Raw genomic sequence first — 131,004 nt, 5'->3', positions numbered from 1 at the left:
GCAGACAAATTGGGTGGGGGGGGGAGGAAGTGGGGGGGAAAGCTGCTTCCAGCAGAAGGCATAAGCGATCAACCCCAACATGGGCTGGAGAGCGCAGGCAGCCATCCGGGATTTTTCTCCATGGCAACCATGGGGGTTTGCAGAATGCTGGTTCGATCCCCCCCTCCTCTCCAAGTGTCCTGCAGTAATGGTGCACCTGTGTGTGTGTAGGGGGGGGCATGCAGGGACTGTCTATGCAGGATCACTGTTCCCCCCCCCAAAAAATCGGTTAACAAACTTCCATTGTCTCAATTGGATGGAGGGGTTGCAGTCCCGAGTTTCCTCCAATCACTCAAACCGATTCAAGCCAGCCTCAAAGAGTTATGGCCGGCATGAATGAGGGAGCACATGAAAAAGGGTGGGGGGGGGGAGGAAGGAAGGAGGAGCAGGCTTCATTTGCAATTCATCAGCACAAAACATGGGCACAACACACACACACACACACACACACAGGCACAGGTTTTCACCCTGCAGATTAATCTGTGCTTCAGCCCTTCAGCGCTCTCTGTAGAATCTCAGGGTCACCTTGCTTGCCAAGACAGGGGGGGGGGGCTGGTGGGGGGGGCTATTTCCTCTCACTCAGCACCTGGAAGAGACTTTTGCCGTTGCTGCAGAAGGTTGTGGGGGAACGGAGCTGGGAAGTGACCGGGGGGGATGTGTCCTGGTTCAAGGGCCGTATTTGTGGCTGGCTTCAGGCTGCCCTTGCCAAAGAGGAATTGGCATTTTGCCCCTTTCGCTTTGGATAAGGGGAGCTGTGACCCCGCTGGGTGCTTTTGCCCCCCCACCCCAATCAAGGCAGGATGAAGACAGACAATCGGGCCTGCAGGAGGGGGTTGAATGCCCCAAGCCAGCAAGAGGCCAGTTTTGCACCGGAGGGCAATGCTTGGGGTTTCTGGATCTCAGAAATGGCTCTTCTGGGCGCATCAGGATGAGGTTCCACCTTCTGTTCTGGCGGCACCCCGTCCCCAGCAACTCCGCGGAGAAATAGAAAGAGAGAGAGAAAGAGAGAGGGAGGGGGGAGAAAGAGGGAGGGTGAGGGAGAGACTCAAGAAAACAAACCAATGCAGGTTCACCCCACCCACTTTGAAGGCAAGTCTGAAGGCTTCCCCCCCCCCCACCTTAGCAGCTCTGGGCAGGCAGAGAGTGAAGATGAAGGTGCTGGGACTTCCCCTTTCTAAGCATTTGGGGGGGGAGCAGAGTACCCCTCCCATCCTGGCTTTCATCATCAGGGCTGGGGAGCTGGAGAGGCTGATCTGCAGATGAAATGGGGGGGGGGCTCTGTCCACCTCCTCAAGAAGCTGAACCAGGACTGACGCCCCACCCCCCCACCCCACCCGTCAGTGTTTGCATTAGTCACACCGAAATCCCTTTCTTTCCCCTTTGAATTGCATCTATTAGAGCAGGGGGGTGTCCAAACTTGAGAACTTTAACTTGTGGACTTCAATTTCTGGAAGTTGACATCCACAAATCTTAAAGTTCCCAAGTTTGGAAACCCCTGTATTAGAGCCACTGAGATCGCAAATGACTGCGTGAAATGGGATTCTCCCAGTCATCATTCGCTCCCCTGGGAGAGGCGGAGGCCGGAGCGGAGGGGCGCAGTGGTGAAATGCAGCACTGCAGGCTACTTCAGCTGACTGCAGTTCTGCAGTTCGGCGGTTCAAATCTCACCGGCTCAAGGTTGACTCAGCCTTCCATCCTTCCGAGGTGGGTAAAATGAGGACCCGGATTGTTGTTGGGGGCGATATGCTGACTCTGTAAACCGCTTAGAGAGGGCTGAAAGCCCTATGAAGCGGTATATAAGTCTAACTATTGCTCTAAAAATACCCCCCCCCCAGCCGAGCCGGGCAGAGGCCGCATCCTGCCCAGCCACGCCAGCCCACCGGGGGCTCCTTGCCTTAAATCGCCCCAACCCCACCCCGGTGCTCCCAGGTGACTACAACTCCCATCGTTCTCAGCCCCGCAGAGCTTCTGCGGGCGGAGGTCCCTTTAAAAGAGGCAGCCCGAGCATGTGCAGAATGTCTCCGCTCGGGACTCCTGCACCGGCTCGGCAGCCCAGCCCGACCCGGCCGGGCACATCCCCCATGGCCTCCCCGCGAGCGCTGGGCTTGTGCTGCGCCCCCCCGGCCGTAGGCGAGCTGGGCTCTCCGGCAGCGGCGGCGGGGCTGTTGCGCCTCTCCCGGCAGCTGCCGCCCTGGCCCGAGCTGGCCCTCGGCAGCTCCGCGCTGGGACTGCTGGCCGGCGCGCTGCTGGCCGCGCTCCGCAGGCGCCCGCGCCACCGCTGCAGCGGCTCTTGCCGGGTCTCCGCCGGGCGCGGCTGGGCTCCGGGCAAGGCGCTGCGGGCAGCCGCGCTCCTGGGCAGCTTCCTGGGCACGGCGGGTGAGAGAAGGGTAGCAGCCGGGGCGGCCCTCGCCCTCCGCCCGCTCAGCACCTCCCGCCCCGCCGGAGCAAACGGGGAGGCAGTGAACGACTCCGGGCGCATTCCCGGCTCTGCTGCCCCCGAATTCTGGGGGCTTCTGGGGTGGGCTGGGGGCCGCTTGCAGGGCGGGGGAGGAGGCGTCCCTGTTCCCAGAGACCCGCCGGCATGCTAGAGAAAGAGCAGCCCCCCCACTCCCCAAGGCCCGCTGAGCACAAGCCACGACCCCCCCCTTCCCAAATTGCTCTTCAGCTGTAACTTGGAGAGAAAATTATTGCATAAGGATGGAATAATTATTTTAACCATGTTTATTTCGTTGTAATTACATCTAAATGGAATCAGTTTTCCATTTCGGTCCTAGTAGAAATAACCTCAGTACAGAGGCCAAAGGTGGCTTCTGCAGGGCGGGGGAGAAATAATACCCCCCACCCCCACCCCAAACCATTCTGGCCTGGCCCCTAACCATCTCTCCCTCTTCTTGCAGGGATCCTGGCCCGCTCTCTGCTCTGGCTGGCTGCTCCTTTGGGCTCCGTGCCTATCCTCTGCCGCCTGATTGTGGTACGTGGGGCAGAGGGGAGCAGCCTGGCTGGTGCTTCAGCCTCCATTAAGGGTGCCTGAGCTCACACACACACCCCGCACGCCCCCCCCCCTAGCCAACACCTTCAGCTGACTGTTATCTGCAGTTCAGCGGTTCTAATCTCACCGGCTCAAGGTTGACTCAGCCTTCCATCCTTCCGAGGTGCGTGAAATGAGGACCCAGACTGTGGGGGTGATATGCTGACTCTGTAAACCGCTTAGAGAGGGCTGAAAGCCCTAGGAAGCGGTATATAAGTCTAACTGCTATTGCTACTACTGCTACTTTTGGGAGGCTGAAATTGTCATTCAATGGAAGAGCCAAAGCAACCTGACACCCCCACCCCCTCCTGCTCTCTTCCCAGGGACCTTCTGGTCCTGACAGCCCCCCTCCAACATTGACACCCCTCCCCCATTTTAAGGCCAGAGGGTCAGCCTCCTCGTGGCCTTCTGGAAACTGGCCAGGGTCATCACCCAAGAAGAAGAAGAGAGAGCCATTTGCTGCATGCTCCAAAGGAGCAGACATTGGCCCTCCCCCCTCTGCCAGCCCCCCTGCTCTCTTCCTCCCCCCCCCCACTAACATTCCCTTCTCTCCCTCCAGGTGTGGGTGCAGTTTGGTTTCTCCTCCCACTTCTGGGCTCTCTTCTGCTACTCTCTGGAAGCTGCTTTGCTGCTCCAGAACCCTACCAGCCACAGGTATGAAGGGATGGAGCTCTGCAGCGGATTTAGAGTGTGGGGGGGGGAGGAGGTGTTCCGATGGGGATCTTGGGGCTGACAGCAGCCCTCCCCCCTCACCTGGAAGGGCTCAGGTGGGCTGGGCCCTGAGGAGAGCTCTGGTGCCCCTCGTGCTCCCTTGGCTGTCCTTGCACAATGCTTGCAAGGTGTGCTTGTGTGTGTGCGTGTATCTGCACTTCCCCACTTGCAGGGAGCCCCCCTCTGAACCCCCGAGCCTGGGTACTTGAGAGACCGCCTGCTGCCAATTACCTCCAATAGACCCATTAGATCCCACAGGTTAGGCCTCCTCCGAATTCCATCTACCGGCCAATGCCGTTTGGCTACTACCTGGAGGAGGGCCTTCTCTGTGGCTGCCCCGGCCCTCTGGAACAAGCTCCCCGTGGAGATTCGGACTATCACCACCCTTCAGGCTTTCCGCAAAGCCCTTAAAACCTGGCTGTTCCGACAGGCCTGGGGCTGATGAGTTCCTCGCCCCCGCTTCAATTGTGTGGTTGTTGACTGTTTTTAAATTGTTGTAGTTGTTTGTCCGTTGTCTTTCCTCCATGTTTGTATTCCCCTCCACCTTACTTTGGTTTGTGAGCCGCCCTGAGTCCCTCTGGGAATAGGGTGGCATAGAAATGCAATAAATCAAATCAAATCAAATCAAGCGAGACGGAAGCTGGCGAAGGACTCCCAGTGACCAGCAGGGTGACTCTTGTCTTCCTGACCAGGTCCTTGACCCCGTACGGCCTCCTCTGCTGGGGGCTGCCGTCCGTCCAGGTCCTCCTTGGTCTTCTGCTCCTGCTGCAGCCCCAGGACACAGAGTAAGCGCCCTCCTTCCACCCCCCCTGAACAAGCCTTTTCAAAAAGGGCACCTGGTAGGGGGAAAGGGGTCTGGGAGGTTTCAACCCCAAAGGGGGCTGAGCAAGAGGGTCCAGGGAGTAAGGGGCAAATGGGTGGATGCTGCCTGAGACCAGAGGGTCCTGTGGTTTACGAAAGTGGGATGCAGAAGGACCTGATTCCCTGGGATCTGCCCTTTTGCTCGCTTGGCAGCCGAACGCCGTGTGCTGGCACTAACCTGTCGGGCACCTCTGGACTGCCAGCCAGCTGCCAACTTGTCCGGCTTCGGCTGGCACTAACCTGTCGGGCACCTCTGGACTGCCAGCCAGCTGCCAACTTGTCCGGCTTCGGCTGCTCCTTAAAACCTTGCGGGAATCCCCTTCCCATCGCCCCTCCTGCCACTTCCGGGCCCAAAATTCAGTGGCCTGAGAAGACAAGGAGCACGAGCCGAAAAAAGTCGGCCTTGGGTTGTTTGGTTTTTAATGACCCGAGGTGGCGCAGTGGTTAGGGTTCAGTACTGCAGGCCACTGACTGTTATCTGCAATTCAGCGGTTCAAATCTCACCGGCTCAAGGTTGACTCAGCCTTCCATCCTTCCGAGGTGGGTGAAATGAGGACCCGGATTGTTGTTGGGGGCGATATGCTGACTCTGTAAACCGCTTAGAGAGGGCTGAAAGCCCTATGAAGCGGTATATAAGTCTAACTGGGAAGGAAGGAGAGAAGGAGAGAAGAAAGGAGGGAGGGAAGGGGGAAGGAGGGAGGGAAGGAAGGAGGGAAGGAAGGAGAGTAGGAGAGAAGAAACGACGGAAGGAAAGAGGGAGGGAGGGAAGAAGAAGTAGGACCATTGTAAGATAAGATGGATCTATGGGATGGTAAGAAAGCAATTTTCAAGTATATTGTCAACTGTAGGGAAAAATTGTTATAAATACATATTATTAATAACAGTTATGAGATCATATAATTGTGAATGCATATATGAAATTGATAAAATAAAAAATTGGGGGGGAAAAAAAAGAACAGATTAAAAAAAAAAGTCTAACTGCTATTGCTAATTAGCGATGCCCTTATCCCAGCTGCAGCTCACACCACGGAATGGCCTGGATCCTGGAAACTGTGTGTTACGCCTCTAGCTTTGTGCCGCTCACCTTCGTTTTTTTGGGAAGCCCTGTGCTCTTTTACAAAGCACTCCAGGCAGGTAAACCCTATTGCATTTATTTCCGTGTTCATCCATTGATGGTTTGCCGATAGGTGATACCAATCGAAGCTCTGGGGTTTTATAGAATAGAATAGAATAGAATAGAATAGAACTTTATTATTTGTATGCCGCCCTTCTCCGGGAGGACTCAGGGCGGCGAACAATTCAAAAGGGGAAAAAGGGGGAACATAAAAACGAAATACAAATAATAAAAATAGGCAACAGTCGCACAACCATACCTGTTGAGAGGGGAGGGAACTCATCACCCCCAGGCCTGCCGGCAAAGCCAGGTTTTGACGGCTTTTCGGAAGGCCTGGAGAGAGGTGAGGGTCCGAATCCCTGCGGGGAGTTCGTTCCAGAGGGCCGGAGCTGCCACAGAGAAGGCCCTCCCCCGGGTAATAGCCAGATGGCATTGGCTGGTAGATGGCACCCGGAGGAGGCCGACCCTGTGAGATCTAATGGGTCTGTGGGAGGTAATTGGCAGCAGGCGGTCTCTCAAGTAGACAAACCACGATGAAAACCAGCGGGACTCTGCCCTCTGGCAGCCCCCACCAGCCGTAGCCTCCCTTATCACAGTTCTAACCAGGCAGTTCCTCCAATGAGCTAAGATCGTGATGGCAAACCTATGGAAAGCAGAGGCCACAGGTGGCACACAGTGCCATCTCTGAGGGCATGCGAGCCGTTGCCCTCAGTCAGCTGCAGCGCGCATGTGTGCAGCGGCCAGCTGGTTTTCGGCCTTCGAAGGGCCTCCGGAGGGCCGGGAGAGGCTGTCTTTGCCCTCCCCAGGTTGCAGGAAAGCCTCCGATGCTTGGGGAGGGCGGAAAATGGGCCTACCAGAAGTTTGGAAACGGTCCGTTTCCGGCTTCTAGAGGGCTTCGGGGGCAGGGGCACAGGAGGCTGTTTTTGCCCTCCCCAGCCTTCAGGGGGCTTGTGCGCATGTATAGGGGTGCACGGGGGGGGGGATAGAATTATGGGTGTGGGCACACCCAATTTTGGCACCCAAGCCAAAAAAGATTAGGCATCTCTGAGCTAAGAGAAGGAATGCGTTTTCCAAACACCCTTTTGGGATGAAAGCCTGCTTCAGGCTGGGAGGGGAAGAGCCCTGCCTGTGTCTGGAGGGCTCCCCTGGAGGGAGGCCTGCCCCGCGGGCTCTTCAGAGCCCGGAGAAGAGAGACGGTCTGGAGTTTTTCACCAAAGAAAGGCAATGCCAGGCCTGAGTTGCAGCTCGCCCGTCTTGGCTGCTTTTGCAGGGTGGAGGGCCAGGCGGGGCGGCTGTGTCCCAGGCGCTCCCTGGTTCCCCCTTTGGGCAGGGCGTTCCTCTCTGCCAGAGGGCACCTGGGCAGTGGCAGGGCCTCTGTGGGGCCCCGGAGGGTGGTGCTGAGCCTGGGCGGCTTTTCTTCCCCCAGTGCCAGCTCTCCTGCGGAGGGGACGGGGAATGCAGACGGCCGGAGAATGGCACCAGCAGCAGGAGCTGCGCAGGAGATTCACGAGCGTCATGGTGGCCTTTGCTGCTTGGTATTCTCTCTATTCCGTTTACGAAACACCCTCTTCGCGCAGTCTGTGCCCTGCCCTGGCACGGCAGATGCCAGGCCACACACAGGAAGGAGTCCCAATCACAGCATGCATATATATATTTAAAGTCACAACCCCTGGTATGCCCAAATATGGGAGGAAGATCACACTTCCATTCTTTAAATATATACCTTTCACCCTGGCCTGGCTGATAAGGAGTCGAGCTCTGTAGCTCAATGGTTAACACATCTGCCTAAGAGGCAATAGAGCACAGGTTCGATTCCCAGCAAGGGTATGGCTAGCTGATGAGAGCTAAATAGCTTGAAATAGATCTATACTAGTCTCCCTTTATTTATTTATCAGCACAAATATAACACAAAATGTGTAACAAAGGCAACAGTAAAAAAATATTGGGTTTCTGCCTGGATGGTCTCTTGTGACGAGCCGAAGGACAGAGAATGGAAGTAGTGATCTTCCTCCCATATTTGGGCATACCAGGGGTTGTGAGTTTAAATATATACCTTTCACCCTGGCCTGGCTGATAAGGAGTCGAGCTCTGTAGCTCAGTGGTTAACACATCTGCCTAAGAGGCAATACAGCACAGGCTCGATTCCCAGTAAGGGTATGGCTAGCTGATGAGAGCTAAATAGCTTGAAATAGATCTATACTAGTCTCCCTTTATTTATTTATCAGCACAAATATAACATATATATATACATATATACACACACACACACACACACACAGAGGCAGCTTCAGCTTGCCAAGGCCCTGGATTGTCTCCAAACATTGGAGCCCTGCTGGGATGGGGGCGGGTCTCTCTCTCCAGGGCCCCTCAGTTCTTCCAGAGGAACCATTCTGTGGGAGCTGCAAAGGGCCTCTCGGTGGGGCTGCTGAGGGTGCCAGGACTTGCCCTTGTGCCCCTAACCCTAACCCTGGGGCTTCTTCCCTGGCCGGAAGCTTTCTGGACTAACAGATTCAAAACAAATCATCAACCAGCTCCCAGCATCTCAGTGAGCCTTGGGGGTTGCAAGAGCACACAAGGACCCCTCCTCCTCCCCTGCCCCCGGTGAGGCCAGGCCCCAAATTAAGTGGGGTTTGGTTAAAAAAAACACTCTTTTATTTTTCAGCTGGCTGGCAAATGTTGTGCATGAGATGCTCTTGCTGCTGCTGGAATTGGAGCCTTGGGGGAGATGGGACACTGGAGAGCTGTTGCCTGGGGCGGCCCTCACCTGCTGGGCAGTTATGGTGGGTTAGGGGGGTGTCCCGTGTGAGAGCAGGACCTCGTTCTGTAAATGCCCAGCCTTGCCCAGAACTGCTCCCTCCTGTTCCAGAGACGTCCGTTTCTTTAGAGGGCCTTTCCAAACCTGGGATGGCGCCTTTGGGTTGTTCACTGCAGCCAAGACAGCTTGGAAGGGGTCTCTTCCAAGAGGGTCTCTTCTCTCTCGGGCATTTTGCACTTCCACCACTCTTGGAAGGGTGGGGGGGTCTGCCTTCCCAAGCTCTCCTCTTCTTTTCTCCTCTAAAACGTTGCAGAATTTTGGATAAAAATATGGTGAATTATGCAAAATGTTCTTTAAAAAAGGATAAAGTTTACCCCTCAGTTATTCTTGTTAGGTATAATTACTGATTGTACAGTTGTAGAGATTAACCTGATTTTGCATTTAATAACCGCAGCTAGACTGCTGGTGGCGCAATACTGGAAGAAGGAAGACTTGCCTACTATTCAAGAATGGACATTAAAAGTAACAAACCTAGCAGAGATGGCTAAAATATCAGCATATCTCAAGGACCACTCAAATGAGAGATATAAACTGGAGTGGAGAAGATGGATTGACTGTACTCAAAATAAATATGGAACTAAGAAATTCCAGATAGTTTATGACTGAAGAAACAAGGAATGATATAATTTGTTTAGAGTTAGCCTAGCAAGGAGTTAAAGCTCAAATGAAAGACGATTTTAACTTTTTTTAAAAAGTTTATTTTAGAATGTTTTTGTTAAAGATTTATACCCTGTATTGGTTCTGGGAAGTCGGGGGGGGGGGGGGGAAGGTTGGGGTGGGGTTGGGGGGGGAGGGAAGTAAATATTTGTAAAAGTTTTGTTTTCAAAATTCTCATTATAAAAAAAAAGTTGCAGAATTATCATGGTTCTGCCAAGAGATTGGGGAATGGGTTGGCCAAGCCAGTGAGCCAAGCCGCGCAGCGGGACGGGGGAACCCAGTCCGTGTTTCTGTCCGTTGAGGGTCTTCTCTTCTTGCTCCTCTTCCCAGATGATCTTAAATCCTCTTTCTGGAGCCCTGCTGATCCTGGCCTTTTCGTCCTGGAAAAGCAGGTGGTGTGCCAGGAAACAGGCCCCCGCTTGGAGACCCCGGGTGGAAATCCCGGGGGGTGGCCCGAAGGAGAGTGGCCCTGCCCCGGAACCTGCCTTAGAGGGCCGGATGGAGCCGGGACCCCTGGAGGTGTCCAGCCTCTTGGTCTCCTTTGGGAGCAGCACTTCGCTGGGTGAGTTGAAGGGCCTGCGTTCAGGGCCCTGTCGATGCTGGGGGGGGTCGAGTGGGGGGAAGAGAAGGAAGGCACAAATGGCAGAGGGACCCAGCCTCCCTGGGGGGGCTTTGCTAGGAACCCTCCTTTCCTGGGCACAGAGCCCTCATGCAGCCCCCCATCACACCCGTTCCTTCCTTCCAGACTTCCTCTGCGAAGGGGCTGGGGGCTGCCCTGTCCAGCCTCATGAGCAAAGCTGCCATGAAGACTCGACCCCACCGGTCAGCTTCTGCTCCTGCTCCAAGGACGGCACTTGGGCTGGGTCTGCCAAGGGGGGCGAAGGATGCTGCACCCCACCAGCCTGTCCAGCTGCCCCCATCCACGGAGGGCCGGTCTTCCCCATCTCTCCTGGGGTTCAAGCCAGCTGGGAAGAGGCCGGGGCCCAGCTGTGTCGGAAGCCAAGTTCCCTCCAATGAAGAAACGCTATAAAAAAAAAAGAGGAGGGGTATCCTTAAAGAACGGGAGTCTGGAATTTTGAAAGGCCCATATCCATGGCACGTTGTCCCCTAACCCAATTTGAGCCTTGCATGGATGTAGCCGGGAGAGGAGGGGGGGTGTTTCCTTCAGCCCGGCTTCAGCTCCCCATGCTAAGTGGGCCCTGCAGAGATCAGACAGATCAGCCTAAGCTGGGAAAGCAAACACGGAGGCTGTTACAAAGGTTGTAAAGCAAGCCGGGACCCTCTTTATGACCTGCTGGTGGTGGTGGGAGGCTGGCCAGAGTCAGCCAGTAGTAAGACAGCTCATGGGATCTGCAGAAACTGGGAAGGAAAGACCCTTTGGGATTTCCACAGCAAATGCAGCTCTCTTTTTGGAGGAAGATTTTTTTTTCCTGAAGAACAAAATGTAAGAAAGATGTTAATTTTTAACTCCGGAAAAGTTTATTTGACCTGCCAGCAGAAACTCCGAACATTGGAACAATTCAGAATCATTGATTGTCTGGTAAAAGTTTGCAAAGGGCTGATAAAAATCTGAGTGCTCAGGGAGCACTAGTGCTTCTTCGATCCATGGAAAAAGAGAATTACGCTGCAATAAAATGAATAGAAAACCAAATGTTTGTAAACATGTAAAAGAAACTTTTTTTTTTTTACTGAAGAAGGCAACTTCTGCCTCATCTGCCCAGGGGTGGCATTAACTTCCCTACCGGTTCGCAAATGTGAGCACACACCACGTCTGAGCATGCGCTCCACCTTCCGCGCATGTATTTTGTCTTTAAAAAAGGGGCCTAAATGGGATTAGATTAGATTAGATTTATTAAATTTCTATGCTGCCCTTTTCCCCCGAAGGGGACTCAGGGCGGCTCACAACTCGAACCGGGGAGGGGGATACAAACAAGAGATTTAAAAAACAACAGCATAACAATATATAATTTAAAACTCACAACAGTCATACCATTCGAGACGGGGGCAGCAGCTCTTTAGCCCCAGGCCTGTCGGAACAACCAGGTTTTGAGGGCTTTGCGGAAGGCCTGGAGGGTGGTGAGGGTTCGAATCTCCATGGGGAGCTCGTTCCAGAGGGTCGGAGCAGCCACAGAGAAGGCCCTCCTCCAGGTAGTCGCCAGTCGACACTGGCCGGCGGATGGAATTCGGAGGAGGCCTAATCTGTGGGATCTAATCGGTCTAGTGGAGGTGATTGGCAGCAGGCGGTCTCTCAAGTACCCAGGTCCAATACCATGAAGGGCTTTATAAGTGACGACTAGCGCCTTGAAGCGTATCCGGAGACCAATAGGCAGCCAGTGCAGCTCTCGGAGGATAGGTGTTGGGATGCCATAGAGCCGCGGCGGGTGGGCAGAGCTACCCGCGAATTCCACTACCGATTTTGGCGAACCGGTCAGGACCACCAGAATACCACTTCTGCATCTGCCTCTTCAAGTTCTGATTAAAAAATCTAAAACCCCAAAGACAATCGATTCTCGATCTTCTGTCTGATCCCTGCTCTCACCCAAGTAACGCGGTAAATTTGGCAGCCCTGGGAGAAGAGGTCAGATCCATTCTGGATTTGGTAAATGGCTCAAGAGTAGGAATGCAATGAAGAAACAAAACCGAGTTTTTACAATACTGGCAAACATTGCAATGACGGTGTTCCCAAATAGAGCCCAGACCTAGTTAAGCTTAGTTGGAGCGAGTGAAGAAGAAGTAGCTGAGAGTTGTGGAAACCACCAGTTTTATTTGCACCGCTAACATCCAGAGCAGATCCTTAAACCTGGTAAACGGATCTTTTAAAAGAACAATCCTGCGTGGGAAAAACGGGTGGAGAGGACCCCCAAAGTGAAACGTCCCAGGTGGGCTGGACCCATTGGTCCTTTTAAGTGGGGAAAAAGTGATTGATTGATTGATAGATGGTGTTCATAAATTGCCAGCTTCAACCAAGGGGACTCCGGGTGGTTTACAACATCCAGGCCGAGTGTGCAAAGTCAGTGGAAGAGCAGACGGAGAGAAACCCACCAACTCGTCCAGAGTCCAAGCTTCCCGGAAGAGGAGAACCTCCGGGATTGGCTCGGACGGTGACGTCTGCGTCCTCTGAGGAAGAGCAAAGTGCTAGCAAGAAGGGATCGTTGCTTAAAGGAAGAGTTAGGCTCCTATACAGTCTTGGACTGAGCCTAAAGAAATTTCTCAAAACGGCAGGAATTCCCAGGCGAGGCGTGGTGGAGGGAGCAGTGTCTACCGCTGGATGGGGGATTCTGGGAATTGACGTTCACACGTCTTAAAGTTGCCAAGGTTTAGGACGGCTGGCCAACAGGTTCCGTGAAATGTCTGCCCTTCTTGTACCAACAAAAGGGGGATATGTTTGTGTAGGGAGGGTGCAAAGCAAGGGGAATTGGGGGGCTAGGACTTGATTTGCAGGGCGCCTGGAGAGAGGAAATCTGTTCCTTCCGACGTGCTGGGTTGGGACAGGTTTCGCCTCTGCCTGCCTTGCTCATCGCCTCTTGCCGGCCTCCCACTCTCCTGGGCGTTGTCCTTCTTGGGAATCCACGAGTCACAGTACTCCATCACCCCTCATGCCCACACCCATGCTATGCAATCTTAGGCAGGCCCCGGCCTTGGCTGGCTGCTAAACGTTCCCTCTGTTCCTTTGTGGACAAAGGCTGAGCTGTACCAGGGACCCAAGCGATAAGATTCTTGCTAACAGTCACCTGGCCCTGCCCTGCCTGTTTAATCAGGGAAATGCCATGCCCACCTTGATGCCCCAGAGAAAGGCAGGGCACGGGCTTGGCCCGGGCATCTCCAAGAGTGCAACTCCTTGGCGATACATGGACCATACATGGAACTCGATTCTCCTTGGCTAGGGGAGGGGGAGGGGTGAACACCCAAGAGTTGCACCACCCTGAGTGGCCCTTCAGCCCCTTCCATGCCTGGCACATGCCCCCCTAATAGCCAAGGCTATTCAGAGAGTCAAGGCGATGGTTTTCCCAGTTGCAACGTATGGCTGTGAAAGCTGGACCGTAGGAAGCTGAGCGCCAAAGGATGGAGGCCTTTGAACTCTGGTGCTGGAGGAGACTCCTGCGAGTCCCTTGGACTGCAAGGTCTTCCAACTGGTCAGTCCTAGAGGAGATCAACTCTGACTGCTCTTTAGAAGGGCAGATCCTGAAGAGGAAACTCAAATCCTTTGGCCACCTAATGAGAAGGAAGGACTCCCTGGAGAAGATCCTCATGCTGGGAACGATGGAGGGCAAAAGAAAGAAGGGGATGGCAGAGAAGGAAGTGGATGGATGGAGACACGGAGGCAGTAGGCGTGAGCTTCAATGTACTCCGGGAGATGGTAGAGGACAGGAAGACCTGGAGGAATGTTGTCCATGGGGTCGCGATGGGTCAGACATGACTTTGCAACTAACTATTCAGAGAGGGCATCTAGGAATCCCAAAGGAGGCATGCTTAGAGACACAGGTTGGCTTGGGCAAAGCAGAGCCCTGGCATTAAGACTTAACAGGCAGAGCGGGCTCTGAGCAGCGGGCACTGTGGCCAGAATGCCCCTTACGCAGACAGAGACCCCGCCTGTCCTTGCAACAGCTCTGGAAGTCCACCCGGCAGGGAACGCCCAAGGTTTGTTGCCCTGGCTTTCAAGAAACTGCTCCAGCCCTCCTTCAGCCCAGTCAGCACAGGGCAACTTTGCCCCCACCCCTCAGTGCTGCTGACGTGCGCTGGACTGCCTTAAAAGAGTTGGTGGGGGCCCTTGGAAAGAGCGCAAGTTAATGTTTACAAGATTCCAAGTGACTTTTGCAGGTCATGGAAACTCTGGAAAACACATGGTGCGGCTCGCACAATGTGGAACCCCGCAAACAGCTGGTTGCAGAGGGCACTGAGGTGGGCAGCAGGAAAGCGCCCCCTCAGGGGGAAGAGTCCCACGCCTGCGCTAGGACCTGGGACAGCTTCACAGGCCAAGGGTCAAGGCTGGGCAGCCTGCTGCTGGCTGGGAGTAGGGCAGTGGCTGGCACTTTCCCCCTTGGGGTGTGTGGGGCTGGGGTCTTTTTGAGCCACACTGAAGCCCTGAGTTTCCCACGGCTGTTTTTGTGAGCTTCTCGCGTAAGAGCAGCAAGAAAAACGGTAGCCGTTCTGATCGGGGCTGGGAAAGCAGGCTGGGAAGTGGCAGCCTCTGCCCAGGGGAGCCCAAGCCAAGGAGGGACCCCAGAAGGTGGATTCTGTTCCAAAGAACATTTGGGGCCCAAGTGTGGAGTTGGATGTCCCTTTGTGGGCCTTTAGTCATCTGTGAGGAAACGCCACCAAGGGGGAGGATGTGCCAAGAGAAGGGGGTGGGTCTGTCCCTGGGTATAAAACTCTCGGTCCGGTTGGCGTAACTCCCTCAAATCAAGAGAGGCTGCTCAGCGCCCCCTCCTGCGGCTGTGACAGGTGAGCCTGGAATGAGAAGTGGTGGTGGTGGGGTGTTTCAGAAGGCAGGGTGGCCGCGAGAGGGGTGGGCTTTGGGGGCCGCTTCTCGCTCAGTGGAAGATCCAGAACTTCACGATCAAGTGGCTCTGTTGCTTCACCTTTGAGCTTTCTACTTGCAGCCTTCCTTAGTGGCAAAGGTTGAATTGTTTTCTCAAGCCATCTCGAAATTAAGCAATTCAGCCAGCTGTTTGGAAGGAAGGGAGGAAGAGAGGGAGGGAGGAAGGAAAGAAGGAAGGAAAGGGAGGAGGGAAATAAAGAAAGGAGGAAAGGCGGAATGAAAGAAGAGGGAGGAAGGGAGGGAAGAAGGAAGGGTGGAAGGAAGAAAAGGAGGGAGGGAGGAAGGGAAGGAAGGAAAGATAGGAGGAAGGAAAGGAGGAAAGGCGGAATGAAAGAGGGAGGAAGGAAGGTAGGAAAGGAGGGAGGGAGAGTGGGAAGAACGAAGGGTGGAAAGAAGGAAAGGAGGGAGGGAGGAAGGAAAGGGAGGAAGGAAAGAAAGGAGGCAAGGCGGAATGCAAGAAGAGGGAGGAAGGAAGGAAAGGATGGGAGGAAGGAAGGAAGGGAGGGAGGAAAGAAGGAAGGAAAGGAGGGAGCAGGAAAGGCTCTTCTTATCAAAGCAGATTTCAAACGTCCCAGGAAACCCCCCCACCCGCTCCTCAGTCTTGCTGAGCTGCTCTGATCAACCCTGGGAGTCTTTGGGGGGGGGGTCTTTTCCCTGGTCTGTCCTAACAGTGGTGGCCAAAGGGGCTTCAGGGCCTCGTTCCCCTGGTGTCCTCCCAGCAGATGGTGGTGAAGTGCGACCAGGCACCACGGGGGGCGGTGCGCACACACGTACCTTGGGCCTTTACCCAGGGGGCTTCGAGGCCGACTCCTTGGAGAGGAAGGGTCTCCAGAAGCTCTTCCACAGAGGGGTGCAGTGGCTGCTCCCCGGCCCCCCCGGTCTCTGCCTCTGGCAGGAAGGTGCTCTGACGTTGGAAGCCCTTATCTTGGCCATCTCCCCACACCTACCTGTGCTGGCATCACTTTTATTTGCCTACCTCTGGCTCCTTGAGCAACAATGGGGCGCAGGCATCACAGAGGACGAAGCTGGCAACCCCAACCCCAACTCCAACAATGGATCCACTCCATCGGCAAACAAAGCCGCTTCAGAAACAGAGGGTAGCTTTTCCTAGCGGCAGCCAGAGAAACAAGGTGAAGCCCATCCAGAGGCCGAGTGGCCCCACTGGCTTCCCAGCCCCAGCTTGGGGGGCGGCAAGGAAGGCCAGTTGAGTGCCAGGGCTGGGTTTTCCCCCCGTCAAGCTTTTCTGGGGCCCCAGAAGCCCCTCATCGAGCAGCAGTTGCCAGATTGAGGCTCCTCATCAGCCGTGCCATGCTGGGCCTCCTTGGCTAATTTTGATTGTTCGGACCCTGTGTTGATCCACCGCAATACCCAATGCCGTTGTTAAAACGTGTTTTTCACCTGTTTACATTCGGATGTTCCCACCGTGTCTCTGGGCCTCCTCCCCCAAATCTCAGGGGCCGAGAACAGCAAGGAAGACCTTTGCTCTGGACGATCTCTGGCCCTCGATTTGTTTGTGCTGGCTTAATGGTTACCTTCTGTCTACCAGCAGATCTTTATCTTAATAAAGATCTATCTTACTTACTTACTTACTTACTTACTTACGTACTGTCTGCCAGCAGAATCGCCACCTTCTCCAGTGGGTTAGGGGCTGGGAAGGCTCCTCTGAGGAGCCACAAGCCCCGCCACCCCGCCCCACCCGAAGTTTGTGGGTGCTGGGGACCACCCTCCTCGCTTGTGTTCCAACATAAACCCCAGTTGCCCTTGGGAGACCGAAGTGGCGCAAAGGACCTCCCACAGGCAGCCGCTGACCCTGGGCCCCTGCAGGCTGCCGTGCGCGCGTGTGACGGCATGGAGGGCTGCGGGAGAATTCCGCCCCACTGGCGGGTGGGAAGGCAGCTTTTCCGTCTGGGGCTGTGGGGCCCGCGCTCCGGGCAGACGCAGAAAGGAAAGGTGCGTGCAGTGCATGTGCGTAGGGAAGGATGTTCTGGAACTGCGTCGGCCTTTTGAACTGAGGGTCGCTTTGTCTTCGGCCAGCCTCGGCACTGGATTCCGGCACTGACTTGGCACTCCGGAAGGAGATGCCAAGAACCTCCGTCTCTGCGGAACATGGTACGGCTGACGCCAAGCGGCGTCACGGCTGAGGCAACTGGCCAAGGTCCAGCATCTGGACCTTTGGCCCCGGGACAGTCAGTGGCCTCGGGCAGTTGCCAAATTGGGGGCCTTGGAGGGGAAAAGCCTACCTCCCTCCGCCCAGCAGGATCTTAAGGAACCTTCTGCCCCACGCGCAGCGAGTCTCTGCGGAGCAGGCTCCTGGCAGAGCGTGGGACCAGGTGCCGTGGCCGCTCGGGCAGGCTGGAATGGCACACACAGGGACTTTGTTTGGCCAGGGTGGGCGGAAGTCCTAACAGGCGGTCTGAATTCTAAAGTGTGTTGTTTGGTGGCCGATAAAGGGCTTATTGTATGCAAACTAGTTTATAAAGCAGCATATGACTTTCGCGAGATGGGCACAGTTTGCCGGAGGCCTGCGCCTGCAGAGGGAGCCTGCGGCTACCTTGCAGAAACACCGTTTTCCACGGCAAGGAAAGGGCCGGTCGGGAGGTAAGGAATGAATGGGCCGGCTGGGAGCTGACGGGGACTCGCAGAGGGGCTTGGGAAGGGGGCAAAAGCTGGGCATTGGGAGAAACCCATCAGAAGCCCATCTCTTTTGGCTTTATCCACCCTAATTTGGTGGGGCTCCTAGCAACAGGACATTGGTGATACCAGTCGGGCTTATCTTAAGTCCCCCAAAGCGTGCTAACTCAATATTTTTAAAAATCTGTTTGTATTTCTGTAACTGTTCATCAGCATGCCAGTCCATGCAATGGCTGCGTTGGTGCAGCCGGTAAGGCCCTCTGTTGAATTTCTGAAGAAGGGAAAGACTCGGCAGGCAGTCCAGGGAGTGGCAATACTTGGCTTCCGGAGAGTACCTAGAATGTGCCCCCTTCTCCAGGGCACGAGGGCACCCAAGCTGTATCTCTGACCCTTCTTGCAAGAAAGGCCCCGGAATCTCCATTTGGGGTCTCCGGAGGAAGGGACAGGGCAAAAGCCGTGCTGGGCTATGGGGAGCATCTTGATCTCTGTCTCTCCCAGGGAAGGCTGCCCGCTTGCTCAGATCCATCCTCCGTTTCCAGCCTGGCCCAGCAGAGCTGCTTAGGCGTACAGGGCTGGGGTATGCAGCCCTCACAGCAATGGGGGAGACCAGCCAGGGTGGCATCAGCCCCAGGAGGCTGTGAAGAAGAGTGGAAGATTGTCACAGGCTCCTCTTTTTCTGCCAGAGGGACAGGGCCAAGTCCATGCCAGGCTTATGGATTTGGTGGGAGCTGCCAAAGGAAGCGGTGGGAAACTGCCAACCCTTGTAGGTGTTGGCAGCGCCATTCTGACTGCAGCATCTTGCCAATCCTTTCGTCGTGGTAGGCCGGGTCAAGAAAGAGAAGGGCGGGGGTGGCAGCAGGGGTCTCTTTCCGTTTGTCTCGGCATGACCGGCTGGCATGGGGGCTCAGGACAATCCTGGGGGCGGACGACACACGGACGCTTCGGAGAGCAGGGCTGCCAAGGGCTTCGGCGAGGAGAGCTCTAACCTTCGGCCTTATCACCACCAAGTGGTTTGAAGTAAAACAAGGTGGCTTAAGGGGGTGGTGATTGGGGGGCGGGGGGGGAGATGGGGACAGTGGTTCTTTGCACTCCCCACCCAGAAAAATGTGCGGGAGAGATTGAGCCACTCTGACTAGTCCCGGCCCTTTTCTTTCAGGTCTGAGGTGCAATGAAGTGGGAAGGCTTCTACACCCTGGTCATCGGCGTGAACCGCCACTCCACTGCCATCGGCCGCATCTGGCTCTCCGTGGTGTTCATCTTCCGCATCATGGTGCTAGTGGTGGCAGCCGAGAGCGTCTGGGGCGACGAGCAGTCCTCCTTCACCTGCAACACCCAGCAGCCCGGCTGCAAGAACGTCTGCTACGATTACTACTTCCCCATCTCTCACATCCGGCTCTGGGCGCTGCAGCTCATCCTGGTGACCACACCGGCCCTGCTGGTGGCCATGCACGTAGCCTACCAGCAGCACCAGGAGAAGAAGTTCTTGGTGATGTCCGGCCACGGGGACACCAAGCACCTGGAGGAAGTCAAGAAGCACAAGATGCGCATTTCCGGCTCGCTCTGGTGGACCTACATCTTCAGCGTCCTCTTCCGCCTCCTCTTTGAAGCCGCCTTCATGTACATCTTCTACATGATCTATCCGGGGTACCAGATGATCCGCCTGGTCAAGTGCGATGTCTACCCCTGCCCCAACACCGTGGACTGCTTTGTCTCTCGGCCCACCGAGAAGACCATCTTCACCGTCTTCATGCTGGCCACCTCTGGCTTTTGCATTGTCCTCAACTTGGCCGAAATGGTCCTCCTGATCGTGCGAGCCTGCGCCCGTCGCACCAGCCGAAGCCACAACCCTTCCTCGGGGAAGGGCTCCTTCCTGGGGCACAAGCTCTCTTCGGAGTACAAGCAGAACGAAATCAACCAGCTGCTGACCGAGCACGACAGCTCCCTCAAGGACCTTCTCCGGCGGAACTCGGGGCTGCAGGAGAAGAGTGACCGGTGCTCGGCCTGCTAGAGGCCTCAGGCTGTCAGTGGGTTATTGGGCCCCGGCCTGATGGAGAGCAGAGGACTCTTCTGGTCGGTCAAGCTGCCCTGTCGCGGCACTGCCTCAAGCCCTTCTGGGGGAACTGGGCTGGGGCTTTTCCCTCACCCCTGCCGTCACCAGCTACCGTCTTACACTTCCTTCCCGTCGGCTTACAGGCTCTGTAGAGTGTTTCTGGGGATTTTGCAGGCACCGGATCGGTCTGGGGAACACCCTGGTTGCAGCTAGGTGAAGCCCACAGGCTGGTGGTCTGCAACGGGGGCTCCTGAAGGTCGCTGCAGGCCCTTTCCGGCCAGGAAATCCAATTGCAGCCCGGCTCGTCGGCTGCATTTTACTGTACCAAAGCAAGTCACAGTATTAAAACGATTTTGCAGGTCTTTCCTTCAGGGGTTTTTCTTTGGGCTTTCACATCGGCAGACGAAAAGTTGCTTTAGCTGGAGAGGCAGACCTTCCTCCTCCGCTTGAATTCCTGGCCGGCCACTGTTTGCTGAAAAGTACGTCCGGAGGTGGGAGGAATCTCCCCTTCCCATCCCCAAGTCTGGATCCAGCCAAAGAACTCCTGCCAGGAGCCTAAGCAGAAGAGGGGGAGAGGGGGCTGAGGAAAGAGGCGGCAGCTGGCAGGACCCTTAGCCTGTTTGGGGGGGGGGAGGCAAGCTGGCTTAGTCCAGGTGTCCCGACCTGCCAGCCGAAGGAGAGGCAGAGGGTTTTGCAGAGATGGGGCACAAGGGGCACGGCGGCAGATCAACCCGGCTTCCCTTTTTTTTGTGAGGCTGGTAGCTAAAGGCAAGACTCCTCCTCCCCCTGTAGGAGAGGCGTAAGGAGCCAGGCGCAGTAAAGGCGGAGGAAACCCTGCAATGGGAAAGGCAGCCAGGCAAAACTCGGAGGGCACCCAAATGCCACTGCTGGATGAGGGAAGGGCAGGGGCTCGGAGCCCCCACTGGGGCAATGGGCGCTTGAAGGACTCAGTCGAAATGGGGCAGTCAGGGCAGTTGAGGCGTTCCGGACTCAGTCAAGTGGGTGGGCTGGCCCAACATCTCCCTGGCAGCTTTCCCCGCTCCAGAGACTGTCCAGCTCCTTGTTGGGCTGCGCCCTGGCCTGAGACTGTCTTCCTTCCCTTCTTGCCCAACCTTTGAGCGCCTCCTCGTCCCACATTCAGGCAGGAACAGGTGGAATTTCCATCCGGGGGAGAAACCCCACCTGCTCCGCAGCCACTTCCAGGTTGAGGCACAAGGGGCCTCTCCCACAAACACAGCGCCCGGGTTGAGCCCTCTGCCCAGGCTCGCTTCTCTTCAGCTGGGGCCTAAAAGCAGATCGCCTTTCCTTGCTGTGTTCCGGCTGCCCTTCCCCCTTGCCCCATGGCCCGGAGGCAGCTGGAACGCCTGCCTTGAGCTGTGCCCCGCATGAACACACACCATGGCGCCTCGGGTGGTGGGGGGAGGTAATTCCTAGCTTGCACAGACCATGAAGTCCACTGTAGGGCACCAAGCTGGACTGTCTCTGGCTCTGACCACAGCAGCAGCTCCCCAAACGTTGACGTGAGCTACTGCCCCCTAATGGCCGAAGGGTGAAAGAACACACAGGAGACGGGCAGCCCAGATTGTTCCTCCGGTAGGCCAGAAAGAGAAATCGGGGGGAGGGGGGAGCTGGCTCCCCACTGATCTGGAGGCCCTCCCGGCTGACCTCTGGGGCTGCAGCACCAAGTTTCTTCCCCCCCCTTCGCCAGAAAGAGCCAAAACCAGAGAGCTTTTTCTGCCTTTATTTGAAATGAATGATTTCCAGAGAGACGCAGGGGGGTGGGGTGGGGGGCCGGGTCTGAACGTCCAGTATATCACAACGCGATAACGAGGCCCACAACTGGCTCACTGGAGACACGGACACTGCAGGGCTGGGCCAGGACAATGTATATACAGGCTCAACAAACGGCACCACCACCAGCCATAGCTCAGAGCTCAACGCCACACACAGAGACAGGGGGGGGGACCTGGGTGCGAGGCAGCCTCTGAGCCCCTGGAGGAAGAGCAGCAGGCCGGGGCCAGATGTCAGCGGAAGGGCAGGGGGTACGAGAACGGGCCCTCGGGAGCCACCCCCCTCCCTCCCTCCTTTCCCTCCAGGGAAGGGCTCTCGATCCACCCCTAAGTCCAGAAGCCACCTGTGCCCCCTTCCCTGCCAGTCTGGAGAGAGAGACCAGGTGATGAGGCCAGCCAAGAAGGGACCCCCAAGAAGCGTGGGGAGGGCGGAGACACCAGGGGACCATTGCCAGGGTGGAAGAGGCAGTGGCCGAGTCCTTTATGCCTGTCCTCCAGAAAGGGAAGGGCTGACGGGCGAGCTACCCCCGGTCCCTGCAGCCAGGGATGGGGGGAGCAGCACCGGAGCCCACCTTCTCTCACAGCGAGGGCCGCCCGGGTCAGTCCATGTCGTCATCCAGGCCTCCCACCCCGCGGCTGTGCTCCTCGTAGATCTCGCGCACAGCCAGGATACGGTTCAGCATACTCTCCAGCATGCTCTTGTCCATGGGGATGACCGAGTACCAGAGCGGGGACTCCGCGATGCAGGAGCGCTCCGGCTGCAGGTAGAAGACGTCGTTGCGGCTGCGGAGGCTCTCGGGGCTGCGGGCCGGAGGGGGAGAAAGGGGGGGCATCAGAGGAGGGAAGGGGAGCCCTGGATGGACAGCCGGAGGGACCCACGCCCCTCGGGCTCCTCCCAGCCTGCCCTGGAAAAGCCACAACCGGCACCCTCCCGCTCCCCCCTCACCATTTGGAGAGATAGAACTCGTAGAACTTGACCGGGCAGCGCAAGGGATTCAGGCGGTTTTCCCGCTGCTCCAAGACCGGCGCCTCCTCCTCTCTCTTCCGCTTGCCCAGGCCGCTCTCTGCGTGGAAGGGGCGACAGAGGTTGAGTGGGGATGGGCGGGGTTGGGGAACAGGGGTGGGAGCACAAGGTGTCGTCCTTACCTCGGCCCTTCCGGTGCCGCACAGGCGCGTAGTAGCGGATGCTCACGACTTTGGCCGAGCCCCGCGGCATGGTGCACTTGCGCGACTGCCGCACCACGTTGGTGAAGGAGAGCTGCATGTGCTCCTCGGCCGTCTGCAGCCCGAAGTACTTGGTGTTGAAGAACATGAGGGTGTTGAGCAGCACAAATGGGGAGTAGACGCCCAGCTGCTTGCAGTCCCAGAGGTGCTCCTCTTCCACACGGGAGAAGACCGTGCCTGCAAAGGCGCAGGACGCAGCCAGCCGTGAGGGCAGGCAGGTGGCCTGGGGTCAAAACTAAACTGGAGGAGGGGGGGGAACCTGGGCTCCAGAGAGCCTTGAGGGACATGATGCCCCTGGCACAGCTGAATTTTGAGGTCCCAGGAAGGGACTTTGGCATTCCTGCCTATGCTGCTAGCGCTGGGAATCCCACTCCCATCATCCTAAGCCCTTGGAGCCTCCAAGCTGTTTCTATGGGTTCCCCCCGTGATCCGAGCCAGACTGGCAGCGTTTCGGTCCCGGAACAGCACTGGGGGATGTAGCGGGAGCTCAGAAGGAGACAACTTTGGACACACCATGATGCTCAATGCTCCCTCTCACACCGGAGGTCTTCGCACACCCCTCCCACCCTCCCCAGGCTGCCTTATCTGAGGATGCAGCCGAAACACTCCTGGGTTCAGGCCTGCGGGGAGACTTGGCCAACCCCAGCCTAGGAGGCCATCCCCTGCCTTTCCAAGAGACACCCCCCCAGCAAGACACTCACTATTGGGCAGGACCGAAGGCTGCCATCCGCTCAGCAACTTGTTCAGTTCTTGCACAAAAGTCAGGTAGTAGAGGTCGGTGAAGATGTTGACCATGCGGTTGTTCTCCAACAAGTACTGGAAAGGCCGAAGGTCACAAGGTCAAAGAGGACACATCTCAATCTGCCTCTCACATGCCCCCCCCTCCTCTCTGGGGTCCCCCCCCCCGCCCCACAAAGGTGTGGTGAGGGCTGCTTCACACAGAAGTAGCGGCTGCTTTTCTTACCCCACAGAAAGGCAAAATATGCTCCCCATCCCACCCCCGCCCTGCCCCCCCCCCCCAGGGAAGAGGCCATCCACAGCTGGCAGGAAAGCCTTATCCATGGCAGTGGTGTCAATGTGGATGAAAAAATGGATTGCATTGAGAAATACAAGATTATTATTGACATCGGAGGGACGTGACTGGCGATTGGGTTTTTCGCCTGCCTTTTTATGGTATGGGAAAAATAAGATACATGGGTACTTTCAAAGAACATGATATAAGAAATGCTTTACTGTTTATTTGGGAGAAAGTTAGAGAACAGCATTACTTAAAGATACCAGTCTGGCTTTCAACGATGGAAGCGTTAATACATCCAAATATTATGTATAGGGGAAATACTGTGATAAATAAAGATATCCTGATTGAAAAAGGGTAGCTTAAAATTAAACAAGATCTAGAAAAACAAGGGATCAATATGGATCGGTATACACAATTGCCAATATAATCTAGGTATGAAAAGGATGCTTTTATATGGTTTTTATACGGAATTGATAGAATTAGATATTAACAGGAACAGAAGAGAGGATGATTAAAAAAAACTGTATAGCTATCTACTGAGTTTTAAATTAGAACAACACTTGAAAGAAACAATGAGATGGCTTGGGCTAAAAACTTTGGTTATATGATAAACTAGCTAAATGGCAGCAACTATGGGATAGAAATTATAAATTAACAATGTCAACTGCATATAAAGAGAATTTGTACAAGATATTTTATAGATGCCATTGGCCACCGGCAAGACTGGCGAAGATGTTTAAAGACAAATCAGCTAAATGTTGGAAATGCTACCAGACTCTGGGCTTGTAGACCTGGGCAGAAGCAAAAAAAAATTGGACTAAAATACATATGTGGCTGAAAAAGATGATATAACAACATATTGACTTAAAACCTGAAATATTTTTGCTGGGGATTTTAGCAGAAAATTATACTAAAGAAAATGTATATTTGATTATTCATGTTATAACAGCAGCTAGGATTTGCACAAAATTGGAAAAGGGAAGAGATTCCCACAGAGGAGAATGTGATTAGGGAAATGTTAGAATGTGCAGAAATGAACAGATTAACACTGGCAATTAAAGAGAAAGAACAAACCGATTATTATACAATTTGGGAATCTTTTTTTACCGGTGGTTCGAGAATAAGACATAAGAATTAACAGTAAAAGAAGTTATCTAAAGTATAGAAAATATATTAATAGTCAGTATAACTAATGGAGTTAAATAAATTGCAATGGGATTGTTATAATATTAGATACTTAAAGTATTGGAAATTAAGCTGAGATTAGAATATTTATACCCAGATGACACACTGGCTAATGACACATTTTACATACATACATACATACATACGTATGTATATACATACACTCTCCATACTATATATACTCTATATATATAAAGGAAAGCCTTATCCATGGAGAGTATATATATTGTGTCATAACCCCTGGTATGCCCAAATATGGGAGGAAGCATACTGCTTCCTTTCTCTGTCTATATATATATATAAAGGAAAGCCTTATCCATGGAGAGCATCTATGGAGGTCTTCCCCCCCCACCCCACCTTGTGCCCTGCCCCCGCCAAGGGCTTGGCTGACATGGGGCCTCACCTGCTGGATCCCCAGGCACAGGTAATAGATGCTGTCTGGCTCGTAGCGCTCCCCGTTGGGCCGGGTGATTTCCTTGACGAACTGGGCCAGGCCGTAGTTCAGCTCAGCCGCCGTGCAGGCTAGGATGTCCTCCTTGATCCGCATGGGCTTGGCTGCGGGCGGCAACAGGGGAAGCTTAGGAGTGGGAGAGGGTGGGACCCCCCGGGGTGGGCGGCTCACCCTGCTCCTCCCTCCCTATCCACACGTCCCGGACTTACGGCCAAAGCGCAGCTCGTCGCCCTTGCTGGTTTCGGCCCCCACGTACTTGGCCTGCACCCAGCTCTTCCAGGCGTTCACCCCGTAGGAGGAGTTGAGGACTGAGCCGCTGGGCTGGCTGCTTACGGAGTCCCTGGAGCAGCTCTCCGACAGCACCAGGCGCTTCTGGCCCTGTGGGGCAGGGTTGAGGGAAGGAGGGGGCAAGTGGGAGGGGGCTTCTGGTGAAATCAGCACCACGATGGCAACTGCCAGGCCGATGGGGAGAAGCCCAGGTCCTCCCCCGGCAACCGGCAGCCAAATAGCCTCCTGCTTTGTACTGTGAGAGAAGACTTTTCTTCTCCAGGTGCAAAACCTTATAGGCTGTTTCTCCTTCGTGCAATACAGCCCCCGCCTGCCCCCCGCAGAAGATTCTCCCTGGGGAAACAGGATAGGGAGGAGAGGGGGAGGGATAGTTTGCTTCCCAGGATCCTCAATTTTGTCTTTTTTTTTAAGCTTAGGTGAATTTTTGTTCATAGCATTGTTTGTGAGGGACTCGTGGTGCTTGTGATGACATGAGCAAACTACTTTCCATTTATCAGAAAGCAAAAGAAGGAGAAAAAATTCCTTCCACTAAAAAGAACCTTTATAAACCTGCACAGAAAGTGAGACGTCTGGGCCTCCGGTAGCCAAGAGTTTCCAACGGGAGGTTAACGCATTTAATATTTGTTTTTTAAAACAAATAAGGGTGAATATGGGTTATATTTATTGGATTGCATATTGATCAAAGTGCCATTCAAGTAGAGTATATTCTGTTAGGCCTATGGGGCCTGACTTGATACACCTAGTATTTACTTATATCTGTCTGTCTGTCTGTTATATACTTGTGTATATTTATATACTATAAAGTACCGTATTTTTTGGAGTATAAGACGCACCCTTTTCTCTCAAAAAAGAAGGTGAAAATCTGGGCACGTTTTATACACTGAATACAGCGTTTTTGGCCTCTCAAAGCCACGCCCTCTTCACCAAAATAGCCATGCATTGCCTTTAGGAGGCTTCCAGAGAGTACTCTATAAGCTTCCTAAAGGCTATGCATACCAATTATTTTGACACAAAACGGGCCGTTTTTTGCTCATTTTGGGGGGAGCACTTTCCCAGGAACATTCTGTAAACCCCCTAAAGACTATTCATGCCTTTTTGGGGGGAAAACAACAGGCCCATTTTCGTGAAAAATGGCCGGTTTTGGGGAGGTTTGCAGAGTGCAAAGACCTTTTTAAAAAAAAATTTGCCTCTTCAAAATCTTGGTGTGTCTTATACTCCGGTGCATCTTATACTCCGAAAAATATGGTATATATCGATATACTTTATAGTATATAAATATATACTATTTATATACTTGGATGTAGAATATTGAATTACAGTAATAGTTTTATCTTGAAACATTGTCATATTCAGCCTTAGAGAGTCTTTCTGCCTCTGGCATTACGAGGTCCTTACAATACAATAGCAGAGTTGGCAGGGACCTTGGAGGTCTTCTAGACCAACCCCCTGCCTAGGCAGGAAACCCTATACAGTTTCAAACAAATGGCTGTCCAACATCTTCCTAAAGACTTCCACTGTTGGGGCATTCACAACTTCTGGAGGCAAGTTGTTCTACTGATTAATTGTTCTAACTGTCAGGAAATTCCTCCTTAGTTCTAGGTTGCTTCTCTCCTTGATTAGTTTCCACCCATTGCTTCTTGTTCTGCCCTCAGGTGCTTTGGAGAATAGTTTAACTCCCTCTTCTTTGTGGCAGCCCCTGAGATATTGGAACACTGCTATCATGTCTCCCCTGGTCCTTCTTTTCATTAAACTAGCCATGCCCAGTTCTTTCTCGGGTGGGGGAGACGGGACATGACACCCCAGGAGGGACCTACCTTGCGAATCGCGCGAGGCAAGTCCGGATCTGCAGCGACGTCCTCAGGGGCCACCAGGCTGCAGTCGAAGAGGAAGTCCACACTGGGATTGATGTCCAAGGGGTCTGTGGGGGAATACAGGAGCCGCTGCACTCCAGGCCCTCCTTCTTGGCGGGTGGGGAAGCCCTCTCCCCCCGCCTCCCCAGGAAGGAACTTGCCCACTCCTGCCTCTCCCACTCGCCTCTGGCGCTGCCCTCACTTTTAGGGAAGTCGGCCTCCAGGTCTTGTCCCGGCTCATCCAGGACGTTGGCCATCTTGACCGCCATGGCCAGGACGTCATCCCTGGCCGGCCCAAAGAGGTCGCAGTCCTCCAGGAGGCCCTCGGCACTCTGGTTGCTCACCAGGTCTATGAAGACAGGGGGGGGGGGAGTGTCAGGACTGAGCAACTTCTTGGGACCCCCTGCAAGCATCGGGGTCCATTTGGGCCTCTGGGTTCTGAAGAGCACAGGATGATGGTCGATGGAGGCCGGGAGGGAGGAGCTGAGGCCTTTCTTTCCCACCTGCCCCCCTTCTTCTCCCTAAGAAGATCCAGGGTACATAGAGAAGGGGGGCAGGAAGACCCAGGACGAGGGTCTGCCCCCCCTCCCTAGCTTTGCCTGCCTTCGTCCATCACTCGCTGGCTGCCCCCAGCGACCTCCACAGCCGCCAAGGCTTCCTGAGTCCAGAGAGCCCCTTTCCGCCTCTTGCCTGGCTGCAGATGCCCCCAGAGGCTGCTCTCAGGCGGAGCCCAGGGGGGGTGCGTGGTAGAGCGACTCACTTTTGCCCGGGTGCCCCTCCCCAGTGGCATGTCAGCCCCCCCCCCCCGCCCAGAACTCACCACACAAGTCAGAGGAGGCTTTGTCCAGCTCTTCGGCCTCGGCGATCATCTCCGCCATGGCTAGGATGTCAGCTTCCAGAGGGTTGGAAGGGATCTTCACCTTCAGCTCCTCAATGGTCTCCACAATCTTCTCTGTGCTCTCCAGGGTGGTGGGCAGAAACATTGGCACAGGGACCTGGAAGGAGAGGCAAGAAGTCAGGGGCCCGCCGGGGAAAGGCGGAAGGCAGGCAGGCAGGCAGGGGCTCCGGAAGGAGGAGGTGGTACTCACGGGGACTGGCATGGAGAAAGGCACCGGGACTTTCTGGCAGTACATGTTCATGGGCACGGGCACAAAGACTGGTACAGGTATGGGCAGCACAATCACCTGAGGCTTCCAGTCGTCTGTCAGGAAGGAAGGAAACGGTTGGCGAGTCTTCACCCGCCTGCCCGCCCCCCCCCCAAACCTATCCTGGGACCAGGCAAGGCTTCCCTCTCCCCTTCTCTCAAAGCCACGCGGGAGAGGTCAATCCCCTCCCCAGCCAGGAGCTCTGGGGCCAGGAGGACCGGCCCCCTGGGATGAAGGCGGTCCCAGGAAGAGGGAGAGGGGGGCTCACCTGTCTGGCAGCCCTTGGATTTCATCTCGGTCTTGCAGGAAATCCCTCGGTTCTGCATGAGCGGCTTGCACATGGCGGACTTGTTCTTCCGGGGGGTGACCGGCTGAGGGGGCTGGGGGGCAGCTGATGTTGGCGAGGTGGGGGCGGTCTTGGCAGGTTCCTGCAGATATCCAAACAGGGCAGGGCTCAGCAACGGCAACGAGAGCCCTTCTCCGGCAGTCTCCCCCTGCCCGCACAGCACCCGGCCCCTCCACCCAGGCTACACAGGGCCTCCCGAGCCCCACAGGAGCCCCGCCCGAGCAGGGAGCCTGAGAGACTCACCGCGCTGGGCTCCGCTTTCTGGGCAGCGGCAGAGGGCTGCTTGGGCTCCGGGGCCTGACCTGTGCAGGGAGAGAGAGTTCCCGGGCTGAGGGCTGCGGCTTTCTCCACCTCTGCCCTGTCCGGAAGCTCAGCGAGCGCAAGGTTCGCCCAGGCGCTCGTTCATCCAGGTGAGTGGCCCTCCTCACCCGGGAGGGGGGAGCAGGAAGAGAAGCCGCCAACGTCCTCATCAAGGAACAGGCCGGTGCCCGGGAGACACGGGTCAAAAGTCCCCGCTGGGGGTTTGAATGCACGACTCGGGGAGAGCCCCTCCCCCCCCCAAACTAGAGGAAAATGCTGGAATGCAGCCCTCGGATGGAGTCCGGAGCTACCCAGGGCTTCTCCCAACCCATTGGAAGGCCGGCAGCTGTGCAAACCAAGACTTTATGCTTCTGCCCCACGGGAGGCCGGCTCTCCATCCCGGGGACTCCCAACATTCCTTAGCCAGCACGGCCAGTTCTGAGAATTGTGGGTGGTAAAAATCCATACACCTGGGGTGGGGCTGGGACAGCCCTGGGGGCGGGGGGGGGAAAGGTTGGTGGGAGAAGTCACAACAGTTAGCTTTGAGTATATGAAAGGATGCCCCCCCTCCTTAAAGGCTGTGAGTAGCTGTCAATCAAATTTCTTAGTAATAATAATAATAATAATCATCATCATCATCGGGTGGGACCCGACTAGTAATCAATGCCAAATCCGGCGAAACAACTGGCCACTGTGATACAATTCTGTTTTTGCGAATAATAATAATTATTATATAATATTATTAGTGCTAGAAACCCCCAACCCCTTGCAAGAGGCCTTTCTCCTAGAAGAGATGGGAGGTCAGGCTTCAGCTCCCCTCCCGAACCCCAGGATGCCAGGGGGAGCCTAGCTCCGAAGTGCAGGGACAGCCGCCAAACCTCCTTTCCTCCGTCCCCTCGGATGGCATCCTCAAAACGGATGGACCAGGACGGTGGGGGTCCGTTTCGTAGGACGAGCAGAGAAAGGAACGGAATGGCCACTTAATTTTACCAGCCGAAATAATATTTTCCCAACATTGCCAAGTGTTACATGTGTTCAATAGCTGTGGATAAACAGGGCCTGGTCAAACAGCTACTTTAGAAAAGATTACAAATAAAGTTAACATTTAAAAAAAAACACCAGGGGCAAGGACCACAACTCATTAAAATCAGATGGGTTTTATATTTTATCTCTGTTACAACAGACCTTCTATCAATACCATTTAAATATGTGGAAAGGGATATTATTGCCTGTCTCTACTTTCAACCATTTTTAACTTCATATATCGTTTCTCTCTCTCTCTTTCTCTCTCTCTCTCTCTCTCTCTCTCTCTCTCTCTCTCTTCTCTCTCTTCTCTCTCTCTCGTCTATTAATGGCACTCAGTTACTTGAGAATGTTACTTAACTACAGTTCAAGAAATAAAAGTTTTTAAAAAAAACAATAATTAGGTGAACAATGAAGAAGGGAGAAAGGGGCTTGATGATCCCAGGAGCACCCAATGCCTTAAGAAAATAAAAAAGTAGGAGATGTTGTAATATAGTTCCTTGTGTAGGCGTAGCCCAGTGGATAACGGGGCATGCAGAGCCACGCTGAACCACACAGGAGAAAACAAACTCCTAAAACTCCACAACATCCTGATAGTTCATAACATAACATCCTGAGATGTGCCCTACCAATGACGCCCAGGATTTGACTATATATAGACAGAACTTCCCTGAGCAGTAAATTAGAAATTGTACTTTTACAGGCTGTTTTTAATCACATGCTATTGCTCCTCCTGCCTTTGTCCTATCTCAATAAAAGGGGCTCTCAGACCCCCAATCTGGGTCGCTCCATCCTGAGAAAGCTCGTGTCCTGTCTTTTCTCCACATTGGCCTCATGGACGAACCACGGGAACGTTGCAGGTGACAACCAGCACCTACCAGGAAGCCAAATGGCAAGTTGGGGGGGGGGTGTCACCCAGATGCCCCCATCCCTGCCCAGACCGCTACTGTAGAGAGTAAAAAAGATGACCTGGATGGAGATAATCGACAAACTCAGCTGCCAAGGAGAGGAGGGGGCAAAATATAGTTTAGGTCCACAGCAGACGGATAATATTCAGAAGAGGCTCAGACACCTCTCTACTTCATTGGACTGCGAGGAGGAGGAGGAGGAGGAGGAGGAGGAGGAGGAAGAACATAATCAGACGTGCAAGAATCCGTTATAGAGCCAACCTCAATGAAAGTACTTTTAGTTTTCCTCTGGAGTTGATGTCTTGGTGTAGTCTACCCAGATGCTTCGAAATGCTTTTTCAGAGCAAGCGAAACCAAGCCAATGGGGTTAAATAAGCACCATGGAAAACCCAGGAATGGCCACGCCCAACGCACCATGGAAAAGCCCTCCCGGCCACGGTGATCCCCGTCCCGGAGCCCCCAAGTGTAAAACCAGTCCTGAGCAAAGGAGGACAACAGGCACGCCGCCCGCCCCGAACCCCGGAATCCTCTGGTCCACAGATCCATTTGGGAGTCTCTCTTCCACCCTAGAGACAGTTTGCCCCACAGCCTATTTGATGTGGGGCTACCTCGGGCCGCACTACTCCCGGCTGGCCCGGCATGTCAGAACCAGAGAGGTGAGCGAGAAAGGGAAGCCGCCCTCCCTCCTTTCCCCCCTCCTCCCACATGGTGGAATTCCAGCCCACGACCCGCCCGCCACGGGGCCAGTGCAGGATCCTTCCTTCGCCCCCCTTTCCACTCATGCGCTTCCAAGTCTTGGCTGGCCGAAGCACCGGCTACTCACTGTTCAGCAGACTCTCAGGCCCTTTCTGGGTGTCCAGGTTGGGCTGATTCTGTTGGTTGTAAAACCTCAACAGGCACTGCTGGTTGCAGAAATGCTTGATTTGGCCTCGCCAGTGAATCGTTTCCAACAGGTTCCCCTGCCGCTTGCAAGCGTGGCACCGAGCTACCTACGGGGCACCAGAGCAGGAGAGTTTAGGCCAACCCAGATGGGGCAGGAAGCTCATCCTCAACTGCAGCTTCCCACATCCGACTTTCCGATATAAAACCAAACTTTCGTTGACCTGTGGAGATCCTGGGCTGGGCTGAGATACTAGCTGGGCCCAGATCCTCGGGGGGGGGGGGGAGGGAGGGGGTCGTTCCAGAGCTAGGCTGCCACACTTCTGTCCGAGGCTACCGGCCACACCAGCACAGGTGTGGACAGGCAGCAGCCCAGCGAAGAGCAGAGCGAGGAGAGGGGTGGTGGTCACGGTTCCACCACAAAACCGCGTTCGACTAAAGGGCGCTTGACGAAACCGCGTAGCTGACGTCATCACAGCGCGACAACAGCGCGGAGAAAAAAGCACGCTGTAAACGCTAAACCTAAAATTAACCCTAACCCTAACCCCCCTAAACCTAATCCTAAACCTAACCCTAACCCTAAACCTAACCCTTAACCTAACCCTAAACCTAACCCTTAACCTAACCCTAAACCTAATCCTAACCCTTAACCTAACCCTAAACCTAATCCTAACCCTTAACCTAACCCTAAACCTAACCCCTAACGTCGCCCTGTTGATGACGTCAGCGACGCGGTTTAATCGGGCGCGCTTTAGTCGAGCGCGGTTTTGTCGTGCCACGGTGGTCACATCTATCAGCTCTGGCTTAGTGGGCACAGAAGGCCCACAGAAGGGGGAGACTGAAAGGGCCAAACGATGCCTTAAGCAGCTGGGAAGGAACAACCCCCCACCCCTTGCCCCCATGGGAGAAGGCGGCCTAAATTTCTGTCTTCATATCCGCCCGGGGCAGTTCTGAGGGCCACGGAAGAGCACATGCGGCTCCTGGGATGTGGTTTTTGCATTCTAAACGGGAACCGGGGAGCAGCTGCTGATGGTCGTCTCCCAAAGGTCGGAGAGTGTGTGGGGGGGGACCTGATGCTTTGAAGATGGCTCTGGCCCACCTCAGAAGGGAGTGGGGGGGGGGAGGTCTGCGACCTGGAGAACGGCATTCGGCAGCCTCCCCTCGCTCTGGAAAGCCCAAGCCTGGGTTCCTCTCCCCACCCACCTCCGGGGAGGGCGCTCCTTAAACCACTTTCCAGACAGAGAGCTCAACCTCTTGGTAGCCACAGTTCTTACTGCCCCTTTTGATTCTAAGGTGGCTTTGCGGATGTACCCGCTCAGTGCTCGCGGGAAACGTTTTGGCCTTTAGCGCAAAGAAGAGGCAACTCCCTTCCCCTGAACCGGGGACTGGCAGGCCCCCTCCCCAAAGAAATTGGTGGGTGGGTGGGTGCAGGAGCGCACTGACCTTGTAGTACCAGAGCAGGTATTTGCTTTTGCAGTCGTCGCTACAGAAGTCCCAGGTGCTGCCCTCCAGCTGCTCGGTGACGGCTCGCTGGCAGGTCTGGGAGCAATAGGTGCAGGTCACGCAGCAGAGGCCAAGGTTCTTGGTGAAATCCTGTTTGTAAAGAAGCACACACCCTGCGGAGAAACAACACGGATGAAAACCTCCCGGGAGCGGGGGGGCGGCAACAGGAGCCCACAGCAGGCAACCACAGAGAGACCAAGCACGAGACGGACACGCACGCAAGCACACACACACACCTGACACAAGCCCTTCCTGCACTAGCCCCGGGCGGCCTAGGGGGGGTCCCCGTCGCTCACCTCTCCGATCCTAAGGCCGACGCGGCCTCTGGCCCCTGCCCACCGCATGCAACGACCTGCCCTGAGGAGACGGCGGCCGGGGGGACTTCTGCCCTCGGCAACGATCGAGCTCCCCGCCCGGGTACCTTCGCTGCAAAAGTTCTTCTCCACTCCCGAGAAGCGGATCTTCTCGTGCAGCAGCTTCTCCTGCTTGCAGTGCTCGCACTGGGAGACCACCCCTTGCAGCCGCTTGAAGTCCTCGCAGCAGTCCCGGCAGCAGAACTGGTAGACATTGTCCTGGCAGAGAGCGGGCACCAGGCGGGCGAGCGTCAGCTGAGTTTGCCCAGGAGGCCCCCATGGGGTGTGAGCGGAGAGCTCCCCTCCCGGAGCCTCCCTGGGGCAAGGCTCCTCGCCTCCTCTCTTCTCCTCCCTCCGGCGGCCCCCCTCACCTGCCAATCCAGGATCTCGGGCTTCCCAGTGAAGAGGTTGTGGCAGGAATGACAGGTCAAGTGGATCTCACCTTCCGGGCTGGAGCGCTGCATTTTGAGGGAAGGGGACAGATTCAGAAGGGGCACCAGGACCCTGCCCGCCTTGCTGTGCCCCAGGACTGCCCTCCCCCCCGGGCCTCCCAGCCCCTCGCCTGCTCCCTGCCCACCTCATTGCTCCATTTGTCCCTGCCACCCCCTCCCCACCGAATCCCCCTCACCTCCTGCCCATTCCCAGCACTCCCCTTCCCCTCCCAATCCTGTGGCACCAAGAAGGGGGCCCCTCCATCCGGCCCCCCCTGTGCTGCTGCTGTTCCTGGGAGGGGACAGGCTTTGGCCAGAGGGAACGGCAGCCCAAGACCAACTTTCTGCGAGTGAAATAAATTATGCAAATCACACAGGAGGTTAATTTCACTGATTTATTGGATAGCAGACACAAAGTCTCTTCGTCATCAGCAGAAGCAAAAACAGTTTTATTTGAGACAATGACACCCCACCACCACCACCACGAGAGATTCAACATCATAGATATAGAAAGATCCGTAAGCTACGAATGAGATGTGCAGCCTCGCCCCCCACCCCACCCCACTATCCCCACTCCCGGTCATTGGCTATAAGCTTCTGTGATGTCAGCGGGATCCTGAATGCTCCACTGTGAGAAGAAGATTCAGCCACGCAATGCTGCAACGGAGAACAGCAGCTGGGACGACGAGGGGAGAGATGAACTCAGCAGAAGGGAACGAGGGAAAGAAAGAAGGGAGGAAGGAGATGGGCGCAGGCGATGGCAGAGCGTGATAGGGGAGCGCGCCAAGAACCCAAAAAGCAAGAGGGGTGGGGGGGAACCTCACACACACACAGCCTGGGAGGTGAAGCCGGGCCCAGAGGCCCAGAAGGAGGAGGAGGAGGCTCTTCACCAAGCAGCACCAGAATTTGAGAAGGCAAATCAACACACAGACAGTGTATTCACAGACTATCCACTCTGGGGACTCAGACGGGAAGAGGCAGGGGACGTAAGAAAGAGGGGAGCGCCAAGAGCGAGGGGGGGAGGTGGCCTCTGGGGGTCCCTACACCTTCGGAGCCCAACGGCCGTTAGCAGACACCGCTTTCCCTAACTCAAAAGCTGTCCTCGGCAAACAGTGAGAGCTAGAAGCCTTTTTTGTTTTCTTTCTAAAGAAATGCGAGAGCAGAGAGACGTCAGAAGCCTGACGGGAGGCCCCCGACTGCAGCAGCCGTGCAGAGCAAGCCGGGGGGGCTCCTGGGTCTGGTCCCGTCACTGTGACGGCGGAAGAGCCTCCGTATGTACCTGGAATTTGGTCCAGCAGCTGGGGCTGCAGAACTGGTACACCACCTGCTTGTTCTTGTTGTAATAGCAGGGCTCAGACAGGCTCTTTCGGCAGAAGCTGCAAGGCCGGACGGGTCCTGGGGAGGGGGGGAAGGGTACATGGCAGGATCAGGGTGGGCCCCAGGAGACACAGAGAGAGTGGGCAGGAGGAGTCTGCGCTGCAGGACTGGTCCTCTCTTCCCCCAGAGGCCCAGTGCCCGCCTCCCCGCCCTGGGCATCCCCATTTCCACCCCAGTACCTGTCAGTCCGGCCTGCTTGACCTTGTACGAGGTGGTGCAGCAGACGGAGCAGAAGAGGCCCAGCTTGCCGTTGCGGTCTTTGTGGGAGAGCATGTCGAAGTTCTTGCACAGCGTCTTGCACCACATGCATGGGTAGACCCGGGTGTGTTTCTGCAGAGACCCAGGGCATGGGGGGGAAGGGCTGCTGGGCAGGCTGGCCGACAGCCCCCTGCGTCTTCCCTCCCCCCTGCCCTTTCATCAGCGCCAATCCCGAGGGGCTTCCTTGCAAGGCCACCACCTCCCAAGCTCTGGGGGAGGCAGTCAACCCCCGGGGCCCCCTCCCCCAGAGTGTGGGCCCCCCGACTTTCAGTCGCCCATACCTTCTTGTAGCTGTTGAGGCAGGTGGGGTTGCAGAAGCGCTTCTGCTGCCCCTCGTGGAAGAGGAATTCCAAGGGGGCCCCCTTGTTGTACAGGTAAAGGCCACAGCTGTCGCAGCAGTTGGTTTTCAGCCCTTTGGTGGCCCGGAATTTCGTGAAGCAGGCATCGCTGCAGATCCGGTGCACGACACTGCCGTTGCTCACTTCGTGCTGGATCTGAAGGGGAAGCGGAGCGGTCGCAGGCTGGCCACAGACCCCCGGCCCGCCCCCCCGCCTGGTGCTAGGGAGGGGAGTACGGGAGGTAGGGAGAGGGGAAACCTTCCACAGCAAGCCTTCCCGGGGGCAAGTGGGCCACAGGGGGACACCTTTGCTCACTTCTCCAGTCTTGTAGCAGACGCTGCACCGGATGGTGTCCGAGGTTTCAGCTGCCTGTGGGGCCGGACGCTGCTGCTGCTGCGCTTCGTAGAGCGAGAGGCAAACCGAGGTGCAGAACTCGTGGAAAGAGTTGTCGATCTGGGCCACCACCGACTCCTTGGTGTTCCAGATGTCCCTGAAGGGAGGAAAAGCGTCATCGGGCCGGGGACAGAAAGGCTACCTCCTCCCCTTCCCCATGGGACACAGCAGGCCAGGACCAGGAAGCTCTCCCGCAGTCCGGGGAGGGGGCAGGTAGAAGGGGAACAGGGAGGCCAACGAAGCGCCCCAGCGAAGGGTGAAAGTGGGGGGAGTGCCTACTTTTTGCAGAAGGTGCAGCTCTTCCTGCTGAGGGGCCGCTTGGAGAAGGTGGTGAGACAGGAGCTGGAGCAGAAGAGCTGGGGGAGCCCCTTGCGCTGGTAAGCCGTCTGGCCCTTCTGTAGCGGCGTGCGGCAGTTGGCGCAGTTCATCTTGGTGACGGTTGAGCGGGCCGCCCGCTGGGCCATCTGGTTGCGCAGAGACAGGCGGGTGGGCCGGCGGGTGCGGAAGGGGACAAAGTCCTCGTCGTTGGGGTCATCCACCATGGCGTCCGAGTCCTCATCAGAGACGGGGACTGCGAGGCGGGAGAAGAGGGAGGGAGTGCTCAGGGTTTCCCTCCCTTCTGAAATGGGAACCCCCCCCCCGCCCAGCGCCCCAAAGATGCCGCCCGAATGGCATCGCCTGGCTCTTCCCTTAAATAAAAATAGCGGCATCTTTTGGCCTGGTGCGCCTCTAGTTCCATATGAGGAAATCTGAGAAAAATGAGGTTCTGTTTATGTGTTGTAATTTGTGTACATGTTTTTCTATTGGCCTCAGGCTGAAGAAAACGGTCCAATCTCAACTTCTTCGTCCTTTGTTGATAAGATGGGACGACTGATTGTGGTCTAATTCAGGGGTCACCAACTTTCCAGACCTCAGGGACCACTACATTCATAATTTTAAATCCCACAGGGTGCTAATATGGTTTTTAAAAAAAACGATTAATAGTATTTAGTGCAAAATAAAAATTGCAAACAATTTTTCTGCAGACCACCAAAATTTTCTCACGGAGAAATTGCTGACCCCTGGTCTCATTTGTTCTTCAAAACAACGAACGGCTTTTACCTATTGATCCAGTGGTGTGGTTTAGTGTGGCTAAAATTGGTTTAATTGGTTTATTTGTTGGGCCGTTTCTTTCCCATAATTTTCCTTTTTTGTCTCTTGCTATGATTTTGTACTTCGGTTGTTTCCTGATATATCACGGCAATTGGAATGCTAAGCAACTCCTCGGCAACTTCCAAGAATTGACTGGACTGGTGGGGGAGAGAAGCCCTGTACCCAAACTCTGCCTCCAGCCCAGTGGTGGGTTTCAAATATTTTTGGAACCTACTCTGTGGGTGTGGCCTCCTTTGTGGGAGTGGCTTGCTGGCCATGTGACCTGGTGGGAGTGGCTTGCCGGCCATGTGTTTTCTCTCTCTCTCTCTCTCTCTCTCTCTTTCCTTCCTTTGGTCTCTCTGTCCCTTTTTTTCTTTTATCTCTCTCTCACTCTTTTTCTTTCTATTTTCTTTCTTTCTTTCTTTATTTTTTCCTTTCTTTCTCTTTCTCTCTCTCTGTGTCAGTCAGTCAGTCAGCCAGTCTGTCTGTCTGTCTCTCTATGTCTGTGTGTTTGTGTGGCAGTGGTGGGTTTCAAAAAATTTTGGAACCTCGTTCTGTAGGTGTGGCCTGCTTTCCAGGTCCACTGGTGGAACCTCTTCTAACCGGTTCGGTAGATTTGATGAACCGGTTCTACCGAATAGGTGCGAACTGGTAGGAACCCACCTCTGGTATATATGTATGTATGTATGTGTATGTGTGTGCGTGTGTGTATGTATGTATGTATGTATGTATGCATGCATATATGTCTCAATTTTGCAGGATGCCAACTGATTAACCAAGCAGCTACGGCTATGATCCAAAACAAAGATGTTGAAGTCCCCATTGATTTTAGTTCCACATTCAGCATGTGCTGAGTTCACAGCGACCAAGGAAGCATTTAGGTTGAGAGGTCAAATCTAGTGCAATTAGATCTGGTAGGAACCCACCTCTGCTCCAGCCCTCTCTTTGGCCGCTGCCTTCCCTTTCTTGAAGGGACGCAGCTGTGGAAGAAAAACTAAAGGGCCAGCGGAGAATCTGCCTCCAGCCTCTCTCACACAAAGCTATTCTGAGCTGGGTAGCCCAGCCTCCTTTTTTCCCTGCTTGTTCTGTTCCGGAGTTTACCTGCTGTACCATTTGGGAGACCTCCCCCCCCCCCACTCCTGGCCCACCTGTTCGGGTGGACTTACTGCTCTCTGAAGAGTTGACCGTTTCTGGCCGAGACACCTCTGCCCTCCTGGCTCGCTCGCTCCTCTTCTGCTCCTAGAAGACACCAAGGAATCATCCCTGCAGCCACAGGGGGGGGGCACCCCATGGAAGGTGACCCCCCTCCCCAGTCAGCCCGTTCAAAGGCTCTGAACTGGGAAGGGTTTGGAAAGGCAGGCCTGGGGACTCCCAAGCCCTGATCTCAAACACAGCCGAGGCCTGAAGGAAGAGACCCACGCCCAGCTGGCCTTCCCCCACCTTACCCTTTCGACGGGGGCCTCGGCTCCCTTCGCACCAGCGCCTTCCCCTGCAAGAGAAGACGAGAGAGACCCAATCATCCTCAAGGAGGACCTCACAGAGAACGATGCCTCACAGTCACGGGGACAAAGCCACACCCGGGAAGGGCCATGTAGGGCGAAGGAGGAGAGAGTCCCGCTTTTTCAAGAGACAACTGGACTTTGAAGAGGCTTCGCTTCTCACGTATGAGACACTCCAGTCGCCTCTCGAAGAAGCACTTTTGGGGCAACCACGGCCTGGATGGCCAAGAAACTCCATAGGCTGGGACAGAGACCTTCAAACTTGGGAACTTTAAGACTTGTGGACTTCAACTCCCAGAATACCCCAGCCAGCATAGCTCGGGAACTTTAAGACTTGTGGACTTCAACTCCCAGAATTCCCCAGCCAGCATAGCTCGGGAACTTTAAGACTTGTGGACTTCAACTCCCAGAATACCCTAGCCAGCATAGCTTGGGAACTTTAAGACTTGTGGACTTCAACTCCCAGAATACCCTAGCCAGCATAGCTCGGGAACTTTAAGACTTGTGGACTTCAACTCCCAGAATTCCCCAGCCAGCATAGCTCGGGAACTTTAAGACTTGTGGACTTCAACTCCCAGAATACCCTAGCCAGCATAGCTCGGGAACTTTAAGACTTGGGGACTTCAACTCCCAGAATACCCCAGCCAGCATAGCTCGGGAACTTTAAGACTTGTGGACTTCAACTCCCAGAATTCTCCAGCCAGCATAGTTCGGGAACTTTAAGACTTGTGGACTTCAACTCCCAGAATTCCCCAGCCAGCATAGCTCGGGAACTTTAAGACTTGGGGACTTCAACTCCCAGAATTCCCCAGCCAGCATAGCTCGGGAACTTTAAGACTTGTGGACTTCAACTCCCAGAATTCCCCAGCCAGCATAGCTCGGGAACTTTAAGACTTGGGGACTTCAACTCCCAGAATTCCCCAGCCAGCATAGCTTGGGAACTTTAAGACTTGTGGACTTCAACTCCCAGAATTCCCCAGCCAGCATAGCTCGGGAACTTTAAGACTTGGGGACTTCAACTCCCAGAATTCCACAGCCAGCATAGCTCGGGAACTTTAAGACTTGTGGACTTCAACTCCCAGAATTCCCCAGCCAGCATAGCTTGGGAACTTTAAGACTTGTGGACTTCAACTCCCAGAATTCCCCAGCCAGCATAGCTCGGGAACTTTAAGACTTGGGGACTTCAACTCCCAGAATTCCACAGCTAGCATAGCTCGGGAACTTTAAGACTTGTGGAGTTCAACTCCCAGAATTCCCCCAGCCAGCTATGCTTCTGGAAATTGAAGTCTGCAAGTCTTAAAGTTGCCAAGTTTGGGGAGCCCCGGGCTGGGAGATCAAGGAGGGAGTTTTAGAAAGGGGCCCAGGATTCAGAGAAGGAAGCAGGAGGATCCCTGGATCTGCTCAGCAGAGCATAAAGGAAGCAGCACTGGCGCACCGCAAGGTGGCAGGGGAAGAGGCCACGGTAACCGTGGGAGAAGGCTGACCCACCTGCAAGGGATGGTGGAGCTCCCGCTTCTCGTCCTTTGGTGGCTTCGCTGGGCCCACTTTCTTTCGTGGCTGCACTCAGACTCCCCTCGGCCACTTCTGGAACGGGCGGCAGGGGGGGCACAGGCTCAGGGAGGCTGTTCGGAGGGGCCCCTTCCTCCTCCTTTGCGTTAGCCGAAGCGTCCAGGGCGCTCTTCTTGGGGGGTTTCAACCGGGGCTTCTTCGCCAGCCGTGGGCTCGTTGTGGGGCTGCCGGACGAGGGGGCGGCTTCTTGCGAAGGGGGCACGCTGCTCACCTCGACCACCTCAGGGTCCTCCTCGGCGGAGCGGTTTGGAGCGCAGCTGGGCTGCTTGGTGTGGCTCTCCTGCCCCGTGCCTCCTTGGGAGCCCCCCTCCTCCTCCTCCTGCAAAGCTTCGGGACTCAGGCGCTGTTCGGTTCCCGGTACGGGGGGGGCTTCAGTCCCATTCTCTGGGTCCAGAGATCCACGTGCTTTGAAGAAGCCATCGGGGTCCCCAGACTTCTCTAGCCCCTCCTGGCCCCCTCCTTTGCTCAAGCTGCCCAGGAGGCCAGGCTTCTCCAGGTGGTCCAAAGTGCTGGCTTTACTCAGGGCCAAACTATTAGACTTGCTCACGGTGGACAGGTCAGCGGCTTTCCCCACGCCAAACTGTGAGCTACCGTCGGACGCTGCTTGCTTAGACGCCTCCCACTCCATCTCTTGGGGCTGGGCCGTCGCTGCTTGTGGGATGGAGGCTGTTTGGGAGGCCAGCAGATCCTCTCCGAACTCCAGGCCCGCAGGGAGATCCCCAATTAGGGGCTTATTGTGCAGAGGCAGGGGCCCCAAAGAGGCAGGGAATTCGCTGGAATCCATCCAGAGCTGCCCACCAACTGAGAATCGGGAAAAGAAAGAAGTGAGTCCTTCTCCACTGGCCTGCAATTCATTTGTGGGCACAGTAGAAAGATTCCTCCAAGAAACCTATTTCATAGAGACTCCCCCTCCCTCCTTCCTTAACAGATACCGAACCCCAATTGATCTGAAACAGCCTAATGAAAATGATCCATTGCGAAGCAACGGATCCATGACCAAGAGGGCCACAGGCTGACTCATGCAGAGCGTTAACTTTGAAAAAAGCAAAAGCTGGAATCAACACGGAGCGTCAGTTGAGGGGGGAAAAAATGAAGACTATTTCGTGTTCATACCAGACGCTTAACTGAACTATTGTATTAACCCATTTTCTCAGGCTCCCAATGCACTGAACTGCGAACCCACCAGAACTTAAGCCAATGTGTTGCCCAAAATGCAGCCATTAGATCTTGGTTTAGGATACTGTATGAATAAGCAGTAGAATTAGGCCCTTGTTATAATACAAGAATACAATAGCAGAGTTGGAAGGGACCTTGGAGGTCTTCTAGTCCAACCCCCTGCCTAGGCAGGAAACCCTATACCGTTTCAGACAAATGGCTATCCAACATCTTCTTAAAGACTTCCAGTGTTGGGGCATTCACAACTTCTGGAGGCAAGTTGTTCCTCTGATTAATTGTTCTCACTGTCAGGAAATTGCTTCTCTCCTTGATTAGTTTCCACCCATTGCTTCTTGTTCTGCCCTCAGGTGCTTTGGAGAATAGCTTGACTCCCTCTTCTTTGTGGCAGCCCCTGAGATATTGGAAGACTGCTATCATGTCTCCCCTAGTCCTTCTTTTCATTAAACTAGACACACCCAGTTCCTGCAAACGTCCTTCATATGTTTTAGTCTCCAGTCCCCTAATCCTCTTTGTTGCTCTTCTCTGCACTATTTCTAGAGTCTCCACATCTTTTCTACATTGTGGTGACCAAAACTGAATGCCGTATTCCAAGTGTGGCCTTACCAAGGCCTTATAAAGCGGTATTAACTCTTCATGTGATCTTGATTCTCTCCCTCTGTTGATGCAGCCTAGAACTGTGTTGGCTTTTTTGGCAGCTGCTACACACGGCTGGCTCATATTTAAGTGATTGTCCACTAGGACTGCAAGGTCCCACTCACAGTTACTACTATTGAGCAAGGTACCACCTATGATGTTCTATCAGCAGCCCAGCATTAAGCGTACGTGTCATAAATAATACAGTGCTCACGCAATGAACATTTAACAGGCTCAATTAGCGAACGCTCTTCCCAGACCAAAACCAGCCCAGGATCTGCCTGATGGCCCTCTTCCCCAACCAATGCAGAAAAGGCCATCCATGCCACCTTCATCCACTGGATAAGTGGGGAGCTGTGGCACATTTCACAGAAGAGACACGGGGGCCTGATGACTTAGCGGTGTGTGTGAATGGGCACAGCTACGTTTTAGGCTGAAAGATCTTCTTGGGCCCCACGGCCATCCAAACGAGCCTCTGCCCCTCCTTTGCTTTTTAAATTGAGAGCCGAAGTTTGGTAGACTGGTCCCTTTCTAACAGCTGAATGCAAAAAGCTGCAACCGTTTTACGGCAGACGTTTTCTACCCCGCCCGCTGTGAGCTGAAGAAGGCAGACAAGTCAATGCTAACTTCAGGCCAGTGTTTCTCAACCTTGGCAACTTGAAGATGTCCGGACTTCAACTCCCAGAATTCCCCAGCCAGCAAATGCTGGCTGGGGAATTCTGGGAATTGAAGTCCGAACATCTTCAAGTTGCCAAGGTTGAGAAACACTGCTTCAGACCATCCAGGCAGCACTTAAAAAAGGCAAAGCATTTATTGGGATAACCACGGGAGTGTGGAGCAAGCTAGGCAGCTACTCCAAGGGAGACTCTGCTTGCTGGTCTCCTGCGGATGGGGCCCGGCCATAAGCAGCTCCAGGGCATCTCTCTGCCCACGATTTGCAACGTGAGAGGGAGCCAGACTGGGCAGAGTTAGAGGTACGTGGCTTCCAGGCCTGAAGGTGCAGAAAAAACCACTATGGCTTCGTTTTCCTTCCTCTGCTAATGAAACCTGGCAGGTTCTGTCCTTCACTGGCCAATGATTTTCCTCAGGTGATGCAATACCTGGCAAGGGACCGTACGAACCTGCCTCGGCCCAGCCTCTGTTGGGCAAGGCAGAGCCACCCACTTAGGCCTGGGGATGCAGCAGGACCTTGATGGGGTAGCCCTCCCCTCCTTGTCCCTAGCTTTCCATAGCATCCATCCGGTGGGATGGGAGAGGTTGGCTGGCATGCTTCTGCCCCCCCCCCTAAGTGGGCAGTTACAATCGAGCTTATTAGGGGGAAGAGTTTGCCCTGGGGCAGCGCAACCATCAAGGGATGTCACAGGTGGCCTTGGGGTTAGGCACCCTCGCTACGCTGGATTTATCCAGCCTCACATTTACATCTCTATGCAGGTGAAGTAGGAGACGTCGCAGGGTTTTTACCCAGCACCCAGAGACCGTGAGGGGCAGATGTGGCATTGCTATCGGTCTCTGGTCTTGCATGGACGGGCATCTACTGATCCACTTGCGGCCTCGAGCAAGGGGGCAATCTGGGGAGTTCTCCTGGACTTGCGGTTCCAAAGAGAGAAGCAGATAGAGGCTACGGACAGGGCAGCCTCTGGCCAACCGTAAACAGGCCACCGGTTACACCCTTCCCTTGACCAGGTGGTGCAGAGGACAGTGGTTGGAGCTCCTCTCCTTTTCTTAGGCTACTGCAATCTGCTTTACCTGGGGCTGCCCTTGAAGGTAACTTGGAAGAGCAGCTGCTCATTCATTGGCTGGCCCCAGGCAGGCCCACGCCTGTTTTAAGGGAGCTGTGCTGCTTGTTCAGGATTCTGCCTTAACGCAAGAGCCCCATGGTTACTTCTAAACCTCCTTATGGCCTCCAGGGCCCTATTCTCCCCAAGGAGTCTGTCTGTCTGTCTGCCACATGTGGACCAAGAGAGGGGTCTGCAGCTTCCACCTCTCCCAGGGAGATCGAGGTCCAGCAGCCGCCCCCCTCCCACCCTTTGGATCTCCTAGCAGCCGTTTGCAGAGGACGGGGTGGGGGCTCTTCATAGGAGGTTTTCTTACACGCTGCCCTGAGTTTGACAGGCAGGCAACACACTTTTCTCTAAAATACCCCTCCCCACTTTCCGCCCCCCCCCCCTCCGCAGATCGCCGCGTCTTCCTCCGTCCAGGAGCCCCGATCAGGTCCTGCGGGGCTGAGCGGGCTCCTGGGAACGCCCGAAGCGCCGCCTGCCATCCCTGGCAGCCCAGCCCGGGACCCCCGGACTCCCCCCCTCCAGGCAGGGTCCGGCTTCCCCTCCCCTCCCCCAGGGATTCCTCCAAATCTCCACCCTCTTGAAGCGCCCCCGGCCCCTCCTCAACAGGCTCCTTGCAGAGCAGCCCCCGGAGGGATCCCGCTGTGGGGCGGAACGGAGCGCGACCCCCACCCCCACCCCAGACCCGCCTGGAACGGGGCGCAGAGCGTCGTGCTAAGTCACGGGCTGCTGGCGGCGGGCTGGATGAAGCAGCCACCACCGGCTGGCTGGAGACACGCGGGAAGCCCCTACGGGAGCGCCCGCAGCCCCGGGCCTCCGCCATGCCCGCCCTCCCGCCTTGATGGCTCCACGGATCAGCCCCCTTCGCAGTCCTGGCGGGGCCTGCGGGACGCGCCGCTCCTCCCTTGCGGGCGGGCAGGCGGGCGGGGGAGGAGGGACCCCTCCCGCAGATCCGCCCCGCCGTCGCGGACCCCCCTGCAGGGTAGGCCGGTGGGAGGCGCCAGCCCGTCCAGGGAGGCCGCCCGCGCCCCCTGCAGTGCAGGCCGGTCCCGCCCCGCAGCGACGCCGCCCGTGGGTGGGGGAAGGGCGCCCCCCCGCCAGTCCCTGCAGGACCCCCCCCACCGCGCGCCCCTCCCCCCGGCCGTGGCCCCGCCCCTCCCTCGCCCTCCCCCCTCCCCTCACGAGGCCCCGCGCCCCCGCCCCCCGCGGCGCTCGCCTTCACCTGCCGATCCCCGGCTCCGCCACGGCGATCGCCCCGCCGCGCCCGTCCCCGCCACAGGCGCTGCCGGAGCCCCCCAGGAGCGTGCGGAGGCGGCGGTCCCTTTAAATGGAGGCGCGCTCGGAGCTCCCCGCGCGCCGCAGCCCGAGCGAGGGGGAGGTCGGGGAACCCGCCCATTGGTCGGGGTCCAGGCAGCGGTGCGCGCCGATTGGCTGCCGGCTCCCGGGCCCTGCGCGCCGATTGGCTACCCCCTTCACCGGAGCTCGCGAGACTGGCCGCGGCAAGCCGGCGGCGCTCAAAACCCGGAGCGGAGCTGCCCGCGCGCTCGGATCGAGCGGGCAGGGCGGAAAACCCGGAGCGGCAGAGCGCGGGGCGGAGTCGGGGGAAGGGCGAGCGGGGGGGGGTGTCGAAGAGGGGCGCCCCTCCCTCAGAACTTCCCCCCAAGTCCGGGGGGGGTCGTGGGGCGAGGGAGCGCTGCCACCAGCCCCCCCCCGCCCCCCAGCCGGTGCCCTCACCTCCTCCCTCCGGGCAGGGGCTCCCTCGGCGTTCGCGGCGGGGCGGCGGCGGCGGCGAGGCAGCGAGGAGTGCGCGGCCAGGGTGGGGCGGTCGCGGGCCAGCGGGGACCGCCCCCGGGACGGACGAGGGGCGCCTGGAGACCCCCGCCCCCTCCTCGCGCCGCCCCCTCCGCCCTCCGAAAGGCGAGGCGCCCCCGCCAAGCGGCAGCCCGGCTCCCCCCCACCGCGGGGCTCCTCCCGCAGAACCTGCCCCCCCCGACCCCCTCCCCACTTCCTCAATTGCCCCCAAGGGGAGGGCGAGGGGAGAGCAGGGGGAGGAGGAAGGGGAGCAGAGGCAGCACGCCGCGTTCCGCCTGGTGCCAAAGGTCCCTCTTGCTGCAAGGCTTCCCCTTTGGAAGCCCTTGCTCGCCCCCCGCCCCACCTGGCATATGCCGATCTCAATGGGACTGGAACGCTTGGGTCCCTGAGGACCCCTTCCTGAATGCCCCCCCCATAGGAGGCAAGGGGCAACAAGGAGAGAAGCCCTTGGCATAAACTCTCCCTGCCCCATTGCTGGAGAGGGTCCGAGGACCCCCTCTTTGAGAGCATCCCCTGAAGAGGGGTTTCCCAGAAGAGCCGGGTGACACAACTAGGGATCCCTTGGAGGGGGGGCTTTCGTTTGGAAAGGATTGGGGGGGGGGCTGGGAATGTCCCCGCCATGCTTTGCCCTGGCACTTCGGAATCCGCTCCCCAAGATTCCTCAATCTTCCAAAGAGGATTGATTTTTAAACTTGTCAAGTGTGGCCACCACTCTGGGCCTGTTGCCACCACTGGGGGCTCCACCCGGTTTCTTGAAGGAGGACCCCAGCGAGCAAGCCTTTATCCCGGAGCCTCTGCTGGAACCAATGAAGCCTTCGCTGTTCTGTGACATCAGATGGTGTCCGTGGGCTCTGTGCGCCCGAAAGAAAGCACCCAAGGAATTGCTCCTTGTCGCTCTGGGTGTGTGTGTATGTGTGTGTTCATACACCATGGCCCAGCATGTCAATTGCAAGCCTCCTGCTTAGTTTATTTTACCTTTGTTGCTTTTTTAATCTTTTATCTTACTTAATTTTATCCAGATGGCTTTTTTCTGGCGTGTGATGAAAATGGATTAAGTCGATAGGCAAGGTGCGCTGTAGGAACCAGCCACTGTTCTCGGATACCCCTCAATCACAGAGAGGGTACCCATCTGCCTTTTTGAGTTGCTTGAAAGGGAAGCAACATTGTAATGTTCTTTAGGAGTTTGTTTTCTCCTGTGTGGTTCAGCATGGCTGCACATGCCCCGTTATCCACTGGGCCATGGGTGACCCACACCTACACAAGGAGTTATATTACAACACAACATTGTTTTGATTCGTGTCAATCTTAATTGGGCAGCAATGACAGGGGCTTGTCATCACTTGGTCACTCCCCACAGGGGCTGCAACCATCTTTCCCAGCCTGCATTTTTCTGAAAACATAGCAGCAGTGGCAGGCCACTTTCGATTCCGCACAGCTTGACCCGGACTGGGGCCAACGCCAGAAAGTGCCACTTCTTCCCCAGACCAACATGCAGAGATTTTGCAGACCCGGCCCAGGCAAAGTTTTCTGCGATGCCCGCTGACATGTGCAGGCTGCTCCCTGGGGGAGAGCCGAGTCCCCTCGCCCATTCGCCCCTCTCGGAGGGGACTCGGCAACCCCTCCAGAGGAGATTATGGTCTGGATGAGGCTCCGGGAGGGCCAAGCTCCGGTGGGCATAAGCCGGGAGCCCTGGCTTTCCTGCCAGAAAGTCTGAGCTGGCTGAGGAGCTGAAGAACGGCTGTGCCCATCTTGTGCTGGGAGCCGCTTCGTCCCAAAACATGTCTCGGCAGTCCTCCAGCCTCCCTCCACTAATCTCGGTGCAAAAGCTACGAATGGCGTTTCTGAGATCCCAGGGTGAACAACTATGGAGTGCACAGTTGCCACCTCCCCTACCCCCTTCTGGGCTTCCTCTCTGCCAGCCTCCTACTGCAAGGACCTCCAGGCACATGGCATTTCCTGCTGCTCTCCCAGGGAGGCCAGGAGACCAGGCTAGGAGATAGAAGCGCAGCATCTGCTCTGGCAGCCAGGCATGCAACGTAGCTCACGGTGGACACCTTCTCCAGAGTGGGTCAGGCACCTTAAGTGGGCAACCTTGGAGCAGAGGGTGGGTGGGCCCCTTGTTGCAGCCAGGGAAGAGGCGTAGCTAGAGCTGATTTAAGGATGGGTGACCAGAGCTGGAGAGAACCACAGCAGTTAACCATGATTTGTCCAGCACAAAGTCTGGGCTGCCAGGACATGCCCAGGGCTTAGCCCAGCAGGATGAACAGGGCAGGTGAATCCCCCCAGTCCCTAAGCTTTCCAAGGCCTATCATCTGTAGAGCTTCACCAACGTGCAACGATGGGCTTCATGATCCTAACAGTCTACCTGCAGTGCAGCTTTGTTGCCTTCCCTTCCTCCCGAAAACTGGACTTCAATTGTGGGACGGACGGACGGACGGATGGACACACACACACACCCTGGTGGGATGGTTGGAAGAAGGCTGGCTTGCATTCTGGCCAGTTGGTTTCCTTTGAGCACGGCGGGGCACCCTAGAAGAGGATACCAGAGCAAAGTGGTGCTTCTTCCCTTCCCTTCTCAACAGCTGGAAACTGCATGGAACTCATGGGTCTCCCTCGGCCTCCCCAGCGATCCCGCATAGAATTGGGCTGCAACAGCCTAGAAATCTTAGCGGAGACCTTTAATGGAAAAAAAAAAGGTGGGGGAGGGATCCTAAAGGTTTAGGATCGCGCTGCGCGGCTTGTTCTCCCCCCCCCCCCCCCGAAGACAACTGGCTACAAGCTGGATCGGGAGCAAAGTTCTGCGCGAGATTTGCATGTACTTGAATAAATATTAATCCCGACCCGCCGGCGCTCCAACCGGCCCTGCGAAGCGGCCTTGCCCTAGCGCCCCCGCCGGCAGACCGCTATGCCTCCCACTCCGCCCGCGGTCCCTTTAAGAAGCGGCACGCTTCCTTGTGCGCCTGCGCGGACATCGCGGAGCCTCACGTCACTCGCTCTTCGCCCCCTCCCTTTTCCTGCCCCTTTGTCCCTTTCCCACCACTCACTCAAACCTGACTGGAAAGCGCCTCGAGTGCCGATTGGCTAAGCTTTGCGCGGGCCGGGGGAGCAGAGAGCCGGACCAATCGGAGGCCCCGCGGCCCGCTCGGTTCGCCTTCGTCTTTAGATCGGCAAGCATGGCAGCCACTTAGCGGGAGAACTGGAGCGGCCTTTCAACCAATTGGGCCCGCCAAAAAGCGGCAGGGGCGGGACGGGGCCAGCACGCACCAGAGAACGGTTTCCGGCCTCGCGCGCCCCCATTTTTTCCTTCTTCCTTTACCTTCCCCCCCCTCCCGCCTTCTCGTCGGCTCGCCTGAGGTGAGGAGGCCGCGGCGGCGCCGGGACCGGGCGGGCCTCGCGAAGCGCCTCTCCTCCGGCGGAGGGGGATGCTCGAGGCGGCGAGGGCGCGGCCGGCCCTGCCTCGCTCCCATCGGCCGGCCTCCGAGAAGCGCCACGGGGACCGGAGGCTCCCCGGGGAGAGCGTGGGGACGGCGGAGTTGGGACGCTGGCCGCGATCGCGGAGCGCGCTGGGAATTGTAGTCCGAGTGGGGGGAGGGAGAAGCGGTGGGGGGGAGGTGAGGCGGCCCAACCATCTCTCTCTCGGCTCCTCTCCCGCAGGGAGCCGGCCCTCCGCCCCGGCCAAGCATGCAGGGCAGCAAGGGCTTCGCCATGGAGAAGCAGAATCACGTCCCGCGGAAGCCGCCGCAGCACCACCAGCAGTCGCAGCAACAGGCCGCCCCCGCCAACGGGCAGCAGCAGCTCAACAGCCAGAGTGAGTGTCCGGAGGGGATGGCGCGCTCCCGTGGACGGGCCAGCCGGGACAACAGAAGCCCCAAGGCGGCTCCTGAGCCCGTGCGGAGCAGCCGATCCACCTGGGGCTGCAGCTGCGGGAGGAAAAGAGCGTCTCCCGCAGCAGCAGCAGCATCTGGCCACCAGAAGCTGCCTCTGCCGGAGAGGCCGAATCTATGCTGGCTCAGCTTGATCTCCCTTCGCTTCCTGCCCCAACAAGAAACATGGACGTCTGATTGGGAATTAACCCGGCCTAGATCAGTGTTTCTCAACCTTGGCAACTTGAAGATGTCTGGACTTCAACTCCCAGAATTCCCCAGCCAGCATTCGCTGGCTGGGGTATTCTGGGAGTTGAAGTCCAGTCATCTTCAAGTTGCCAAGGTTGAGAAACACTGGTCTAGATTATCTAGCCTCAGGGGTGTCCAAACTTGGGACCTTTAAGACTTGTGGACTTCAACTCCCAGAATTCCCCAGCACAAGTCTTAAAAGGTCCCAAGTTTGGACATCCCTGAGCTAGATGGGCAGAATCGGGGCTATTCTTACTGGCGGCAAAACGAAATCAAACTCTACGGGCTGCAGCGTAATTTAAAGAGGGAACCCTGAAACTTCTTTGTTGCAAGTTATAATCAGTTAGGACAGTTGCTTTCTCTGGCTCAGCTATCCCTTTGGTACTTTCTCACATTTTAGGGTTAGAATCTTTGTCTCCAGCTCAAGAATATATAGACTCCTTATGTAACGTTCCCGTGGTTCGTCCATGAGGCCAATGTGGAGAAAAGACAGGACACAATCTTTCTCGGGATGGAACGACCCAGATTGGGGGTCTGAGAGCCCCTTTTATTGAGATAGGACAAAGGCAGGAGGAGCAATAGCATGTGATTAAAAACAGCCTGTAAAAGTACAATTTCTAATCTACTACTCAGGAAAGTTCTGTCTATATATGGTCAAATCCTGGACGTCATTGGTAGGGCACATCTCAGGATGTTATGTTATGAACTATCAGGATGTTATGGGGTTTTAGGAGTTTGTTTTCTCCTGTGTGGTTCAGCGTGGCTCTGCATGCCCTGGTATGAACTGGGCCATGGGTGACCTACGCCTACACAAGGAATTATATTACAACATCCTTATATATAGTTAACATTAAGATTAAAAGACAAAGAACAATCTGAATACTATGAAATTTGGGATAAGTGGTTGCATAACAGGAATAAAGTTAATTCAGCCGAGAAACAATAGAGAAATGTATAGAACTGTAGATGAATACGTATATAAATATAGAAGTGATATAAGATTGATGTATACAGGTATGATGACATAGCAATGTTAATGGGATGGTTGTAAGATGTTATAGAGGGGAAAAAACAAAACAAAAATCTGCTTTTAAGAATAATATATAGACTCCCTAAAGCTTTTAGTAAATCTGGTATTGGCCCCTCAGAGGAATTTACGGGTCACCTTATATTTAGCTAGCTTGTAAGCCATTTTATTATTAAGACTTGGCCTTCCTTCTGAAGGAAGCTGAAAAGCTTTCCCACCCGCATCCCCTCGTAGCTGCTCCAGACCTGACCTTACACTTGTTCAGTTCTGCATTTGTAATCTTATAATGCATAAGATGAAGGTTGCAGCGGATATTCTCCTTCTGGTTGCCTGGAGAGGCAGACATGGATAGTTTTGAGCGGCTCTTTCCTGTGGCTGTAAATTGGAGGTGCTGTTAATGTCCGGATCATGATATATGATATTCTGGAGTATGTTAATAGTCATCATTTGTTCCCCAGTTTTGCAGAGTGAATTTATATCTCCTTCCCCTCAGATGAAGGCCTGACGATTGACTTGAAGAACTTCCGAAAACCTGGGGAAAAGACCTTCACCCAGAGGAGTCGCCTCTTTGTGGGAAACCTGCCACCTGATATCACTGAGGAGGAGATGAGAAAGATGTTTGAAAAATATGGAAAAGCCGGTGAAGTCTTCATTCACAAGGACAAAGGCTTTGGCTTCATCCGACTGGTGAGTGACCAGAGCCGTTTCTTCTGGCGTGTCCCGGGGTTGGGGGGAAGCTAACCAGACTGAATTTGAAGAGCATAACTGTTATTCTTTGAGCAGCATACAACCCACGTGCCTTATTTTGGATACAAGCAAATTTCAGGCTGTTGGCCCTCCAGAAGGTATTTATCGCCTCTGTGGCTGTCATTGATCGCAACTATCTCTGCACAAATGAGAGCTGAACACTGGCAAATGGTCTTGGCAGTCTGGCTGCTTGGGTCTTTTATTCCTGTGGGAGCCAGGCATAGGTTGGGGCCTTTTCTGTGGCTGGTTCCTTACAAAGTGGAATCTTTCATATTTAACTTCTATACCTTCCTTTAATCCACCTAACAACTGTTCTTTGGGCTACAGTACAAATACTCTCGGGACTACCGCAATGAAGTTCTTCCCAGAAGCACCTTTCATTTAGTCTGTCTTGCCCGCAGGAAACCCGGACCCTGGCTGAGATCGCAAAGGTGGAACTGGACAACATGCCTCTGCGTGGGAAGCAGCTGCGTGTGCGCTTCGCTTGCCACAGCGCGTCGCTGACGGTTAGGAACCTGCCGCAGTTCGTGTCCAATGAGCTCCTGGAAGAGGCATTTTCCATGTTTGGCCAAGTTGAGAGGGCTGTGGTCATTGTGGATGACAGAGGCCGACCTTCCGGAAAAGGCATCGTGGAGTTCTCAGGGAAACCAGCTGCCAGAAAAGCCCTGGACAGATGTGGCGAGGGGTCCTTCTTGCTGACTACGTAAGCACAGGCCGGGACCCTCTGGGTCAGTTGGGTGGGCTTGCAGCTAGAAGGCTGATCTTCTCTGTTTGTGTCCGCAGTCATAAATGGGGGGGGACTGTGCAACTTTGGTGGTCCCTGTTGGTGAATGATCTTTGCCTCTGGTGAGTAGGGCTAACAAAGTGGAGAGAATATGCACACAGCAACTGCGTTCTCTTTTTGAAAGGCATTGCAGCCTAGAAGTGTTGTATGTGTATGCTCAGATCAGCTACCTAGGAAGCTGATTCCTCCTTCCACACACCTGAGCATGGAAGGTGCTGCTTCTGAGATAAGCCACTGAGGAACTGAAGAGCAGGATCTTACTGGGTAACTTGGTGCTTCGATACAAATAATTGACTTTCTGCTGGTTGCCCCAATGGCTTCAAGAAGCGCCAGTTGCTAACTTGTCAAAGAAAGACCCTCCATTCTGAAAAGGGAATGAAGGGGAAGTTGGACACTAAAGGGTGTTGCTAACTTTCTGGTTTTAGCCCCTGAGGTTGCCTGTTCTCAAACTTTTCTCCAAGGTTCCCTCGGCCTGTGACGGTGGAACCCATGGACCAGTACGATGATGAGGAAGGACTGCCAGAGAAGCTGGTCATCAAAAACCAACAATATCACAAGTAGGTGCTAGGGAGATTCCAAGTGGCACCTTTGTGATGGAAACAGCTGATCTTAAAAAGCTGGTCCACCCAGCATGCACTCACAGAGGGAAACCCCTTTGGGCTAGGCTTATGTTTGTCAAAGCAGAGGTGGAAATGGAATCATTGTCCTCTGCATCCACGGTGCAGTTGGGGTTCCTTTGGCGGGTTGGATGCTCTGGAGCTGCCGGCTCTGCTAATTCCATAGGTGCTGGCTGAGAGGGCCGCTCGATTCTTCCTCCCGTTTTCTGTATATTTGATTATTCATGTTACAACAGCAGCTAGGATTGTATTTGCACAAAATTGGAAAAGTGAAGTGATCCCTACAGAGGAGAATGTGATTGGGGAAATATTAGAACGTGCAGGAATGAATAGATCAACACTGGCAATTAAAGAGAAAGAACAAACTGGTTATTATATTGGAAGCATTTTATCGATGGTTAGAGAATGAATATAAAAATTAGAAGTAAAACTAGCTGTGTTAAAATGTATTAATTAGCATTAACATAACTAATAGAGTTAAATTAAGAAGAGGATTGTTATAATATCAAACATGTAAGATATTGGCATTAAGTTGGAATAAATAAATAAATAAATAATGAACATGATTGTAAGACTTAACTTACTGCACAAAATATTTGTACCCAGACAACAGACTGTTCAATGGACTATTTGTATTAAGATAAAATAAAAACTTTACCAAAAAACCCCCCAGATTCTTCCTCCCAGCCCCTGGCCTTTCGCTCATGGCTTGCAGTTCCTGAGTGAGGGTCTCTCTGGTTTCTGCCCCCGCAGGGAGCGCGAGCAGCCTCCCCGCTTTGCACAGCCCGGCTCCTTTGAGTACGAGTACGCCATGCGCTGGAAGGCCTTAATCGAAATGGAGAAGCAGCAGCAAGACCAAGTGGACCGCAACATTAAGGAGGCCCGGGAGAAACTGGAGATGGAGATGGAGGCGGCTCGTCACGAGCACCAGGTCATGCTCATGCGCCAAGGTGGGCACTGGAATTCATTGGGACTTGTTGTGTGGGGGGGTCGCTTCTGGCAGCCCCGCCTGGATACCAAACTGTCCTGCTCCTTCCAGATTTGATGAGACGCCAGGAGGAGCTCCGGCGCATGGAGGAGCTGCACAACCAGGAGGTGCAGAAGCGCAAACAGCTGGAACTCAGGTGAGCAGCAGATTGACAAAGGCCGCTCCGCTACAGATGGCAGAATACATGATAAAAGGTCGAAAACTGGTTCATGAAGAGAGCTGAAAAACGACATTCATTCTTTAGCCAGGGAAATTGTCCAAAGAGCTCTTGGCTCCAGTCTTCCAACTGAGTGCTCTCTTGATGAATTGATGGGGGCCCCCCCCTTGATCCTTTTTTGGGGGCGGCTTAGTGGATGCGGCCTGCCAAGCTGAGACGCGGCCGAGGGGCCTAATCCTTGGGGAGGCTGCTGAAGCAGGGAGACCAGTCCGGGCTTCTCTGGCAGGCAAGAAGAGGAGCGCCGGCGCCGGGAGGAGGAGATGCGGCGGCAGCAGGAGGAGATGATGAGGCGGCAGCAGGAGGGCTTCAAGGGCGCCTACCCTGATGCGGTAAGGGGGGTGGTGGTTAGGGCTGATGGGCAGAAGCGGGAGGGAGCCGGCGGCAGCACCTGATTTCAGGGCCCTCTGCTCACCGTGGGCTTCTCCATCTGTTTCAGAGAGAGCCTCCGGATATGCGAATGGGGCAGATGGGCATGGGAGGTAAGTGGCACAGAGATGCCCAGACACACACGAGGCCGAGACATACGGCCCTGGTTCTGGGCACCGGCTGCCCGTCAGGGTCTCTGCCTGCAGCTGAGCTGGGGCCGGGCTTGGGGAGACGGCTGGTGAATCGGGGGTTTCCCTGGTGGATTCTGAAGCTGTACTTCAGGAGGGGTTCCTGCTTTGCCCTTCAGGTGCAATAGGAATGAACAACAGGGGGACCATGGGGGGCACCAGCGTCCCTGCAGGACCCCCGCCTGCGACTGGCCCTGGACCAATGATCCCTGATGGAGCCATGGGAATGGTAAGAGCAACCGAGCTCTTGTCCTTGAAGAGGGGGGGGGAAGAGCCAAGAATTATCACAGTATTATCATGAGGACTTGTACTTGCATTTCAAGTGAATGTTTCTTAGATATTGGAGGCAGGGGGTGGGGTGGCTAGCTGCAGCAACATTCCAAGCATGATCCATTTGGTAATTTTTATTTCTTAAGGTCATTAACTGGCTTTGGGGTCCTTGCCTTTTTTTCCGACAAACTTAAGGAGGGTTGGGTGGGGGGGCTTGGAGGACGTAGGATCTCTTTCAGGTGCTGTTAACTCTTAAGAGCTAGATCCTTTGAAAAGAGTGCTTCCCCTGGGCTTAGGCTGAGACCTGCCTCTGAGCCCCCTTGTGGATCTTCATGAAGCCCCTTTAAAATCTCTGGGCCTCTGGTTGTTTCTGACCAAAACCTTCCTTTTCTCTCTGCACAAGACCCCTCCACCACCAGCCGATCGCTTTGGACAGAGCGGGGCCATGGAAGGCCTGGGCACCATGGGAGGAAGCACGCCAGGATTCAACCGGGGGGCTCCCGGGGGAGATTTTGGCCCTAACAAGCGTCGCCGGTACTAAGAGGAAAGGGTCCCGTGCCTGGCTCTCCTCTCAAGAAGACCCCTAGCTCCTTCTTGGGCCCCCAGGGGTTTGGCCAAGGCATCTGGTAACGTTTCTAAACGGTGCAGCTGATACCGGGAGGGTTGCATTCCTGCAAGCACGCAATGTGAACATGGATCCCAGGAGGCTTCAGTAGCTGTGTAGTGTATATGGGCCGAGCTAGGACCCCTGGCCCTTTTCCTTCCCGTCCCCCAAGCCCCTCACCACCGGCTCTCCTCGGAGGCCACCAGCTCTCCCCCAGGCCTCGGAAATGCCCTTCCGAGCACTGGGGCAAGGCCTGTGGTTCTGTACGTGGCCCCAGCCACAAATGGCAGATCATGTAGGGAGGCGGGGAGGGGGGAATAGTTTTTTTAAAAACTTGTAGCTTTTTATTTTTTCCTCCGGACCATTTTTTTTTCTTTCCGTAGTTTTCTGGGGCAGCCGAGAGGGCTCGATAGTGGTGATGGTTCTGGGATGAAATTATTCAGTGTTGTACCATTCTTTTCTCTCTTTTTTTTTATTGGTAGAAAAGTACAATCTATTGGACATAGTAAAAACACGAAAAAGTTTCCTGTTTAAAAATAAGAAAAACTCAGCTGAAACAATTGTTTGTATAACCCTAACTTTACCCGTCTTGTGTAGAAGTAAATGTGTGAACCTGAGCTGTAATCGTCTACTAACAGGTTGAGTTTGTCTCCAGATTGTTACAGGAATGCATTATTATTAAAAAGGGATTTTAAGACTTTTTCACCTTGTGTCCATCTGTCGTGTCTCCTGGGGTTCTGATGACTAGATGGAAAATCCAGGCAGGCTGTTCCTCCTGACAAGGGGGGCGGGGGGGGGGCTCAGCCTCTTCCTGTTGCCGGGAAGGGTGATCGGCCATTCCTTGAGCTGTGCACCTCCCGATCCCCAGGGTACCTTTGCCCAAGGGGGGTGGCTGGGAATTCTTCTGGGAGTTGCTGGTCTAACACATTGGGGAAACCGCTTTAACGGCGCAGCAGTCGTGCGAGCCAAGAGGTCACGGATAGAGTTGGGTAGCTCAAGGTCGCTTGCTTTCTGGGGAAACAGCCGTGACGTCTGTGGAGCTCCCTATAAACTGGGGGAGCTGAAGGAAAGATGGGGGGCAGTCAAGGCATGGAAGAAGAGGCAGGCTCAGCCCTCCCCTCCTTGGACAAAGGATGGGTCGGGGATCTCCTGCCCTTTCGGGGGATACGTGGGGGCCTCGCTGGCCAGAATAAATCACTTTTTTCTTCCTCTGCATGGTTGCCGTGTTTCTGCTGCCCTTCCTGTTTGTCATGGGGATGAAGGGGCTGGGGGCTGCATCAGGCAAGGGGAAGCAAGTAGCCCCACATTTGAGCAGGAAAGGCAGCCGGGGAGGGGCTCCGCTTCTTGGCTGGCAGCTGAGCCTCAGGCAGAGGGGAGTCCCGTTCCCCCCTGCCCCTCCCTCGTGATGCGGAGCGGTGGAGCAGCTGCTGTCCTTTTCTGGGCTGGCTCAGGCCCCCTTTGCGTCCCTCGCGACTAAAGATAGCCGAGTCTCCTGGCCCCGCAGCCCGCCCGGCCGGAAAGGCTCCCTCCCAGCCCAGGGCGATGGCCTTGCTGTGCTACAGGAAAGGCTGCGGGCAGAGATTCGACCCCGAGAGGAACAGCCAGGGTAGGGGGGGCAAGGAGGGTGGCCGGGCACAGGAGCGGAGGCTGCTGGATGGAGGGCCTTGCCTGGGGAGGGGGGGGATCACACGTTGGGGGTGGGGGAGTATGCATATGTTGGCGGGGGCTTCCACTGGTGCTGATGTCCTGAAAGGAGAGGGGTGGTCAGAGGGAATAATTCCCTGTACGGGGGCTCCAGAAGGGGAAGGAGCTGCGGCCTTGCTGACCAACTTGGCTGGAAGGGTGGTATATTGTGGGAACTGCAGCCCCACAATTGGGGAGGGGACCCACAGCAGGGCTTTCTCTCCCCCACCACCTCTCTGCCTGCTGGGACTTGATCAGGAGTGCCAGTCTTGGAGAAGAGATGAGCCAGAGGACTCGTAGGCCTCTCCTCCCAAGAACAGTCTGGAAATGGGGCAGGATGGAAGGAGGGCAGTGGGGACGGGGACGGGGACGGGGGGCAAACGAAGCTGCTTGCTGGAAGAAAACCTCCCTCCCTTCCTCTCTCAGATGCCTGCCTCCATCACCCGGGCTTCCCCATCTTCCATGATGCCTTGAAGGTGAGGTGTCCACCTGCCCAGGGCATTTGGGGGCTGAACTGCCTTCCCCTGCAGTTGGCCACAGATGGAACGGCAGCCATGGGGCAGGGAGGCTCCCGGAGGGCGAGGGCCATTGAACAGCTCGGTGTCCCCATAGAGTGGACGATCTGCCGTGCTCTCCCACTCCCTCCATGTCAAGGCACCAGTCCTGCCCTTATTGCTCCTGCCCTCCCCAGTAGGAAGGCAGTGTGCAGATAGGAACACCTTTGCGGCCAGCCTTGCCCCCACCCCATCCTGGTCAACAAGTGAGGGCGTGGCCTGGTTGCTCTTCACAGCATGTTTGAGGGGCTGCCGGGCTTGGAGGAATGGGTGCTCACTCCGCATCCTTCTCCTAGGGCTGGTCTTGCTGCAAGAAACGGACGACCGACTTCTCCGAATTCCTCTCCATAAAGGTACAGGATGCTTAGGGACCGCGGGGTGCCGGCTGCCCATCCTGTCAGCGCATCTGCCCCCTGGCAGAGGGCCAGCCCAGCTCTGACTCCCCTGTAGCTTTTGCTGCACAGGCCCTGTTGCCTTTTTCAGCCGTTCTGTTTCCCAAACATCACCATCTTACCCATCTGGGAAAAGGGGGTTGGTGGCGAGGGATAAAATCATCCATTCAATCACGTGGGGCTGGATTTTAATCAACACCCCAGGCCTGCCGGAACAGCCAGGTCTTGGTCGCTTTACGGAAGGCCGGGAGAGTGGTAAGGGTCCGGATCTCTGCGGGTAGCTCGTTCCATAAGGCCAGCGCAGCTACAGAGAAGGCCCTCCCTTGGAGGGCCGCCAGCCGGCATTTTCCGGTCGACGGCACCCGGAGGAGGCCCAACCTGTGTGATCTTATTGGTCGTTGGGAGGTAAATGGCAGGAGGCTTTCTCTCCGAAGGGCTGCATGAAAGGTTTCCACAGCAACGAGAAGCCTCCGGAGCCCAAAGACGCCTCAGCCCAGCCCAAGCCGTGCACCGCAGACCTGGTTCCGGAGCCAAAGTCCACGGAGGTGCTGCAGCGGGAGAGACCCAGGTGAGGAGGGACTTGATAAGGAACGCGCCCGGAGGTCACCAAGCCTGACAGTGCTGTCAGCTTTCGGCTGGGGCTGGGAAGGGGTTGTGTTTTTACAGGTATACTTCCTCTGCACGAGGAGGTCCCATTGATCTGCTTCTCTTCCCAACCCCATCAGTCAATTACACACCGTGAGAAAGAACTGGTCCGTGGGGTGGGGCTGGCAGAAGAACAGGAGTTACCCTCCTTTTGCCCAAACTTAACATAAACTGGCACCTCCGTGCTCACATCCTGCCCTCTCTTTGGCCTCCAGTTCCGATGAGCCCAAGCAGCCGCTGCTGGTGAAGGTGGCCCAGGCGCTACAGCAAGTTCTGGAGAAGCTCAACACATCTACGGCCCCGCAGCCTGCCCTGCACGGCTTGGCCAACCCCGGTGGGAAACATTAGGGGGCTTGCTTGGGGAGGGATGAGGAAGCCAGAGTAAAGGGAGGCAGCTGAGCTGCTAAGGGGCCACTCTCTTCCCAGCTGACTGGGGATGCCACAGGAGGCCCCAATGCACCTCTGGGTGGCCCTGGGAGGCTGTGCGGAGAACCAGCTGAGAACGCTGGAAGCTGCAGCCATCCAAACCTGGCTTGGGGAAGGTCCGGAGCCTCTGGGCAGAGGCTGTGGGGCAGGAGAGGCTCCCTTGCAAGCAGATGCGGTGGGCCCTGGGGGGCAGCTGCCGTTCTGTGCTCCAGCACACTTGCAAGGCTCCGAGCGGCTCTTTTCTGGCTGTCTTCTTAGGTGGCAGCTCAGAGACGAGCATCGGCACAGCCTGCAGAAACGCCGGCTGCAAAGCGGTGAGTTGCCGTTGGGCTGCGTGGCTTCTTACATCCTCCTTGTACCCAATTAAGGACCCAGCCTTGGCTGGTCGGGAAACAGCCTGCCTCCCCAGGGCAGGGCAGCGCTGGTCAAAGAGGGAGGGAAGGAAGTGCTGGGCCGACAGAGCCGGGCGCCCTTGGCAGCTGCGGGGACGGCTTCTTCCTGCCCACTTGGCCCATCCTTCCTTTCTCCTCCCTGGCTCCCCTTTCAGACTTTCCAGGGGGAGGAGAGCAAGACGGAGAGCTGCCAGTTCCACCCAGGAGTGCCCGTCTTCCATGAGGGGTAAGCATCCCGGGCACTTAGGATGCCTTTCCTGCCCAAAGTCTCTGCCTCCATCGGTGATGCCCACGGCGGGGGATTACCTGCCATGGGACCTGGCCTCTTCCACCCCCTCCTGCCCCTCCGCATTGGCCCGCCTGGGGCTGCTGATTCACATCAGCATGGCTCCTCCAGCTGTGCTCCCCCCCTCCCAAAGAGCTGCCTGCCACTCCCAGGGAGCACAAGAGTCAGATGAGGCCTCCTGCGGTTCTTGTCCTCCTAATCACTGTCGTTGAATGGAGGCTTCACCCGTGTTGTGAGCCATCTGGAACTGCGGGGTGCGGGGGGGGCACGGATTCCTATTCTAACTACCCAGAGAAATATCTGCCCAAGCTCTCTGCTTGTCTCTCCCCCCACCCCTTCCTCTCCGGCTGGGATCCATCCAGCATGAAATACTGGAGTTGCTGTGGGATCAAAACCACGGATTTTGCCGCATTCCTGGAACAGAAGGGTTGCAGCAGAGGGAAGCACACCTGGGTAACGAGGCAGGTGAGGGTCTTCTGCCTAACGCCCGCCCTGTCCGTGGCTTGGCCTGCAGCCGGAAGGAAGCAGGCGGCCGCTCTGCCGGGACAGTAAGGGATTGGACCAGCCTGGCTGGTTGCGGCTACCTGTGAAGTATGGGCTTGAAGGGGGAAGGGGGCTTCTTGCCACGGGAAAGCCCTCCTGCAGCTTAGGAGGGAAATGGGGCTGATGGCTCCCTGTCCCGTTTGGGGTCCCTGGGGAGGTTTTCTGCCTGTTGCAAGGACTCCCTGCCTAAGAGGGGGCAGGAATGTAGAGCGGCTGTTTTTCTACCGGCATCCAGGAGGACAAGAAGCTGGTCTCTTGTCGGCAGGACTGGCACCAAACCAGCAGCCAAGTGGTGGTGACCCTCTATGCCAGGACCCCCCTGCCCCACCTCAGCTCCATCAAGGCCAACCGCACTGGGGTAAGGAAGCAGGGCTGCTGGAGGGGGAGAGGAGGCACAGCTGCTTCTCAGAGGCGGCCTGCTGGGCACTGCGACCAACTGCCCTTGCAGTACAGGGCAGAGGTCCTGCGGCAGGGCTTGGGGCTGAGGAGGCTTCTTCCTCTTGCTTTGCAGCTGGACATCCGGGTAGGCTTTGAGGGGGAGAAGTTCTTCCAGGCCCAGCTGGATCTCTGGGGGGTAGGTCTGGCTTATGTGGCTTATGAGGTGGTGCAGTGGTTAAATGCAGCACTGCAGGCTACTTCAGCTGACTGCAGTTCTGCAGTTCGGCTGTTCAAATCTCACCGGCTCAGGGTTGACTCAGCCTTCCATCCTTCCGAGGTGGGTAAAATGAGGACCCTGATTGTTGTTGGGGGCAATATGCTGACTCTGTAAACCGTTTAGAGAAGGCTGAAAGCCCTATGAAGCGGTATATAAGTCTTAACTGCTATTGCTTTTGAGACAACACAGCACCTCCCCCACCCCGACACCAAATGATGTCTTCCTTCCTACCCATGAAAAGGCTGCGGGTGGGAGAGAGCCCCCGTTTGTGAGGCTCCCGGCCACCTTCCCACCCTCATAGTGCCAGGAGAGCCACTGCAGGCATTGGGGATGGGGGGGGGGGATGCTGGTCTTCCTTCTCCGGCTCTCCCCTTCCAGGTCATCAACGTGGAGAAGAGCTTCGCCAGCCTCTTGCCTTCCAAGGTGGAAATCGCCCTGAAGAAAGCCAGCCCCATTGCCTGGGCTAGGCTGGAGCAGCCGCAGAGCCAAGCTGAGGCCCTTCAGACCCTGTCTCAGGAGGCGGCCACCCCAGGCAGCTCCCTGGAAGCCCCCCTGGAGGAGTCAGATGATAGCCTGGGCTGGTCTGAGGAGGAGGACTGAGCGGGCAGCTGAGCCAGGCTAAGGAGCAGGGAGGGGGGGGAACGGGCTGGCTCTGGGGCTGCAAGAGGGCAGCACCACCTGGGAGACAGAGAGTTTCACCCCTGCAGGAGGACCCTGTCTTCTCCTGAAATAAAAGCAAATTCTTTCAATGGGAGGAAGTCAGCGTGCCCATAAGTGGCGTGTGTGTGTTTGTGTGTGTGTGTGTGTGCGCACAGGCAGACCCTCCCTCCCGTCTTTGCAAGAGCTTTGTGCAGCCACGGGACTGATCTTTCCCAGTGCAAAGTGGTGATGACTGGGACCGCAGCCAGCGATAAGCTGCCCTGCCGTGTGCCAGCCCTCCTCCAAGCTCAGCCGCAAAAGCTGCTGGTCTCCATGTGTGCAGCAGCCAGGTAGGAAGGGAAGGCTTCCACATCCTCTGGGCATCCAGGTATGCCAAGCAAGGTTCCCCAGAGCCCAGACTCCATGAGACCGGCATTAACCCAAGAAACCGGAATAATTTCTTCCGGTGGCTGCTTTTCAGACAAACAACTTTTCTCCTGGAAAAGGCATAAGCACCCTGAATGCCCTTCTCTCCAAGCGGGGAAGGAAGAGGCTCAGCTGGAAATCAGGGAAGTTCCTCCTCTTTGCAGGAATCCATCACCCGCTGCTTGGGTACCACTTGGGTTGCTAAGAAACCCAGCCTCAGAGACTGCCAGCATCTCCTGCACCGGGCTTTCTGCTCCTTTCCAAAGCTCTTGGGCAGATGCCCTCTGGGTGGTTTTGCCAGGGAGCGCTCCTCACGCAAGGATGGCCGTTGGCCCGGCTGCAAAGCAACACAAAGCCTGCCTGCCTGCCTGCCAATGCTGCTGGCAGGGGAGTGAAGAGCAGGGGTCTACCCCTGGGCATTGGCACCGAGCGCCAATGCAGCCTCCCGGCGGCTCCCGCAGAAGAATCATTTTCTTGGCCAGGTCTATTGGAATTTCCCCCGAGCTTTGGGGCTTCAGCTGTCCCACGGGGGCTCCTTTCGCTCTACCCCACGCCCTCCTGCCCAGGCTAGAGCCTCGTTTGACACATTCAAGGGGAGAGGGCGCCGGTCCGGCACCTCTGCGAGGACGGCGATCTCCTTCCATCCGCCCACGCCCCAAAGCCAGAGCCGTCCGCCTTTTCTCTCTTGCCAGAGGCCAATGCAGCAACAGCATCTGGACGCAGAGCGTGGGAGCCCCAGGGAGGCTTGCATTGCATTGCACGGAGCCCCCCCCCCAAATAGCATCGCCGCCACGCGAGGCAAACCCTTCGGCAGCCGACAGCTCCCCGCGGGCCACCTGCAGGCGGGGCGCGCGAGCCCAGAAGGAGACAGGCTTCGCGGCGCGGCCACCGTAGAGGAACTACGCTTCCCAGCAGGCCCGGACAGGCCGAACGCCATTGGCCTTTTCCTCCCACCCTCGAAGGGGGCGGGGCGTGGGGGCCGCATGCGCAGTGCGTGGGCCGGGCGCGGGGGGCGCGGTTTCCCCACAGCCGCTTCCAGCTCGACTTTGGCCGGCGGCGGCAGCTTCGCGGGGAGCGCCCGGAAGGCAGCCAGGGAGGCGCGCGCGGCCCTCAGGTAAGCTCTCGGGCCGGGACCCCGGTCGCCCGCCACGCTCCGGCCCGGCCTTGGCCCAGCAGCCGCTTCTTCCGGGCCCGCGGCGGCTTTCAGGGAGGCGGCCGGCCGGAGGGCGCGGCTGGGACGAAGGGCCTCCGCCCGGGCCTCCTCACGCCCCGCGGTCCGCCTCGGCCAGAGCAAGGCGCTCGGGTGCCGGCGAGATCGGCCGCGGGGTGAGGGCCCCGCCCCGGCTCCCCACTTCCCTTCCCCGGGCTGCGAGGCCCGCTCGCTCTCGGGAGGAGGAGGAGGAGGAGGGAGGCCCGTCCTGCCTCCAAAGACGGCGCGCGGAAGCCGTTGCGGGCCCCCGAGGCCTGCCTGTTGTGCGGATGGGCCAAGCGAAGGAGGGAGGCCGAGCTCGCACAGCCTCCTCGCAATGGTTTGCTTTGGAGCCGGCTGTGCGCCTGTCGCTTAGAAGGAGGGGTATGCTAAGCTCCCCTCCCCTGTGCGCTCTCCCTCCAAGCAGGGTGAGCAGAGCCTCAGCGGGGGTTTTCTCCATCCCTTTAGAGACTCAGGGGGGTCCAAACTTGAGAACTTTTAAGACTTGTGGACTTCAACTCCCAGAATTCCCCAGCCAGCATAGCTTGGGAACTTTAAGACTTGTGGACTTCAACTCCCAGAATTCCCCAGCCAGCATAGTTTGGGAACTTTAAGACTTATGGACTTCAACTCCCAGAATTCCCCAGCCAGCATAGCTTGGGAACTTTAAGACTTATGGACTTCAACTCCCAGAATTCCCCAGCCAGCATAGCTTGGGAACTTTAAGACTTATGGACTTCAACTCCCAGAATTCCCCAGCCAGCATAACTTGGGAACTTTTAAGGTTTGTGGACTTCGACTCCCAGAATTCCCCAGCCAGCATAGCTTGGGAACTTTAAGGCTTGTGGACTTCAACTCCCAGAATTCCCCAGCCAGCATAGCTTGGGAACTTTAAGGCTTGTGGACTTCAACTCCCAGAATTCCCCAGCCAGCATAGCTTGGGAACTTTAAGGCTTGTGGACTTCAACTCCCAGAATTCCCCAGCCAGGGGAATTCTGGGAGTTGATGTCCACAAATCTTTAAAGTTCCTAGGTTTGGACACCCCTGCAGTTTAGATGGAGGAAATGGCCTCCTGGGAAGGATTTGGAGGACCGGTTGCCCAGGGACGGTGGAGGTTTGACTCCTGGCCATCTTTCCCCACTCCCTCCCTCTCTTTGGGGACAGGACGAGGGATCTTCTAAGCTGGTTTTGTGCCTGGCAAGAAACTCTGCTCTCAAAAGAACAGCCTGGCAAGCCCTTGCTTGTCTGAGCTAGTTTGGCAACCCCCATTTGGAAGTACAGAATGGTTGGATTTGGTTGCAATGGAGGATTCGGCACGTGCCTGCTGGGAATTGGCTCAAACCCTCCTCTTTCCCGCCTGGGTTCTTCCCCTTGTTTCCACTTCGAAAAGCCTCCGAAGCAGCTTTCGGTCTTCTTTCTCTCTGAACTTCGCCTCTGGCCTCAGCACGGTGGGTTTTCTGTCCCCAGACCCAATTGCCATTGCTGGGAATAACTTGCGCTTGGCTTTTGGGGTTGGTTCCCTCTTTATTAGCCGAAGGCCTCTGGGGGAAGCGTCAAACAGGAGGAGGGGCTTCCACCATCCATGCTCCAAATCTTTTCTTGCCTCCGGTTGCTGGAATGGATCGTATTGAAGACCGTAAAGTAGCAAAAGTTTTCGGGATTAGTTGTCTCTGCGCCTCTCGGAAGAAACCTGCCGTGCTTCTCTCTAGTTTCGTAGGCCCAGTATTCTTTCTGGCAGGGTGGGAAGAGAGATTTTCCTCTCCTGTGCTCCTGCAAATGTACCCCTTTCTGATGGTGATGCTGCTCCTGGGAGCCAGGTGAAGCCCTTCGTTTCTTCTGCCCCACAGCAAGCAAGCTGTCCAGCCCCAGTGACCCTTTCTGGCAGCCTGCGTTTTAAAGTCTGCAGGTGGCTCTTTGTTCAGAAAACGTTGCCTTCCCTCTAATTCAGCGGCCCCCAACCTTTGGGGCAACAGGGACCAGTTCTATCAGAGAGAGGCTTTTTTGTGGACCGGAGGGGAGGGGGGCTGGTTTTGCATGCCGCCTGCATCCCACGGATGGGGCTTCCCGGTTTCTGGCATGCTGGGGGGGGGGTTTGAGTGTAACGTAACCATCCTCTGCTACCAAATGTGATGTTCCCGTGGTTCGTCCATGAGGCCAATGTGGAGAAAAGACAGGACACGAGCTTTCTCGGGATGGAGTGACCCAGATTGGGGGTCTGAGAGCCCCTTTTATTGAGATAGGACAAAGGCAGGAGGAGCAATCACATGTGATTAAAGACAGCCTGTAAAAGTACAATTTCTAATCTACTGCTCAGGGAAGTTCTGTCTATATATGGTCAAATCCTGGACGTCATTGGTAGGGCACATCTCAGGATGTTATGTTATGCACTATCAGGATGTTATGGGGTTTTAGGAGTTTGTTTTCTCCTGTGTGGTTCAGCGTGGCTCTGCATGCCCTGGTATGAACTGGGCCATGGGTGACCCACACCTACACAAGGAACTATATTACAACAGTTGGGGACCCCCGCGCTAATTTGTATCTCTGTTTTGCAGAGGACTCTTGCAAGCCAAAGAATGCAGACGATAAAGTGCGTAGTGGTCGGAGACGGTGCCGTGGGGAAGACCTGCCTGCTCATCAGCTACACCACCAATGCCTTCCCAGAGGAATACATCCCCACGGTCTTCGATAACTACAGCGCTCAGATGACGGTGGACGGGAGGATGGTCAGCCTTAACCTCTGGGACACGGCCGGACAAGAGGAATACGACCGTCTGCGCACCCTCTCCTACCCGCAGACCAACGTCTTCGTGATTTGCTTCTCTATCGGCAGCCCTTCCTCTTATGCCAACGTGCGACACAAGTGGCACCCTGAGGTCTCCCACCACTGTCCCAATGTGCCAATCCTCCTGGTGGGCACCAAAAGGGACTTGCGGAGTAATGCAGAGGCCGTGAAAAAGCTGAAGGAGCAAAACCTGGGCCCTACCACCCCACAGCAGGGCACTTCGCTAGCCAAACAAATCGGGGCCGTCAAATACTTGGAGTGTTCAGCATTGAACCAGGAAGGGGTAAGGGAAGTATTTGCAGAAGCTGTGCGCGCCGTTCTCTACCCAGTGACAAAGAAGAACTCCAAGAAGTGCCTGCTGTTGTAGTGACGGCAAGACGAGGGCAGCGCAGACCTGAAGGTGTGGGGTGTTTGCGGTCCATCTCCTTAACTAATGGCCTCTTGCACTAATGGCTTTAAAGAGGACTTCCTTCAGCAAGTCCTCCTGCAGTCCAGCTGCCACTTTGAGCCAACGGAAATGAACGTATTGGCTCTAGCCTTAAGGATCAGCCTCCGGGCGAACTCTCCGTGTGTCCCTACGTAACGCTCCACCTCTTCCGTGGAGGAAAGCTAGGGAATGCCTTCAAAGCCAAGAGGTTTCTCTGCTCAACAGGAGTCGGCTTTGCTTTCACATCAGTGTTGCTTCCTCTCCAGTCGCACGTAGGGCAGGGCTGTGCCTTTCCAGTAGCAGAATCGGTCTGTCAACAGTTTTCAAAAGCACCAAACTTTTTTTTTTTTACAATCTCTCCATGATTGCTGCCTCTGGTATCTGACATTAGTTATTTGGCTTTCAAGGTTTGCAAAGCTGAAGTATAACCAAAATCTTCTGTTTCCACATTGCACCCTTCCCTCCATATACACACACATATATATATACACACACACAGGCCTAGATTAACTCTGCTGGCTGACATCCGGCACTCTGATGCTTTTCCTGCACTGGCATTTTTCTTGGCTTAAATGCCACAATTACCCTTGGGCCTTGTGACTGAGTCTTGGGGTAAGAAGTTACCTGCTATGCAGGTAATTGGCCATCAAACCTTTTAAAAGCTGTGCTGCTTCAAAGCAGCCCTTTTTGTGTGCCTTCTGTTCCCCTTTTCCCCTTGCAGATAAAACTCAATAACTTCTTTTTAAACATTAAGGCGCGAGTAATATTTAACTGATGCACTGATTCAGTAGAAGCTTAAATCTTTCTATGCCATTGGTCCCCATAGAGATGCATAGGAGTCTTAACATTGCCTGAAATACTAACTATGCCTTTTTCAGAATGAATTATGCAACTTTTAGAAACCCAGATTTCTATTTAGCATCATGCAATTTTGTTTCTTTTCTGCAACAGTAAGAAACTCTTGATTACGTCCATCGTTGGGCATCCTCAGCTGATTAAGGAAAGCCTGATGCTTGTCAGCATCCCTTTCAGGATAAAACGCTTTCAGCAGCAATCTCCTTAGGGGACGTAACGCTCTGCTCCCATCCCCTCTTCCAAATAACTATGTTCCGTATTCTGCCTGCGGTCCTGATCTGCGCTGGTGATCAGGAAATTTTGCCTGAATGTGGAACGGTGATACTTGGGAGCTGTTCCTCTTTGCATGGATGCTGACGTCACAGCGAGAATGGTGACTTAGCCCAGGAGCAAACCAGGGGAAGTTCTCATCCTCGGCATGCAAATCTCACTCGACTGCTGTAATGTTGGCCATGCTGCGGTCTCCTTTTCCCCTTTTCCCCATCTGAGATTCTGGGCCGGAACTTTTGCCCTACATCTGACCATCCTCAGGGTATTTAGCGATAACTGTTTCTAACCAGGTTGTGATATTAACAAGAGCTTGGTCTCCCTGGCACTGCCAAATGTCTTCTGAATGCCTTCCTGGTGTTCCAAGCTCCCCCCCACCCCACCCCCCGGCCTGAGCCTGATGATGTGCTACCGGACTCTCCCTGGGGAAAGAGGCTTCTCCAGGCGGCGCTGGGCTGGTTCGAATGACGGTTGAGGTTCAGGGAGAGGACAGCCACAGCCTGATCATGTGGTACTTCCAACATACACTGGCAAATGATTTTATGGTTTAAAGTACATTTGTACGGCAACTAACAAGTTATTTTTAAATTATGCTGAATGAAATTGTAATAAAGCAGTTTCTTGGTTCTTTTGCTGGTCTTTATTATGGGAGGAAGCGGGACAAGGAACGGGGGCTCTTTCACGCAAGCCGCCTGGAGCGCTGGGCTCTGGCTGGACCCCCAACCGTGGCTCTCAGCTTCTGGGTTTTGCAGCCGTCCTGGAAGGGAGGGGAAGGGCTGGAGGGATCACCCCCCATTGAGCCTGGTTCGGGGTGTGGCTCATATTCAAGTGGAATCCTGGTGGATGATCACTTGAATATGAACCAGCGGTGGGCTGCAGCTGTCAAAAAAGCCAAAGCAGTTGTAGGCTGCATTAACAGAGGGATATAATCAACATTGTGTGAATTGTTAGTGCCACTTTATAACGTCTTGAGGTATTGTGTCCAGTTTTGGTCTTCACGATATAAAAAAAAATGTTGAGACTCTGAAAAGAGTGCAGAGAAGAGCCACTGAGAGGATTAGGGGACTGGAGGCTAAAACATATGAAGAATGATTGTGGCGATTGGATGGTGATGTTAGTTGCAAAATCACGTCCAACGCATCGCAGCCTTCCTCCTGGTCTTCCTGTCCTCTACCATCCTCTGGAGTCCATTTAAGCTCACACCAACTGCTTTGTTGATTCCATCCAGCCACCTGATTCTCTGCCGTCCCCTTCCATCGTTCCTTGCATTAGGCTCTTCTCCAGTGGGTCCTTCCTTCTCATTAGGTGGCCAAAGTCTTTTGAGTTCCCTCTTCAGGATCTGGCCTTCTAAAGAGCAGTCAGGGTTCATCTCCTGTAGGACTGACCAGTTAGATCGCCTTGCAGTCCAAGGGACTCGCAGGAGTCTCCTCCAGCACCAGAGTTCAAAAGGATTTGGTATGTCTAGCTCAGGGGTGTCCAAACTTGGGAACTTTTAAGGCTTGTGGACTTCAACTCCCAGAATTCTGGGAGTTGAAGTCCACAAGTCTTAAAAGTTCCCAAGTTGGACACCCCTGAGCTAGTTTAATTAAAAGGTGGAGGGTTTTTTTGGGGTGGTGGTGGTGTCAACCGGTGTCGCAAAGCAGTAACGGATGGAAGCCAGTGGAAGAAAGAGGCAACCTGGACATTTCCTGACAAGGAGACCAATCCAGCAGGAGGCCGGAAGAGGAGGCAGAGGCAGCGCTTGCCTGCACGGGGCCGCTCTAGGCGCGCTCTCGCTGGCGGGGGGGGGGAAGGAAGGCGGGTTCCGCTTCCGGCAGTGGGGCTGGCAGGACAGCCGCGGCAGCGATGTCGGACTCGGAGAGCGAGGAGGAGGCGGGGGGCGGCGGCGGGGGGCGGCGGGCGGCCCCCTTCTCGCTGGCCGGCTTCCTCTTCGGGAACATCAACGAGCAGGGCCAGCTGGAGGGCGAGGGGCTGCTGGACCAGGTGGGCGCCGGCGGGGAGGGCGCGTCCCCCGGCTGGGCTGCGGGCGGGCACGGAGCGCAGCCCAACCGGCCTCTCTAACCCGCCTTCCCGTAGGAGTCCAAGAACCACCTGGCCGGGCTCGGGGCGCTGGGACTGGGCAGCCTCATCACGGAGATCACCGCCAGCGAAGACGACGCCCCCGAGGCCGACGGAGCGCAGCTGGACGAGGAGGGTGAGGCTGCGCCCCGCCGGGGGGCTTCGTGGGACCCCCTCCCTCCCCCTCCTGCCTGCGTGCTCCGGGGCCCACCGGCGCCCCCCCCTCTGGGGAGGGGCATCCTCAGCCTTCGCCCCGTGCCCTCCTGGGGGCCGGGTGGGCTCTGGGGAGATCGGCTGTCCCATCCCCCGGTACTGCAGGCAAGAGGGGCTGCTCAGCAAGCGGCTGGCTCTTGCGCAAGAGGCTGATGGGCAAAAGGGTCCTTTGGGTCCAGACCGGCCTTCCTGGGGTGTCCTTAACAGGGCTTTCCCGGGGAATGCACAGTGGGAGTGCGGGGAGAACGGCAGGCTCTTGTTCTTCGTGTGAAAGTGTCCTTCCAGAGCGTGCAGGGCAGGGGAGGCCTAGTGGCCCCTTCCAACCTGTGGCTTCTTCCCCCCCACCTCTCCCTCTCCCCTGACAGGCTGGGTGAAGAGCACGGAGGATGCTGTGGATTATTCTGATATCACCGAGGTGGCTGAAGATGACAGCCGCAGATACCGGCAGGCCATGGGCAACCTGCACCCCGTCCGGAGAGCAGGTGGTTGAGGGCAACAATTTCTTCTTCTTGGGTCACAGAACTTTTAGGGTTGTGGGAAGGCAACGGAGGGGCGATCCAGTGACTTCCGTTGTTCTTCTCAGATGATAACGAGGATGACTATGATGCCGACTCCGAAGACCTGGATGCCAAGTTGATGCCTCCCCCTCCCCCTCCACCAGGGCCACTGAAGAAGGAAGATGAAAAGGAGGCCGAAGCCTCTGGTGCGTATGTCCTTTGGGGCAGTCGGAGAGGGGGAGAGACCGGGCAGTCCAGTTAGGGGGCCTGGGTGTCTCGGAGGAAGCACCCTCTGAAGCTCAGGTATTCATTTGGCGACATGAGCCTAGCAGGGTTGGTGAGGAAAGACCTTGCAAGCTGCAACGTACAAAGGTTCGCTTAAGGTTTGCGTGTTTATCTGGCCAGGGCTGAAGAGTTTAAAATCCCTTTTTCCCCTAAAAACTTGGAAATGAAAAACGTTTTACTTATGTTTTAACTGAAGGAGTTAAATGACAATTATGCTGTGAAATAGATTAACAACGATACAAAACTGATACATCGATGAATTGAATACTTTAGACTTTTTTGTTTTAAAATGGATAAAGATAACAATGATTTTATGTATACTTGATAGAGGATTGGTGATATAATGTATAACCCTAAGAATATATTACAAGGATATCTTGTTGTTGATAAATAATTTTAATAAGGGAATAACTAAAAATTGGCATATATATGTAGTGACTATTTAGAATATTTTGTTTATAAATGAAGGAATAAGATCTGTTTGAATGTATGATGTACAAGGACAATAATGAGCATAAGCATACCCAATGGTTGATTGGTGGAATTATGCATAATTGAAAATAGTGACATACAAATATAAATGGTTGGTAATTTTTTTTCATATTGGGATTTGTGATTATATAAAGGTATACTGTTATCAAATAGACAATTAAGAATGTAGGGGAATTAGGTTTATTGGGAAAACAATAATACTAATTGTAATTGAACATATACTGTACAATGAAAGTGAGATATTTAGTTATACTAGATGAAAAATCTGTGATGGTAAATGTTATTCGAGAACATGGATGTAACAACACTTGTAACCAAACGACATGCTGTATGTGATGATGGGGTTTTTTTGTGTGTTTTTTGTTTTTCTTTTGTGTGTGTGTGTTGTTTAATAAAAATAAAAATTTATATTTAAAAAAAATAAAATCCCTTTTCCCCCCACCTACTGTTGTGAATCCCCTTTCAGGGTTCTCCCCTGCCCCGTGGATCCCCACAATGTTAGACTCCGCTTGCTGCATGTGTGGCTGTGGCTCTTTTGGTCCTGGGGGGGCCTTGCCAAGCAGGGTTCCCTTTTGGCTGAGACGGCTGTTCCCTTCTTTTTAAAAAAATATATATTTTTATTCTTTTTAAACAAAACAACACATACAAAACAAAGCAAGAGAAGAAAAAAGAACAACTTTCCTCTGTTTCATCAACATGTTGTTTGGTTACAAGTTTTCGTGCATCAATTCTTAAGCTCAGGATTAACATCACTTGTTTACATTAAACATAACTGTCATTGAGCTTTATGTATTCATATTACCATTAATATTCTTTCATTTGTAACAAACCTTATTTCCTTAAATTCATAATTATCAAATAACAGCGAGTCTTTAAAGTATTATAGTGTCACCTATCTCTAAGGAGAAAGAGTAAAGAAAAGAACAAAGAATTCCCATTAATTTATAATATACATTCATATTTTTTTTAAAAGATTTGTATTAACAAACATGTAAAATACACACACACAAAAATTAGACCTACACCACATTTATACAATACAATGCGAGCAGGAACTTCCTGTTTTTTACCTTAGCAATCATCAATCGATATCGCTCACATTATATTACTTCCCCTTCTATCGTATTTCATTTAGATTTCACCATTCTTAACCCTCTTATTTTACTCAAAACTATTATTTTTGAGTGTTGTTAAATTCTTTCATTGATTTTTGTTTCTTTCCTCCATCCACCTATATCATTTATCCCATATCCGGTAGAATTCTGATTCTTCTTTTCCCTATATTTCTTTCGTTAATTTATCCATTTTGGCACAGTCCGTAATCTTTTTTATTATTTCATCTTCATTTGGGGTTAGTCTATTTTTCCATTTCTGGGCAAAGGCAATCCTTGGCGCTGTAAGTATATGTATTATTAAATATTGGATTTCTTTTTTGTATTTCACCGACATAATTCCTAATAGAAAAACTTCAGGTTTCCAATCTATTTTAACCCTTGTTATTACCTCCAGCCAATTTTTAATCCTTTTCCAAAAAATTTTTGCCTCCTCACAGGTCCACCATAAATTCATATTTTCAATTGACCATAATATCACCAATCATGGTTGGCTGTTCCCTTCTTAGGGCCAGAAGAGGGGGACGGTATCATCTTGCCCTCCATCATTGCCCCTTCCTCCGCCGCTTTGGAGAAAATGGATTTCAGCAGCTCTTCCGACTCGGAATCGGAGACGGGATCCCAGGACTCCAGGAAGGCCGAATTGAAGGAAGGGACGCTCACCCTGCCTCTGGCCGGGATCATGCAGCAGGATGCCACCAAGCAGCTGCCCAGCGTGACCGCCCTGTTCCCTGAGTTCCGGCCTGGAAAGGTAGAGCCGGAGGCTGAGCCCCCCGGGGTGGGGAGCCTGGAGGGCAGGCAAGCCGTTTGCAGACCTTCCTTGCTGCTATGACAAGCTCGAACCTTTGGGCCTCTGGTTCCGGTCGCCTGGGTCATCCTGCTATGGCTGGGAAGTGCCCAGTTGGCTCCTTTTCCTTAAGATTCCCCATGTGGCCCCAAAGGATTCTGAAAGGCATCTAGAAAAGGCCGAGGAGATTTTCTTCTGCTCCAGCCTAGCTCTTTCGTGAAGCCAGTCTAGGCAGCGAGAGGCACCTGCCATTGTTGTAGAAAGAACAGGACACGTAAGCCAGCTCTTCAGGGAAGAAATAGTTTATATGCGCAAGTTCAGAGACAAAAGCCTGAACAATGAGTGACAGGCAGGAAATCCCTTATATAGTTTATCACGTTCAGATAAAGCCATCTGTCAGTTTTGGAAACACCCCTCAAGATTCGCCCTTGAGTTACAGCATTATTATGTCTACAGGAAGTTATAATACATAGTTAGCTAACGGAGCAGAGTAGCTCGTATTTTGAGGAAGTTAAATGTGTCTTCCAGACAGTCAAGCCAGCAAATACATTAAAATAGAGACACTGCTTCAGCAGGTTTCATGTGTCTCTAACCCGTGTCTAACCGCGCCATGTCCTAAAAGCAAACCTTTGCAATTTCTATATATGAACGGTTAAAGCTTAATATCATGAGACCCTAGTTTGGTTCAGCCTTGAGGCCTACCTTGGTTCAGCCTGCTACCTCACCGTTATCTCAGTAAAAGCAGAATAGATCAGGGCAGAGCAACTGGGGAAGACTCTGGCTGACACCACCACGGGTCTTTTTCTTCCAGGCTCTGGCAACCAGCGTGGGGCTTCCACCCTTCCCCTCCACCCACAATCTGCCAGCCGACAATCTCCCCTTTGTGTCTTTCCGACAGCTGAAATGTTGGAAGTCAATTTCTTGCCAGTTCCACCCACCCACCCATCCATCTCTCTCTCTCTCTCTTTCCCTCTCTCTCTTTCCCTCTCTCTCTTTCTCTCTCAGGTGCTTCGATTTCTACGCCTCTTCGGCCCTGGGAAGAACGTCCCGTCCGTCTGGCGAAGTGCCCGGCGAAAGCGCAGGAAGAAACACCGGGAGGCAGTTCCCGAAGCACAACTCCCGGAGGGGGAAGCCAACGCCGAGCCGGGCTTGGAAGGCAGATCCCCCTGGGAGTACGAATTTGCCCCTCCCCCTCCCCCCGAGCAGTGTCTGTCAGACGATGAGGTGGGTCTGTGGAAACGGAGAGGGCATTCTGGTTCCCTGGGGAGAAGGGGGGGCATTCTGGCTGCCCGAGAACGTGCCCGCTGGCACCCTGACCCTGAACTCATCTTGACACCCACCTATCCTTCAGATCACCATGATGGCTCCTGTGGAGTCCAAGTTCTCCCAGGCGACGGGAGATGCGGACAAAGTAGCTGACACCAGGCCCAAAGTGTCAGAATGGCGCTACGGTCCCGCCCAGCTCTGGTACGACATGTTGGGCATCCCTGAAGATGGCAGCGGCTTCGACTATGGCTTCAAACTGAAGGATGACCAGGAGGAAGAGGAGGTGAGTTGCGAAGAAGAGCTGTGCCTCTCTGGCGGCCAGGAGGTTGAGTCGGTGGCCCGGTGAGCCCTTTATTTTCACTCGGTAGAGCTCAGCGGCCGAGAAGGATGAGCTGCTGGCGGATGAACACTTCCTGATGGTGACGCAGCTGCAGTGGGAGGATGATGTGATCTGGAATGGAGAGGACATCAAGCACAAAGGGACCAAGACCCAGCGAGCCAGCCTAGCAGGCTGGCTGCCTTCCAGCATGACTAGGAACGCCACTGCCTACAACGCCCAGCAAGGTACGCCGGCCTTTTTCCTGCCTGCGCTCGGCTCTGCTGCTTCCGCGTCTGCTGATGGCTTCCCTTCTTCTCTCGGCAGGGCTGAACCGAAGCGGCTCCCTGCTCAACTTGCCTGTTCCTCTGGTGCAGAAGCCCAGCGTGGCAGGGGTCCTGAGCATTGCTAAGGGCAAAGAGAAGCAGCTGCCTGAACAGCAAGGTAAGGGGGAGGGGGTGTCTCACGACAGGAGAGGCTCTAGAGATCCGCAGAAGGAAGCGGACGAGCGAAGATATGCAAGCAGAGCCTCTTCCCCAATCATCCCTGCCTTCGTTGAGTACTTTGGTTAATCGGCTGTTGAAAAAACACCTTTGGGACAACCATGACCTGGATGACTGAGAGTCTACACAGACAAGTGGCTGTTAAGCGGTTTAGCCGGATAGTGACAGTCTGACCATTCAAACCCCCGAATGGTCAGACTGTCACTATCCGGCTAAACCACTTAACAGAAGAATACATACAGAAGAATTTGGGCAGTGATCAGTCAATAGGGGTCTGATCCTCCCATTGCCCCTCTTTTTCTTTCCCCCATTCTGCTGTGCCCCATAAATGTTGCTTGTCTGAAATGTGGGCAGGTGAGGCAGAAATACCTGCTTTTTTTTTTCTCTTAACTCCCAGAGCGCCGCGTTGCCCTGTGCCTGGAACGCCGCAGTCTCTTTTCTGCAGAGGTCCTAGTGCTTCCTGGGAGGGAGAAATTTGCCAGCATCCCGCTGCCTGGAGTTTACTTTCACACTTTGTTTCCCCCCGGCAGGCCTGGATGAAGACAAGCCGTGGTTCTCCATTTTCCCCATTGACAATGAAGAGCTGGTGTACGGCCGCTGGGAGGACAACATCATCTGGGATGACCACGCGATGGGCAGGGTCTTGATGCCCCCGGTCCTGACCCTGGATCCCAACGATGAAAATATCATCCTAGGTAGCATCTACAAAAGTCACTGTCAGAATTGGGATAATGTCAGCGTTCCAAATATCATGCAGAATTAAATCAGAGTCCAAGGCAGAGCTATCCTTAAAGCTCCAATTTAATAAGACAGACACGTTGGTACATCTTGGGAAATCCCAATTCTGAAAACTTCCTGGGATTCCACCCAGTTCATGATCTTATCCCCACCCCTATAAATCCATCACATGGTCCAATCTTCTTCGGCCATGCTGGCATCTCCACCCAGCTGGTTCCGGTCAGGTGCAGAGGTGCGGAGACAGAAGATGACCTTGGGCTTCTAGAAAAGAATGACAACAACACATTCCACAATTCTACTCCTTTCTATTCCCCCCTCCCAACTACTACACTAATGAAACAGCATAATGAAATATTAGAAAGTGTGGCAGGCCAAAGATCCTAAAAGGAACATAACTACAGACCTGCCCGTCACTTTCTTGTCATCAGGCCGTGTGTGTGTGCGCGCGCGCGTGCGTGCTGCTTTCTGGGATCTGGTTTCCTAAAGCGGAGAGTGAGTAAACTGAGATGGGAGGCAGCCAGAGTTAGTATTCAGCAGATTCTGACAGATTCTGGAGAACCGGTAGTGGAAATTTTGAGTAGTTCGGGGAACCGGTAAATACCACCTCTGATTGGCCCCGCCCCCATCTATCTATTCTCTGCCTCCTGAGTCCCAGGTGATTGGGAGAAAATGGGGATTTTGCAGTATCCTCCTCCTGGAGTGGGGTGGGAATGGGGATTTTTACAGAATCCTTCCCCTGCCACGCCCACCAAGCCTTGCCTACAGAAACAGGAGTAAAAAAAAATTGAATCGCGCCACTGGAGGCTGCTTCTTGGTCATCTTCCCAGAACGTTGTTTTAGTTAACCTGAATCCCTCAAAGGATTCTGGGAACTGGGGCCAAGGGACAAGTCAGGTTCTTAACAGAATTCTTGGAGCGAATGCCAAGGTTCCTTGGTGGGGCTGCGACAGTTAAACTGTCTCCATATCTTTTCTGTAAGAAAAATCTCCTCTTCAAGCAAGTTCTTGCGAACTGGGCTGATCTGGCAGGTGGCTGATTCTTAGCTTCGGGACTTCGGGGGGTCTCTTGTGGAAATTTGGTTCGTCAAATTTTGCCTACTTCCACATACCTCCCAACGGCTGATAAGATCTCACAGGGTGGGCCTCCTTCAGATGCCGTCAGCCAGTCAGTGCCGGCTGGCGGGCCCCCGGAGAAGAGCCTTCTCTGTGGCTGCTCCAACCCCCAGAGGTCCGGACCTTGCCCACTCTCATGGCCTTCAGGAAGGCTGTTAAAACCTGGCTCTTCCGGCAGGCCTGGGGCTGTTGACCTTATTGAAAGGCCCAGCCCCGACTAGAACGAATGTGTGTTGTGAATTTTAAATTATTTTTTATTTTATTTTTTTCCTTTTTTTTTCTTTCACTTTGTAAGCCACCCAGAGTCCTGCGGGATTGGGCGGCCTATAAATTTAATAAATTTAATAAATAAATTTAATAAATACATAAATTTAATAAATAAATAAATTTAATAAATAAATTTAATAAATAAATTTAATAAATAAATTTAATAAATAAATAAATTTAATAAATTTAATAAATAAATAAATTTAATAAATAAATTTAATAAATAAATTTAATAAATAAATTTAATAAATTTATAAATAAATTTATAAACAAATAAATAAATTTAATAAAGAAATTTAATAAATAAATAAATTTAATAAAGAAATTTAATAAATAAATTTAATAAATAAAGAAATTTAATAAATAAATTTAATAAATAAAGAAATTTAATAAATAAAGAAATTTAATAAATAAAGAAATTTAATAAATAAATAAATTTAATAAATAAATAAATTTAATAAATAAATAAATTTAATAAATAAATTTAATAAATTAATAAATTTAATAAATAAATTTAATAAATAAATAAATTTAATTAATAAATTTAATAAATTTAATAAATAAATAAATAAATTTAATAAATAAATAAATTTAATAAATAAATTTAATAAATAAATAAATTTAATAAAGAAATATATTGGGAAGAGTCTTTCAGGTCCCGTTTTCTCCCTGTTTTCTCCTCCTAGAAATCCCCGATGAAAAGGAAGAGATGACTCTCAATTCCCCTTCCAAGGAGAACAAGAAAGAGTCTTCTTTGAAGAAAAGCCGGATCCTCTTGGGCAAAACGGGAGTGATTAAGGAAGAGCCCCAACAGGTTGGAGGGGGGCTCCGTTTCCTCTGGACTGGAGAAGAAATAGAGCAGGGGAGGAAATTCTGATGGAGAGAGAGAGATTTATTTTTGCCCCTGTCTTTCCACTGCAGAATATGTCTCAGCCGGAAGTGAAGGATCCCTGGAATCTCTCCAATGATGAGTTCTACTACCCCAAGCAGCAGGGCCTCCGTGGCACCTTTGGCGGCAACATTATCCAGGTGGGAACCCGTGGCTTTGCACCATAGGTTATGCAGTCCAGTTATTTGCCTGGTTGTACCAAAGCGCCTTCTTCTTGGGCCCAATACAAGCCTAGCTTTCTGCCAAGGCTTCGCCTGCGGGCACCAGGGACTCCGCTTCCGTAACGTGCCCGCAAGATTGGCTTGCCGAACCTGAGGCAACCAGAGCAGCTTCGTCCCCTCTCCCCGTGCGGAGCGGGGAGCCTTCCCTTAGCTGAGGGTGTTAAACGGGGGCCCCAGCTGTTGTTCGGGACATGCCAAAATCGCGCCTCTCTCTCTGGTCTGGTTCACAGCATTCGATTCCTGCGGTGGAGCTGCGCCAGCCCTTCTTCCCCACCCACATGGGCCCCATGAAGCTGCGGCAATTCCACCGGCCTCCCTGGAAGAAGTACTCCTTTGGCACCTTGTCGCAGCCCGGGCCCCACTCGGTGCAGCCATTGCTGAAGCACATCAAGAAGAAAGCCAAGGTAAGGGCCCCGTCTCGGCAGCTCCGCCCAGGACTGTGATTCATCTCGAGGCAGAGATTCTCCCTCTGCCCCTGTTATTGTGGTCCACAGATCTGGACAGTGAGGAGGTTGGGGAGGAACATGGGCCAGTCCTGGAGTCTGGGGAAGGCTCAGATGAGGGCTCTGTGTCGGAGGCAGAGAGGGGGCCAGGGCCGTATGCCAGTTATCAGCTGCCTTCAGAGTCAGACATGAGTGAGGCAGACGAACAGCTGGAGCCTGTTCCCAGTGTGCGCATATGCAGAACTGCCAGGAGAAGGGAAGAGCTAAAGAACAGGGGTCAACTTGGGAGTAAGGCCACAAGTGGACGGTGAATGGCCCCGCCCAGAGGAAATAAAAAAGGAGCGACAGGGGAGTGGAGTTTGCAGGAGACAATTAATTCGCTTAATTGGTTCCTGACTCTCCGAGATTCCTTGCCAAGTTCTGCAGATCTCGGCCTGGCAGCTCTCCAAGCCAGAGAAGGTCTGTGACTGTAAATCCTCCCTTGAAAGACTTTGCTGGATGGGAATGAGCAGAATTCACAATCAATTAATAAAAGGAGTTATTGTTGGGACAAGGAGTTTGCTTCAGGCTCTCGGGAAGCCTGCTGAGACTTATGCATGCGTATTGTGTGTTCCTCGACCCTCCTTGTGTTGCAACCCAGATGAGAGAGCAGGAGCGCCAGGCCTCTGGGGGTGGGGAGATGTTCTTCATGCGCACCCCTCAAGACCTCACGGGCAAAGATGGCGACCTCATCCTGGCCGAGTACAGTGAGGAAAATGCCCCCTTGATGATGCAGGTTGGCATGGCCACCAAGATCAAGAACTACTACAAGCGGGTGAGTTCAGGGCTTGGGCTGCCAGAGCCAGACTTCCCCCGAGGAAGCCCTCGCTCAGTCTGCCTTCTTGCTCCTGGCAGAAACCGGGCAAGGATCCAGGAGCCCCGGATTGCAAGTACGGAGAGACGGTCTACTGCCACACTTCCCCGTTCCTGGGCTCCCTCCATCCTGGCCAGCTCCTCCAGGTGAGGCCTCTGGACGGACGTGCCGTTTCAAACACCAGCCAGTTCCCCTGTTTTTGCAGTGGCACTAAGACGGGCGTTCTTCGGGGGCTGACTCTCGTGCTGTGGGAAGGAAGCAGAGGGATTTCTAGTTCTTTAAGGAGAGACGGGCTTAGGCCAGGCGAGGATTTGTGGACTCACCCACTTGCTCAATTCTGGTGTCTGTGTGTGTGTGAGAGAGAGAGAGAGGGAGAGAGAGAGAGAGAGAGAGAGAGAGAGAGAAGCAGGCACCGTATTTTTCAGAGTATAAGACGCACCAGAGTATAAGATGCACCAAGGTTTTGAAGAGGCAAATAAAAATAAGTTTGTGCACTGCTCTGCAAACCTCCCAAAAATGGCCAATGAAAATGGGCCCGTTTCCCCCCCCCAAAAGGCATGAATAGCCTTTAGGAGACTTGCAGATTGTTACTGGGTGGGTGGGCCCCCAAAAACGAGCAAAAAACGGCCCATTTTTGTAACAAAAGGGCATGGATAGCCTTTAGGAAGCTTATAGAGTGTTCCTGGGGGCTTGGGGGGGGGGTAACATTGAGCAAAAAATGGCCCTTTTTCGCTCATTTCTGCCCTCCCCAGCCCCCAGGATCACTCTGAAATAGCAATAGCAATAGCAGTTAGACTTATATACCGCTTCATAGGGCTTTCAGCCCTCTAAGCGGTTTACAGAGTCAGCATATTGACCCCAACAACAATCCGGGTCCTCTTAAAGCCTCCTAAAGGCTATGCACGGCCATTTTGGTGAAGAGGGCGGGATTTCAGGAGGCAAAAAATGCTGTATTTAGTGTATAAGACGCACCCAGATTTTCAGCCTCTTTTTTGAGGGAAAAGGGTGCATCTTATACTCTGAAAAATACGGTAGCTGGGAAGTGCTACAAATACTACATCAGTGTGCAAAGCCTAAGGATGCTTGATTGAAATAGGAGTCCCTGATGAGAGCACAGTGTGCTCAAATGAACAATTCCTTTACAAAGACCAGCCCAATGAAGCTAAGGAGCCTGGGAGCTTTTGAGTTCCTCCTTCGCAGGACACTAAAGGAGGAAAAGCCGGTGGTCCTGGAGCCAGCCGGTTGCAGAGATTGGCTGTTCTGGGTGGCTTGAGCCGTTCCTTTCGTTTGCCAGGCGTTTGAAAATAATCTCTTCCGGGCGCCCATCTACCTCCACAAGATGCTTGAAACAGACTTCCTAATTATCCGGACGCGGCAGGGCTACTACATCCGGGAGCTGGTGGATATCTTTGTGGTGGGCCAGGAGTGTCCTCTCTTTGAAGTCCCTGGCCCCAACTCCAAACGAGCCAATACGCACATCCGAGACTTCTTGCAGGTTTGTTGCTGGGGGAGGGAGGAAGAGAGACAGAGAGAGGGAGGAAGAGAGAGGGGGAGAGGGAGGGAAAGAGAGAGAGGGAGGGAGACAAGGAGGGAGGGAGAGATAGGTAGACATAGGGAGGGAGGGACAGGGAGGGACAGGGAGGGAGAGAGAAGGAGGGAGGAAAAGATAGGGAGGTAGACAGAGAGAGAGGGGGGAGAGAGGGAGGGAAACAGAAGGAGGGAGATGGGAGGGAGACAGAGGGAAGGAGAGAGGGAGAGAGACGGAGGGAGGGAAACAAGGAGGGAGGGAGGGAGAGATAGGGAGGTAGACAGGGGAAGACGGAAGGAGAGAGAGGGAGGGAAACAGAGAGAAAGGGAAACAAGAAGGGAGGGAGGGAAACGAGGGAGACAGAGAAGGAGTGAGACAGAGGGAAGGAGGGAGAGAGAGAGACGGAGGGAGGGAGGGAAACAGAGGGACGGAGACAGAAGGAGGGAGGGAGAGATAGGGAGGTAGACAGAGGGGGAGACGCAGGGAGAGAGAGGGAGGGAAACAGGGATGGAGGGAGGGAAATAGAAGGAGGGTGACAGAGAGGGAGGGAGGGAGACAGAGGGAAGGAGGGAGGGAGAGGCAGAGAAACAGAGGGAGGGAGGGAAAGGGAGGGAGAGAGAGATGGGGGGGAGACAGAGGGAGAGAGAGAGGGAAAGAGAGAGGGAGACCAACTGCTAGACCTCCTCGCTTTTTGGAGAAGTGGAAAAAATGCCACGGGCGTCTGCCTGCGACTCATACGCAGCTGTTAAAGAACAGCTGGCAAACGGACTGCTGCTTTTGAGCAGATTGGCGAGTGGCTGGCTTTCAGGAATGGCTCGTAGTTTTGGAGCTACGACTGAGTTCTCCCTTGGCTCGTGTGGGTACTGGGACCCCCCCCCCACCCTGTGTGGAAGGAGGGGGTGTGCGGGAGCAGGCATGGGAGGGAAAGGCCCCTTCCGAGGATCGTCCTGCACCTGCAGTCTGAGCATCTGGCTACTTCGCGGACCTCCCTGCTAGGTTTTCATCTACCGCCTCTTCTGGAAGAGCCGAGACCGACCCCGCAGAATCCGCATGGAGGATATCAAGAAGGCGTTTCCTTCCCACTCCGAGAGCAGCATCCGGAAGCGGCTGAAGCTCTGCGCAGATTTCAAGCGCACCGGTAGGCAAGGATGGTTCGGAGGCAGGCATGCGGCTGCCCCGCCACTCATCTCTCCTGGCCAGGCTCACGGGGGGGCTGTTGCTTCCTCAGGGCTGGACTCCAACTGGTGGGTCCTGAAACCCGACTTCCGGCTGCCAACCGAGGAGGAAATCCGAGCGATGGTGTCTCCGGAGCAGTGCTGTGCCTATTACAGCATGATTTCCGCTGAGCAGCGCCTGAAGGTGAGTTCGTTCAGGGATCCGGGAGATATCGCCGTCAGCTGGCTTCAGGCATCCTTTTAACCTTCCCTGGGATTTGCTGGTTTCGCTTACTTTGGTGTCTGTACTGGCCAATTTACAGTTTTTTTGTTTAAAAGTTTTTATTTTCCATTTTTTCATTTTCATACACTCACATATATACTGTGCATAGCCGGTGCTACACAACATTAAACAATAATTGCAGCAATTCCTCTTGTCAACAATACCCCAAAAAATACAAACCCAATATCAGCAATAGTTAGACTTATATACCGCTTCATAGGGCTTTCAGCCCTCTCTAAGCGGTTTACAGAGTCAGCCTATTGCCCCCAACAACAATCTGGGTCCTCATTTTACCCACCTCGGAAGGATGGAAGGCTGAGTCAACCTTGAGCCTGGTGGGATTTGAACAGCTGAACTGCTGAACTGCAGTCAGCTGAAATAGCCTGCAGTGCTGCATTTAACCACTGCGCCACCTTGGCTCCTCCACTCTCCATACACCTCTTTCTTCCACCCCCCTCCAACTTTCTATCTTCCCTCCATCATCCCCCTCTACCCTACTTCCCCTCCCCCTCTACCACTCCTCTCTCCCGATCCACTCCCTCCCTTCCTTCTCACCCATCCTCTCCCCCGTCCCTCTCTACCCGTCTTTCTTCTAACTCACTCCTCCTCCCCTTGGTGTATTTCCACTATATGTCAGTGTACTTAACTTATCCTATTTTTACAGAGAAATTATAGAAAAACAGTATACATGTGAAGTCACATTACATTGAAATCTAACCTAGTATATATCCCTCCCTCCCCCCCGACTTCCCAACCCTCCACCTCCCTCCCCCCACCCGACTTCCCAGCGCCCGTACATGGTATAGATTTTTAACAAACACAGTCTAAAATATATTGAGAAAGAAAAAAAATATATAAAAAAAGATTAATAACATCTCTACATTGATCTTAGCTTCTTCTTGCTAAACTAACTTTAAACAGTTTAAACCATTCCTGATCTTAAGCATAGGCTATCTGGAATTTCTTAGTCCCGTATTTGTTTTGTATATAGTCAATCCATTTTTTCCAGTCCCGTTTATATCTCTCATTTGAATGATCTTTAAGATATGCCGATATTTTAGCCATCTCGGCTAAATTTGTAAATTTCAATGTCCATTCTTGAGTTGTAGGGCCCATTTACAGTTTAATGTTACGTGCGAGTCTGTATTGTCTCCCTCTCCCCCCCCCCCCAATCAAACCATGATTTCACAAATCATGGTTCAGTATGTTCTCAGCAAGTTGGAGAAGAGAGAAGCCTCCCTCTGCTTCTTGGGTCTCTGGCTGTGGGGAGGGGGAGAAGCAGCACAGATCCCCTGGGCTCTTCTAGGAGAGCTGAAAAAGGGGGCTGAGAGTAGGTCGGTTGGCCTGCCTGCTGTCGGCCCCTTTGGGGAGACAAGGCACCCCACAGGGGAGGGGAGGGCAGGCTCAGGTGTGGGGCGTCCTGGAGCTGCAGCCCCTTGTGCCCTCGATGGACCTCGGAGACTTAAGAAGGGTCTGGGTCTCTTTCTCAGGATGCAGGTTACGGAGAGAAATCCTTTTTTGCCCCCGAGGAAGAGAACGAGGAGGATTTCCAGATGAAGATCGATGACGAGGTATAGAGCAGAGGACAGCCGGGGTCCCTGAGGGGCCACTTGTTCTCTTGCAGAGGGAGGAAGGGAGTCCTTCCTCCCTCTGCAACGCCCAGCCTCTCTCCCCCGTGTCTCTTCCGTTCAGGTGCGCACGGCTCCCTGGAACACCACCCGGGCTTTCATTGCAGCCATGAAAGGGAAATGCCTCCTCGAGGTCACCGGGGTAGCAGACCCAACAGGGTGTGGCGAAGGCTTCTCCTACGTCAAGATCCCGAACAAGCCGACACAGCAGAAGGTAAGTGGAGGACCCAGGTGGCCGCAGGGGCCTGCCCTGCCACCAGGACTCTCTAGGGCTGGCAATCGTCCAGGACCAGCTGCTCCATTTGGCCCGCAGAAGAGGCCTGGGGTACTTCCTGGCCAGATCCTGAAGCTGCTGGGTGCCAACTTGATAATAGGCACGGAAATGCTTTACAAACATACAGGGAGCCTCACACTAGGGGGGTTCTGGTGTGGGGCCAAGCCTGGAGCCATGGAAAGAAAGGGCTGAGATGTGGATGGACGGTCCTCGCTCTTTTTCCAGCAGGACGACAAGGAGCCACAACCGGTGAAGAAGACGGTCACAGGGACAGACGCCGACCTCCGGCGCTTATCCCTGAAAAACGCCAAGCAACTCCTGCGCAAGTTTGGAGTCCCCGAAGAGGAGGTGGGTGCGGGCAGGGAGCTGGCTCCTCTGGGCTGAGCCTTCCCGGGGCCCTCTGCAGCCAATGACTGTCCTTCCTCAGATCAAGAAGCTTTCCCGCTGGGAAGTGATCGACGTCGTGCGGACAATGTCCACCGAGCAGGCTCGCTCAGGCGAGGGTCCCATGAGTAAGTTTGCCCGAGGGTCCCGCTTCTCTGTGGCAGAGCACCAGGAGCGGTACAAGGAGGAATGCCAGCGCATTTTTGACTTGCAGAACAAGTGAGTAGTCCTCGGCGAGGAACTGGCTGGGACCTCCCTGCTTCCTAGGGCAACTTTCCGTATGGCAGAGCCATTTTGGCGCTGCAGGCAGCTCCCTCCCAATGAACCCCTGAGTCCTTCCTCAGCATCTCTGTGGGGTTAGCTCAGGGCAGGGGTCGGCAATCTGTGGTTCTGGAGCCGCATGTGGCTCTTTCATCCCTCTGCTGCGGCTCCCAGTCGCCGGTCGCCTCCAGAGTTGATAGGGCTTTCGGTTAGGACAGGTAGAGGAAAAAGGACGCCGTGCTAGGAGGAGACTCTATGGTGGTAGTGGTGGGAACCAGACTTCCAGTCGGCAGAAGAAAAAGGATGCCGTGCTAGGAGGAGACTCTATGGTGGGGGAACCGGACTTCCAGTCAGCTGCAGAATTGAATGGGGGGCTTCCGGTTAGGATATTTGTGGCTCTTTGAGTGTTTTAAGGTTGCCGACCCCGGCTCAGGGAAACGGCTTCCACTCGCCACCACAGCTGCAGAATTCCTTTCCCGTGGGTAAATTGAGGGATTAATGGAAAGATACACAGATACTTGAGGCAGTTGGGAACAATTCTTAAGAGGGTGGGGATTATGGGAGGTCGCTTTGCGCTCTGCACTATGGGAGGGGGGCATGTTTTTAGTGAGGGTTTTCAGCACATGACTTTCCCTGAACTAAGAGGAGGGTGGGGACCCCGACTCCTACAGTGTTGGGCAGGAGTGAATTTGGGGTGGGGGGGTGGGGGAGTGAGAGTCTCTGCCTTCTATTGCTTCTGCATCTGCCCTCGGCTCCCTGGGAGCTTTGGTGGCTAAAGATTTTCCGCTTCAGAGTCCTGGAGTCCACCGAGATCCTGTCGACGGACACAGACAGCAGCTCCGCCGAAGACAGCGACTTCGAGGAGATGGGGAAGAACATCGAGAACATGCTCCAGAACAAGAAGACCAGCTCCCAGTTGTCCCGGGAGAGGGAAGAGCAGGAACGGAAGGAGCTGCAGCGCATGTTGATGGGGGAAGACGGCGACAAGGACCGGTCCAAGAAGGACCGGAGGGACAAGAAAGGGGCGGGTGAGGATTTGGCCCACGCGGGGCGGGAGGGAGGCCTCAAGAGGAGACTTGGGGGTGGGGGGTGTCTCTCGTGCCAAAGGCTAAGGAAGGGGCTTCCTGGCTCAGGCCAAGGGAGTGTCCGCAGAAAGCCCGCAGGATCTAGGGCAGTGTTTCTCAACCTTGGCGATTTTAAGTCCTGTGGACTTCAACTCCCAGAATTGGCTGGAGGATTCTGGGAGTTGAAGTCCACAGGACTTAAAGTCGCCAAGGTTGAGAAACACTGCCCTAGAGGCAAGAGTGCTTGCAAAACACAGGCAGAGAGGCTTTAGAAACGGTTGTAGTTGTGGCCATCGATGGGAGGATTTCGCCAGCAATAAGAGGGGATGCTGTCCCATTGGGGGTGGGGCTGAGAGCATTGCCTTTGGGCTGATGTCCCTCGCCTGGGTTAAATGACATACTGGCCACTCGGGGTCCCTTGCAGTTCGCCCTTCTGCGCTAGGAGGGTGGCGAAGTCACCCTTTCGACTCCTCTCCCCCGGCAGTTCCCACTCCTGGCAACATGGGGGGTTGTCATAAAGACGACGACACGGCCTCCGTGACCAGCCTCAACTCCTCGGCCACTGGGCGCCGCTTGAAAATCTATCGCACTTTCCGTGACGAGGACGGGAAGGAGTACGTGAGGTGTGAGACGGTCCGTAAAGCCTCAGTCATCGACGCCTACAGCCGGATCAGGACCACCAAAGATGACGAGTTCATGTAAGGTCCTCGGGAGGGGCCGGGCCTTTCAGGGGAGCCTGCTGTCAAGTTTCCTAACGATGCCGTAATTGATTCATAATAATCAAGCCAATGTTTTAATACAAAAACCAGTGATTAATAGTTTCATTAGGCAAGATTTGTTCACAGTCAAATCTTTGCTTTGTTTTATTTGCTTTACCCCTGTTCCTTCCCTCCCTTCAGTCTGTGTCATAAATCACGTTACCCACTAGATACACCCTTCCCAACCCGGCAGCAGTAATCTGAGATCCCATTCCAGCCGACAGTATGCGTGGAATGCACTCCCATTGATTCAATCCCCATGACAACATGGCGAGTTGACACCTGCAGATCTCTGGCGAAGGGTACCAGATGTTCTGATGGGAATGTTTATTTCAAACATTTCCACTCTGAGGCAGCCATTTTGGAAAAAAGAGGCACTCAGAATAGATGGATTGAAGCCAGGGCCCTTCAGGGCAGATATCTTGATAGAATCAAGATCCTGTGAAGTGTTAATACCACTTTATAAGGCCTTGGTAAGGCCACACTTGGAATACGGCATCCAGTTTTGGTTGCCACGATGTAGAAAAGATGTGGAGACTTTAGAAAGAGTGCAGAGAAGAGCTACAAAGAAGATTAGGGAACTGGAGGCTAAAACATGAAGAACGGTTACAGGAACTGGGTATGTCTAGTTTAATGAAAAAAAGGACCAGGGGAGACATGATAGCAGTGTTCCAGTATCTCAGGGACTGCCACAAAGAAGAGGGAGTCAAACTATTGTCCAAGGCACCTGAGGGCAGAACAAGAAGCAATGGGTGGAAACTAATCAAGGAGAGAAGCAACTTAGAACTAAGGAGAAATTTCCTGACAGTGAGAACAATTAACCAGAAGTTGTGGATGCCCCAACACTGGAAGTCTTTAAGAAGATAACCATTTGTCTGAAACGGTTTAGGGTTTCCTGCCTAGGCAAGGGGTTGGACTAGAAGACCTCCAAGGTCCCTTCCAACTCTGCTATTGTATTGTATCGTATGTCAACAGGCAGCAGGCTCTAATGCCAAAAAGGGCCAGGGAGAAAGAAGTGCTGGAACTGAAGCCTGGGAGGGGGTGGGGTGTCAGAAGGGTGACCAGACCTGCCCCATTCGCAGGGGAGGTTTCTGTGCATGCCATGCCTTGAGAATGCTGCCAGGCTGAGCTTCAGGCCCCCTCCAGCTCTGCCAGGCTCTTGACCACCCAACCAAAAACCAAGCAGGGCCCAAATGCTGCCAGGAGACCTCCTCTCTTGTGCCCGTATGCTTTTGCAAAGGGTGCTGGAGCCCGTGCCCAGGGTGTGTGTGTGTGTGTGTGTGACTGCTTCCTGCGGACGTGCGCCAGGGACCAGCCTGGGCTGAAGGCGGCCTTCTTTTGCCCTTCCAGCCGGAAGTTTGCGCTCTTTGATGAGCAGCACCGGGAGGAGATGAGGAAGGAGAGGCGCCGGATCCAAGAGCAGTTACGGCGGCTCAAGCGGAACCAGGAGAAGGAGAAGCTGAAGGGCCCCCCAGAGAAAAAGCCCAGGAAGATGAAGGAGCGACCGGACCTGAAGGTGAGCGGGGCGGGGGGGGGGGGGGGCTCAAGGACCAAGCCTGGCCCTTGTCTTGTGGGCCGCTTCTGCTGCCCCCCTTTCATCACCCAGGCTCTCAGTTGCTCTGTTGGGTTGTCAGGGGGGGGGGACAACCCAGCTCAGCCTTCAGCTCTCCCTGGGGCAGGGGTGTCCAAACTTGGGAACTTTAAGACTTGTGGACTTCAACTCCCAGAATTCCCCAGCCAGCATGGGAGTTGAAGTCCACAGGTCTTAAAGTTCCCAAGTTTGTAGACCTCTGATGTAAATGGAGAAATTGCAGAGGAAGGGATTACAAGAGAGTAAGTTATGCTGGCTGGGGAATTCTGGGAGTTGAAGTCCACCAGTCTTAAAAGTTGCCAAGTTTGAAGACATCTGATCTAAATGGAGAGATTATAGAGGGAAGGGATTACAAGAGATTAAGTTCTGATGTCTGAGGAATTCTGGGAGTTGAAGTCCACCAGTCTTAAAGTTCCCAAGTTTGAAGATCTCTGATGTAAGTGGAGAGATTATAGAGGGAAGGGATTACAAGAGAGTAAGTTATGCTGGCTGGGGAATTCTGGGAGTTGAAGTCCACAAGTCTTAAAAGTTGCCAAGTTTGAAGACATCTGATCTAAATGGAGAGATTATAGAGGGAAGGGATTACAAGAGATTAAGTTCTGCTGGCTGGGGAATTCTGGGAGTTGAAGTCCACCAGTCTTAAAGTTGCCAAGTTTGAAGACCTCTGATGTAAGTGGAGAGATTGCAGAGGAAGGGATTACAAGAGAGTAAATTCTGCTGTCTGGGGAATTCTGGGAGTTGAAGTCCACAAGTCTTAAAAGTTGCCAAGTTTGAAGACATCTGATCTAAATGGAGAGATTATAGAGGGAAGGGATTACAAGAGAGTAAGTTATGCTGCCTGGGGAATTCTGGAAGTTGAAGTCCACAAGTCTTAAAGTTCCCAAGTTTGGACACCCCTGGCCTGGGTTGTTGTTGTGACTCTTGTGGGGGGGGGGGGGTTTCCCTTCGGTCACATCCAACAAGCTTCCTCCTCAGGACATAGCCTTTCCGCTAATGATGGGGGGGGGACACCTTGGGGGTCAAGGTTTGCATCTTACTTGGTCTGCCCTGCCTCCCTCCCTCCGTAGCCCTGACACGGGAGGGCCGCCTGTTCCTTTTCTTGCAGTTGAAGTGTGGGGCCTGTGGGGCCATTGGGCACATGAGGACCAACAAGTTCTGCCCTCTGTACTACCAAACCAACGCTCCCCCCTCCAACCCGGTGGCCATGACGGAGGAGCAGGAAGAGGAACTGGAGAAGACCGTCATCCCCAACGACAACGAGGAGCTGATCAAAGTGGAGGGGACCAAGATCGTCTTGGGGAAGCAGCTGATTGAGAGGTGAGAGGGGTTTTTTTTTTGGGGGGGGGGAAGAAGGCGCCCAGCATCATGGCTGAAGGAGGCGGGATTTGCAGGGTCCGGGCTCCTGTTGGCTGCCAAGGATCACGGCACTCAGCGGAGGTGGGCGGGCTGAGTCCTCCCAGAGGGCGGAGCTGCAGCGACTCTCACTCTCCGCATCTCTTCACAGCGCTGACGAGGTTCGCAGGAAGTCCTTAGTCCTCAAGTTCCCCAAACAGCAGCTTCCCCCCAAAAAGAAGCGGCGGGTTGGGACCACGGTGCACTGTGACTACTTAAACGTAAGCCCTTCTGACTGCCTTCGGTTTCTACCCGCCTTGACCTTACAGTATGGTATCTCCTAACTATGTAAATATTTAACTTTGATTTACAGCATTCCCCCCCCCCCAAGAAATGCACATTGCATCAACAGAAGGGAATATTTGTTGCTCAGGGTTGAACTGTGGGGGTCCTTGGCGGTTTTTCTTGCAGACGTTTCATTACCAAACTAGGTAACGTCATCAGTGAGTCCCTTGAATCCCCTGGGGATCTTGCAGCACGGATGTGGTTACCTAGTTTGGTAATGCAACGTCTGCAACAAAACCACCAAGCTCATTGCGATTTTGCAGATTCACTTGTAGCGTGGAGTAAGTAGTGAGTGTGAAATCATAACGCGCAGAAGGAAGGGCTGAGTTCCAAGTAAAGCTGAATCCTTGCGGTGTAGCAAAGGAGCAAAGTCGGATCAGGAAATTAGAGCAGCCGTTTCTCGGGCTCTTGCAAAGTCTGCAGCCCCCGTTGATGGTCTCGCTTCCCGTCTTGTTTCAGCGGCCCCACAAGTCCATCCACCGGCGACGCACTGACCCCATGGTGACCTTGTCTTCCGTCCTGGAAAGCATCATCAACGAGATGCGGGATCTCCCCAATGTAGGTGCTTGGATTGTGGGAGGCAGATTCTGCTCTGAGCGGGAGAGTTTCATGAAGCTGAATCTCCTTGTCTTGGGCCGCCGGGATCTCTCTGGAATAGGGTGGCTTAAATCGTTAAGAGATTAAAATAAGCCTAAAGCGCACAAAAAACAACGTGCCAAATTTCTTACCGAATATTTAAATTCTAATTCAACAGCCTATAAAAAGTTTAAACTGTTAAGAAGGTACGTCGGAATAGATGAGGGTCTTAACTGTGGTTATTAGTGTGGTCAAGCTGGGTCTCCTGGTATCCCATGGGGCTTGGCTGGTGGCTTGGAAGAGCGCAGGGCCTGTTGGGGGAAGGTATGATGTTTGGCGGGCCCAGAACAAACGCTCATCTTTTCCTGTTTCCTTCCCCCACCCCCACCCCCAGACGTACCCCTTTCACCAGCCTGTGAATGGGAAGGTGGTGAAAGATTACTATAAGATCATTACCAAACCGATGGACCTGCAGACCCTCCGTGAGAACGTCCGCAAGCGACTTTACCCATCTCGCGAAGAGTTTCGGGAACACCTGGAGCTGATTGTGAAGAACAGCGCTACCTACAACGGTTTCTGCCCCCTTTTTTCCCCCCCTTAACCTTTACTTACTGGTCCAAGGCAAGGAAGGGTCTGGGGGCAGCAGCTTGGCGTTTTTCTGTGATTTCTGAGCGGGTGGAGAATGGCAGCGAAACGAGGATTTGAGAATTAACTCACCTGGGTGTCAGATACCAAAAGCTTCCCTTCCGGAAATTGCTGTTTCTTGGCCTTTAAATCTGCTGAAGCTTCTCTCATCCTCTCTCTTCCCTGGTGTGATTTTGCCATCAGGGTTGTTGAAATCCTTCCCTTCCTTTTCCTGGAGCAATTTTGGGGTAGCCACCTGGCAGCCTTGAACTAGCAGTCCCCAAATTAAAGCAGATTAGGTGGCTGAAACAAGAGCTGCTCGGTTGTTCATTGATTCTGCTCTTCCGGAAGCTTTGTAGGGAAGGGGATTGGGCTTAATCTCTGTGACCCCCACATGGGAAGAAGCATCCATGCTCTCAGCTCTCGAGCCTCAGAGCCATCAATATTTCTTGCTATCAGTGGAGTAGGAATATCTGTTTTTTATTATAGTTTTCTTTCCGGTTCAATAAGACACTCACAAAGGAAGACTTGCTGTTTAGCTATTGATTTTTCAAATTTCCTTTTGTTTCTACTATTATGAATATGCTAAACATTATTGCTATCCATGACAATACTATAAACGTAACCAAAGTGAGGATGGTGGGGGCACTGGAAGCTTGCCTCAGTCTTATCTCTGCTTTATATTTGCAGGGCCAAAGCACTCCTTGACCCAGATTTCTCAGTCAATGTTGGACCTCTGTGACCAGAAACTGAAAGAGGCAAGTCTCGCGTGAAGGGAGAAAGGATGAATCTCTGAGCTGAGGCTTTAATTAAGCTTCATAATGCTGTTACTAAAGAGCTGATAAGCTTCAAGGAAGGCACTTGTAGATCACAGAAAGCCTGGGCACATTTGCTGCTTGCTGCCTCTAGGTCAAAGTGCCCACCTGGTGAAGTCTGGGCAAAGAGCTCAGCGTAGTGGGGGGCAAGCCTTGGGATTCCTGTTGGAGATCTGGGGGCACAGACATGGCATACGGAATGCTCCAACTTGATCTTGAAGCCAGCAAATTTTAATGCCATGCATTTTTTTTCCCAATTTAAAAGTATTCCCACAATTAAAAAGGAAAAGTGTACTGTGTGTCATTGAGACAGCGTTAAAAAAAAATTAGCTTTTGTGGGCATGGAAAAATCAGCCAAATTTTCTGGAAAATTTGAGGCTCCCGTAATGAGTGGGAGGCTTCAGTGCTTGAAAAAACCTACCGGTTGAAAAGCTATAGTGGAATAAGAAAAATTGGAAGTCTTGATGGTAAAATGGCCCAGGGTACCTGCGAGACCACCTACTGCCACCGGTAGCCTCCCACCGTCCAGTGCGATCCCACAGAGTTGACCTCCTCAGGGTGCCGTCGGCCAGACAGTGTCGGCTAGCGACCCCCAGGGGGAGAGCCTTCTCTGTGGGAGCCCCTTCCCTCTGGAATGAGCTGCCCCCGGAGCTTCGCATAATCCCCGACCTCTAGTCCTTTCGACGCGCCCTAAAAAGTTGGCTTTTCCAGCAAGCCGGCCTGGCCTGAACAAAACAAGTCAAATTATTCATCATTGTTAATTTTAATCGATTTTTTTAAAAAAAATGTTATTGTCAAATCTAATTGCGTTTGTTTGGGATATTCTATTTAATTTCTTTTTAACTTTTGTATTATGTGTTTCTTTTAATGTTGTACGCCACCCTGAGTCCTTGGGAGAAGGGCGGCATATAAATCTAATAAACCAAACCTAAAATACTTTACAAAAAGTGAAGCTGGGATTGGTTCCAGGGATGTTGGTCTCCATAACTCTTGCCTTCCTGAACCTCCATGTCATTTCAGAGAGAGGAAAAATTGGCTCGTTTGGAGAAGGCCATAAATCCCCTCCTGGATGATGACGACCAAGTAGCCTTCTCCTTTATTCTGGACAACATTGTCACCCAAAAGATGAAGGTGGTTCCTGATGTAAGTGTGCCTGTGGCAGGAGGAAGGGTGGGGCGCTTGGGAGATGTCGGGACGCAGAACCCCTGCTTCCCAGGAGACCCACTTTGGCTTCAGCGTTTTTCTCCTGAGCTGCGCTTGAGCAATGCTTCATGGGCAGCTAGGGAAAAAAAAACCATTCTTGCCCTGGAGCTTTCCTCCTCCCTCCCTTTAGGTGAGATGAGCACAGCAGGAATTAGGATCTGTTGGGAAACAGGCATTCCTTTTGCTTTCAACGGAGGTTTTGCAGAAGCTCCCCTTAGTTTCTTTCTCCCTGTCCTCTTTTGCTTTCAGTCATGGCCGTTCCATCATCCTGTTAATAAGAAGTTTGTGCCAGATTACTACAAAGTCATTGTCAGCCCAATGGATCTGGAGACTATCCGCAAGGTATGTAGGTGTGTTTGGGAGAAGAGCCTTTTTTTAAAAAAAATACATTTTTATTCTCTTTAAACAAAACAACACATACAAAACGAAGCAAGAAAAAGGGGGAAAACCCCAACTTTCCTCCATCTCATCAAGCATGTCGTTTGTTTACAGGTTTTGGTGCATCAATTCTTAAGATTAAGAATAACATCACTGGTTTTGCATTAAACATAACTGAGTGTTTCGCTGTCATTGAGCATTATGTGTTCAAATTACCATCAATATTCTTTGATTTGTAACAGTCCTTGTTTCCTTGAATTCATAATTATCTATCAAATAACAATGAGTCTTTAAAGTATTATAATATCACCTATCTCCAAAGAAAAAAAGCGGAGATTAAAACAAAGAATTCCCATTAGTTTATAATATACATTCATATTTTCAATTGACCATAATGTCGCCAATCATCCAGAGAGGAGGAGGTATGGGAGAAGAGTCTTGAGGGCGGAGGGAGCTGAAGCCAAGAGCTGCCCTTGATCTGAAGGTCAAAAAAGGGTGGGTAGGGGGTTGCAAATTGGATCGGGAGAAGGGTTGCTCTCCTAAACCTCTGAAGGGCTCTCTTCCATATCTTCCTGGGTGTGTTGCCTCAGGTGGTATTTAGAGTTTAGAGTTTTATTTCATTTGTATGCCGCCCTTTTCCCTAAGGGGACTCAGGGCGGCTCACAACTCAAACAAGGGAAGGGGGGGGGGATACAAACAGTTTAACAAGAACACAAAACTATACATAGTTAAAAAGCACAACAATCATACCATTCGAGATAGGGGCAGCGAATCTTTAGCCCCAGGCCTGTCGGAACAGCCAGGTCTTAAGGGCTATGCGGAAGGCCTGGAGGGTGGTGAGGGTACGAATCTCCACGGGGAGTTCGTTCCAGAGGGTCGGAGCAGCCACAGAGAAGGCTCTCCTCCGGGTAGTCGCCAGTCGACACTGGCTGGCGGATGGAATTCGGAGGAGGCCTAGTCTGTGGGATCTAATTGGTCTAGTGGAGGTAATTGGCAGTAGGCGGTCTCTCAAGTGGGAAATGGAAACACAGCAGGGCAGTTAAGGGGCTTCTGAGGCCTTTGTGGGGGTCTTCCTACAATCCACTGATTCCTTCCAGAATATCTCCAAGCACAAGTACCAGAACCGAGAAGTCTTCCTGGATGACGTGAACCTGATCCTTGGAAATAGTATCAAATACAATGGTAAGCTTTCTTTGGCAAGTGTAAGGCCAGCCTTGGGATTGGGGGGGGAGGGGGGGGGCACACAAACACACACCGGAAAGTTTGCTTGACTGGAATAAGCCTGAGCCCAGCCCTGCAGGGTTGGGCCGAGAAGGGAGGAGGCCTTGTTGGCTGGCAGGGGTTGCCTAGCCTTCCCTGGCCCTGGAAAGCCAGTTCTCCCTTTGTTTGGAGGTCCCTTGATTGGGCTTTTCAATGCAGGGCCAGACAGCCAGTACACCAAAACAGCCCAGGAGATTGTGAACATCTGCTACCAGACCTTAGCGGAGGTAAGAGGCCCTGCTCTGAATCCATCAAGGGCTGCTTTCGGTTTGGCAGCCCTGCGGATGCTACTCTTTCTCTCACCCTTCCTTCTTTCAGTATGACGAGCACCTGACTCAGCTTGAAAAAGACATTTCGACTGCCAAAGAAGCAGCCTTGGAGGAGGCCGATCTGGAGAGCTTGGACCCCATGACTCCTGGGCCCTACACGCCGCAGGTGAGTCTGTTTGTTGACCACCCCACCCTGTTTGTTGGGGTGGGTGGGGCTGCAGCTGTTCTCGATCTGGTCAGGTTTCTAGGTAACAGCTCAGCTCAACTCCTAGTTTTGTGGCCGGCCAGCGGAGCTGGCAACAGATTTGGACAGTGAGGAAGTTGGGGAGGAACCTGGGACAGTCCTGGAGTCTGGGGAAGGCTCTGATGATGGCTCTGTGTGGGAGGCAGAGAGGGGGCCAGGGACGTATGCCAGTTATCAGCTGCCTTCAGAGTCAGACATCAGTGAGGCAGAGGAACAGATGGGGTCTCTTCCCAGTGTGCGCATGCGCAGAATTGCCAGATGAAGGGAACAGATAAAGAACAGGGGTTGACTTGGGAGTAAGGCCACAGGTGGATGGTGAATGGCCCCTCCCAGAGGAAATAAAAGAGGAGCAAAAGGGGAGTGGCGTTTGCAGGAGTCAATTAGTTCACTTAATTGGTCCGTGACTCTCTGAGACTCCTTGCCAGGTTTTGCCGATCTTGGCCTGGCAGCTCTCCAAGCCAGAGAAGGTCTGTGACTGTAAATCCTCCCTGGAAAGACTTTTGCTGGGTGTGAATGAGCAGAACTCACAGCCAATTACCAGTTACTTGGATAAAAGGGGGTTTTGTCGGGACCAGGAGTTTGCTCCATGCTCTCAGGAAGCCTCGGTCAGAACACCTAGCTCAGGAGATGCTTGGTGGAGAGAAAGCCAGGATGGATTTTAATTGACTCGTACCTATGGGGGTTGAGCTGGTGGGGGGGGGAGGGATCCCAGAGCCGTTTTCCATTCCAAGGAGATCCCATTCAGTTGTAAACCATTGCTGGTTCTTCCGGGTCATTCCCTGCCTCCTTGTCCTGCCTTCAGTTCCTGCCAGGATTGTCCATCGAGTGAGAAACACTCACGTAGAAGACCCATTAGATGATCCACCAGCTCTCTCGGGGTCTTCCCAGGCTTTCTCCTGCTCTCAGAATGGGATCAGAGGCGATGCAGCTGCTAGAAAGCCTGACCGAAAGGCTGCACTGGTTCCAAAGGCTGTTTTCAGCCAAGGCTTCAAAAGCAAAATAGAAAAAGGTCATCCAAGCAGTGAACGATAACCAATAGGGATGAACGCAGCAAGGATTCTCTGCTTGTCCTTCACTGGGAATGTGGGTCAGTAAGGGAGGAGCCATCATTTTCACTCTTCTTGCAGAGAGGCAGAAAGCACTGGGCATTCGCACTTTCCCTGAATAGCGCTCTGGGCTCCAGCCTCTCACTGTCAAGAGTGCTTGGTTCAGCATGGCTAAGAGAAGGGAGGGAGGAGCTCATTTCTGGAAGCCCCTCGGGAAGCTGGCATCTCACCTGCACCCCCATGACTCCGATTTCCTCCTTTCAAACGCCCTGCAGCCACCCGATTTGTATGACACCAACACCTCGCTCAGTATGTCCCGGGATGCCTCCGTCTACCAAGATGAGAGCAACCTGTCTGCCATGGACACGCCCACCACGACACCCGAAAAGCAGTCCGCACAGGTCAGAAACGCACCCGAGGATTCTGCAGGAAAAGGCAGGGGCGCTGGCTGCCAAAAGGAAGAGTAGCTTTTAACCACAGGAGCTGCAGGTCGAGGGAAGATACGTTGGAACAGGGCACGGCACAGTAAGGGCCATAGTTTCCATCTCGTTCCCGGCCAAAGAGCTCGGTATAAGAAGTTCTTTTGCAAAAGGCCTTGTTTGCTCCGATGATAATTTCTGGGAATGATGCATGCAACCATCTCTTGGCTTTGAAAAGCCTTTCGAAGGTATTCCGCTGTTTGGAGCAGCCGGGAAAAGAAATGATAGAAAGAGGCGAGGAATCCCCATTATTGTTACTTCACTCATGCCTCGCCTTTGGGCTCCAAGCTCACATTAAGTGAGGAACGTTTCTGAAGATCCAGAAACTTTGGCAATGCCAAGAGTGTTGCTCCTTCCCTGGTTTCATTTAAGTGTGAAAAGACACGTGCCAGACATGCAGAGGGCCGTTTGAATCCTTGTTGTAGTGAATGGAAAATAATGGGGGAAAGCATTCCTTGGGAAAGAGAATAATGTAGCCTAGCTAACCTGGGACAAACATGTTTTTTCATGGTATGGTTCTTTTTTAATGTGTTGGGTGTAATCATATGAGGCAGAGAAAGCAGAGAGGGAAAGTTGAGAAGGAGGAATGGGGAGGACATGTTCCTCGGGGCCTTTAGCGGGGGTTCACTTAGATGTGGGGGTTTGTCAGCTGCCCCAAAAGGTCGGTTTCTTCCGGTCCAGGGAGGGCAGTTGTGTCTCTAGGCCCCTGCAAGGCTGGGGAAGAGAAAGCGGGTGCCCAGAGTGCTCTGTGCTTTGGGGCCCGCTGCTCAGCTAGTCTAAAGGGTAAATCCCCACAGAGCACAGGCAGGCATTGGCCTGGTGGAGGCAGCAGAACAAGGGCAGCCAGGAAGTGCCCCCCTACCCTGGTAGCTTGGCTGGCCTGCTTTAAAGGCATCTGTGTCTCCCCACCCCGTGCCTGCTCCTTCCTCAGTGGCGTTATCTCTGTGTTCCTCACTCAGATGCCGCGGGGCCAAGGTAGGCTGGGCGAGGAAGACTCTGACGTAGATATTGAAGGGTTGGATGAGGATGAGGATGGGAAACCTAAGACTCCAGCCCCAGTGAGTATCCGTGAACCCACCTGTTGGCTTCTGCTCTCATGGCAGAAGCTGGGGCAGTGCAGGGCCCTCCTCCGGAGTGATCCTATCAGCAGCGGATGGAATGCTAGCCAAAGCGATCAGTTTTTAGGAAAGAGCTGGCGTTGCCGGCGCGCCGTGTCCGTGGGAAGGAAGCCAGGCATCCTTTGGCTGTGCTTCGGCTCCTGACTGCCTCTTCTCCTTCCTGCTCTCCCGTGACAGGAAGCGGAGGACGTGGATGGGGACCTAGCCGATGAGGAAGAAGGCTTGGTTCAGCAGCCTCAGGCCAGCGTGCTCTATGAAGATTTGCTCATGTCAGATGGGGAGGACGACGACGGCAGCGATGAGGAGGAAGGCGATAATCCCTTTTCGTGTGAGTTCTGGAAAGGGCAGGAACGGTGGCGCCCTTGTTTATTGTATATACTCCCGAGTTCCAGAGAGAAAGATCTGGGAAGGCATCCTCCCTCCTTCTTTCTGAGTTTCTCCCCAGAGACACACGAGTGGGTTGGATCTGAGCCTGGGGTAGAATTGGGGAGGGGGGAGAACGCAGCCTAAGAAAAGGGAATGCCGATTTGAGCACAGGGAGTTTTCCTTGGGTCAGATAAGTTTGGGAAGAGGCTTCACTGCCCTCCTGGCCCAGGGACTTTTAGGAAAGGAGGTGGGAGGGAGAGTCTCCGATACATGGTGAAAAACAAAGGGGCAGATTAGATAAATGGAGAAAAGAGAGAGCCTGTGAATTGGAAGGAGAATAGGACAGTCACCATGGGAGCAATTGGGGAAATGCTTTGTTTATTTACCGTTAAGATGTTTATACCACCCAGTAATTGATGCTCTCTGTAAAACGATAATATAAACAGTACTGAATGTGGGAAAACATTAAGTACTGTTTATTGAAGTGGTTCCAACGCTTAACCATCTTTTTTTCTGATGTTTTTGGTTCTGTTGATTCGAGTCATGGCATTGTGCCTGGCAGCCTTTGGGAAAATGCACAACTCTGCTGAAGTCTTTGTTTCTTTGTGGTGGTGGTGGTGGTGTTGCTTTACCTGATTTTGAAGGCCAGCCCATTAATTAGTGAGATGGTGCCGGGGAAGGGAATGTTCCAGAAACCCCCAGCAGTGATGGGGAAAGAGAACCTGTTGCTGGCAAGCGAGGTACAGACAGCATCAGAGTGACTCTTGGGTTGTGTCTCCTAGCTATTCAGCTTAGCGAGAGTGGGAGCGATTCTGATGTGGAGCCCAGCGCAGTTCGGCCCAAGCAGCCTCACGTCCTGCAAGAGAACACGCGGATGGGCATGGACAACGAGGAGAGCATGATGTCCTACGAGGGAGCTGGAGAAGAGGCCTCTCATGCCATGGAAGACAGCAACGCCAGGTGAGGAGGGCAGCCCCACCGTTCAGCGGGAGACTCCCAACGGTGCGGCTTCCTTTGACAAGAAGGGACCCTTCTTGTTTCTTTTCCAGTTACGGGAGCTACGAGGAGCCAGGCCCAAAGTCCAACACGAGAGATGCCAGTTTTAGTAGCCTGGGTGGGTACGAGTTCTCCGAAGAGGAGGAGGAGGAGGAAGAGGAGGAAGGGCAGCGATGCGGCCCCAGCGTCCTCAGCCAGGTCCATCTGTCGGAGGACGAGGACGACAGCGAGGACTTCCACTCCATAGCGGGAGACAGCGATCTGGATTCGGACGAGTGAGGGCGGCCTGGCGAGGAGGAGGCAGCGGCTTTCTCAGACTCCCGCTCTCCCTCCGGCCTCTGAAGGACAGGAGACCCTGGGCAGGAAGGGGGGGGGGGAGCCGCCACTGCCCCTCCTGTGGCCCTGGACATGTATGTGCATGCTTGTGGCCCGCTGGCCTCCCTGGGAAGGCAGCACCACTTAAAGGGCTTCCCTGGACCTAAGTTATTGGGGGGGGGGGCGGGAGGGAGGGAGCAGCATGTGGACATTTTTTCCCCCAATTGTAAATAAATCTTTTTCTGGAACGTCCCGGGGCCTCTTGCTTTCGGGGAGGGGGGGGGATGAGGCTGGGGGGGGCGGGAGGGAGGGACCCAGCTGCGAAGGAGAGGCTGCTTTTGGGAGAAAAGGGGGATAAGCACCAATGCACCCAGCCCCCCCCCACCCCATCTCCATGGAGGAGAGGCAGCCATTTTGCGCCCCGTCGGAGGGGGAGCCCCGCCCCCTTGCGGCGCCCTTTCCCCCCCTCCCACTGTGTCGCAATCGAGTTCCCGCCCTTTTTCCTCCGCGGTCGCCCCGCCCCTCCCGGCCCCACTCCATAAAGGAGGGAGCGCTCGCCACCGGCCAGCTACCGCGCATGCGTTCTGCGCAGTGAAGCGTCCAGCGGAGGAATTACGGACGGAGACGGTGCCGGGGGAGAAAGAGCTGCGTTTCTACTTTGAGGCCCTTTGGGAGAGCGAGAGGCAGGAGGCCGCGGATGGCGCGGCGCGATTTCCGGAAACCTCTCCCCTGCGGGAGGGAGCCGAATTTCCTCTCCACCACCACCACGAGTCCAGGGGCTATTTCGTAGCGGGAGGCGAAAGAAGTCCCGGCGAGGCGCTTCGCTCAGGCGCCGTCTCCTTGCGCCGCCGCCGCCGCCATTTCGGGAGCCGCAGCCTGAGGAGAGACGCGAGGGAGCCGGCGGGGACCGAGGCGGATTGCCAGCGAGGCGGTTATCGGAGCCATGGCGGCGTCCGTGGGCAACGTGGCCGACAGCACAGGTACCTGTCGCCGAGCCCGCGCCTCCCGCCATTCGAGGGCTGGGCAGCGTCGCCTGGGCTCCGCAGCGCCGTCGGCGGTTCCGAGGAGGCCTCTGTCTGGGCGGCAGGCCCGTGAGGGGTGGGGAATGGGCGCCGTCCTTGCCTCAAGGGCCGCGGCTCCTCCGCAGCAGCCGCCGGGAGGGGGAATCCTTGGGCCTCGGGACAGCCGGCGTTTTCCCCCCAGGTGTGGCCGGGAGCACGTGGGGGCTCCTCGGGCCGCAGCCGAAAAGCCTCCCGGCGGCCTCGCAGAAGGACGAGCGTTGTGGGCCCGCCGGCTTTTCCAGAGGGGGGGGGCAAGTGCGGGACCCCCGCGTGCACATGCGCAGTTGGTCCGTGCGGTGTTTTCCCCCCCCCGCTGGTTCTGCGGCCGCCCCGCAAAGCCGCCCTGCAGCCTTTGGGGCTCCCTCGCTGCACAGCTCCCTTCCCAACAAGATGGTGGTTGTGGTTTGATGGTGGCCGGAGGACTCCTCTTCTCCCCGGAGGGACGGTCGGTTGCGACTCCTAGCAGGCTCGGGCCCTCGTGGGGTGGGGGTTGTTTTCAGAGCCGAAGGATCGTCCCTTCCTTCCCCTCGGGGGTGGCTGTCCAGGGCAGCGGCTGTTAGCTAAAACCCTTGGGGCTGGGGCCCTCTTAGAGGCCATGTGCGGCTAATAGATAAAAGGATACGTGCCAGGCCAGTTTGGCTTCTTACGATAAGCGAAACGAATTCATGTAGGAACATAATGCACGCAAATAAAAACAATGGCATGCTGTGTGATTTTTCATGTTTCAAATAATATAACCACAATTGAAGTTTCCTAATTCATCTCTAAAGATTGCCTTGCCGTCTTACCTGTGAGAAAAGGGGAAATCCATCTCTCCCTCCCACAGATGAATAACCTTTCTTATAACACTTTTAAAAATTTAGCTTGCATGGCAAGGGGATAAAGAATAACCCTTGTGTTTGAGGTATTTGTATTCAGTTCCTACTTCACTGTTATAGGCTAGTGAAATGCTGTGGATGTTTTTCTTCCTAGGATTTCTGGATGAATTTTTAATGTACAGAATCTTATTGCTGCATTGCATAATGGTATAAGGTGGTTTTTAAGTGGCTAAAGAGTTGAAGACAGTTTAGAATTATCCAAGAAATTCATCTTGGCCAAGTGACTTTTACCCCCCTTTTAAACCAGGTTTATATTCTGGGTAGTGGGATAAATCACTTTGGGCAAGGTTGTAAATTTCAGATGAAAAACAGCTAAAAGGAAAAGAATTGGTCTCTTTCCTATACAGTTTCTCTGTGGGCCCCAGTATTAATCAACCCCTGGTCCATTGAGGGCTGTCATAATCTCTCTTTTTTTTTTAAAGTGTGTGTTTTTTTTTAAAAAGATGCCATTGAAATTGCAGCATTGCAATTATTTTTTTTAAAGTGGGGGCATTCTGATTCCCTGGTTTATTTGCTAACTTACCATCTTGATGGAAAATTACAGAGAAGTGTTGTGCAAGCTTTTATGAGGCTGTTTACAAAGCTTGTGCAAATCTTTTCTTCTCTGAAGATAACATCTTTGAGTTCAGCTTTTCATCAAACTACTTCGCTTATTTACTATTTATAGTACAGTAGTTTGAGATAAATAATTCACTTTAGTTCATAACAGTTTGTCAGACTTGAATTAATTTTAGGCATTGTTTCATTCAGTGTTTTAATTTTCAAGGATATTAGAAAAATCTGATTTCCTAGTCCAGCAAATGTTGGGTTTCATTATCTCCCCTCATGATTTTATTGGGGAGAGAATATTGCTCTGGAGCTGACAACATGATGAACACACAGGAAAACCAGTGGTCTATAGCTTTCTCTGAACAAAGTCTGAAGGTCTTCTCAGCAACGTTAAGTTTATTTGGCAGATAACAGTACCTGCTGTATGCCACCATTTCATTGCATGGAATCACGTTTTTATTTTCTTACATGGAACATTTTGATTTCAACATTAAGACTTGGGCTGAATGATGGTATATTTCTAACATTGGCCTGTTTAAAAAAAGTGCCCCTGAAAGATTGCCACGAAACCTAAAACAGGCAGGTCATGGCTGAGGTAAAGCTAAAGATGCTAAGATTTTTTTTTGGGGGGGGGGGAGGAATTATTAGTGAAGAAAAGGATCAACATATTTGAAACCTGACAATTACCATCATTCATCATTAAGTTAGAAAGTCCTATGTGTCTGTCTTTAATCATCAAATACCCCTTGGATGTTGACATTTCATCTTTTAATTTCTACACCATTGTTTATCCATTTTTATTATCCATTGCTTATCCATTTTCTAACTTTTTGTTTTCCTCCCCCTCTCCCCTGAATGTTTTGGTGATTCTTCAGAACCAACGAAACGTATGCTTTCCTTCCAAGGCTTAGCGGAGTTGGCTCATCGGGAGTATCAAGCTGGAGATTTTGAAGCAGCCGAGAGGCACTGCATGCAACTTTGGCGCCAAGAGCCTGACAACACGGGGGTGCTCTTACTGCTCTCCTCCATTCACTTCCAGTGCCGCAGGCTGGACAGGTAAGGAAGATGGTGCCTTTCTGCCCATTGCTTAGGGCACTGCTTAGAAAGACAGGCTCTTGGCACCGGGATGGCATTCTGATGCTCCCACGCAACTCTCCCAAAAGGTTTCTGCGTTGTTTAAATTTGACAGAATATTTCAAAATATACTAAGTATGCAGTAAGCTTCATTGCAAGTACATCCTACCTTCAAGTAAAATTTCTGGTAACATGACAGAATTAGAAAACAGCAAGTAGTGTTGAACTGAAAGAGAATGTTTCTGAACCAGCCACAATACAGTATTAAAAAGACATGTCGTTATTATATTAGCAGTCCTTGGTTCTTAAGGCTGTGCATATGAGCATTGCTGCTGCAGTAATTGTGGAGAAAAGAGACTGAAGACATTGTGCCCTATCTCAGGACTCTAGATTAAGCCAGCTTTGGTTCATTGTTCTCTTCAGCAAGGATGCCTGAAGTAAGAACCCAGCTTCTCTGTCCATCTCCAGAGCTCACTCACTCGAAGCAATAAGATTAACATTGGCTTCCGTGGAAGAAGTGAATGTGTGCAGCCTGTCACAGCTACCCAATTGTGCAGCCCCCGGGGTCAAAAGATTGGACTGATGAGTGGCAGTTCACTGTGACCACCTGCAGGCATATATTTTTTAATCCACAATTAAAATGACCTTTTCAAATGTTGAACTTGGATTCTGTTGATAGTTCTTGAAACTGCCAAGGATCCAGTGAATAATTGCTACTTTGATAAAGACACCTTAAATCTTGTGCTTTGTGTGCTTTGTTCTCCAGATCTGCTCACTTCAGCACTTTGGCGATCAAGCAGAATCCCTTATTGGCAGAAGCCTACTCCAATCTGGGAAATGTGTACAAGGAACGTGGACAGCTGCAGGAGGCCATTGAACACTACCGGCATGCTCTTCGCCTCAAGCCAGACTTCATTGATGGATACATTAACCTCGCTGCTGCTTTGGTAGCTGCAGGAGACATGGAAGGGGCAGTGCAGGCCTACGTTTCTGCCCTGCAGTACAACCCTGTGAGTAGAGATGGTGCCAATCCCCCGGAAAAGCTTTTTTCTCCAGATTGGAAAGGCCCTTCAAGGTTGCACCTGAAGGCCACTTACTGCTGTGTGGGTGACAGTAGTGCGCTTAAGGCTGCTCTGTGGGGGGGACCGTTGGTCTTTGTGTGAAGCAGCGTGTGTGCTGCCCTTGAGAGCTGGCCCTTGGGTAACAGCTCCTGTCCATCCCGTAGGAGAATTGGTATTCGGACAAGTTTCTATTCGCTATCCTGCCCTGCTGCTTGCTTGAGCGGCTTCTTCTCACCTTCTGCAAGGATGGGTGCCGTCCATTAATTTGGGCATCCTTCCCACCCTTCCCGTAATCCCATGCTTCCTAGTACGGTGCCCAGCATTTTCCCAGTTGCCAGTAAATCCCAACATGTCGTGCATGAGCTGAATTATCCAGCAGGGTAATTTTTATAGAGATGTGTTGTTTGCAGACTTGCTTTATGATTCCAACTGACTCCTTCCAGTCCTCCCCTTTACAGAAGATTATTAAAAGCACCCTAGAAGCTTTGCTGATTAAGGTTTTTTTTTTATTATTGCCTTAGTCTCATTTTCCATTTCTGATCTCTTGATCTGGACCGGCTGTGCTGGTGGTGACAGAACCCATTTGCTTTTCAGGACTTGTACTGTGTGCGTAGTGACCTGGGGAATCTACTCAAAGCCCTGGGTCGCTTGGAAGAAGCCAAGGTAGGTGTTCTGTAGAATCAGTCTTTTGACCTGTTGTGAACGCTTGCACCAAGTCTTCCATTCTCCGCTGACCTCCAAGAGTCCCAAGACGTGGCTGAAAGCTGAAGGCTCTGAATTGCCCCAGAGTAGTGGCAGGGCAAGATATGGCATGCCCTTGTTAACCCTTGCTTTAAGGCGAGAGATTGAACACTGAGTCTTGCTGCAGAACTAGACTATCCATTATGGTGAAGTGACTGGCAGGGGCGCCACTACTCTCTGATCTGGAAATAACATGGGTCCCAAACTGAGGCTTGCCTGCTGATGCCAAGCCAGTGACTTAGTCCGTGCTTCCTGTGAATGCTCTTCTAAAGTCCTTTGTGGCTTGTAAGTGTAGAAGAACCTTATCAAATGTTACCCTATGAATATGGCATTAAAGAGATTCTTTAACCCTCCCCCTCCCCCTGCCCCCCACATGGTTTCATGGAAGAAAGGCTAGCAAACAGCATTGTTGCAGTTGGGTTCTTCGAAACAATCTTGGTTTTTGCCCAAATGTTGAATAAAGGTGTTGGTTTGCTTGGAAAATGACCTGATCAAAGAAAAACTTGCTACATTAAGTGGAAAGGTGGCTTCTAGCAGTCTGGTTTCCAACCAAGAATTTGAACACTAGGATGGGTTTCGAGGCTCTTGGCATGACCAAAAAAAACTTAGAATGCAAAAAAAAAAAAGGAAAAGAACAACGGGGAATTGTCTTGTTACAAGCCACCTTACGCATTTGCGCAGCAGGGGTGAGGAGTGTGGAGGAACCAGAAGGACCTCCGCGGCAGTCCTTCGCTTCAAGCCCCGCGCGCATGCTACCAAGTGGAGTGTATGGAGAGTAGCTGTCCGGCTGACTGCTGTGCCTCTGGGCGGGGGAGGGGATTTGGCTTGCCCAAAGGGCCGGCGGTTGGGCCTTGCAAGCTGGGCCATGGAGCTGCCCTGGGAACGGATGCTGGTGGGCGTGAAATGTCTTTTTGAGAAGACCAGCCATGCTCAGCCCGTCGGCTGGACAGCTAACATGAACTGCACTTCACTGCAGCTTTTAGTGTGACTGGTATAGGCCAAGACACTGCGCCCGCCTTAGGTTGCTGACCTCTTTATTTCAGAGCTTGGAGACACCTAGTTTGAAAGTGTGACTCTGTTTCTGTGAGAATTCCAGTAAAAAAGGGCAAGATAACGGGAGACGTCAAGATAATACACATACTTGAAATAAATTGCAATGTATTTCTTTGGCTGTCAGTGCATTTGTAAGATCAAACCAGCAAGAGTATTTGCTATTTCAAGTAAAATGTTAAGTTTTGTGGAAATTTCAGAGCCTTTCTTCCAACTGCCCTGCTGTTTGCAGTTTCCCCAATTAACCCCTTCCCGTCTGCATGTCTCCCATGTTACAGAAAACTGTCCTGAACCCTTGTGTTAGACATATCCAGAGATTTTCAATTGCTTTGTTGAACTTTTTACTAATGATCTTGTTTTATTTTCTCTCTTGTTTTTGGTTTTTCACCATTGATATTGTATTTAGAAGGTTTCAGGTGGGTGAAACCTCCTATTCCATGCGTAAGGTGCCTCGCTGAAGGGAGCTCGAGGCCTGGATCTAGGGCAGACACACTCCTCCTCCTCCTCTTCCAGCAAGGAACGCACCGAAAACTCACATGAGAAATATGGTAACGGGTTTGTAACTGCCACAGCAAAACCATTTGCCTCCATGCCTGAATCTTCTGTCTTGTGGCTTCAGAAACAGTTTAAGTATTTAATGTACAACAAGTAATGTTAGAGAATATATTATAGTCCTAGCCACAATTCTTTCAAAGATATATTGTAAAAGTAAATTAAAGATGTAAAAAAAAAAAATTGGAGTTACTCTAGTTAAAGCTTCTAACTCTTCCTGGTTGTTCATTTTTTTTCCTTTTTCTTCTTTGTTTGGATTGCAGCGTTCTGCTCTTCTGATGATGCTGCGCTGTGATCCTGCAGTAGCGCAAAGGCTGCGCAGCGGAAATGCGCCTTGCGTGCGATTGTGCCCTTGTGAATGGTTGATCAGATATGGTTCATCTCTAACTGCGTGGCTTCCCAAGCCCTGGGCTGTAGGATTTTCGATGCAATTGGCTTTGCAAATTCATTCGGATTTCAGACACAAATTGAACACTTGACAGTTTTCACAGAGGCCTCTCTGGTAGATTAATCAGTCTGGCTGGCCGTTCACAGTCTCCGGGGCCGTTCTACACAGTGCAGTTTGCAGCGATAGCGCAGCGGCGCGCTGTTAGGGAGCGCTTGCGGCGTCTTGCGCTTGCATTGCAGGGACCTGAACCTTTGGGCAAACCTGGTATTTGAGGTTTTGGAAGCTGAAGGCGGCGCTGAGATGTGGAGAGAAAGGAAGAGCCCTGGAGTTGGAAAGAAGCTGTTCCCTTAAAGGCATCCGTTGCATGTGCTGCCTGTTTTTCGGTAGCTCCTCCGGAAAGGCCTGGTTAAGCGTCTCTCAGCTGCTTTAGATGCTTTCTCCTCCACTTGCTTCCCAAGCCACTGTGTTAAAAGTTGCGTCTGCAGCCGATGCTTGCTGTGGATTTCACAGGGATGCGGCGACCCTGGAGGGTCAGGGAGGGAGGGACTGGGAATTTCCTGGGCTGAGTAAGGGTTGTGATGTGCGGATCAGTCTTAACTGAGGATGGTGGGTTTGCCCTCGGGTTTTGGTTTGCGCCAGCGCAGGATCAGCCAGCTGTTTACAACCCTTTAGTTTTGGCGCAAGCAAGCCTATACTGCAAGATCACTTTTGACGGGTTGGAGAAGATATACTAACGATGTTTTTCTCCATTTTCTTTGTGCAATTATTCCCTCCCCTTGTATCTATCTTTGACCCTTCCAAGGCCTGTTATTTGAAGGCAATTGAAACGCAACCCAATTTTGCAGTTGCCTGGAGTAACCTTGGCTGTGTGTTCAATGCTCAAGGAGAAATCTGGCTGGCCATTCATCACTTTGAAAAGGTAACTGTTTGGGAGTGTTAACATTCCATTTTCAAAATGCTTAAGGGTGGGGCGGGGGGGGGGGAGGCTGGCTTCCTGGGACAAAAATCAGGGTTGTGTACTTACAGGCGGTCTGTTTTCCCTCAAAACTGATGGCCTTTTAGAACTGGATTTTCATTACTTCTAAACTTTGGGAAAGAATGAAGAAGAGAGAGGCCTCTGGTGTGGTCATCACAATAGAAAAGGGTGATGGGTGGGTGAAATTTTAAGGATGGCTGTGCTGTTGTTTCATGTAAAATATACATTGGGGGACCATCCTTATTCCCTCCCTCTTTGATGTGAGCTTGTGTCTCGAGATATACTGCCCCAAGGAGTGAGCATATGTGTTGTCAATGTCCTTGGAAAAACTTGCACCCTTTTCTGGGCTCACATGATAGCCAAGGTGGTGCAGTGGTTAAATGCAGCACTGCAGGCTACTTCAGCTGACTGCAGTTCAGCAGTTCGGCTGTTCAAATCCCACCAGGCTCAAGGTTGACTCAGCCTTCCATCCTTCCGAGGTGGGTAAAATGAGGACCCAGATTGTTGGGGGCAATATGCTGACTCTGTAAACCGCTTAGAGAGGGCTGAAAGCCCTATGAAGCGGTACATAAGTCTAACTATTGCTATTGCTATTTGTTCTCGGAAAAATGGTCATGAGAAAGTACAATAAAACTCTTTGGAACAGGCGTGGGCTCCTATCAGTAAGTCTTAACCAGAGACCCCCCAGGGTAGATGGAGCTGCTTTAAGGAGGTGCCAACCACTGCAGAGTAGAGCTTGTTCAGTTTATTAGCTTTGGATTTCAATCCCAGCATATCTTTACTTTCCCGTATATACACATGTAGTCATCTAAGCTGGTAAATTGGAGAGAGGAGATGAACGCGAGTTCCCAGGGACTTTCAAATGTGATTTCAGTGCTACCTTTGCTTCAGTGGGAAGCAGAGTCAGCTGGTCTAAAGCAGATCTCTTGTGCTTCTTTAAACTTTCTAAGGCTGTGACCCTTGACCCAAACTTCTTGGATGCTTACATCAATCTGGGGAATGTCCTGAAGGAAGCCCGGATATTTGACAGGTAACCCAACAAAACCAATCCTTCCCAGGCCAGGGCTGGGCTTTCCCTCCCCCTGGGGCTGACGGCAGTGGGCCAAGGGAGGCTTTCGTACAACGCTCCCTGAGGATCATCACCTTCATTTCTGGCCTCTCTCGTTTTAGGGCGGTTGCAGCCTACCTGAGAGCCCTGAGCCTCAGTCCAAACCATGCAGTTGTGCACGGCAACCTGGCCTGCGTCTATTACGAACAGGGGCTGATCGACTTGGCCATAGACACCTACAAGCGAGCCATTGAGCTGCAGCCGCACTTCCCCGATGCTTACTGCAACCTGGCCAACGCCCTTAAGGAGAAAGGCAGCGTAAGAGACCGTTTCACTAGCCAGGGTGGGCCTGGTTGCATCACTGAAGTTTTGGCTCCGGTTTTGAACAAGTGTGGTCCTCCCCTCTTTTTTAAAAAATACTAAATTTTGTGTAATCCGTGTCAGCAGGTTGCTGAAGCAGAGGAATGCTACAACACAGCCCTTCGCCTGTGTCCCACTCACGCAGATTCCCTCAATAACCTAGCAAACATCAAGCGGGAACAAGGAAATATCGAGGAGGCTGTTCGCCTGTACCGTAAAGCTCTTGAGGTCAGCTTGTCAATCATTATCCATGACAGTCAGCCTCAGACCTTCCTTTAATTTGGTAGCGATGAATTGTAGAAATAAAGGCTAAGAATGTCATCTTGCGAAAGGAGGGAGATTATTCTCTACAATTTTGAATACCTCTTGGAAAGGGTTTTACACTTTGCTTGTTTCTACGGGGCTTCTGCTGGGAGATTGAAAATCCCTCTCCTCTCGCCTGGCCAGTTAGTACAGGAAGAGAAGGATCAGAGAGCAGGAGAGATCGAAGGGACAGTGGGGTTTTCTTGGAAGAACTAAGGCCATCTCATTTCCTGCAGGTTTTCCCAGAATTTGCAGCCGCCCATTCCAATTTAGCAAGCGTTCTCCAGCAGCAGGGAAAGCTGCAGGAGGCACTCATGCATTACAAGGAAGCCATCAGGTAAGGCTTTAAACATTTGGAATGGCTGGGAATTGGCCAGGATTCCTCGGCTGTGAACAGTGCCCTTCCTTACAACCCGCTTTCCTGTGATTTAGAATCAGCCCTACGTTTGCCGATGCCTACTCCAACATGGGGAACACCTTAAAGGAGATGCAGGATGTCCAGGGAGCTCTGCAGTGTTACACACGGGCCATCCAGATAAACCCTGCCTTTGCCGATGCCCACAGCAACCTGGCTTCCATCCACAAGGTAGGTCTGGCCTGGCCCAGGTCAGCTCTGCTGGCTCTGGTGGCGGCAAGCAGCTGTCCTCATGTAGCTCCTCCTCTTCCTCTGCCTCCAGGATTCAGGGAACATACCGGAGGCCATTGCTTCATACCGCACTGCTCTGAAACTGAAGCCCGACTTCCCTGACGCCTACTGCAATTTGGCCCACTGTTTGCAGGTAAGGAGACTCGGTTGTATTCTTGGGGAACCGGGGCGGCTTTTCTGAATTTGCAAGCTACACAGGCAGCTGCTTTTTCTTTTTAAGATTGTTTGTGACTGGACCGATTATGAGGAACGAATGAAGAAGCTGGTTACCATAGTTGCTGATCAGCTGGAGAAGAACCGTCTGCCTTCCGTCCACCCTCATCACAGCATGCTCTACCCGCTGTCTCATAACTTCCGAAAGGCTATTGCGGAACGACATGGAAATCTCTGCCTGGACAAGGTGGGTTCACCCCTCAAGAACTTGGCAGCATTCACTCCTTTCGAAGACACAGGCTTGGAAGGATTTTTTTTTTTTGGGGGGGGTGTCCCCTTTTTAATGCACTATAAGTAGTGCTGTTTTTTTTCCTTGCCAGATCAACGTGCTTCACAAGCCCCCCTATGAACATCCGAAGGAGTTGAAGGCCAGCGAAGGCCGGCTCCGTGTGGGTTACGTCAGCTCCGACTTTGGGAATCACCCCACATCGCACCTCATGCAGTCAATCCCAGGCATGCACAACCCGGACAAATTTGAGGTAAGGGGCCTTTTGAGGAAGTGGACATCTTGCTTGACTGACGGGATGCCCTGACCTGCAGTGGTGGGTTGCACCCTTTATAAATGCAGCCCTCTTTGATGGCGTGGTGTGGGAAGCAGCCTCTGGGGGTCCTGAGCATTGCAGTCTTGCTCCCTTCTAGGTGTTTTGCTACGCGCTGAGCCCTGACGATGGCACAAACTTCCGAGTAAAAGTGATGGCCGAAGCAAATCATTTCATTGATTTATCTCAGGTAAGAGTGACTCCCAGGATGCAGACTCTCTGAATGTCGGGGCCTGAGCATGGGAAGCTTCATAGAATAGCATGGCTTTGTGGTAAAGATGGCAAGGCATTGTCTTCAGCTTGAGAGGAAAATGACAACACAATATGAAGGACAAATCATGCACTCTACTAGTTTAACGACCATGGCGATTAAAGGCCCCACTCTGGCATTCAGAATAACTGGCCCATGTTTCTGCTTGGAGATTTAGAAGTTGCAGCAGAATCTGTGAAGCCGTCTTGAATCTCTTTATTTTTGGAAACAAAAGTGAAAGGTTGCCCTGATCTCTCTCAGTCCATAAATGTGGGTTGCCATTCAAAGCGGAAAGATGGCTTAGCGGCATGTTTTAATTTTGGCTCCCTAGGTTCCGTGCAATGGGAAAGCCGCCGATCGCATCCACCAGGATGGCATACATATCCTCATTAACATGAACGGCTACACCAAGGGAGCCCGGAACGAGCTGTTTGCCCTCAGGCCAGCACCAATCCAGGTAACTCAATCGCTTCAGATGCTTCTGATCAAACATGATACTGGCTTCTTTCTGTGGAAATTGGCCTCTACTTCCTTCAGACTTTTTTTTTGTACAAGTGGCAGGCGAATTTTATCCAGACTATTTTACAAAGGAATAACAATTACTTTGGTGCGTGATTAAAAATTGTTTGTCCTGCCTTGATGTTGGGTCACGGGAATGGTCCAAATTTTGTTTACAAATAGACCGTTTCAGTCTTCAGATCTTCTTGCTTGCCATACAGAGATCATACAGATGATTTATCTGGTATATTTAAGACTATCTAAATAGGTTTTTTTAAAAAACTTCTGCTCTTAGTTATCCATTAAATACATGAGCAGAAGTGTTTTTTTTCCCTCACAACCAGCCATGAAAACTTCTTTCAGAAAATTTCAGGAGACAACACAGAGCTGATGTTTTCATGGCTGGTTGTGGGAATTGCTATTTTGTGAATATAAACACTGACTGTTCTTTCAGGACATGGTTGGGGTTGTGGGTGACGTTGACCCCCAACACATTTTATCTTCACTTCTAGGCTATGTGGCTGGGCTATCCAGGGACCAGCGGCGCCTTATTCATGGATTACATCATCACAGACAAAGAAACTTCACCCATAGAAGTAGCTGAGCAGTACTCCGAAAAGATGGCTTACATGCCCAATACATTCTTCATTGGAGATCACGCAAACATGTTCCCACATCTGAAGGTACCGTGTGGAGTTCAGCGAGCAAGGCTAGAATCGGCCCAGCTTTGTTTCAGAGTTTCCTCTGAAGTTCAGAGAAGCCCCAATCCCAGCCTTCTCAAAGCATTTCTTTTTTTTCCAGAAAAAAGCAGTTATTGACTTCAAATCGAACGGGCATATTTATGATAACCGAATTGTTCTGAATGGCATTGACCTCAAGGCCTTCCTGGACAGCCTACCTGATGTAAAGATAGTAAAGGTGAGAAGGCATGAACATCTTGGAGAAGGTTGCACCTGGGGAACTGAAAAGGCTAACCTTCAAGGAAAAGGGGGTGCAAGTTGGACTGGCTAGATTTTATGCTTTGCTGCTTCCTCTTCCTGAAAACAAACGGGGTTTGCCTCCCTTGGCTTCTAGATGAAGTGCCCTGACGGAGGAGACAACGCAGATAGCAGTGCTGCTCTCAGCATGCCCGTCATCCCCATGAATACCATTGCGGAAGCTGTGATTGATATGATAAACCGTGGACAAATCCAAATAACAATAAACGGATTCAGCATTAGCAATGGATTAGCAACCACCCAGGTGAAAATCTCTTTGTCTCCTGTTTTGGGATTCTGGGGCTCCTCCAGTTGAGGATCTTGAATGGGGAAGGAGGGAGGGAGGGAGGGGAAGGCAGTAGAAGAGGCCCTGTGGCTGAAGAGCCCCCCCTGAGGAAAGGCTTCCCTTTAGATCAACAACAAAGCTGCAACTGGAGAGGAGGTTCCACGCACCATCATTGTCACCACTCGATCCCAGTATGGGCTGCCTGAGGATTCAGTTGTCTATTGCAACTTCAACCAGCTTTATAAGATTGACCCGGCCACTCTGCAAATGTGGGCTAACGTGAGTAATTGGCTGTGGTCTCTCGGGGCCCTTTTTAAAACGGGGACTGGAGGATGGGAGTTTTTTCTAGGTCATGTTGCACCTGCCTAACCCTTTGTCGTTCCTGCCTTCAGATCCTGAAGCGAGTTCCAAACAGTGTTTTATGGCTGTTGCGATTCCCAGCCGTGGGGGAGCCAAATATCCAGCAGTACGCTCAGAACATGGGCCTGCCCCAGAGCCGCATCATCTTCTCCCCCGTTGCCCCCAAAGAAGAGCACGTGAGGAGGGGCCAACTGGCCGATGTCTGCCTTGACACTCCTCTCTGTAACGGCCATACCACAGGGATGGACGTGCTCTGGGCTGGGACGCCAATGGTCACGATGCCAGGTAAGGGGGGGGGGAGGGACTCTTCCTATCCAGCCCCTTCCTCAATATGTCAAGAAAGCACCCTGTGGCTGAGCAGGTGTGAGCCCCTCTTGCCTTTTGCCTCCAGGAGAGACGCTGGCGTCCCGGGTGGCAGCTTCCCAGCTGACGTGCCTGGGCTGCCTTGAGCTCATCGCAAAGAGTCGGCAGGAATACGAAGACATTGCGGTGAAACTTGGAACGGACCTAGAATAGTGAGTGTTGTCTCAGAGAGGAACGCCTGGGCCCCAAATAGTTTTGAGGAAGAAAGGGAGAGTTTCTGAGGGGTGGGCTTCTGACCATTGGGGGTTTGTTCTCCCCCTGCAGCCTGAAGAAGATTCGTGGCAAGGTCTGGAAGCAGAGAATATCCAGCCCCCTGTTCAACACCAAGCAGTACACGATGGAGTTGGAGCGGCTGTATCTCCAGATGTGGGAGCACTGTGCAGCTGGCAACAAGCCGGAGCACATCGTCAATTCCCTGGAGAGTGGCGAATCTGCCTAGGCCGCCCGGCCGTGTGTGGAAGCTGCCAGGAGGCCCCTGGGCAGAGGCCACCAACAGGGACTTCGCCTCCGCTTCCTTCCCCTGCCTGGCACTCCTAGCAGAAAGGATCTGTGGCTGGGACTGGAGAGCGCAGCCGGACTTTCCTCCTCCTGCATGATGGAAGAGCTGGGGCTGCCTGTCCTGGCCGAAGCATTTGCCGCTCTGCCAGGCCCCGGTGGGCGTCTTTGGGCTGGCCTTCACAAGGAAAGGTGTAGGATAGCCAAGCAGGCAGCTGCCGTTTCACGGATGGATTCAGTTTCCCTAGGCGTTAGATCTCCCCTCGTGGATTGGAACTGGAGCAATTTTTTTTAAAGGATTGGTTTTCGGGTATTCCTGTTGGTACACGTGTGGGTCTTGACGAGGTTCCCAGCCAACTTGAGTGGCTCCCTCCCTCCCTGGGAATCTCTTCTGCTGGCGAAGCTTTTTTACGGGTTTTATAAACCACTTGAGCCAACATCGGCCTCCTTCATGTCTTGACACGCCTCTTAGGATCTTCTTGTGTGCTGTCTTGACCTCCTGCCGGGGGCTTTTTCGAAAGCCGCCTTTTGTCGGTTCCCTTCGGAACGACGACACGCTTCTCTGTAGGAAAGATTTAAACTGAATTGGAAACGAGGTCTCCCCATCTTTCTCTGCGGAGAAAGCCCAGCCTGGTGCCAAATGCTTATCCTTATCAGGAAAAATAATTATGTATGGAGATATGCAGGCGTAGGCCAGGCTTGGAAAATAAAGCTCTGGTTTAACCAGGTTGGCCCAAGGATGGGGGGGACCAGCCCTCCTCCCCCCCCAAAAGCAATTATGTGCAGGGCTGCTGGCCTCTCTTGACTTCAGCAGAAATGCAACCCCAGGTAAGTATAGATTCCCTTTGCAGGGTCTGCCTCCAGACCACCTGCCCCACCCAGGGAGATGCTTGAAAGGCAGCATTGGACAGGCAGGAAAAAACTACACCCCCCCCCCCACTTAAACTGCTCTCTGCCTGCAATTAACTGAGACCTCTAGAGTCCTGCATTGGGGGGGGGCTTGATGGCTCCCTAGGGTGCTGGTGCCTCTTTATTATTCCCACTGCTGCTTAAGTGGCTCCAAAGAGGGCTTTTATTTCTGCTGGGAGACACACCCCCCCCCTCACCCCATGCAGCGCCTGACCTGGTGTGGGCAGAGACCTCCAAGGCCTGCCTGGTTGTTGTTTTTTTGGGGGGGGGCAGATCCGGAAGGAAAGGGGTGTGTCCCGACGAGCCCCTCCGAGGGGAGGGGAGGAAAAGCGGTTGGGACTGCTTGCTCGTGTAACCAGCCTTTGTGTCCGGATGAGTGTCTGACAAATACAGATGAAATCACTGGTCTCCGTCTCTGCCTCTTTTCTTCTTTTGGGAGGGGGAAGGGGGGTCGCGGGAGGCGGGGAGCCCGGGTTCCGGTTGGGGGCGGGCCGGCTTTGGGAAGGGCGGGCGGTTTCTCCCCCCCCCCCCCACGCGCGTGAGTCGCCCCGGCAACGCTAGTCGCGCTGGAGCTACGGACGATGGTGAGGCAGCCTGCGGGCGGGGTGGGGAAAGGGCCGGGGGTGGTTGAGTGGGGGGCGGCGGTCATCGAGGCTCTCGCCCGTCCAGGCCCATCGAGGGAAGGGGACGGCGGCCTCGGTGCGGAAGAAGCTCGGCCCGAAGCTGGAGCTCAGCGCGGCCCACAAGGAGCAGATGCGCGAGGCCTTCGACCTGCTGGACGCGGACGGGACGGGCACCATCGACGTGCGGGACCTGAAGGCGAGCGGGGTCCGCCGGGGAGGGAGGCGCTGGGCGGGAGGCGCTGGGCGGGGGGGGGGCTCCCTTCCCGTTCTCACCGCCTCCCTCCCCCGCCCAGGTGTCCATCCGCGCCCTGGGCTTCGACCCCACCAAGGAGGAGCTGCGCCGGGTGGTGGCCGAGGTGGACAAGGAAGGGGCGGGCAAGATCGGCTTCGACGCCTTCTACTCCGTCATGGCCCAGAAGATGGTAGGGCCGCCAGCCCGGAGGGCGCGGACGACCCCAGCCACCCACCCCGAGAGCGGGGGGCGGGAGGGGACCGGCTTTGCCGTGTAATTCTGCCCGGGAAGCGGGAGGCATCGGGAGGGAAGCCCCTGGGCGAGCGGGGGACGGGGCGCGGGGAGCCTGGGGACGGGGCTCAGGCTCTGCGGGGCGAGAGAAACGACCCTCCCCGCAACCCTGCAGTCAGAAATCGATTCCAAAGAGGACATCCTGAAGGCCTTCAAGCTCTTCGTGGACAAGGACAGCGGCAGGATCGCCTTCAAGAACCTCAAGCAGATCGCGGCTGAGATCGGGGAGAAGCTCACCGATGAAGAGTTGCAGGTGTTTCATCCCCCCCCCCCGTCGCTCGCCGCCCCCCTCCCCAGGAGGGCACCTGCCGGCCCTGTTGAAGAGCCTCTCCCAGCCCCTTTCTCTGCCCCGCAGGAAATGATTAACGAAGCCGACCTGAATGGCGACGGGGAGGTGACCGAGCAGGAGTTTCTGAAAGTCATGAAGAGGCACGATTACTAGGTGACTCCCTGGGGGCCCAGAGTGCCTGGCCTCCCCACAGAGGCACCTGTTACTCCTCCTGCTTGTAGGGACATGGATGGCTCGATAGGGAGATGGGTGGCCTCTAACCTTAACCAACAGGAGGGGATTCAGAGCTATTTGGGGGGCGGTCTCCTTTCCCTCCTTCTGACCATGGCAGAAAAGGTTAGGTTAGGTTAGGTTAAAGTTTATTTATATGCCGCCCTTTTCCCTGGGGGGACTCAGGGCGGCTCACAACTTAAAAAGGGGTGGGAGGAAGACAGACTTTAACACATAAGACAATACATAATTAAAACACAACATTCATACCATTCGGGCGGGTTACAGTCTTAACCCCAGGCCTGACGGGATAGCCAGATTCTGAGGGCTGTGCGGAAGGTCTGGAGGGTGGTGAGGGTACGAATCTCCACGGGGAGATCGTTCCAAAGGGTCGGAGCTACTACTGAAAAGGCTCTCCTCCGCGTGGTTGCCAGTCGACACTGACCGGCAGATGGAACTCGGAGGAGGCCTAATCGATGAGATCTGATAGGTCGCGTGGAGGTAATTGGCAGTAAAAGAGACCGGTTTTGGGGGTCCCGCCTCTGCCCAGCACCTGCTTCCGACATGCTGGACCCCCAAGTCTCTCTTTCACTGAAAGGGCTGGGGGTGGGGAACGATGGGGCCCCGGGAACCTATGAAGCTGTCCCGGCCATTAGACCAGCTTTGCAGGTGGCATAGAACCCCGGACAGTTCAGAAGCACCTTCCCTTCCCTCCCAAAGCTGTTCCCACATGTGGATTTGGGAGTTCCTGCATGCAAAAGCTGTGTGAATGAGGGTTGCGTTTTCTTCACTCAGGCAACACGTTGTATGAGCAGAGCCACAACTTCCCAAGCTGAACAAGGACCCTTCCTGGCTGAAGAGCATCTGGCGATCGATCGCAAGAGGCAACAAGAGTCGCCTTCAGCAGGAGAGGACCCACTAAAAAAAAATCAAAAACCCAGGAATCGACTGAGATTTTGTGACAGGGCAAAGCCTCCATAAAAACTGGGAGAGAGGGTGGGGGGGGCTAGCAGGAGAGAGTGGTTGGTCTGGCCAGCTTTGCCTCCTCCTCTCCTGAATGGGATGGTTTGTTCTAAGGCTTTGCAAAAATTTCCACCGAAGGGGGGAGAGGCAGCTATGCGCACAAGTAACACTGGCCTTACCTGGCCAAGAGAAATAAAATTGCATATGTTGTAATTGCTTCTCCCTGGTGGTTGAGAGAAGCAGCTGTTGAGCGTGACTTGTGTCTGTGCCAGGAAGGGTGGAAGCACCCCCTTGAATGACCAGGGCCAACCTTTGGCCTCCCCGAGGAAGATCCCCATCAGAACTTCATTGCAACCGATGAAAAGCAACCGAAGCTCCCAGGGAGGAAAAGAGGGGGGTGGGGGGGTTTAAAAGCCTCCTCCTCCTCAGTGAGGTTGGCCAAGGATCAGGAGGTCACAGGTGGGCTGGAGGGGCTCGGAGTAGTCATCCCGCGTGGCTCTTGGCTTGTGTTTTTCCGGTCTTGAATCTTTTTTTTTTAATTTGATTTGATTTGATTTTATTACATTTATATGCCACCCTTTTCCCCAAGGGGACTCAGGGCGGCTCACAAGTCAAATCAGAGGAGGGGGGTACAGACAAGAAATAAAAAAAGACAAAACATAACAATACATAATTTAAAAAACACACAGCAGTCATACCATTCGAGGCGGGGGGGCAGCAGCTCTTTAGCCCCAGGCCTGTCTGAACAGCCAGGTTTTAAGGGCTTTGCGGAAGGCCTGGAGGGTGGTGAGGGTTCGAATCTCCACGGGGAGTTCGTTCCAGAGGGTCGGAGCAGCCACAGAGAAGGCTCTCCTCCGGGTAGTCGCCAGTCGGCATTGGCCGGCGGATGGAATTCGGAGGAGGCCTAATCTGTGGGATCTAATCGGTCTATTGGAGGTAATTGGCAGCAGGTGGCCTCTCAAGTACCCAGGTCCAATACGTTTTAAATTTCAAACATACAAAATACACAAAAACAAAACTTAAGACATAAACTACATTTACACAACACATCGGAACTTAATGTTCCTTCTTATAGCCGTTTCAAATCGGTCCAATTCTCCTTATGTCATTTCCCCTTCTAATACGTTTCGTTTGAGTTTCACCATTTTTTTAACCCTCTTATTTTACTTCTCTATCTGATATTGATATCATTATGCTTTATTTATTATAATATTGCTTTATTATAATATTATCGTGCTTTGATCCCCCCCACCAGCTGAAGTGGAGAAGTCTTTATTATGTAAAGGGACTGGCTTGGCCTTCTTAATGGCCCATTGACAAAGTGGGGATGGGCAGGAAGCTACAGGCAGGCTATTCTGTCTTTTAAAACATCCAGAGAAATATTCTGAAATTTTCAATATTTCCTAGGATATTTCATTTTTCTGGGAGAGGGCTGGGGCGATAACTTCCTACAATATATTGGATGATTTACCTCTAATAAGTTTAAATTCTCTGGAGTGCATATATGCATGGTAATCCTCCTTAACCTCTACTTTTTGGGGCTTTTATTAGCTTTCTTTCATCGACCCTTGTTTCTTTCCTCCATCCACCGATACCCTTTTCCCCATATCTCATAATATTCTGTCTCTTGAATCTTCTTTGACCTCACGGGAGTCCAGCCAATGGCTCAGCTTCCTCTCGACCCCCAACAGCAGCCAGAGAGAGACGGCTGCAGCAGAGATTCCCTGCAGAGGAGCGAGCCGTTCTGCCATCCCACCTGGAGCCCTTCCGCCAGCCTGGCCTGGCTCTTTTGTGAGCGAGTGGCTGCCGCAGTCTCGCTCTGCATTCCCTATCCGGAGGGAGGGACGGAAGCCCACGCTCATTGTTATCGAGAACAGTAGAAGTAAGAAGGTTGGACTCGATATCAATTAATTCAGCCCTCTGGCGTTTCACAGCCCTTGTCTCCACTTCCTCCTGTGTGATCCATCACAGCCAGGCACACTGCTTTATGGGCCCGCGAGCAACTTGGCACACCACCTCCGAAGGGGATTTATGGCTGGCATATGTTATGTCAGAGGAATGGGAGAAGCCGGTAATTACTTCGTAAATATTAATGCCGCGTCCCCTGGAGAAGCGAGAGGCTGGAGCCAGGCTGTTTCTGCAGAGTCAAGCTGGGGGGGGGGGGAGGATAGCAGGGGGGGGGGGCAGCTCCCAGCAGGGAAGCTGAGAGTGACAGGTGGGCCTCACCGCTGTCTGGAGCCCAGCCTATGAGTTCCACTTGTCATTAGTCTGCATTGTGCCCTGGGGATACTTCAGCTGATTTACCTTCTCCTCAAATCCTAGCTGGTCAGGCCACCTGCTCCCCCCCCAAAAAACTTGGGACACACAATTAGGGGTACCTTGGCTTCTTTTGTCCTTCCCTCCGGGCCCCCTTTTTCTCCACTACGTATCTGCTCCGATTCAAGGTGACCCATTGCTTTGGTACCCTAGCTGAAAAGCACTTTTAGCCACATAAATAATTATTTCTGAGCAGGCTGCCTTGTTCAAGAGCAAAGCAAAGATATATTCTCGCTCTGCAGAACTGTCCAGATTCCTATGGACGAGAATATTTGAACTTGGTGTTTTCTAAGCTTTGATCGTTTCCTTGCAGACGTCTCGTTAACCCAAGTAGGGAACATAATCAGGGTTAGCACCAAGGACTCCACTCTCCACATTAGAACCTGGCAATTTTGGTTCAAAAGTGGCCTGCCTGAGCTTTTTTTTTTTTTTTTTTTTTTTTTTTGGGGGGGGGGTTTCCAACTGCTCCTCTGGCCACCGGATGCTTTCCTCGGAAGAGGCATCTTCCTTGCAGGCAGTGGGGCCTTCTCCATGGTGCCCCTTCCCCAGGTTTGGCCTGCCCCTTTCTCTTCCTTTGCTCAAGTTTCTGTCTTTGGGTGCCAAAGGATGAAAGGCTGGAGCTTCTGCACTCTTCTGCAGGAGCTGGGGGCCCGGGGGGGGGGGGGTGGTGGTGGTAGAGGGAATAGCTGCTTCCCTCCCCACAGAAGGCCGCTCCTTGGGGGTGGCCTTGCTGGAAAGCCAAAGAGCACAAACTAGAAAGCTTCCCCACCCCCACCCCCCGCAGCGGGATGAGCCCAGAGATTGGGGCGGCTTGTGCATTGGGGAGTGTGGTTTTGGGGAACGTGTTTGATTTGATTTGATTTGATTACATTTATATGCCACCCTTTTCCCCAAGGGGACTCAGGGCGGCTCACAATTCAAATCAGGGGAAGGGGGGTACAGACAAAAAATAACGGAACATAATACATAATTTAAAAACACACAGCAGTCATACCATTCAAATACCATTCGAAACGGGGGGGGGGTGGGGGGCAACAGCTCTTTAGCCCCAGGCCTGTCGGAACAGCCAGGTTTTAAGGGCTTTGCGGAAGGCCTGGAGGGTGGTGAGGGTTCGAATTTCCACAGGGAGTTCGTTCCAGAGGGTCGGAGCAGCCACCGAGAAGGCTCTCCTCCGGGTAGTCGCCAGTCGACACTGGCCGGCGGATGGAATTCGGAGGAGGCCTAGTCTGTGGGATCTGATCGGTCTATTGGAGGTAATTGGCAGCAGGCGGTCTCTCAAGTACCCAGGTCCAATACCATGAAGGGCTTTATAAGTGTTGTGTTGCGGATGCTGATTCCTTTGTTTTCATCACAGCTGGTGTGAGACACCCAGAGTTACGGCACACAGGATAGGATCGGAAGCCATCCCGGTCTTTGAATGAATGATAAAACAGGGACCGAGTCAGCCTGAAGATTCTGGGATTTCTGCTAAAAGCGAAATATCCCTGAAGCAGAAGCGCTCTCCGTCCCCGAGAGAAAAGGGGGGTTGAGAGAGAAGAAGCCCCTTCTTCCAGACTCAAGGGGTCCTTCAAAGGGAGGCAGGCCAAGCAGCTGCTGCTGACCGGGAGGGAAGGGGGGAGGCGCCCATGCTGGGGGTCTTCAGAGGCCGAGGGAGCCCCGTGGCAAAAAGACTACGATGCAGAGAGAGAGAGAGAGAGACGGTTCCAAGCCGCGGCAGCCCTGGTCCTGGCCGGTGGCTTTCTCACGGCCAGGTACCGCTGAGCACCTGAAAACGGAGCTCGGAGCCCGCAGTCCATCCATTCAAAGGGTGCCTAGGTTTCAGCGCATGCGCCGCTCTTTGCCCGAGGCTCACAACCCACGCTTGTCCGCGATCCACGGGGATCCGGGTCCAACGCCCGCCTCGCAGATTCGAAGCGCTGCTGATACCCCGGGCTCCCCTTTCCCTGCGCTGGCCACGCGGAGGCGCGGCTAGGTCCGGGGGGGGGGGGCGCCCGAGGCTCTCCGCGTGGGAGCCGTGGCCTCCCCCGGGAATGCACCGCTAGCTTTGCGCGGATTCCAGCCTGTCCTCGCCCCCCCCCCCCGCCACACAGTCCCTTCTGCCCCGGGTCCGGGTGGGGATGCTCCGAGCTAAGGAAGGAGGACGAGCAGCTGTTGGGCCGAGGGGGCTCCCCTCTCTCGCGCGGCCCGTGGAAGGGGAAGGGCGGCGGCGGCTGGGTTGAGCTGCCGGAGGAGGGAGGGAGGGAGGGGGAGGAGGCGAGCCGCGTGTCGTCAACCAGCCGTGGGAGGGCCTGCCGAGGCTGCCCGCGAATAAAAGCGGCCGGGTCGAGGGGGCGGCGAGGAGAGCGAAGAGCCGCCGCGCAAGGGGGCCAGGGCAGCGTGGAAGCGGCATTCTCCGGCCAGGCTGCCCCCCCCCCGCCCCAGCAGGACCCCCGACCCTCGCCCACCACTGTCCCACCGCTGCCTCTGCCCCGCCTGGATGCGCTTGGCGCGGGGGGCCGTCGCGGGGCTGCGATCAGAGGCGGGCGCTCTCGGCGGCTGCGGCGCGCTCGGCTCGTCCCGGCCTCGGAGACCTCGCGCTCCGGAGGAGCCGCTGCTGGAAAGGTGGGCGCGAGACGGGAGCGCACCTGGCGCAGTGCGCGCGGGAAGGGGCCCCATCCGAGAGACGGGCAGGCTGCGGGGAGGGTGCCAGGTTGTGCCCGGCGTTTCTAGGAAGGCAGGGTCTGCTCTGGGGCGAGGTAAAGCCGAAGGGCCGCTGGGCAGCGCTCTTGGCCGGACAACGCGGTTCCGCGCGTGGGAGAGGGCAGCCACCCATCGGTCCGGCTCTGGGATCTAGTTCCGATCACGGCGCACACGTGTTCTCCAGAGGAACTTTGCAGGCGGGGGGCGGCTTGGCAGGGCCGTTTCCACGCGCGGAATTCTCCCCCTTCAGTAGAGCCGGCCGTGGAAGTCGGAAAGGTGCGGCCTGGGCGCCGAACCCCGCAGGAAAAGGCGGCTTAATCCGAAGGAAACGTCAGCACCACGGGATGGGGCAACGCGTGTGAAGGAGGAGGTGGGAGGGAGGGGGCTGTGGAACAAAGGAAGGCACCCTTTCCCTCCCGAGGGGGCTGTGACACCGGGAAGCCGGGATGTGCCAGAGCCCCCACGTCCACTCACCCGGCTTCTGGGTGCGCGCGTGGGTGAAACAGCTGCTTTCCCGGCCACGCTCGGCGTCCTTCAAAGGCGTCCTCGGTGTCGAAGGGCGCCGCGTTTCTGACCAGAAGGAGCTGCGCGCCTGGAAATAAATCCCCCCCCATCCCTGCTCTGAACCTCCCTGCCCCCCCCCTTCTCCCATTTCGGTGAGAAGCACCTTTGCTCTCCTTCCCAGGTTGAACACAAAGGCGGCTCTGATTTTTTTTTGGGGGGGGGAGAGAGAGAGAGATTAGGTCATCCTACAAGGAAGGGAATAGGGGACAGACTAGGCTGCCCCTTTGGCCGACCAAGCAGGACGCAGTCCAAAGGGGAAGTCAAGGGGCCCATAGAGAATTCTTTTAGGGGGTGCAGTGCATCCCTAGCACCCCCCCTCCCTTCCCCGCAGATTTTGGGAGCCAGGGGCTGTGCAAGACCAAGAGAAGAGAAACAGGGTTGAGTGGGGCGGCTTATAACTCTGTTCCATAATTCCAGCCTTTCCCCCCACTTCCTCAGAAATGCCAACCTTCTTGGCAAAAAGGGAGATTGTTTGCCCATGAACAGGAAGGAGGCAACTTGGGAAAGAAAAGCCGAAAAGCCCTTCAGCTTCCTTTCCTGCATTCTCTCACTCCTCCAGGCTGTCCAAAGCAGGAGGGGGGGGAGGACAAGAAGAGCCTTGTGAACAGCAGGCCAAGGGAGTGTGTGTGTCGTTCCCCCCCCCCCCGCCCAGGGGGCAGTGAGGGCCAACCCCTGGCCCAGTTCCCTGCTCAGCTGATGGACCAAGAAAGGCATTTCTCACAGGCACCCAGTTATCTGCTCGATAAACTTTTGATTCACGGGTGTGAGCCAAACTTAAGAGACCAACCATTGACAGCTTGGCGGGGGAGGGAGGGGCAGAGCGGTTCTGCCAAGTTCTCCCCTCCCCTCCCAGCCCTGCAGGGTCTTGTAATGGACGCACAGCAAGGCCGGCCTTTCTGCCCCGTGGGTCAACAGCATGGGTTCTCCTTTGAGCCTAGTGGAAGGCGAAATCTCACAAACAAGGACTGCAGCTTTCGGGGGGGGGGAGTAGGGGGGGGGAGGCAATGCACAGCCCTTGCTGGAGGACTCTGGGACTCTGCTGGGAGGGGTATTCTGCCTCTCCCCAAGGAGCAAAGAGCTTGAACGGGATGCTGCATGGGTTAAAATGGGTCTCGTCGTAAATGAGGACATTGTTTCTGCTTCTTTTTGGGAAATGAGGTGTTTGTCCTCTTTTTACCTGCATCCATATTAAACCAACCAGCAAATTCAAGGTACTAATTATGATCTTTAAAGCGCTCCATGGCTTAGGCCCAGGGTACCTGCGAGACCACCTACTGCCACCGGTAGCCTCCCACCGTCCAGTGCGATCCCACAGAGTTGGCCTCCTCAGGGTGCCGTCGGCCAGACAGTGTCGGCTAGCGACCCCCCAGGGTGGAGCCTTCTCTGCGGGAGCGCCTTCCCTCTGGAACGAGCTGCCCTATAATCCCCGACCTCCGGGGATTTCGTATAATCCCCGACCTCCGGTCCTTCCGACGCACCCTAAAAAGTTGGCTTTTCCAGCAAGCCAGCCTGGCCTGAACAAAACAAATTATTGATCACTGTTAATTTTAATTCGAATTTTTTTTTAAATGTCATTGTCAATTTTAATTGGGTTTGTTTGGGATATTCTATTTAATTTTTTTTTAAACTTTGCATTATGTGTTTCTTTTAATGTTGTACACCGCCCTGAGTCCTTGGGAGAAAGGCGGCATATAAATCTAATAAACCTAAACCTAAATCCCCGTTCCATCCACCCCCTTTTTTTTAAATTGAGCAAAACTCCCGTGTTGGGTGTTGCTGGTCTCCCCCACCTGGCAGGTGCAGTTTTGGGCAGAGGTGAGATTGCTCCCCAAGAACCTCAGCCGTCACAGGGGTCCATTTCTGGGGGTCCTTCTGGAACAGGGTGTGTGTGGCACGGGTGGGGGGCGGGCAGGGCAGCCCAAGGTCCCGGGATCCCCACCCCATCGGATAGGTGTGTCTGCACGGGTGGGGGGCGGGCAGGGCAGCCCAAGGTCCCGGGATCCCCACCCCATCGGATAGGAGGAGCCTAATCTTCCTGTGTGTCTTTCATTTCCAGGGGGGCCTCAGGATGGCCTTGGCGGACAATGCCAGGCTGAGGGAGGGCTCAGTTTTCCCAGAGATCGTGGAGCTGAACGTGGGCGGGCAGGTCTACCTCACCCGCCACAGCACCCTGCTGGGCGTGCCCGGCTCCTTCCTCTGCGACCTCTTCAGCCAGCAGAGCGCTCAGTCCTTAGCCCGGGATAGCAAAGGACGCTTCTTCGTCGACCGGGATGGTTTCCTCTTCCGCTACATCCTGGACTACCTGAGGGACCGGCAGCTGGTGCTCCCGGAGCGCTTCCCCGAGCGGAGCCGCCTGCAACGGGAGGCCGAATTCTTCAAGCTGCCTGAGCTGGCCAAGAGCCTGGCGCCCAAGATCAGCAAGCAAGACTCGCTGGGCGAGGAGCCCTGCGCCAGCGACCCCGAGGAGTTCTCCCCCAGCACAGAGGCCGTCCGCACCCTGGGAGCGGCTGGAGCAGGCTTGGCTGGCCCCCCTGGCAGCTCCCTGACCCCTGTGGCTGGAACCGGTGGGGGGCAGGAGGCCCGACGGTCTGGCTTCATCACTATCGGCTATCGGGGCTCCTACACTTTGGGGAGAGACAGCCAGACGGACGCCAAGTTCCGGCGCGTGGCGAGAATCATGGTGTGCGGGAAGACCTCCCTGGCGAAGGAGGTCTTCGGGGAGACCCTCAACGAGAGCAGGGACCCTGACCGCCCCCCCGAGCGCTACACCTCCAGGTACTACCTCAAGTTCACCTTCCTGGAGCAGGCCTTCGACCGACTGGCCGACGCTGGCTTCCACATGGTAGCCTGCAACTCCACTGGGACCTGCGCCTTTGCTCACGAACAGACGGACGACAAGATCTGGACCTCGTACACCGAGTATGTTTTCCACCGCGAGTGATCCTCAAGACCCAGTGGAACCGAAGCGCCCAAGCCGCTGAACCCTCCCCAATGCTCTGCTGATGCCGATTTCATTCGAGATGCCCTCGGACTTTGAGTCTCTTCCCTCCCGTGTTTCCAGCCTGAAGCCCAGCAGCTCCCGAGGGATGCCAATCCTCCTGCCCCTACCACAGCCCTCCTGGGAGCATGGAACGGCTGGAGGAGGAGGACGGCGTGCCTGGGGGGTGGACTGGGCTCCCTGCAGGATTGCGCAGCTATGCTCTCTCGGCTCTTGCAAAGCAAAAAGATCAAGGAGGGGGGCTTTCATTGCGCAACCTCACAGGGGCACTTGGTAGCCTTTCAATGAACCAAGTTGGGAAGGACCTGACTGGACCCCCAGACCCTCGCCGGGCATTCTGCTGCCAGCGCTTTCCCCCGTCACCCCTTTGAGCAGCTGTGCCCCTGGGGTGCCAGGGCTTTTGAATGACAACAGAGCCAAAAGCACTAAAAAAAACCCTTGCCTCCTATGCCCACCTGGCACGGCTAAATATACCCGTTTCCCTTGATTGAAGTGGGGGGGGGGGTTGACTGCGACCTCAGTGCCCAGTTTGAGGAGGTGCCAGGGGTCACGGGGGCAGTGGGTGTTTTGCACACTCAAAGCCTTGCTCACTTTCTAAAGTGCCATCTAAACTTTCTGTTAGAAATAAGGAGATTTGTGGGGAAGGGAATGCAGGGGGCACGCCCATCACCCAGCATATAAGCAGAGCACATTCACCAGCCTGGGGATGCTTCTGGTGGGGGGAGAGGGGGGGGTTGCCTGGCAGAGCCCCACATATAAGAGGCCATGTTAGGGTTGCAGAAAGCCTTTGCTTCAGGAGGGGTTTTTGCTCCTAGCTGGAAGGGAGGAGGGCCGTCTCAGGTGGGCACCGGCAAAAGCCCCAGGTGCTTAACGGCTGCCCTTGGGCGTCCTCTCCCATGCCCACAGCTGTTTTGAGTTACAGAGGTGGGAAGGGGAAGCCTAAAGGTGAGCCTTGTCCCAGGTGGAGGCCAGCAAAACTCTGCACGGTGTATTTTGAGCTGGTTGCTGCTGTCGCCGGATGAGGGGCCAGGCGTAATAAAAGGAGCGAAATATTCTTGGCGCCTGTCTCCTTCTTAACCGATCAGTGGGCTGGATTAGGAGGCTGTTGGCCAAAGGCAGCAGGGGAGCCAGAGGGGCTTCCCAAGAGGAGGGTCTCCCTCCTGCCATGGAAAGGCTGACAGTGTAACCAGGGGATCCTTTCCTCTGGAATGGCCCAAGCCTTGGTCTGCAGAGGTCGCCCAGGAGCCCTTCGGTCTCTCTGTTCTGTCTCCCTCCTTCCCTCTGTCTCCCTCTCTCTCTCTCTCTCTCTGTCTCTCTCCCTCTCTGTCTCTCTCCCTCCCTCTCTCTGTCTCTCTCCCTCTCTTCCTCCTTCTGTCTCTCTCTCTGTCTCTCTCCCCCGTTCTCTGTCTCTCCCCTTCCCTCTCTGTCTCTCTCCCTCCCTCTCTCTCAGTCTCCCTCTCTCTCAGTCTCCCTCTCTCTGTCTCTCTCCCTCTCTTCCTCCTTCTGTCTCTCTCTCTGTCTCTCTCCCCCTTCTCTGTCTCTCCCCTTCCCTCTCTGTCTCTCTCCCTCCCTCTCTCTCCCTCCCTCTCTCTCTCCCTCCCTCTTTCTCTCTCCCTCTCTCTCTTTCTCTCTCCCTTCTGTCTCTCCCCCTCCCTGTCTCTCTCCCTCCCTCCTTCTGTCTCTCTCCCCCTCCTTCTCTGTCTCTCCCCCTCCCTCTCTGTCTCTCTCCCTCCCTCTGTCTCTCTCCGTCTCTCTTCCCTCTCTCCCTCCTTCTGTCTCTCTCTCCCTCTGTCTCTCTCTCCCTCCTTCTCTGTCTCTTCCCTTCCCTCTCTGTCTCTCTCCCTCCCTCTCTCTCAGTCTCTCTCTCTCTCTTTCTCTCTCTCTCCCTCCTTCTCTGTCTCTCCTTCTCTGTCTCTCTCCCTCCCTCCCTCTCTCTCTCTCTGTCTCCCTCCCTCTTTCTCTCTCCCTCCTCTGTCTCTCCCCCTCCCTGTCTCTCTCCCTCCTTCTCTGTCTCTCTCTCCCTCTGACTCTCTGTCTCTCTCCCTCCCTCTCTCTCAGTCTCTCTCTCTCTCTCTTTCTCTCTCTCTCCCTCCTTCTCTGTCTCTCCTTCTCTGTCTCTCTCCCTCCCTCCCTCTCTCTCTCTCTGTTTCCATCCCTCCCTCTTTCTCTCTCCCTCCTTCTATCTCTCCCCCTCCCTGTCTCTCTCCCTCCTTCTCTGTCCACTGTGGGGGGTGGTAGAAGGGAAAGTGGTGCCGGAGGGGGCTTTTAGCCAGCCTCGCTTGCCTGCCTCATGGTTAAAGGCCTTGCTGGAGCTGTTCAGGGTCTTAGCTCCGATGATTTTGGCTGCGGGGGGGGGGGGGGAGGAGGGGGATGGGGAGGTGGCATGAAGGGAAGGGGGGCTCTGGCAGTCCCCAGATGGCTTGGCTGGTCCTCAAGAATCCCCAAGGCCAGGAAGAAAGGCTGCAGCTCCCCAGGGCTGTGTTTTGTAGAGGGACCTTCATCAAGGAACCACGTATTCCCCGAGATCTAATTGGGAAGAGTGGCCAGCTTGCCAAAGCCCTTCAAATGGTGCAGACACAGAGGCAGCCCCCCCCTTCCCTTCCCTTCCCCGCAGCTCCAGAGAACTGGCGACTGACCAGACCCGCTGCAGTTGCTGGGATGTGCCGCTTGACGTCAGGAGAGCATCGGATTGCTTTGTCTTTGTCTTCCCTGGCGGCTCTGGTGGGAATGCGGAAGGCTTGGATTCTGGGCAGGGGAGGCCCCTGTCGCAGGCTGAGCCTTGAATCGGGGCTGGGCAAATCTCTTGCCTGGCCAGCCGCTAAGCCAAGTGCAGAGGGGCCTCCAGGGGTCAGCCCCTCTGTGGGGTAATAACATCCTCCTCCCTCCCTCTCCCCAATGGGCTTTTGGGCTAAGAGCAGAAAGCAGAGGGAGAGGGGATGCCTGGTCTGTTCCCCCCACCTGAGAAAGAGGATTTCTCTCTCTGGAAGGGGGGGGCTTCCAACTGAAGAGGTTCCCCCCACCAACACTGGAATGCGGTGGGTGGGGGGAGCATAGGCAGCAGTTCCATCAATCTGAGCTGCCCAGGTGGATGGGATCTGATGCCAACATGCTTCCCTGCAGTCCTGAGCAGCAAAACGCCCCTCATCCTCTTGGCACGAAAGGGGCCAGCAGGGGCTCCCAAGGATCCCACCACCAGCAGCCCAGAGATTAAGGAAAGTGACCAGAATAGAAAATGGTCTCCTTTCCACCCAGCTCCTCCACCGCACAAGGCAGAGGTCAGATTCCTGCCAGCGGTGCCATCTCTGGGCCACTGGCGGCTTCTCTCGCCTGCCTGCCAGAGCTACGAGTAAGAAGGTTCCCGGTTCCCTTCCAAGATCCGGCTACCATCTCAGCTGCACAGCTGGTGGGCTCCATTCCCCAAAGGCCCAGGCTAAGGTTCTGCCTGCTGGCTGACAGGAAGACAGAGGCAGCTTCCAGGAACATCTGTTGGGAACGCTGAGCCGCTTTGCAAAGTGGTTCCGGAGGCTGATCGCTGGCCGGATCCTGCTTCTCTGAGTGGGTGGGGAACAGAGCCTTCCCTGGCCACTATTTACATTCAAGAAAACAGGAGTCAGACAAAGTTCATTGCTCCTTGCTTATGATTCACTCTTCTCTTCCGAGTTCCAGACAGCAAATGCAGCAGCAGAAACTTGTTTTCTAGGCCCCGACTTCTCTTCTCCCTTCTGTTGCAGTG

At 53.8% G+C, this 131,004-nt stretch overlaps 9 protein-coding genes across 16 annotated transcripts; 8 read left to right on the top strand and 1 right to left on the bottom strand.

Moving 5' to 3' along the window:
• Positions 1 to 14,562: 14,562 nt before the first annotated feature.
• On the top strand, positions 14,563 to 19,807 carry GJB1 (gap junction protein beta 1). The gene is made up of 2 exons (XM_032227987.1): positions 14,563 to 14,667; positions 18,552 to 19,807. The coding sequence occupies exon 2, from the start codon at positions 18,564 to 18,566 to the stop codon at positions 19,401 to 19,403; it is 840 nt and encodes a 279-aa protein (XP_032083878.1). The 5' UTR covers positions 14,563 to 14,667; positions 18,552 to 18,563; the 3' UTR covers positions 19,404 to 19,807.
• ZMYM3 (zinc finger MYM-type containing 3) lies at positions 19,608 to 46,150 on the bottom strand. 4 transcript variants are annotated; one of them, XM_032227975.1, is made up of 25 exons: positions 46,029 to 46,150; positions 40,624 to 41,505; positions 39,082 to 39,125; positions 38,803 to 38,875; positions 36,785 to 37,076; positions 36,428 to 36,602; positions 36,056 to 36,268; positions 35,696 to 35,846; positions 35,419 to 35,534; positions 34,080 to 34,166; positions 33,777 to 33,927; positions 33,296 to 33,468; positions 31,797 to 31,962; positions 28,986 to 29,044; positions 28,665 to 28,824; positions 28,340 to 28,452; positions 28,072 to 28,246; positions 27,436 to 27,600; positions 27,216 to 27,319; positions 25,323 to 25,491; positions 25,066 to 25,217; positions 23,161 to 23,275; positions 22,382 to 22,636; positions 22,182 to 22,299; positions 19,608 to 22,036 (listed from the first exon to the last, which is right to left on the bottom strand). In XM_032227975.1, the coding sequence occupies exons 2-25, from the start codon at positions 41,486 to 41,488 to the stop codon at positions 21,835 to 21,837; spliced, it is 4,293 nt and encodes a 1,430-aa protein (XP_032083866.1). In that variant the 5' UTR covers positions 41,489 to 41,505; positions 46,029 to 46,150; the 3' UTR covers positions 19,608 to 21,834. The 4 variants fall into 4 exon arrangements, with proteins under 4 accessions (XP_032083866.1, XP_032083865.1, XP_032083867.1 ...); XM_032227974.1 differs by lacking the exon at positions 46,029 to 46,150 and adding an exon at positions 45,517 to 45,792; XM_032227976.1 differs by lacking the exon at positions 46,029 to 46,150 and adding an exon at positions 45,517 to 45,784 and having other exon boundaries at positions 27,454 to 27,600.
• Positions 46,151 to 49,343: 3,193 nt separating this feature from the next.
• On the top strand, positions 49,344 to 56,729 carry NONO (non-POU domain containing octamer binding). Its single transcript, XM_032227985.1, has 11 exons — positions 49,344 to 49,460; positions 49,761 to 49,914; positions 51,739 to 51,932; positions 52,394 to 52,695; positions 53,238 to 53,333; positions 54,147 to 54,343; positions 54,433 to 54,517; positions 54,825 to 54,927; positions 55,035 to 55,077; positions 55,272 to 55,381; positions 55,826 to 56,729. The coding sequence occupies exons 2-11, from the start codon at positions 49,788 to 49,790 to the stop codon at positions 55,961 to 55,963; spliced, it is 1,395 nt and encodes a 464-aa protein (XP_032083876.1). The 5' UTR covers positions 49,344 to 49,460; positions 49,761 to 49,787; the 3' UTR covers positions 55,964 to 56,729.
• A 157-nt stretch (positions 56,730 to 56,886) lies between these two features.
• Positions 56,887 to 62,680, top strand: ITGB1BP2 (integrin subunit beta 1 binding protein 2). Its single transcript, XM_032227986.1, has 11 exons — positions 56,887 to 57,632; positions 58,136 to 58,185; positions 58,560 to 58,616; positions 59,090 to 59,223; positions 59,516 to 59,634; positions 59,985 to 60,040; positions 60,274 to 60,344; positions 60,767 to 60,869; positions 61,183 to 61,305; positions 61,459 to 61,521; positions 61,981 to 62,680. The coding sequence occupies exons 1-11, from the start codon at positions 57,569 to 57,571 to the stop codon at positions 62,200 to 62,202; spliced, it is 1,062 nt and encodes a 353-aa protein (XP_032083877.1). The 5' UTR covers positions 56,887 to 57,568; the 3' UTR covers positions 62,203 to 62,680.
• Positions 62,681 to 63,679: 999 nt separating this feature from the next.
• On the top strand, positions 63,680 to 68,815 carry LOC116515772 (rho-related GTP-binding protein RhoG-like). Its single transcript, XM_032227988.1, has 2 exons — positions 63,680 to 63,781; positions 66,409 to 68,815. Exon 2 carries the CDS (start codon positions 66,430 to 66,432, stop codon positions 67,003 to 67,005), a length of 576 nt encoding a protein of 191 aa, XP_032083879.1. The 5' UTR covers positions 63,680 to 63,781; positions 66,409 to 66,429; the 3' UTR covers positions 67,006 to 68,815.
• A 1,185-nt stretch (positions 68,816 to 70,000) lies between these two features.
• TAF1 (TATA-box binding protein associated factor 1) lies at positions 70,001 to 100,777 on the top strand. 2 transcript variants are annotated; one of them, XM_032227972.1, is made up of 40 exons: positions 70,001 to 70,170; positions 70,264 to 70,381; positions 70,824 to 70,940; positions 71,042 to 71,161; positions 73,354 to 73,595; positions 74,637 to 74,855; positions 74,983 to 75,180; positions 75,266 to 75,461; positions 75,541 to 75,657; positions 76,247 to 76,411; positions 78,519 to 78,646; positions 78,754 to 78,861; positions 79,173 to 79,346; positions 80,026 to 80,199; positions 80,280 to 80,384; positions 81,533 to 81,733; positions 82,763 to 82,904; positions 82,995 to 83,125; positions 84,694 to 84,774; positions 84,896 to 85,045; positions 85,331 to 85,453; positions 85,533 to 85,708; positions 86,543 to 86,778; positions 87,299 to 87,512; positions 88,923 to 89,088; positions 90,269 to 90,480; positions 90,668 to 90,776; positions 91,300 to 91,398; positions 91,811 to 91,988; positions 92,731 to 92,798; positions 93,876 to 93,998; positions 94,308 to 94,400; positions 95,534 to 95,618; positions 95,856 to 95,923; positions 96,015 to 96,131; positions 97,531 to 97,656; positions 98,694 to 98,792; positions 99,030 to 99,180; positions 100,001 to 100,178; positions 100,268 to 100,777. In XM_032227972.1, exons 1-40 carry the CDS (start codon positions 70,033 to 70,035, stop codon positions 100,491 to 100,493), a joined length of 5,871 nt encoding a protein of 1,956 aa, XP_032083863.1. In that variant the 5' UTR covers positions 70,001 to 70,032; the 3' UTR covers positions 100,494 to 100,777. The 2 variants fall into 2 exon arrangements, with proteins under 2 accessions (XP_032083863.1, XP_032083864.1); XM_032227973.1 differs by lacking the exon at positions 98,694 to 98,792.
• A 336-nt stretch (positions 100,778 to 101,113) lies between these two features.
• On the top strand, positions 101,114 to 116,513 carry OGT (O-linked N-acetylglucosamine (GlcNAc) transferase). 4 transcript variants are annotated; one of them, XM_032228382.1, is made up of 22 exons: positions 101,114 to 101,509; positions 103,893 to 104,073; positions 104,858 to 105,101; positions 105,747 to 105,815; positions 108,686 to 108,802; positions 109,810 to 109,889; positions 110,030 to 110,225; positions 110,352 to 110,495; positions 110,807 to 110,907; positions 111,003 to 111,156; positions 111,248 to 111,349; positions 111,437 to 111,616; positions 111,750 to 111,908; positions 112,069 to 112,158; positions 112,550 to 112,675; positions 113,229 to 113,399; positions 113,518 to 113,634; positions 113,791 to 113,958; positions 114,106 to 114,258; positions 114,372 to 114,624; positions 114,731 to 114,854; positions 114,967 to 116,513. In XM_032228382.1, the coding sequence occupies exons 1-22, from the start codon at positions 101,473 to 101,475 to the stop codon at positions 115,139 to 115,141; spliced, it is 3,141 nt and encodes a 1,046-aa protein (XP_032084273.1). In that variant the 5' UTR covers positions 101,114 to 101,472; the 3' UTR covers positions 115,142 to 116,513. The 4 variants fall into 4 exon arrangements, with proteins under 4 accessions (XP_032084273.1, XP_032084276.1, XP_032084275.1 ...); XM_032228385.1 differs by having other exon boundaries at positions 101,115 to 101,509; positions 103,923 to 104,073; positions 110,355 to 110,495; XM_032228384.1 differs by having other exon boundaries at positions 101,115 to 101,509; positions 103,923 to 104,073.
• Positions 116,514 to 116,612: 99 nt separating this feature from the next.
• LOC116515774 (centrin-2-like) lies at positions 116,613 to 118,931 on the top strand. Its single transcript, XM_032227990.1, has 6 exons — positions 116,613 to 116,690; positions 116,776 to 116,925; positions 117,023 to 117,151; positions 117,368 to 117,505; positions 117,608 to 117,694; positions 118,547 to 118,931. The coding sequence occupies exons 1-5, from the start codon at positions 116,688 to 116,690 to the stop codon at positions 117,692 to 117,694; spliced, it is 507 nt and encodes a 168-aa protein (XP_032083881.1). The 5' UTR covers positions 116,613 to 116,687; the 3' UTR covers positions 118,547 to 118,931.
• A 4,448-nt stretch (positions 118,932 to 123,379) lies between these two features.
• LOC116515218 (BTB/POZ domain-containing protein KCTD12-like) lies at positions 123,380 to 128,329 on the top strand. The gene is made up of 2 exons (XM_032227125.1): positions 123,380 to 123,631; positions 126,330 to 128,329. The coding sequence occupies exon 2, from the start codon at positions 126,342 to 126,344 to the stop codon at positions 127,212 to 127,214; it is 873 nt and encodes a 290-aa protein (XP_032083016.1). The 5' UTR covers positions 123,380 to 123,631; positions 126,330 to 126,341; the 3' UTR covers positions 127,215 to 128,329.
• The last annotated feature ends 2,675 nt before the right edge of the window (positions 128,330 to 131,004 follow it).

This window comes from Thamnophis elegans, chromosome 12, assembly GCF_009769535.1.
Source record: "Thamnophis elegans isolate rThaEle1 chromosome 12, rThaEle1.pri, whole genome shotgun sequence".
NCBI lineage: Eukaryota > Metazoa > Chordata > Lepidosauria > Squamata > Colubridae > Thamnophis > Thamnophis elegans.
The sequence above is the reverse complement of the archived record's forward strand: the minus strand, read 5'-3'. Positions and strand labels throughout refer to the sequence as shown.

What these genes read in the sequence shown, in the direction of transcription:
- GJB1 (XM_032227987.1), top strand. Translation starts at nt 18,564, where the DNA reads ATGAAGTGGGAAGGCTTCTACACCCTGGTCATCGGCGTGAACCGCCAC.
- ZMYM3 (XM_032227975.1), bottom strand. Translation starts at nt 41,488, where the DNA reads ATGGATTCCAGCGAATTCCCTGCCTCTTTGGGGCCCCTGCCTCTGCAC. An exon ending in GCTGCTGGACCAAATTCCAG is followed by an intron (nt 34,167 to 35,418) that starts GTACATACGGAG and finishes CTCAAAATGCAG; the next exon opens with CGCTCCAGCCCGGAAGGTGA. An exon ending in TGCCTCGCGCGATTCGCAAG is followed by an intron (nt 25,492 to 27,215) that starts GTAGGTCCCTCC and finishes CCTGCCCCACAG; the next exon opens with GGCCAGAAGCGCCTGGTGCT.
- NONO (XM_032227985.1), top strand. Translation starts at nt 49,788, where the DNA reads ATGCAGGGCAGCAAGGGCTTCGCCATGGAGAAGCAGAATCACGTCCCG. An exon ending in GGTCATGCTCATGCGCCAAG is followed by an intron (nt 54,344 to 54,432) that starts GTGGGCACTGGA and finishes TGCTCCTTCCAG; the next exon opens with ATTTGATGAGACGCCAGGAG. An exon ending in GGGGCAGATGGGCATGGGAG is followed by an intron (nt 55,078 to 55,271) that starts GTAAGTGGCACA and finishes TTTGCCCTTCAG; the next exon opens with GTGCAATAGGAATGAACAAC.
- ITGB1BP2 (XM_032227986.1), top strand. Translation starts at nt 57,569, where the DNA reads ATGGCCTTGCTGTGCTACAGGAAAGGCTGCGGGCAGAGATTCGACCCC. An exon ending in CTGCAGCGGGAGAGACCCAG is followed by an intron (nt 59,224 to 59,515) that starts GTGAGGAGGGAC and finishes TTTGGCCTCCAG; the next exon opens with TTCCGATGAGCCCAAGCAGC. An exon ending in TCAAGGCCAACCGCACTGGG is followed by an intron (nt 61,306 to 61,458) that starts GTAAGGAAGCAG and finishes CTTGCTTTGCAG; the next exon opens with CTGGACATCCGGGTAGGCTT.
- LOC116515772 (XM_032227988.1), top strand. Translation starts at nt 66,430, where the DNA reads ATGCAGACGATAAAGTGCGTAGTGGTCGGAGACGGTGCCGTGGGGAAG.
- TAF1 (XM_032227972.1), top strand. Translation starts at nt 70,033, where the DNA reads ATGTCGGACTCGGAGAGCGAGGAGGAGGCGGGGGGCGGCGGCGGGGGG. An exon ending in GCAGCTGCCTGAACAGCAAG is followed by an intron (nt 75,658 to 76,246) that starts GTAAGGGGGAGG and finishes TCCCCCCGGCAG; the next exon opens with GCCTGGATGAAGACAAGCCG. An exon ending in ATGGAAGACAGCAACGCCAG is followed by an intron (nt 100,179 to 100,267) that starts GTGAGGAGGGCA and finishes TTTCTTTTCCAG; the next exon opens with TTACGGGAGCTACGAGGAGC.
- OGT (XM_032228382.1), top strand. Translation starts at nt 101,473, where the DNA reads ATGGCGGCGTCCGTGGGCAACGTGGCCGACAGCACAG. An exon ending in GAAGCCCGGATATTTGACAG is followed by an intron (nt 109,890 to 110,029) that starts GTAACCCAACAA and finishes CTCTCGTTTTAG; the next exon opens with GGCGGTTGCAGCCTACCTGA. An exon ending in GCCAATGGTCACGATGCCAG is followed by an intron (nt 114,625 to 114,730) that starts GTAAGGGGGGGG and finishes TTTTGCCTCCAG; the next exon opens with GAGAGACGCTGGCGTCCCGG.
- LOC116515774 (XM_032227990.1), top strand. An exon ending in TCGACGTGCGGGACCTGAAG is followed by an intron (nt 116,926 to 117,022) that starts GCGAGCGGGGTC and finishes TCCCCCGCCCAG; the next exon opens with GTGTCCATCCGCGCCCTGGG. An exon ending in CCGTCATGGCCCAGAAGATG is followed by an intron (nt 117,152 to 117,367) that starts GTAGGGCCGCCA and finishes GCAACCCTGCAG; the next exon opens with TCAGAAATCGATTCCAAAGA.
- LOC116515218 (XM_032227125.1), top strand. Translation starts at nt 126,342, where the DNA reads ATGGCCTTGGCGGACAATGCCAGGCTGAGGGAGGGCTCAGTTTTCCCA.